The 144,179-nt window shown below is 42.8% G+C and overlaps 1 pseudogene; it reads left to right on the top strand.

Moving 5' to 3' along the window:
- Positions 1-62,797: 62,797 nt before the first annotated feature.
- On the top strand, positions 62,798-127,944 carry LOC114272164 (O-fucosyltransferase 30 pseudogene; annotated as a pseudogene).
- Positions 127,945-144,179: the final 16,235 nt, after the last annotated feature.

Genomic DNA, 144,179 nt, shown 5'->3' with positions numbered 1-144,179 from the left:
CTATAGACGTCCCTGAACGTCCCGAGAAAATCCTGTTTTGTTCATTGGGCTTACTACAATTCGGACTCAATGTCACGGTTCTGAATCTAATCTCACAAAGTGCAATGCAAGATCGATAAATCACCAAAGAGTCTAAATCTGGCAAATCGTTTTGAAAAACAGATTTTTAGAAAGAAGTGCAAAACATGGACTGCTTCGCCAGATACAGAGTCGCCACCTAAATATTTTATTTTGGGGAAATTTTGGAAACCATGACTTGTGCCTAAGGCCACGTGTCCGTCTTCACCAAAGTTGCCTCGGCTCGGGAACTTGGGTATGATTGGGGAAGGACATTTCATGAGCACCCCTGCTCGCCTGATCAAAGATCGGCCACTGCTAAGCATGATATCTTGTTTTTGAAAACACATGTGCTCTTATTTCGATTATTAACCTAGAATTACTATGTGATGCGCATAGCATACAAGTGTAGACTAGATTGCCTAAGTTGGAACAAAGCATCGCATATCTATTGGTTTTGAAAATGGATATAAGTTTGCTACTCGCAAGTAGGCTAAAACACAGGTTTCGACGAATTATTCCAATTCAAGCAACCCAACCTTCACCCACAGGCATTCAGGCAGTTATATCACATAAGCACATAGCCACATGGTAAGCATGCTATCATAACAGTCACTCACATGCATGCAACGATGCTAAAGCATAAACACTTACCGAGTACTCCGAGCCAAAGAAAGAAGCTATTTAGAAAACATGCATGAATCCTAATTATGCTGGCATGCCTAATGCGACACATGCAAAAATGCAACTACGAGCCTATCGGCTATTCTAGGATGGCATGTGAGATGCAACAATCGATACATGTATTCAACTTGGAATTGAAATATAATGCGGTTAGCAAGATGCGCCGAGCCCGGTGCATGCAATACAGATGAATGAATGCAAACATGCAAACATATAGATGCTAATTGAAACATGCCCTAAAACTAACCATCATAAGTTGGTAAATAAAAAGGAGAAAGACGTGGGGTTGGAAGACATGCATCACACACACGCACACTTATTACAAAGTTCGCCCTCTCACGGAGGGTCCGAATAAATAATACAGAACCAACTAGCTAATCTAAGCTAATTAAACTAGTTATTACACAACCGAAATGAATAACGAATTATAGCTAAATATTACACAACATTAATTAATTAACAATTTACACTAAGGAAACAAATAAACTAGCATGCAAGCTACATGAAATGGATTACCTCAGCTCTGTTCCGAATGATAAAGGATGCATGCATGCTCGAGTCGTCTTGTTAGGAAATCCATCGCGAGGTCTCAGCTCGCCTTTGTTTGCAATTGAACTCAGAAACTTGCACAAACCTCCAAGGAGATAAAACTCCACCCTGGGAATCTAGGGGAAGGCTACCAACCAGCTATAGGCATTGGAGACCACCTACCGACCACCCTTGGTGGTGAAAACCAGAAAAGGTTGTCGGCCTGCCAGAAAACCTGGTCGGCCGGCCAGTTTCTTCTCCTGGTTTCTGCATTTTCTGCAACAAAGGTAAGGGAGAGAGAAGGCAACGTATTTTCAACATATGTGTGCCCGACCACTCTCCCCGTCATTGCATAAGCTGTAGGGAATGTAGTCCTTGATCCTTGTGCCATCAATCACGCATCCCGATGCATGATGGCCGAGGAGTCGAATTGCACGACTCAATGTGAAATGAATGCACATGTAAACACCTAAAGCCAACAACTCTATCACGAATAGTCAAGAGTGTCGGTGACCAAGAATCGAGGCACGTTTCGTCACTTTGAGTATGAAACATCCCTCGTTTCCCGTGTTTGGACTAAACCCTACTCCAAACACAATGCAACAAACAATGTATGGACAAATGCAACTCTAGCATGCGATCTAAATGCAATGCAACTAAGTGATGCGAAGATGCAAGGAATGACATGCAAGCATGCAAATGGCATACACAATGCTATGAACTAATCAATGGCATACTCAATGCACATGGATTATATGGCATGCATACACAATGCACTAACATACGCAATGTTATGAATGAGGCATACGCAATGCAATGATCAAACATGCGATAACATGGACTATGGGGCATACACAATGCAAGATGGACTTAAACCAAGATGGATAGGCCTCGGCCAAACCCAATCAGTGGACAATATGATGAAAATGAGGCAACAAGGTACATGCAAACATGCACAAATGCAAGGGACCAAACCTAAGGAACAAAGTGCAAATCTACCAAAGCATGACAAGGATGAAATATGGCATACAATGACACATGTTCCAGCTTTGAAATGATATACAAGATGGTCCAAAATCATGCAAACAACTCACCCGATGCATGTTGAATGACTCAAATACTGAAACTAGTGAAGTGCATTACACTAGAGGTATGCAAAGCAATGCCCAAATGAACAAAGCAACCCCAAAAAGTCCCTATGCAGGCCCAAAATAGTGGCAAAATAGACTAAGATGATGGCTTGAAATGCACAAAAATGAAGCTCATGCAATGGCCCATAAATGAGGTATACAGGCATAACTCTCGAACGCATTTAAAGAGTAGAAAACATGGGAATATGGCACAAGTATAAACTCTGAAATAACACATTCAATGAAAAACATGAAAACAACTCAAGTTAAGCATGCAAGAGGCTTCAAAACTCGAAGCTAGGCAAGGGTATTACACTACAAGCATGCATGGGAAGCATGCATGGGAAGCATCATTCGACCATGGGACCTCAAAACAGAGCTAAGGAAGCCCAAATCATGAATAAAATCAGTTTAGAACATGGCCTAAATATGCTAGAATCAAGGGCCAAAACAACATGCAATATGAGCTAGTGAAGATGGATTACACTACAAGGATATGAAGCATTCAAGAGGTCACTAAACCAGCAAAATTCAGAGACATGACATGCAAAATAAAGCCCAAAAACCCACTGAAACATGATCAATGCGTGCAGGAATGTCATGCTACTTTGATAGGCTATAAGAGAGGTTATTCTACACATGGAAGAGACACATCCAAGGTGACAAAACCAACTCTGGGAAGAGCCTAGGTAGGTCCTAAAAGTCACTAAAAAGGGCCTGAAACAAGGCTTGGAGGTGTGCAAATGAAGGCTCCTTTGATAGACCAAAATGCAAGCAAACAAGATCATAAAGGGAGAGGGTCACCCCTCTCTAATTTAGGACCTCAAAACCACATGCCAACCACTGAAAATCCACTAGATTTCAGTGGCTAAGAGGCCAAGCAAGGACTAGCTCAAAGGCCCTATGGCATGGCACAAAACAAGGCCAAATGAGGCATGCAAGAGGGTAGAAGACCCTCAACTCCAAAAGGGCCTTAAACAAACATCAAAAGGACCTCGAAATAAGACTTTTTTTAGTTGACAACAAAGCACAATTATGCAAGCAAATAAGGCTAAGAGATTGATCAAAATAAAGCTTAAAAGATGGAAAGAGTGTGTTACCCTTGAAGCTCAGCAAGATAGCAACTTTTGGACCCAAAATCCAACTCCTTAACCTCTAAAAATGGCCTCCAAGAAGCTCCATGCAATGGTGGAAGGGTTAGGGTATGAGGTGGTGTGCAAAGGTGCAAGAACAACACACTTTTTGAGCTAAAATAGAGAGATATAGTGGGAGATGTATTGTATGCCTTCAACAAACTTCTGAACCCCCACAAAGGAGGGGGAGGCTCTCCTTTATAGACAAAAGGGACCAAAGCATCTCAAAGAAGCTAAAAACCAAGGTTGAAGATCCTTTATACACGTGTATGGAGGATCCAGTCTGTGCCTTCCAGTTGGCACAGCTGGCAACAACTCACAGAGACAAAACTAGGGGACGTAGGCCGACCAGTTCAGGTGGTCGGCCGACCAACTCCCCTGGTTGGCCAACCAATTCAAAAGGTTCAACTCGATGAAAGGTGGTCAGGAGCCTCATTTGATGGTCTCCACATTGAATGCAAACTGGTGGAATGGTGAGAGACCAGTAATTGTGGCTCAAAGACCAGGGAGACTAGCTTCCTGACAAGAAAATTGGCTGGTAGGGGAAAAGTGGTCTCTGAGGAGAAAAGGTGGTCTCCCACCCTTGTACCACCTCCCAAACAATGAAAACAAGATCCATGCCAAAAATGAACCAAGACGGATGCAAAACAACGATTTGGGGGTCAAAACGCGCAGTCGGGTGCCCCGAAAGCAGGCTGTTAAGCAACGAAAGTGGCGTGAGACCACAAAGGTCGTCTCCCGAGCCACAGTGTCCCTCTAGAGAGAGGAAGCAAGGTGTGTGTCAAAAATCATTCCAAACGGAGAATGTTAAGCAGTCCCGAACCGAGGCGCATGTACGACGGTTCCGAAAATCGAAAATTGGTCTCCAAACGGGAAAGTGGCCTTCAACCATGAAAAGTAGCTTACGGCCACTGAGAGATGGTCTATGAGACCTCTCCCTCCCTTTGGGAAGAGAAAACAAGACTTGGTTCGTAAATCGAGGCAAAGCACAAAACAGTCCGGAGGTCCGGGTGTAAGGTTCTCAGTCGAAACTCCAAAACCTCAGAACGATCACAACATATGCAATCACCGAGCTCTCAATCGATGATGTCTGAGTCTTAAGGTCGGCCAAAAATGGGCTGTCTACAGCATGCTTTGCATGTCCTGAGATGAAACTTGCCCAGGACAGCGTTTCACGCATCCTGAGATAAAATCGCTCGGGCGCGTGCTTCGCACGTCCCGAGATGAAACTACGCATCCTGAGAAAACAAAAGCTATACAAGATCAGACTAACAATGGCGACCCATATAGCCTTTTGGTACATTTCGAATGAAGAAACATTTTGTCCTTGAAATTTCAGTTGGATGAAGGCAAGGAACATCTAAGTGAGGACAGCGAGGATGGCGTGGCGGGAAGTGGGTTGTGGCTAGAGGTGGAGGTTGGGGTGGGAGATGTAGAAGCTACTCGAGTTCACAAATAAGTCGTTGATGTTGTTGTTTTTGTTGTTCATGTCTTGGATTTAAGGCCCTGTTAGGCTGATTATGATCTGCAAAAGATGGATAAGAATGAGTTAGAACGCAGTGAGAAATAGGCAAAATCTAATGTATAGAGTATTGAGATCAGAAAAAGGGAATAGAATGGTTACGAAGATAACAAGCTTTGATTTTCAATGCTTGAGGCATTTGTGGCATTTATACTACTTTGTTAGGAATTGGCTCAATGTGTTATGGTCCTCTACAGTGTAAATCCTAGAGTGATCTTAGTGATCCATCCAAGCACTAATTAAGCCTAACCAAAACAAAGGGCTAATTTAGCCTCGCACATCCCGAGAAGAATTTCACCTGAGGCCACGTTTCACGCATCCTAAGATAAAACCTCTTGGGCGCGTGCTTCGCACGTCCCAAGATAAAATCTCTCCGGCACATACTACGCACGTCCCGAGATGAAACCAGCCTAGTGCCACATCTCAAGCATCCTGAGATAAAACCGCTTAGGCGCGTGCTTCGCACGTCCTGAGAAGAAACCCACCCTGGGCCGCATTTCACACGTCCATAGATAAAACCGCTTGGGCGCTTGCTTTCCACGTCTCGATATAAACCAACTCGAGCTCGTGCTTCACACGTCCCAATATGAAACCCACCCATGTCCGCGTTTCACGCGTTCGGAGATAAAACCTCTCTGGCTCGTGCTTCGTACATCCCAAGATAAAACTGCTCGGGAGCGTACTTCATACGGCCCGAGATAAAACTAGCCCAGTGTCACGTTTCACACGTGCTAAGGTAAAACCGCTTAAGCTCGTGCTTTGCACGTCCAGAGATGAAACCCGCCAAGGGCTGCGTCTCACGATTCGTGAGGCAAAACTGTTAGGGCGCGTGCTTTGCTCGTTTTGAGATGAAACCGGTCAGGCATATGCTTCGCATGTCCCGAGATAAAACCCGCCTAGGGCCGTGTTTCACGCGTCTCGAGATAAAATCGCTCGGGCGCATGTTTCGTACATCCCGAGATGAGACCCGCCCATGGCCACATTTCACACGTCATGAGATAACAAAATCAATACAAGATTAGACTAACAGTGGCGACCTAGATGGCCTTTTGGTACATTTCGAATGAAGAAACATTTTGTCCCTCAAATTTCAGTTGGATGGCAAGGACGGCGTGATGGGAAGTGGGTTACGGCCGGAGGTGGAGGTGGGGGTGGGAGTGGTAGAAGCTCCTTGAGTTGGCAAATAAGACGTTGATGTTGTTCTTGTTGTTGTTGTTCATGTCCTAGATTTAAGGCCCTGTTGGGCTGATTATGTTCTGCAAAAGATGGATAAGAATGAATTAGAACACAGTGAGCAATATGCAAAATCGAAAGTATAGAGTATTGGAATAAGAAAGAAGGGAATGGACTGGTTACGAGGGTACCAAGCCTTGACTTTCAATGCTTGACGCGTTTGTGGCTTTTGTACTACTTTGCTAGGAGTTGGATCAACGTGCTACGGTCCTCTACAGTGTTAATCCAAAAGTGATCTCAGTGATCCATCCAAGCGCTAATTAAGCCTCACCAAAACGAAGGGCTAATTAAGCCTCGCACATCCCGATAAGAAACTCACTTAGGGCCGCGTTTCACACGTCCTAAGATAAAACCTCTTGGGCGCGTGCTTTGCACGTCCCAAGATAAAATTGCTCGAGCACATACTTCACATGTCCTGAGATGAAACCAGCCTAGTGCCACATTTCATGCGTCCAGAGATAATACCGCTCAGGCACGTGCTTCGCACGTCTCGAGAAGAAACCCACCGTAGGCCGCATTTCACACATCCATAGAAAAAATCGCTTGGGCGCTTGCTTTGCACGTCCCAAGATAAACTAGCTCGAGCTCGTGCTTCGCACGTCCTAAGATGAAACCCACCCAGGTCTGCATTTTATGCATCCAGAGATAAAACCTCTCAAGCGCGTGCTTCGCACATCCTAAGACAAAACTGCTTGGGCGCGTACTTCATATGGCCCGAGAAAAAGCTAGCCCAGCGTCACGTTTCACACGTGGTAAGGTAAAACAGCTCAACCACGTGCTTTGCACGTCCAGAGATGAAACCGTCAAGGGCCGCGTCTCACGATTCCTGAGACAAAACTGCTAGGGCGCGTGCTTTGCTCGTCCTACGATGAAACCGGTCAGGCGTGTGCTTCGCATGTCCAAAGATGAAATCCGCCTAGGGCTGTGTTTCACGTGTCTCGAGATAAAATCACTCGGGCACGTGTTTCATATGTCCCGAGATGAGACCTGCCCAGGGCCGCATTTCACACGTCATGAGATAACAAAAGCAATACAAGATCAGACTAACAGTGGCGACCTAGATGGCCTTTTTGTACGTTTCGAATGAAGAAACATTTTGTCCTTCAAATTTCAGTTGGATGAAGGTGAGGAACATCTGAGTGAGCATGTCCCGAGATGCGACCTGCCCAGGGCCACGTTTCACGCATCCTGAGATAAAATTGCTCGGGCGTGTGCGTCGCACGTCCCGAGATGAAACCTATCGAGGGGCACGTTTTACACGTCCAGAGAAAACAAAAGCTATACAAGATCAGACTAACAATGGTGACCCATATAGCCTTTTGGTACTTTCCGAATGAAGAAACATTTTGTCCTTGAAATTTCAGTTGGATGAAGGCAAGGAACATCTAAGTGAGGACAGTGAGGACGGCGTGGCGGGAAGTGGGTTGCGGCTGGAGGTGGAGGTCGGGGTGGGAGAGGTAGAAGCTCCTCGAGTTCACAAATAAGACGTTGATGTTGTTGTTTTTGTTGTTCATGTCTTAGATTTGTGGCCCTTTTGGGCTAATTATGATCTGTAAAAGATGGATAAGAATGAGTTAGAACATAGTGAGAAATAGGCAAAATCAAACGTATAGAGTATTGAGATAAGAAAAACGGGAATAGAATGGTTACGAGGATACCATGCTTTGATTTTTAGTGCTTGAGGCGTTTGTGGCATTCATACTACTTTGCTAGGAGTTGGCTCAACGTGTTACAGTCCTCTACAGTGTAAATCCTAGAGTGATCTCAGTGATCCATCCCAGCGCTAATTAAGCCTCACCAAAACGAAGGGGTAATTAAGCCTCACACATCCCGAGAAGAAACTCACCCGGGGCCACGTTTCACGCGTCCTAAGATAAAACCGCTTGGGCGCGTGCTTCGGACCTCCCAAGATAAAATCGCTCAGGCACATACTTCGCACATCCTGAGATGAAACCAGCCTAGTGCCACATTTCAAGCGTCCTGAGATAAAACCGCTCAGGCGCGTGCTTCGCACGTCTGGAGAAGAAACCCACCTTGGGCCTCATTTTACACATCCATAGATAAAATCGCTTGGGCGCTTGCTTTGCACATCCCGAGATAAAATAGCTCGAGCTCGTGCTTCGCACGCCCCAAGATGAAACCCACCCAGGTCCGCGTTTCACGCGTCTAGAGATGAAACCTCTCAAGCGCGTGCTTCGCACATCCCAGGATAAAATTGCTCGCGCGCGTACTTCATACAGCCCAGTGTTGCGTTTCACACGTGCTAAGGTAAAACAGCTCAAGCACGTGCTTTGTACCTCTAAAGATCAAACCCGCCAAGGGTCGCGTCTCACGATTCCTGAGACAAAACTGCTAGGGCGCGTGCTTTGCTCATCCTGAGATGAAACCGGTCAGGCGTGTGCTTCGCATGTCCCGAGATGAAACCCACCTAGGGCCTTGTTTCACGCGTCTCGAGATAAAATCATTCGGGCGCGTGTTTCGTACGTCGCGAGATGAGACCTACCCAGGGTTGCGTTTAACACGTCATGAGATAACAAAAGTAATACAAGATCAGACTAACAGTGGCGACCTAGATGGCCATTTTGTACGTTTCGAATGAAGAAACATTTTGTCCTTCAAATTTCTATTGGATGAAGGTGAGGAACATCTGTGTGAGGATGGCAAGGACAGCGTGGTGGGAAGTGGATTACGGTCGGAGGTGGAGGTGGGGGTGGGAGACATAGAAGCTCCCTGAGTTGACAAATAACACGTTGATGTTGTTCTTGTTGTTGTTGTTCATTTCTTGGATTTAAGGCCCTGTTGGGCTGATTATGTTCGGCAAAAGATGGATAAGAATGAGTTAGAACATACTGAGAAATATGGAAAATCAAAAGTATAGAGTATTGAGATAAGAAAGAAGGAAATGGAGTGGTTATGAGGCTACCAAGCCTTGACTTTCAATGCTTGATTCATTTGTGGCTTTTATACTACTTTGCCAGGAGCTGGCTCAGTGATCCATCCAAGGGCTGACTAAGCCTCACCAAAACGAAGGGCTGATTAAGCCTCGCACGTCCCGAGATGAAACCCGCTCAGGGCGGCGTTTCGTGCGGCCTGAGATAAATCGCTCGGGCGCGTGCTTCTCACGTCCTGAGATAAAACCACTAGGGCGCATGCTTCGCATGTCCTGAGATGAAACCCACCTAGGGCCGCGTTTCATTCATCCCGAGATAAAATCGCTCGGGCGCATGCGTCACACGTCCCGAGATGAAACCTACTGAGGGCCACGTTTTACGCATCCAGAGAAAACAAAACCTATACAAGATCAGACTAACATGGTGACCCATATAGCCTTTTGGTACTTTTCGAATGAAGAAACATTTTGTCCTTGAAATTTCAGTTGGATGAAGGCAAGGAACATCTACGTGAGGACAGAGAAGACGGCGTGGCGAGAAGTGGGTTGCGGCTGGAGGTGGAGGTCGGGGTGGGAGAGGTAGAATGTAACGACCCCAAAAATGCGTATAGAAAGTTAGCCTTATTTAATTAGGGGTTAATGTGTTTTCTATTGGAATTGAAGAACGATCCGTTGAGTTATGCCTTTGAAACTGGGATTTGTGACCTTTACCATAGAATCTGGAACTTTTTCCCTCCGCTCGAGCGGAGCAGTGGGCGCTCGAGTGTACTTTTGGGGTTTCCAGCAAATTGTGCAGACGGCCTGAGATTCTGGAGTTGTGATTTTCCCCTCGAGCGGGGGAGTGGACGCTCGAGCGGACGTCTTTGTTGGCCTTCGCGCTCGAGCGCAAGGTTGGGCGCTCGAGCGGGTCTCCAAGTTAAGTTGTATTTCTGAGGCACAGGGGTTCATTTTTGGACATTTTTAGTAGTGTTTTGGAACTTTCTATTTTATTTTGGAGTATTGGTTGAGGCGGTAATATGATGGTAAAGTAAAATTGGACTAAAAGCTTGAATTAGAATGATTTGTCTGAGACCAGCCGTCACTCTTTTGTCCTTTTCTTTTTCCACACTTTGAATTTGGGTGTGAGGTTAGAACCATGGGAAAGCTTATTTCCGGGGCTTCAATTTGGACACAAGAACGACCTAAAACGGAGTTCGGATGGAAGAGTTACATCTATTTGAAATTTTGGAATCTCTGTTGAGAGCAGGTCCGCTCGAGCTGGAATAGGGACGCTCGAGCGGGATTTTCGGGACAGCAGCTTTAAAATCGGGATTTCTAGATCATTCTTGATATTTTCTTTTCCCCTCTTCTTTCCTCTCATTCTAGGTCCGAAACCCTAGCCCCAAAACCTTGATTTCCTTTACTTTGACCAACAATCCACCATGATTCTTACATCAAGGATGGAGAACAAGAGAGGATCAACACTTTTAACCGATTGGAATTCGGGATTGCGAAGGATTCTTCTTAAAGCTTACTTTTCTTGCTTGGTTCTTGAGGTAGGGGTTCTAATCCACTTCAATACTTAAATTGATAGATAGATTTATGGTGTTTTCATTATATAAATGTACAAATTTCCATTTTGAGCATGTAATGTATGGTATGAGAATTGGGGGTTTTAGGGTTTGTGATGTTGGGAGTTAAATTGGTAGGTTTAAATGATGGATTGGGAATCCTAGATGTAGAATCATTGGGAAAATTGGAATTAAAAGTGATGATTTAAGAAGTTTGATTTTTTTTGTTAAAAATCCTCCTTTTCTTGGAAACCCTAGGTTGATTAATGATGACAACCAATAAATTGGCTCAAGTTGAAAGTAGAGTAATGAAATTAAAGTATTGAAGTATATGTGTTCAAGTTGAATTGGAGTTTGGGAATGTTGGAACTTATGTTTAGAATTTGCGAATGAATCATGTTATAAATGTTGAAATTCATGCTATCATGTAAAGGAAAATTAGGGAAATAATCTATTAAGGGTATAGATGATATGAACTTGGTTTTAGAATGTTGAAATAGGATTCAAAGATTTATTGTGAATTATGTGAAGTTATAAATGGTGTTAATGAACTAAATGATGTTGTACTATGATGAATTATGTTTGAATTACGTGAGTTGTGTAGGATTAGCTACAAGGACGAACCACGCACCTGAACACTGTGAGTAGTAGTACACTTTACCACCGCTAATGCTTGTCACTAGTATTCTGTTAATTCCGTTATTTATGTATGTAAATGATTCAAGGAAGATAAATGTTATATGTATATAAATGATTCAAGGAAGATAAATGTTATATATATATATAAATGATTCAAGGAAGATAAATGTTATATGTATGTAAATGATTCAAGGAAGATAAATGTTATATGTATGTAAATGATTCAAGGAAGATAAATGTTATATGTATATAAATGATTCAAGGAAGATAAATGTTATATGTATATAAATGATTCAAGGAAGATAAATGTTATATGTATTTAAATGATTCAACGAAGATAAATGTTATATGTATATAAATGATTCAGGGAAGATAAATGTTATGTGTTTCTGTAAATGATTCAAGGAAAGTAAATAAGTAAGAGAAAGAATGAAACAACTCTCCTATGATTCTGGAATTCTGTAAGACTCTGAATTAAGTTTGCTATGATAATGTTTGGGCTAAATGCCAACAAGTTTAATGCCCATATATGTAAAAGCTAAAGGCCAACAAGTCTAAATAATCAAGAAATGCTCTAGTTATGATATGTTACGTTTGAATTAATGAATTCATGATATCCTTAGCACATGGCCATTACCCGGGGGTAATAATACCGTGGTTTAAATAATTAAGTTACAATTATATGTACGTTACAAGTTCAAGTATATGACAAGTATAAGCATGCTACAAGTTCACGTATGCTATAAATTTAAGTATGTTACAAGTTTAAGTACGATACAAGCTTAAGAATGTTACAAGCTATGTTAGAAGTTTACGTATGTACAAGTTTCAAGTGTATTTCAAGGGCCTTGTGCCACAAGTTTCAAGTGCATTTACAAGGGCTTTAATGCCAATATATTTACAAGGGCTTCATGCCATTTTCAAGGGCTTTAATGCCAATATGTTTGCAAGGGCAACATGCCATTTTCAAGGGCTTTAATGCCAATATGTTTGCAAGGGCTTCATGCCATTTTCAAGGGCTTCATGCCATTTTCAAGGGCTTTAATGCCAATATGTTTACAAGGGCTTCATGCCATTTTCAAGGGCTTTATGCCACAAGTTACAAGGGCCTGGTGCCACACGTTTCAAGGGCCTTAGTGCCATATGTTACAAGGGCTTTATGCCACAAGTTACAAGGGCCTCGTGCCACCATGTTTCAAAGGCTTTATAGTCATTATGTTTATGTTGCAGGATTGGGCCTAAGGCCGTTATGTACTTTGCACAGATTCAGACTAACTATGTGAACTCTGCACCCTTTTATTCATTGATATGAATTATGTTTCAAGTTAAGCATTGGTTTATGTATGTATTACTATTCACTGAGCCAGCTCACCCTCTGTTATGTCTGTTTCTGTAGGTTACCAATCAGGCGGTCAGTCCTAGCCAAGACGCTGCTTCCTTTTGTCAACCTTCATATGTTCAGGCACTGTTTAAGTCATTTAATTTCTTAAGTTGTCAAGATGTTGGTTTGCTTATGAGTGTCCATCTAAGGTTGTTGTATATACCTTTCATGTTTGTCTTTGTATACGCCCGACTGTAGGGCTAGAACTGTAAATGTGTATGTACATACTCCGGGATATAGTTTGGAACTTTATTTATCCGGTATAATGCATGTGATGAATGAGATCCTGGCATGTAGGAATAGCTCAGTGGAGTTTAATTGTTCATTATTATTTATCTATTTATTTTTAATGCTTCCGTTCAGGCCCCATATGATATATATATATATATATAACAGGTTAAGTGTCCGTTACTGAAGTGGTCATGCCCAAACTTCTAGGGGCGAGTTGTGGGTATGACATAGAAGCTCCTCAAGTTCACAAATAAGAAGTTGATGTTGTTGTTTTTGTTGTTCATGTCTTGTAATTAAGGCCCGGTTGGGCTGATTATGAACTGTAAAAGATGGATAAGAATGAGTTAGAACATAGTGAGAAATAGAAAAAATCAAATGTATAGAGTATAGAGATACGAAAAAAGGAAATAGAATGGTTACGAGGATAGCAAGCTTTGATTTTTAATGCTTGAGACGTTTGTGGCTTTTATACTACTTTGCCAGGAGCTGGCTCAGTGATCTATCCAAGGGCTGATTAAGCCTCACCAAAATGAAGGGCTGATTAAGCCTCGCACGTCCCGACATGAAACCCATCTAGGGCGGCGTTTCACGCAGCCTGAGATAAAATCGCTCGGGCGCGTGATTCACACATCCTGAGATAAAATCGGTCGGGCACGTGCTTTGCACATCCCGAGATGAAACCAACCCAGGGCTTCATTTCGCATGTCCTGAGGTAAAACTACTTGGGCGTGTGCGTCGCACGTTCCAATATAAAATAGCTTGGGCGTGTGCTTTACACCTCTAGAGATGAAACCCACCCAGGGCTGCGTTTCACGCATTTTGAAATAAATCGCTCAGGCCTTGCCTCGCATGTCCCGAGATGAAACCCGCCCAGGGCTGCGGCTCACGCGTCCTGATATAAAACTGCTCTGGCGCGTGCTTCGCACTTTCGGAGATAAAACCGCTCAGGCACGTGCTTCACACGTCCCGAAATAAAACCCGCCCAGGGCTGCGTTTCATGCGTCCATAGATAAGACCTCTCAGGCGTGTGCTTCACACGTCCCGAGATAAAAACCCTCAGGTGCATACTTCACATTTCCCGAAATGAAACTAGCCCAAGGCCATGTTTCACGTGTCCTGAGATAAAACCGCTCTGGTGCCTGCCTCACACGCCTAGAGATAGAACTGCTCGGGTGCGTGCTTTGCACATCCGGAGTTGAAACCTGCTTAGGGCCGCGTTTCACGCATCTTGAGATAAAACTGCTTGGGCGCGTGTTTCGCACTTCTCGAGATAAAACCAGTTGGGCGTGTGGTTTGCATGTCCCAAGATGAAACCCATCCAGGGTCGAATTTCACGCGTCTTGAGATAAAACATCTTGGGCGCATGCTTTACACATCTCAAGATAATACCGCTCGGGACCGTGGTGACCCAGATGACCTTTTGCTTGAGGTGCTTGAGGCATTTGTAGATTTTCAATGCTGAGATAAAACTACTTAGGCGGGTGCTTCGCACGTCCCGAGATAAAACCGTTTGGGCGAGTGCTTTGCATATCCAGAGATGTAACCCGCCCAAGGCCGCGTTCCACGCGTTGTGAAATAAAACTGCTTGGGTGCGTGTTTCGCACGTCCTGAGATGAAACCCGCCTAAGGCCGCGTTTCACGCGTCCTGAGATAAAACCGCTCAGGCGCGTGCTTTACACGTCTGAAGATGAAACCCGTCCAGGGCCGCGTTTCATGCGTTGAAAGATAAAACCTCTCGGGCGCATGGTTCGCACGTACTAAGATAAAACCCCTCAGGTGCATACTTCACACGTCCCGAGATAAAACCTACCTAGGGCCACGTTTCACATGAATTGAGATAACAAAAGCAATACAAGATCAAACTAACCGTGGCGACCCAGATGGACTTTTGCTTGAGGTGCTTGAGGCATTTGTAGATTTTCAATGCTGAGATAAAACTACTTAGGTGCATGCTTTGCATGTCCAGAAATGAAACCCGCCCAGGGCTGCGTTTCACGTGTCCTGAAATAAAACCGCTTGGGTGCGTGCTTTGTATGTCCTGAGATCAAACCCGCCTAGGGCCACGTTTCACGGGTCCTGAGATAAAACTGCTTGGGGCGGGTGCTTCACACGTCCAGAGATAAAACCTCTCAAGGGCATGCCTCGTATGTACTGAGATAAAACCCCTCGGGTGCATACTTCGCACGTACCGAGATTAAACCAGTCCACGGCTGCAATTCACGCGTCTAGAGATAAATCGCTTGGGCTTGTGCTTTGCACGTCCCAAGATAAAACCGTTCGGGCTCGTGCTTCGCACGCCTAGAGATGAAACCCTCCAAGGGTCGCGCTTCACGCGTCTTGAGATAAAACTACTTGGGAGCATGTTTCGCACGTCCCCAGATTATACCGCTCGGGTGCGGGCTTCACACATCTCCAGATAAAACTGCGCAAGCTCGTGCTTCACACGTCCTGAGGTGAAACCCGCCTACGATAGCGTTTCACGCGTCCAGAGATAAAATCGCTCGGGTGCGTGCTTCTTATACCCCGAGATAAAACTGCTCGAACGCGTACTTCGCACGTCCCGGGATGAAACCAGCCCAGGGCCGCATTTCACGCGTCCTGAGATAAAACTACTCGGGCATGTGCTTCGCACATCATGAGCTGGAACCGCTCGGCCGTGTGCTTTGCACGTCCAGAGATGAAACCTGCCAAGGACCATGTGTCACGCGTCCTGCGATAAAATCGCTTAGGGGTGTGCTTCGCATGTCCCGAGAAAAAACCACTCAGGGCATGATTTGCATGTGCTGAGATGAAAGCAGTCCAGGGGCGCGTTTCACGCATCCTGAGAAAAAACTGCTCGGACGCGTGCTTCTCACGTCCTGAGATAAAACCGCTTGGGTGCGTGCTTCGCACGTCCCGAGATGAAACCCACCCAGGGCTGCGTTTCACGCGTTCTGAGATAACAAAAGCAATACAAGATCAAACTAACAGTGGTGACCTAGATTGATTTTGTTACATTTCGAATGAAGAAACATTTTGTCCTTGAAGTTTCAGTTGGATGAACGTGAGGAACATTTGAGTGAGGACGACGAGGATGGTGTGGTGGGAAGTGGGTTGCGGCCGATGGTGGAGGAGGAGGTGGGGGTGGGAGAGGTAGAAGCTCCTCGAGTTCACAAATAAAACGTTGATATTATTGTTATTGCTGTTCATGTCTTGGATTTAAGGCCCTGTTGGGCTGATTATTGTAGACCGCCCCGAACTCGCTCCGCGCGCCCCCCATTTAGTGAGGGCGTGAATTGTAGTTCTTGCTACTACAATTCGGATTCTTGTCACGGCTCTGAATCTAATCTCACAAAGTGCAGTGTAAGACTGAGAAATCACCAAAGAGTCCAAATCTGGCAAACCGTTTTGGAAAATCAAATTTAATCAAGAAGCGCCAAACATTGACTAATTTGCCAGATTACAGAGTCGCCACCTAAATGTTTTGTTTTTGGGAAATTTAGGAAACCCTGACTCGTGCCTAAGGCCACGTGTTCGTCATCACCAAAGTTGCCTTGGCTCGGGAACTTAGGTACGAGAGGGGAATGTCCTGAAATGAGCCCCACCGCTCGCCCGATCAAAGATCGGCCTCTAATAACATGATATGTTGTTTTTGAAAACACATGTGTTCTTATTCCTGTTTATTAGCTAGTTTACTATGTGATGCGCACAGCATACAAGTATAGACTAAATCACTCAATTTGGAACAAAACATCTCATGTTTGTTTTTTTGAAAAGTGGTTTGAAGATGCTACTCGCAAGTAGGCTAAAACACGAATTTACCACCCTCAAGTGGGCTTAAGGTACAACTTTTCCCCCTTGCCATGGCCGTAGCTTTCCCTATTCTCCAACAGGGCGACAGACTAGATTGGTTCAGTATCCAGAATTGAGGCGCATACATGCTACCTTAACCTATGGGGCTGCCATATAGATTTCAAGCCGAGGATACATACCTGGGTATTTAAACCAGACTTTAGTCTCAGAAATCCCAAACCTTTGCGTTCTATGCATCGGCCATTCGAACTCTAGATTCCACCGTTTCAATTGATCTCCTAGGAACTCACCGAAAACACAGGCAGGTGGCTATACCAGACCACCGGAAGCCGTTCGAGCACGACAAACACCAAAGAAATGGCACCTTCATAGGACTTAAGGTCTCCTGGACCGGAGGATAAAATGGATGATGCAATGGATGTAACAGATAGAACAGTAGATGCAAAAGAAAAAAGGGGTAACATACTACAACCACGCTGGAATCGTGAGAGGAGGAAGAACAAAGAAAACCAATCAGGGGCTCGTTCCATGTAACCTAAGATAAATTCCAAACACGCTGAAATCGTGAGAAGAGGTTCAAAAACAACCTCTTAGGGGTGCACTCGATGCAACCTGAGAAAAATTCCAAACACGTTGAAATCGTGTGAGGAAAGGGAGGCTCTAATCATGCAGAAATCGTGAGAAGAGGTCCAAAAACAACCACTCAGGGGCGCACTTGACGCAACGTGAGATAAATTCCAAACACGCTAAAATCATGTGAGGAAGGAGACACTCTAATCATGCTGAAATCGTGAGAAGAGGTCGAAAAACAAACCGCTCAGGGGCGCACTTGACGCAACCTGAGATAAATTCCAAACACCCTGAAATCATGTGAGGAAAGGGGCACTGAAACCACGCTAAAATCGTGAGAAGAGGTCCAAAAACAAACAATCAGGAGCACAGTCGACATAACGTGAGTCAAATTCCAAACAAACTGAAATCATGTGACGAAAGGGACACTCTAGTCACGCTGAAACCGTGAGAAGAGGTCCGAAAACAACCGCCTAGGTGCGCACTCGACGCAACCGGAGATAAATTCCAAACACGCGGAAATTGTGTGAGGAAAGGGACACTGAAACCACGCTAAAATCGTGAGAATAGGTCCGAAAACAACCGCTTAGGGGCGCACTCGACGCAACCTGAGAAAGCCCTAGGGGATAACAATCCTAAATGGTGCTCAGCGTAAAAGGATAAATGATACAAGATAACACAAGATGCAAATAAATGCAATGAGTGCGATGATATGAGACATGTTACAAGCAATGCAGCGCATGATGTTTAGAGAAATGCAATAAACAAACAAAGCGGCGCTTTAGAAAGCTCTTCATGAGGTGAGTGGCGATGAACCGCTTTACTCTGACGAGGATCTCCCCTTGTGTTCTTCGAACTCTTACCTTAAACTCGTAGTACAAAGGTTTGAAATGCAGACAAGGGTTCTTCACATAGAACACTTTGGATGCCACTTTTCTTCCTGATCATATTCACAACTTTCCCTATTCCCCAACGGGATGGCAGACTAGGTTGGTTTAGTATCCAGAATTGTGCCGTATACACATGCTATCTCGACCTATGGCTTTTATACAGATTTCAGGCCGGGGATACACCCCTGGGTATTTAAACCAGACTTTAGTCTCGGAAATCCCGAACCTTTGCGTTCTAGGCATCAACCATTTGAACTCTAGTTTCTACCATTGCCGTTGGTCTCTTAGGAACTCATTGCAAACATAGCCAAGATGCGTCTGACAAGGAATGATATTCGAGAGAGCACTTCTGATCGCCATTCTAGCTTGAAGCAAACTTTATCTTGAGCTTGAGGTAGAGGCACACCCATACTTCAGAGCATTAACAAGGCCTGAAAAGGTACATCTGGAATACAATCTCAGAATTTGCTGAAGTTGAAACACACTAAGATGCTCCAAATTTTCCCTCTTTTCTTTTGCTTTGCAGTCCGGAACCTATGTAGCTTCAGATAGGTCGTTGTTCTACTGTTCTCACATGACATGGGTTGAACCCTACAGTTTTATGAAAGAACAAATCCTATTTTGCACAAATGTGGAGAATGGCACGGCACTCTGAGCACAAAATGATTTACTTTTTTGTTTGAAATTGAGAAATGAATTCTTGACCGGGTATTGAGCCTACGACGGACCACAGTAAAAAACGACTCAACAAAGGAAAAACAAAGGTAAACAACCTAAACACATCCATTAACACTCAAAACGACTCAAGACAAGAATCAAAACAAACAAAAACAAAACACAACACTGCATATGTGTTCTAATGGCGAGAGACTCTTAGTTCACGGGAAGCCCACAGCTTCTCCAGGTAATGTTTCTCACCCTTTCTCATTTGTGATCTCACATCACTCTAGCACTCAATCTCTGGTTTTCTGAAAAAGCCCTTTTCTCACTTTTTCTCTCAGCGCACATCTTTCTATTCTTTAATCTCTCTTCTTTTTTATCCCTCCCCTGGGTGGTTGATGGATAAACAAGAAGTTGTGGGCTCTTGCCCCTAGTATTCAACTAGATTCTTCTTCTTCTGCTCACAACAGTGAACTTTTCCATAGAGGGGTTGTGATGCGGCTGGATGTGCAGCAGATCTGTAATTGACATCGGTTGACGATGCGCTTAGCCAGTTTCGATGTGATCAGACCTGTCCAGATGAGGGAGTGGAATATTCTGCTCCATTCCAGCTCGTGCTTCGCACTTAGCTTGATACCTCGCTACTTGGAGGATGAGAAAGTCTTTTGGCCTCTGTTGTTAGCTTCAGTTGTGCCTTTCTTGGCGAATATGGTGCCCTTTCTGGCATGCATGGTGCCCTTTCTGGCAAGCATGTTGACAACGGGGAAAAGACAGGAAGCCTGACTCAACTGTGCCCCTAGTTCATCATTTTGACCAATTTTTGTTTTGATTTTCTACTAAAACAATTTTGATCAGTATGATAGTTAGATTAACGTACTCGTTCGATTTTCTGATTTGAAATCATGCAAGTTAGGTTGTGAGCGCTGAAAATTTTACTTTTTTGTGTCCAAGAAATGGTCCAGTTTTGGAAAATTGAAATAATTTTCGAAAGAATTAGTCAACCTCATTAAAAATTCTCACAACTGTTTTTTTGCAAATTGCCACTGCTCGACCAACACAGAATTTACTCTTGAGATGCACAACCTCAGACCCAAAATAATGGAAAATTGCCCCTTGTCTAAATAGCACCGCACCGCAACGGAAAGTTGCCCCTTGTCTAAATGGCACCACAGCGCGCTGTATGGAAATGGAAAGTTGCCCCTTGTTTGAATAGCAACACAGCACAATGTAACCAGTTCTCATAGTGAAGATCACAACTGAACTCTTGGATACAGAAATGACAAAGATGACCCGTTCAATCTCATGGACAGGACAGTTGAATTTGAAGTGTTTAGGGCTGGACTTCAGAATGAAGTTGCCAACGTATCCTGAAGATGGGAATCAAGCCTTACGTAGTTCAGGGTTAAGGTACACTCCGGTATTAACCTCTCCTTTTGCGCTCTAACTTTTGCCAAGGCCGCCCTTCCGGGTTTTTAACCTTGCTAGCCATTTTCTTTTCATTTAATTTCTTTTCTTTTCTTTTCTTTTGTTCTTTTCTTTTCATCTTTTTGTTTTCTTTTGTTTTCTTCTTTTTTTCATTTTTGCTCTTTTTCTTATTCTTTTCCTCTAACTTTTTCCCGGGTTGCCCTTCTGGGTTTTCAGCCCAGCAAGCCGCCCAAGGGTAAAAGAGTGTAACTTGTCTATGTTGATTGGTTTGAGATCTCGAAGCCACCTGAATCCAAGAGAATGGCTGCCGTTCGCTGATGATATAGAAGTCCATCTAATGGGGGCTGAATTTGCCCCTAGTGTTGTGAATAGGGACTCGATTGTCCTTCAACAATAAATTTTCTTCTTCCAGCAGCTGGAATTTGGCTTTCTTGCCAGTCTTCATTGGTTTGCAGAATGATCCATCTTTTGAATCTTTGAGCACATCTAACATTTTTGCCCCTAGTTCAAGGGATGCTTCTGATCTAGCTTCGTAAGCTTCCTTTGATAACATCTGATCTTCTTGATCTGACATTCTTTGCCCTTAGTTCAAGGGCTGCTTCAAATCTAGCCTGGTGGGCCTCCTTCGATGTGATTCGACTTTATTGCCCCTAGTTCACGGGCTACTTCAAATCTGGCCATACAAGCCTCCTTTGTGGTTAACCGTTGAACATTCTGAATACAAGTTCAAGGTTTAAAAGCAAAAGGGGTCAAGTCTCGAGGTTGAGAGCGATCCTAGGCTGCACAATCTCAAGAGCGATTCCACACAGGTCTTCACAGGACCACACAAAATATTTTTTTGAAATCTTTTAAGAAAGAGACTAGTCGCTCGTGCTGAAGACATTGTAGAACCAATCTGGATTAAGCCATGATCCTTCTCAGTACTCACATTAACAAACGTGATCTCATTCATTAAGGGCTTGCCATGCCTCTGTTCCTCTCAACTGATCAAATTTTTGCAAATCCCGAGGAATTCCTCCCTCTTTGTTTTCATCACAATGTTAGAAAAGTTTTGAAAAACTTAGGTCAATGCAATGATTACAAGGCACAGAAAATCAGCTGAAAAGCACTACCGTTTCATTCAAATCTTTGGTACAACTGGCTCCAAGGCAGAAACAGACTCAAAAGTTGTGAAAATCACTGTTGTTTCCTTCAGATCTTCTGGTGCAACTGGCTCCAAGACAGAAACAGACTCAAAAGAAAGAGTGCAAAACACAAACACAAAACAAGATAGTGATATCCAAGGTAATACCCCCGAAATCACCTGACTCTAACACAACAGGACTGACTCGATACAACAAGACAGACCTAACTGACTCAGTACAAAATGACTGACTCAATACAACATAACAAGACTGACCCAATACCCAAGTCAGAAAGTGAAGTAAAGTAACCAGCATTTACAAATTGCTCAAAATAGTGCGTGCCATCCCCAAATCGAGAGTAAACTGAGCGCCACCAGCAGGTGTTTCATCCCCCGATCAAATGATCACATTATCCCCCAAGTTCACTGATCTAGTGTCGATAGACTTTGCAGGACCCGGCGCGACAATGACCTCGTTATCAATCAGATCTTGTATTTCGTGGCGAAGGCGAAAACACATGTCAGTGTCATGGCCGGCTTGTTGATGGAACGCACAGTAATTGGCCGGGTTGTGTGAGGGAGGGAGGTTATTTGGTAATGGCTGCGGCTCTAAGGGCTTGAGATGGCCTTGTCCTATAAAGATTTGGAAAGCTTTGGACAAAGCCATGTAGAGGGGATTGAAGACCCTCTGGGCTCGGGGTGGGCACTTCAAGGTTTGTGGAGTTTTGCTGGATGCACCAGCAAAAGGATTGGTAGGCGCTGACTGGGTTTGCTAATCTCTTCTGAGTACAGGATTAGAGCTGAAAGGAGCATTTCTGGTACGACATCCCTTTTTTCGGCTTGCCCTTTGATTCAGAGTGCTCTCATCCTGACTGGCAAAAGTGTCATCTTCAATTTTTGCAACAACTGTGAGCACTTATTGTTTGTTCAGTCCCTCGGCTTTCAAAGCCTCAATAGCCCACTGAAGGTGTTCATGGGGACCGATACCTGCTCCTACCTTGTTCTTGTCATTTGTCTCCACTTTGCCAAGGGATTGGCCTTCTTCCAATGCAGCCCGCCCCCGAGTTTGGGGAGCTTTTTGGCGTGAAATTTCTGGCATGCGATGTGGTTGACGACGGAGCCAATATTCCAAAGGCTAGATCTACCACAGTTCTCTGAAGATCTTCAATCATTCTCATCAGCTCAGAAGTAGTGGGCTCACAGGTTTGAGATGATTGGGGTTCAGATGCACCCATCTTGCATAAGTCCATGCTGATTGAAATAAACACCTCAGGCTTGGGTAAATGGGCTGGGGTGATGTATACACTAGGGTCAAAGGTGAATGGCAGTGTATGGATTAGATTGAGATGTAGAGGTGATGGGTCAGTACTGGTCCGAGGTCCTTTTGGTGGAGTTATGGTCTCTTCGTCAATAAGATCCTGAATCTTATGACGGAGGCGGATGCAATAGTTCGTATCATGACTGTGTTGTTGATGATAGACACAATATTTAGCTGGGTCATATCTTGGTGGAAGAGGACTTGGACGGGGTTGAGGTTCTAGGAGTTCAAGGTGCCCTTCTTCTCGCAGCATTTTCAAAGCTTGAGAAAGACTCATGTAGAGAGGATGGAAATTTCGGGCTTGGGGCCGAGTTGAAGTAGTTGGTTTTTGCCCATTGAGGGAAGTGGTGATAGTGTCTACTTCTGAGCATTTCGCAGCAATACTACCGTCAGTAGTAGCATTGGAATCGCGGACAACATTCTTCTTCAAAGGCTCATTATCTTCCATAAAGATCCCTTGCCTGATGGTATCCTCGATTTGAACCCCCATTTCATGATGGGCTGGAAAAGTAAACAGAGGTAGAACGACCATCTTTTGCAGCAACTTGCCATGCAGATTCTGAACAATCATCCTAATATGATCTTTGTCGGAAGGCTTTGTAGTCATTATTGAGGCATTTACTCTCCATCTCGTCACGAACTCTGAGAAACCCTCATTCGGCTCTTGGCGGGTCACTTTGAGATGACGAGTTGTGACCTCAATCTATGTGTTGTAGGAGTATTGAGCAATGAAGGCCTCAGCTATCTCTTCCCAGTTCTGTTTCACAGAGTCCTCCAATTTAGCATACCAGATTGCGGCAATTCCAGACATGGTTCGGCCGAAGAGAGACAACTTTTGGGCCAAGGTCAAACCCATTGGCCTCAAGATATCAGAAAATAGGTGGAGGTGCACCATTGGGTCTCCAGAGCCATCGAAACGGTCGATATGCAGCATTTTGAACCGCTCCGGTAAGGTAATTGCAGATTCAGTATACCCGTCCTCTAAATTCGGGATGGAATTCACTCCTTGTGCTCATTTGAATAAATTCTCCAGTTTATCGACCTTGAGTGCAGTTCGGTCTACCTCAAATTCAAATGGAGCTTTGGTTTGATAGACAGGAACTTTAGAGGCCGGTTCTGGGATTGGCTTCGCCGGATTGCCCTGGGTCTCTTGGATATTAGCAGTATCGGCAGTGGCTCCCGGTGTCGGGTTACCCATGGGAGGTGCATAAGATGCAGAGGCCGCAACCAGCTATGGCTGTTGTTGTCATAGTTGGGTTATCACTTTGGCCTGATGAGCCGTGACTTCAGCCTGACGGACTGCGTCCTGCTGCAGTGCCTCGATTGTTTGTTGCAGGTACCGTATTTGTTCTTCTATACTGGCTGGGGGATACTGAGCCATGGGAATGGGTGATTGATCTTGTGCTGAACTAAATGCAGACAACTGTTCCCAGACCAGACTAGACCCGGGTGAACTGAGGTGTGATTGCTGTAGAAACTGTACTGGTGAATTCTGCCTAAACCTCCTTCTTCTTGTAACCGGTGGGGGTGAGGCAAACATAGGTTGCTTCTGAACCAATTCTGACATGACAAAGTTTATCGGCATAAGTCCAGTGAACTCGGGGGATATTGAAGCTTTCTGAAGCTATGGTTCCAAGACTACCTTGCAAAAGAGAAAACAGATAGCATCTCAGCCTAATTTCACTAGAACGGATATGAGCTTAGCTGAATGACTGTGTTCTCTACCAAATTCTGCCTAAAATTCTGCCTGTAAACTGATACCCACAGGCCGATACTAAGACTTGCAACTGATACGTACAATCTGTAGAGACGTACTCTGACAGCACATACCAAGTAAGTAAGAGCCAAAACACCCATATGGTGGGGTAGGGTTTCCCTGTCCTATTTTGTCAGGAGATAGGGTTTCACTACGCACGCAGCGGCTTCAAACAACCTACGTTCAAGTAAACGACATATCCTAGTTTGGAATGGTCTCTATGGCTTCTGATATGTGACTAGGTCGAATGGTCAAAAAGGGTGCCTCGGTGAAAACCAAGGTTTGTGTTTCCATTGTGGCAGAGCCCGTAACCGATCTACCTTATGGCATGCCTTTTCAAGCAATCCTCCAGCTGACCGCTCAGGAATAGCAGATGGCAAACACGGTGTCCTAGGCGCAACAACGCAAATGCAATGCAAAAAAACACATAAGTGTAAACAAAACAACATATCATGATGTTCGAGTCAAGTTCTCTAAATCCCCAGTAGAGTCACCAGAAACTGTAGACCGCCCTGACCTCGCTCCGCGTGCCCCCCTTTCGGAGAGGGCGCGAATTGTAGTTCTTGCTACTGCAGTTCGAACTCCTGTCATGGTTCTGAATCTAATCTCACAAAGTGCAATGTAAGACTGATAAATCACCAAAGAGTCCAAATCCGGCAAATCGTTTTGGAAAATCGATTTTAATTAAGAAGAGCCAAACATGGACTACTTTGCCAGGTTACAGAGTCGCCACCAAAATGTTTTGTTTTTGGGAAATTTAGGAAACCCTGACTGGTGCCTAAGGCCACATGTCCGTCATCACCAAAGTTGCCTTGGCTCAGGAACTTAGGTCGAGAGGGGCAGGTTCTGAAATGAGCACCTTTGCTCACCCGATCAAAGATCGGCCTCTACTAACATGATATGCTGTTTTTGAAAACATATGTGTTCTTATTCCGGTTTATTAGCTAGTTTACTATGTGATGTGCACAGCATACAAGTATAGACTAAATCACCCGAATTCGAACAAAACATCTGATGTTTGTTTTTCAAAAAGTGGTTTGAAGATGCTGCTCGCAATTAGGCTAAAACGCGGATTTGCCACCCTCAAGTGGGCTTAAAACAACATGATTTTTCCACCCTCAAGTGGGCATAAAACTCACATTTTGATGAATTATTCCAATTCAAGTAATAAAGTCTTCATCCACAGGCATTCATGCAGTTAAACATTTAAGCAGTTAACCTCATGGCAAGCATGCTATCATGGCAGTCACTTACACACATGCAAGGATGTTAAAGCATAAACACTCACAGTGTACTCCGAGCCAAAACAGAAGCTATGTTAGAAATCAATGCATGATCTTAGCTGTGTTTGAAATGCCTAATGTAGCACATGTAAAATGTAACAAGTAGGCTCGGCTGTCTAATATGGCATATGAACGCAACAATTGATACATGTATTCAAATAGATATTGAAATACAATGCAGTTTTAAATGATGCAAACATGCAAAGCATAAGGTATGCTAATTGAAATATGCCCTAAACTAACCATCAAAAGTGGATAAGTAAAAGGGAGAAAGACGTGGGGTTGGAAGACATTCATACACATGCACACTTATTACAAAATTTGCCCTCTCGACGAAGCGTCCGAATAAATCAACTAACTAGCTACGTTAAGCATATTAATTACAAACCGAATTCAAACTAGCTATACTAAGCTAATTAGAATATTAAAAAGATGAAATAAATTAGCTAAATACATTAACTAATTAGTTACAAAATCAGCAAATTAACTAGCTAAACAAAGCAGTTAAAATGGCCTCAAGGGGAGACAGATATACATGCTCGATGGCCTTGCTCGGAAATCCATTACTATGCCTCAAGATGCCTCTGTTTACACACTTTTGGACTTCTGAAACTTGTGCCAACTTCCAGATTGTTTTTGACCCACCTCAAGAACATGCTGAGGGATGGTCCGCTGAGAGGGATGGCCATCGGCCACTTGTGATGGTCGGTCGGCAGCCTTGGTGGCCGGTCAGCAGTTTTGATGGCCGATCGGCCACTGCTTCATGCAATTTCTCTTTTTGCTGCAACAGAGCACAAATAGAGGCATGGAAGTGTATTTGCAAGAAAATGTGTGTACCACTACACTTGTTATCATGTCTCAAGCTCAAAGGAGTGTAGTGCTCGACTCTCGAGCCACTAATCACGCATCTCAATGCATGATGGCCAAAGAGGCCAAGTTGCACAATTCAATGTCAATGAATGCACAAATAACACGTAAGGGCCTGTAGACGTCCCCGAACATCCTGGGAGGGAATCCTGTTCTGTTCATTTGGGCTCACTACAGTTCGGACTCAATGTCACGGTCTTGTATCTAATCTCGCAGAGTGCAATGCAAGACCGATGAATGATCAAAGAGTCTAACTCTGGCAAATCATTTTTGGGAAACAAATTTTTTTGTAAAGAAGTGCCAAACATGGACTGTTTTGCTAGATAGAGAGTCGTCACCTAAAAATTTTATTTTGTGGAATTTAGGAAACCCTGACTCGTTTGCCGAAGGCCACGTGTTCGTCATCACCAAAGTTGCCTCGGCTCGGGAACTTGGGTACGATTGGGGAAGGTCAGCTATGAGCACCCCCACTCTCCCGATCAAAGATCGGCCTCTACTAAACATGATATCTTGTTTTGAAAACATATGCTTCTTATGCCGGTTAATTAGCCAGAATTTACTATGTGATGCGCACAACACACAAGTGTAGACTAGATCACCTAAATTGGAACAAAACATTTCATGTTTGTTTTGAAAACAGTTTGCTACTCGCAAGTAGGCTAAAAGACAGATTTTGCCACCCTCGAGTGGGCTTAGAAAAACAAGGTTTTGCCACTATTTAGTGGGCTTCGAACTCACAATCAATGCATTTTTCCCAATTCAGATAATCCAACCTTCACTCACAGGCATTCAGGCAGATATATCACATAAGCACATAGCCTCATCGTAAGCATACTATCATGGCAACACTCACACACATGCAAGGATGCTAAAGCGTAAATGCTTACCGAGTACCTCAAGCCAAAACAGAAACTAGTTAGTAATCAAATGCATGATCCTAGTTCATGTTATGATGGCTAATGCGACACATGCAAGATGCAACTACGATAGGCTCGGCTGATCTAAGAATGGCATGTGAAATGCTACAACTCGATACACGTATTCAAGTTGGGATGGAAATAATATGCAGTTAGTATGATGTGCCGAGCCCGGTGCGTGCAAGACAAATGTATGGACGCACGCATGCATAGCATAAGGTATGCTAATTTAAACATGCCCTAGTACTAACCATTGAAAGCAGGTAAGTAAAAGGGAGAAAGAAGTGGGGATTAGAAGACATACACACACTCACACACACTTATTACACACCTACCCTCGCTCAGAGGGTTCGAAAGAATAATACGGGCTGAATAACAAATCAACTATCCTAGTCCATTGATTATTACAAACCCTGTAATTAATAAATTATTTACAAAAACAACCTAGGTATGAAACTAAAGAGACCGATGCAGCTCTGCCTCAGGATGCGTGGATGATGCATGCTCAATTTGCCTTGTTCGGAAACCCGATACCATGCCACTGTTGCCTCTGTTTACATTGCCGTGCTCCTCTGAAAATTATGAAAATCCTGAGGTTGCTTCTGAACTGCTCCTTGAGCATTGTGGAATCCCACCAGCCAAGGAATAAGATAACCGACCATGGGAATATGCTCATCGGCTAAATATTGGGCCATCGGCTGGACACTGATGATCGGTCGGCATTACAAATGGCCGGCTGACTATTTCTTCCTGTAGAATCCTGCAGTTGACAGTAGCAGAGGACAAGCAATGTATGGCATGGAATTTTCAAGCAAATGTGAGCATGGCCACACTCTCTATCATGCAATGGACTCAAGGGAGTGTGGCTCTCGACCCTCGGGCCATCAATTATGCATTTTGATGCATGATGGCCTAAAAGGCCAAGTTTGCCATTCAATGTAAATGCATGCACAAAAGAAATGAATGCCTCATGACCTATCATGTTGAGGTCAAGGGCATTGGCGACCGAGGAGTGAGACGTGTTTCGTCACTCTAAATACGAACACGCCTTATTCCTCAAGTTTGGTTTGACAACCCAAACCAAACAAGATGCAATGCATGTATGCCATATACAATGCAAAGTGATGCAACTCATACAAGGCAATATGAGCACGCTAAGCTAATGCAACATGATGCTACTTACTCATGCAAGCTAAACTAATGCAATATGAACATGTCAAGCATACAACAAGACTATGTGATACACTTAGCTAAAGAATATGCAAACATGCAAACAAGATATAATGCAAGCATGCAACTAATGTAATGCAACATTCATCATGCTAAGCATGCAACTATATACAAGGGTGGTCTTAAACTGAAATGGGAGGCCTCAGCCATGCCCCAAAACAGTGGCCAAAAGTGGTGGAAATGGTGGACAAATGCTCATGCAAACAAGCATACCAATGGGCCTAAGACTAAGGCATAAAAAGGAACATTCTACTACAACTATCATGACCACTCATGGCATAGACTACGCAACAAAAAATAGAGTTTCTATGCATCAAAATATGCCCCAAAACCCACTGATATGGCAGCCCCAAAGACTTAAACACATAAGCATGCACAATGGCTTATATATGGAGCATAGGATCACATCTCTTCAAAGCATTGAAAGAATAAGAAAATGCAAACATGTGAGCATAAAACATGGATTGAAATGACCTAATAATTGATTCCAAATCACTAAAATAGCCAAGATAATGCATGCTAATGACTCACACACCCGATGCCAACATGCTAGAATGTAAAGAGACTATACAAAGCATGAAAGGCATGACCAAATCAACACCCAACAGACCTCAAGCATGATGAAACATGACCAAAAGCTTCACCAAGCTAGGCAAAAACATGCAAGCATGATGGTCTAATGGCAAGATTTACTTTTAGGCAAAATGGGGGAATACAAGGCAAGTGTATAATGCATGAGATGGGCCATCAATCTGACCAAAAACAGAGGCATATTATGACCTAACAACACCCAAAAACCTTTGAAATGGAGCCAAAGACAACTACTCACGCATGCTACCATTATGAGCCAAAAACATGGACAAAAGAGACACAAAGGGAGAGGGGTGTCCCTCCCCTATGCAAGACCTCAAAACCTCTTCTTGGCCACTAAAAATCCTCTGGATTTCAGTGGTGAGAAGACCAACACACGAAGGTATTCAAAGCCCAACCAAAGAAGGCACAAAAGGGCCAAACAAGGCCTAGGAGGGGGAGGTCGACCCCCAACACCAAAATGACCTTAATGAAACATCTTAAGCATGCAAATACAAGACTTTGTTCAGTTATACACAAAGTCCAAAACATCATGCAAAGGGGGGTAAAAGCTAATGCAAGATTGGGAAATATAAAGCAATAGTGTTACCCTTGAAGAACACTTCAACAACAGCAAGTCCTGCCCCCTTCTTCTAATCAAAACCAGCTCAAAACTTCAAGAACAAACCCTCAACACCTCCAAAGTCGAAGTATGGTGTAATGCTATGTGTCTTAGTGCAAAACTAAGAACAAAACACACTTTTTGGCCCTCAAACACACACAAATAAAGAGAGAGAGGGAGATATAGAGAGAGAGTGGAGTATATATCAAATATATATGTATTATCTCTAGTTTTGCTGAACCTCCTCAAAGGAGGAGGGAGGCCTCCTTATATAGACAAGGCAAAAGTCCTAAGCTTCCAAGATAAGCTATCAAAATGGGTCAATGCTTCCTAAAGAAGCTAAGGCAAAGGGGCCAACGCTTCCTTAGGAAGCTGGGACAGATGTCCAAGCTTCTTGAGGAAGCTAAGACAAAAGTCCAAGCTTCCCCAAGAAGCTAGACCAAAAGGGTGCAAAGGGTACAAAATTCTCCATGCACGTGTATGAAGGACAGGTTCGTGCACTCCAGCTGGCATAGTTGGCATGCATAATGCCTAAAAAAGGCAAAAAGGTGGTACCGGCCAGAAAAGGAGACCACCGGCCAAATGCATGGTCGGCCGACCACACAAAATGCCGATACACCTCAGATAAGTGCCGACCGACCAAATATTTGGTCGATAGGAAAAAGGAAAGGTCAGTGGCTTCATGCCACTGCCAGTGGGTTTCAGGGGTGGCTAACAAGCCTCTTCCCACCCTCAGAAGCACAAAACACAAGTCCCTGGTGCAAAACCAAGCACAAAACAGGCAAGTTAAGAGATCCTGAGGCAACGTGTGCGGCCGAGGCCTCCGGGAACTCAAAATGAACACGAACATGGATGATCACCGAGCGTTCGAACGGTGACGTCCAAGTCTTGAGGACGGTCAAAAATGGGGTGTCTACAGGGCCTCCACCTTCATCATCCATGATCAAGAGGGTCGGCGACCGAGAAGTGAGGCACGTTTAATCACTTCTAGTATGAAACGTCCCCCATTTCTTGTGTTTGGATTAATGTTCAATCCAAACACAATGCAATGCAACAACATTCCAAACAATATGCAAACAACATGAGCATGGCAAGTTAGAGTCCTTAAGCATGAAAGCTAGTGAAGGATACAACACAAGGGCTATGTATTGCAATGCTCAATGGACCAAACCAGCTCAAAAACAAAGCTATAGCAGGCCAAAACAGTGGCCTAAACATGCTGAAACTTAAGCACAATAAGCAAGAAAAGCATGCTCAACTTATGGCCCGTAAGCAAGGCACAAAGCTCAACTCTTAAACACAATGAAAGAGTGATAAACATGAGAGTATGGCAGAAGTTTAAGCTCTGAAATTGCATATCCAACGAAGCCATATCATGCACACATCACAAATATAGCATGCTAGTGGTCACAAAACTCAAGACTAGTGAAGTCCTCTATGCCATAACTATGCAAAGCAAGCCCCAAAAGGCCAAGAATATTCAAAAAAGTCCTAAATCATGTCAAAGTAGTACCAAAACATGCATGGTGTATAGCCAAGACAAGATAGAATGAAAGGCCAAAACACCAAGTACACTAGGTTAAGGAGCATGATTGCACTACAAGTGCAAGAACCAAGCAAGAGGTGATCCAACCAACTAAAATCAGAGTTATGGAATGCCAAAACAACACCAAAAATGGGCTGAGACTAAGCCAAAACATGCTAGAATAAGAAGCTAACACATTAGGCATGCAAGGCTAGCAAAGAGGATTTACACTACAAATGTAAGAAGCACACAACAAGTGATCAAACCAACCAAAAATGGAGTTATAACATGTTAAAAAAAGTCACAAAAACATGCTCAAACTAAGCCTCAAGAAGGGAGAAATACATGCTTATTTGATAAGCCAACAACACATGCTAACAAAACATGAGGGGGGGACCACCACCCCCCATTTTGGGCCTCAAAACTACCTTTCCACCACTGAAATTCCTGTAGAATTCAGTGGTTTTAAGGCCAAAAGGAAGTTGTTTGAAAAGCTTGAAAGATAGCTCAAAAGGCCTTACAAGCCAAGGAGCCAAAATGGAGAACAACCCCCTAGCCAAAAAAGGCACAAACCAACACTTTTAGGACTGAAAAACAAAGGAAAACAAAGGTTTTTTGTAGTTCAACACCACCCCAAAAACAGCCCCAAAGTAGTTGAAAACTATGGCAAAACAATAGTGCAAAACAAGTTTAACAGGGAGAGTTTATACCTCTTGAAGCCAAGCACCAAAATAGGCAAGAATCTGAGCTCAAATCACCTTTTGGAGCTCAAACGAAGTCCTAAGTAAGCTTCAAGCAACCTTCTCCCAAAGATAGGCAACTTTGATCAATGATGCATAGGCAAACTAGGAATGTTTCTCTACTTCTATGCACAACAGGGCAAGAAAGAGAGCAAACTAGAGAGAGAGGCAGAGATTTAGTTCTGAAAATTGTAGAGAGAGAGGGATTTTACTATGAGAAGCTCTCAAACTTTCCAAAATGTTCTAAGTTAGGAGATATATGAGATATAGCTTCATATATAGCAAAAAGAGAACATTTGGTCGAAAATATCTGAGTTAGGACAGCTGGCACAAGCTGGAAATAGCTGGAGGAGAAATATCTTTAAAAAAAAATGAATTTGGGTCACTCTTGGCTGACCAGCCATCTTTGGTGTCCACCTGCTACTTGTGATGGCCGATTGTGCACATTTGTGGCCGACTGCAAATTCTGCTCTGCAGGTCCAATTTCAAATGGGCATAACTCCTTCATATGAACTTATTTTCAGGTCATTCTTGTGCCTAAAATGAAGCACTGGAAGTAAGCTTTCGAAAGGTAGAAACCTTGCATCAAAATTCTAACTTTGAAAAAAGTTATGCCTCTTTCAGTGAAGGCTGCTAAGTTTCGACCAAGCTCCCGCACATCCAAGAGGTCGAGCTCATGTATCCAAACAAAGTGGTAAGGCCGGCTGCGCCCCAATCATAGAAATGGACCTGCTGGAGCACCACCAGGGCGCTTAGGAAGTATAAACCCATGGTATTCCACCTGTTCGAAAACAAGGCGGTACCGAAAAGGAACAGGAGAAAGCCCCCGACGTACAACTCCACCTCCTCATTAGTCTCGGGATTCTCCCCTCTGTAGTGCTCCTCGAACCAGGTATACCGGACCATGCCTGCTCGAAGTGTCGGTGGACGCGCTCCAAGTAGTGTATCCCATGCGTCCACCCACTCTCCCATGTCGGGATCGAGAGGAATCAGGTCACCTCCTACGCCTAGGCCAATGATCATGGCAAAATCGAAGGAAGTCATCATCATCTCTCCCGTCGAGGAGAAGTGGAAAGAGTTGGTAGTGTCCCACCACCCCTCCACAAGAGCCCCTAGGAGAGGGCGACTCGCTATGACCCGTGTCAAGCTAGAGCAAAATAGGCTGAAATCGGTCCTGTCTATGATCTGGCGGACCCTCGCGGGAAGCTCATCATACCAATCTCGAGCTGTCGTCGCACCATAACCTCTAAAGAAGCGGGATCCGTCCTGTGGCAGTGCATGTGATGTAATCAGATCAAGTGACAAAAGTATAGTTGAAAGTACAATTGAAGACAGTTGAATTCAGAGCAATGATGTATTGAAGATACAATTGAATTCAGAGAAGTGATGCATGAGGTACAGTTGCATACAGTACATGCAGAGCAATGATGTGTGAAGTATAGTTGAATGCAAAGTAGCAATGTATGAAATACAGTCAGATCAAGGCATGTGATGCAATCAGATCAAAACAGTGCAAGAAATGCAAATAGTTGAAAGTAATACTGCAGAAAAGTAGAGTTGGTACCTCCACAGCAATGGCCGACAAGTGAGACATGGGCTCTCTCAGCAAGACGTCATCTGGCACATCCTCATCGAAATCAGTGAAGGCGTGGATGCTTCCTGCCACTGGTACAATATGAGACTCTGGGTGATACCTCACAACGTCAAAGGGGTGTACGCTCGGTGGTAAACGCTGAGGCTTGACCCCCGGCTCAGCCGCAAAGTCCGCGGCAAGTTCTACCGGAGGGAGTGCGGGGAAGCCCCCATCATGCGGGATATCGTCAGCCATCTGAGATAGATGAAAAAATGAGCAAAAATGAGAAAATATGAGCAAAATGGTGAAACTTTGTACAAATCGAACCCTAAGAGAGAGAAAAGTCGAAGAAAATCAAAAACTCGGGAAAAGTGAACTAACCTCGAGAGAAATTCGGGGGAAATGATCCTTGGATGGTGGAAATGACGAAAGACACCTCAGAATCAAATTCTAATCAGTTCAAATCGAAGAGAACAAAGGGGTTTTAACGATTTAGGATTGTTTAGGGTGTTGGGAAACGCATAGAATGCGCGAATCTAGAGAGATGGCACACCTGGAGAGCAAGGGAAATGTGTTTTTGTGCAAGGGTTTGTAAGGAAATGAGGTAACTTTGAGTGTATTTGAAGACCCACAGCCGAAAAGACCAAATTGCCCGAATTTGCCATAGATGGCCGGCAGGCGCACATCGATGGCCGTCAGTGTGTAATTATTGGCCGGTAGTGGCCACTGATGACCGGCATGGGGCCGGCGGCTTCCCTTGATGGTCGGCAGGCCTGCCTCCACCAGCTTCCCTTGTATCTTTTACCTGGGTATGTGTCCTTGGATTCCAAGAAATGCAAGATATGTTGAAAATTTGATTCAGGATGCATCCGCGGAAGACCAAGAATCACATTCGCAGTGCGCGAAGGTCATCGACTTTCAAACCACACGAGGAGTATCCTTTTTAAGCATGGTGCAACTCTCCAAGAGGTAAATCAAGAGTTGCCTTTGAGTTGTTTCTAATATATGCTTTTGTTGTGGCATAGAAAAAACAAAACATTGCTTTTGTTGATGCATGGGGTATGCTTTTTGAATAGTTGCATTGAACGTGCATTACCATCTTGCATTGAGTATGCATCGTTGATTATCTTGTATTGAGTATGCATCATTGATTATCTTGCATTGTTATGCACTGTTCTAGATGCATTGTTATGCACCGTTCCACTTGCATTGCTATGCACTTTTCACTTGCATTGCTATGCACTTTTCACTTGCATTTTTATGCACCGTTTCACTTGCATTGTTATGCACCGTTTCACTTGTATATGCGCGTGTTTATCTCGCATTGAGTTATATCTTGATGTAACGTCAACCATGTGTTTCTACTATATTGTACATGTCAAGGTTTCTCTTTTGTGCAGGCACGATATTGCATGTACGGTTCATTTGAAGATGGCACAACCAGACGATGTTGTATGTGTTTCAGTCAGAGGAACTCTGGGTGAGATCATTCATGTTCTCTCGAACTCTCATGGTTACCTTTCTCCTCTCGCGTTTGACATGCGTTTGCAAGTACCTTTCTCCTTTTGCGTTTGACATGCGTTTGGACGTACCTTTTTCCTCTCACATTTGACATGCATTTGGATGTACCTTTCTCCTCTCGCGTTTGACCTACGTTTAGATGTATCTTTCTCCCCTCGCGTTTGACCTGCATTTGAACGTACCTTTCTCCTTTCACGTTTGACATGCGTTTGGACGTACCTTTCTCCTCTCGTGTTTGACCTACATTTGGACGTATCTTTCTCCTTTCGCTTTTGACATGCGTTAGGACGTGCCTTTCTCCTCTCACATTTGACACGCGTTTGGACGTATCTTTCTCCTCTCGCGTTTGATACGCGTTTGGATGACCCTTTTCCTTCGCATTTGGTACGCGTTTGAGTTGTTTCGTTTGAGACTTTGGGTGTTCCCGATAGTCGCTTTTAGTCTTTTCGGCTTGAGCGCAGAGATGATAGCATAATTTTCTTACATCCTTCCTGCATGAAATGTAGTTTGGCCTGCAATTCCTGCGCGTAGCGTGTTCACTTACTTGCTTATGTGCGAATTTGTTGTAGCATTTCTTTGCATAACATTTGCATCTAGATGTTTCATTACAACCCTCTTTGCATAATCATAAGTTATGCTCTTGCATCATGCATGTCATTTGCATTTTGCCCCAGCCAGCAAGCACATCTCTTTCTGATTATATTGAATGTTTGTCTGAGTCTTCGGCCCTGTCAAAAATGGGTCGTCTCTAGGCTTTGACATTCACTCCCGTCACTTTATGACTTTCGAGTTCTGTCAAAGAGGGGCAACTGTAGGCACCCCATTTTTGACCGTCCCCAAGACTTGGATATGCTTGCAGGTACATCTAATGACAAGTTCGATTGCTCGTCGAGTACTCGAATGTCGCGGCGGAACATCACAGGTTTGAGCTTTTGAAGCCCTGCATCCTTTCTGCCCCATTTTTGGACCATGTGTTGGTACTTTCAGCATGCTTCTTGTCGTGCACTGTCGGTCATGCATTTAGCCCTGTCGGCAATTGATAAGGCTTGTCGACCATCAATGAGGCACTGCCGGCCACCGCTGATAGGCGGCCGGACACCATGTTTCAGAAGATATTATGTTAGATCTTTTGAGCCAGCTATTTTTCACTGAGCCATCCTCTATACACGTGTATGGAAAGATGGCGGCCATGTCATGCTTGCCAAGCAAGCTTTGCATAGCATTGCTCTATATAAAGGGAGGCACCTCCCTCTTTCCAGAGGTTCAACATTTTTAGGGCAAAACATATCCCTCTCTCTCTATATTTCTCTATATATATATATATATTGTGCTTAATAGTGCCCTAAATTGTATTTTCTCTTCACTTTTGCACTACAAAACCTAGTTAAACACCTTCACTCTTGAGCTGAGGTTCTTGGAGGTTGTATTTGAGTGGTTTTAGCTTGGTTTTGCCTCAGAAACTTGCTGTTATTGCTGTGCTTCAAGGGTGAGTCTCGCATCCTCTTTAAAGCTTTATTTTCGTTGCTTATTTGGCCATCCTTGCATATTGTTTTAGACCTTGCTTTCAACTACAAAAAGCTTTGTTTTCAAGTGTTTAGATGGTTGTTTGAGGCCTCTTTGGTATTGAGGGTGTTCTACCTTCTTGTGTGCCTTATTTACTTAGGCTTGGAGCCGTCCTTTAAGGCCTTTGAGTCCATCTTTGTTTGTCCTTTTAGCTACTAAAATCCAGTGGATTTTCAGTGGTAGAAATGTGGTTTTGAGGTCCAAAATGAGAGGGGGTGGTCCCCTCTCCTCTTGTCTTGTTTGCTTGCATTGTTGGCCGAATTATCGAGCATGTGTTTCTAGCATGTGTTGGTTTGTTCTCAGCCTATTCTTCACCATATTTCAGCATGGTATGACTCTGTTTTGGCTTGATTGAGTCACCTCATGCATGCTTTTTACACTTGTAGTGTAATCTTGTCATTTAGCCTTATGTGCTCAATGCTTTGATCCATCATGCTAGCCTATTTTGGTTCTATCTAAGCATGTTTTTGGTGTTGTTTTAACATGCTTAAGCTCTGTTTTGGTTGGTCTTGGCCACGTGAGACTTCCCTTGTATGGTTGTAGTATAAGTGGCCTTGACTAGCTTTGAGTGTCAAGTTTCTAGCATGCGTTATTCGAGTTGTTTGCATGCATTGCCCTCATTTATACCATGATTTCAGTGCATGAAGAGTGGTCATACTCTTTCATGCTTCATTCTTTCAATGCTTTTGGAGAGTTATGCTTTGTGCCTTAATCTTGGGCTAATATGTATACATGCATGCCTAAGCTTTTGTGCTACCATCTTAGTGTGTTTTTGGTCTTATTTTACCATGATACAACTTTGTTTTTGGTTGGTTAGAGCATCCCTCATTTGCTTCTTACACTTGCAGTGTAATCATGCTCATTGGCCTAGCTTACTTGGTGTTTTGGCCTTTTATTCTAGGATATGTTGGCTATGTTCAAGCATGTTTTTGGCCTTGTTTTGACATGTTTTAGGATTGTTTTGGGTAATCTTGGTCCTTTGAGGCTTGCTTGATACGGCTATGGTGCAAGTGCCTTAGCTAGTCTTGAGTTTTGAGCCCTCTAGCATGCTTTATTTGAGATATTTGGGTGATTTGGCATCATTTAACACTTGATTTTAGAGCTAGAGCATTTCCATATTCTCATGCATATCACTCTTTGATTGTGTTTGAGAGTTGTGTTTAATGCCAAGCTTGCGAGCCAATGCATGAGTATGTTGTTGTAGCTTTTGGTGTTTCATTTCCAGCAGGATTTTGCCACTGTTTTGGCATGCATGGGGTCTATTTGGTGTTGGTTTAGTCCATCGAGTATTGCTTTGCATGATTCTAGTGTTGTTTCTTTCACTAGCTTTTAATGCTTAAGTATTCTAGCATGTTGTACATGAGTGTTTGCATGTTAGAGTCTTGCATTTCACGCCAAGATTAGCATGTTGGTAGATGAACATGTTGCTTGCTTTGTATTGTGTTCAATCAGATGTCATATTGAACACGATGAAGATTGGTTCATTTCATACTTGAAGTGATGAAATAAGCCAATCTCCCATGGTCTCCATTGCCTTTGATCTCTCATGACAAGGAGATGGTCTAAGTATCTTGTTTGTTATGCATTTATTGAGTTTGTACAAATTGGATCTTTGGCCACCACGCATTGCGATGCTTGATTGATGGTCTTGGATCCAATTATACCCCTACCTTGATGTTTTGAGATGATATGGAAAGGCATAGTACATACATGTTCTAGGGAGACCCTCCATTTTCTCTATTTTGTGCTCTATTTCAGCATGGTGTCACAGTACACCTGTGGCCAACACCCTCTCATTGTTGGCCGGCACCCTTTCATCTATGGCCGGCAGTGTTCATCCTTGGCCAGCAAGGGGGCAGCAACTACTAGTCATGGCCGGTAGGCCACTGGTGCACTCCCCAGCACTATTTTGGTAAGTTTTAGCAGCAAGCACTGGAAGACACCCTGCAAGCAGAGCCTCTTGAGAGCAAACCGGAGAGCTTTTCGGGGTGAAAACCGAGCATGCATCATTCATTATTCCGAGGCAGAGCTGTAGCAGCCTAATTTAGCTTCTTTTTCTTACTTAGTTAGTTTTGTAACTTAATTAATTTGATTAATTAGTTGAAGTCTTGTAATAATTAATTAGCTTAGCATAGTTAATTAGTCGGTTTGTAATAATTAGTTTAATTAGCGTGGCTAGTTAGCTAAATTCATTCGGACCCTCCGTCGAGAGGGCACAATGTTGTAATAAGTGTGCGTGTGCTTGTGAATTTCTTCTAACCCCACGTCTTTCTCCCTTTTACTTAATTGCTTTCGATGGTTAATTTGGGGCATATTTTATTTAGCACACCTTATGACTTGCATGCGTGCATCATTAATTCGTATTGCATGTACCGGGCTCGGCGCATCATTCAAACTGCATTGTATTTCAATACCTATTTGAATACATGTATCAAGTGTTGCATTCATATGCCATCTTAGAATAGCCGAGCCTACTTAGTTACATTTTGCATGTGTTGCAGTAGGCATTGTTGACATAGCTAGGATCATGCATTGATTACTAACTAGCTTTTGTTTTGGCTTGGAGTACACTGTAAGTGTTTATGCTTTAGCATCCTTGCATGCGTGTAAGTGTTTCCATGTTTAGCATGCTTGCCATGAGGCTATGTGCTTAAGTGATTAACTGCATGAATGCCTGTGGATGAAGGTTTCATTGCTTGAATTGGAACAATTCATCAAAATATGTGTTTTAAGCCCACTTGAGAGTGACAAATCATGTTTTCTAAGCCCACTTGAGGGTGGCAAATCCGCGTCTTAGCCTACTTGAGGGTAGCATCTTTCAAACCATTTTCGAAAACCAAACATGAGATGTTTTGTTCCAATTCTTGCGATTGAGTCTATACTTGTGTGTTGTGCGCATCACGTAGTAATGTTAGCTAATAACCGGAATAAGAACACATGTGTTCTCAAAAACAACATATCATGCTTAGTAGAGGCCGATCTTTGATCGGGTGAGCGGGGGTGCTCATTTCATGACCTTCCCCCCTCGTACCCCAAGTTCTCGAGCCGAGGCAACCTTGGTGATGACGGACACGTGGCCTTAAGCACGAGTTAAGGTTTCTTAAATTTTCCAAAAACAAAATATTTAGGTGGCGACTTTGAAATCTGGCAAAGTAGTCCATGTTTGGCACTTCTTGATTAAAATTGATTTTCCAAAATGATTTGGCAGATTTGGACTCTTTGGTATTTATCAATCTTACATTGCACTTTATGAGATTAGATTCAGAACCGTGACAGGAGTCCGTACTGTAGCAGCTAGAACTACAATTCACGCCCTCTCCAAAAGGGGGGCGCGCGGAGTGGAATTCGGGCTGTCTACACTTATCTTCCACAAAAGGTTGAACTTCATGAATTCTTCCCCAGAACTTCATTCCAGCTGCAATTTCTTTACAAATGGAGCCATTTTTCACCGAAAAGCTCTCGGATTGGATTGCTACTTTGGACAGCTTGGAAAAGGTGAATTTCCAGGGTTTCGACGTGAATAAAATTTTTTCGTTGAGCCAAACTCCACTTTGTTTTCTGTTCCTTTATGCCATGGCTAGATGTTGGGACCTGATTACACACGTCTTTAGTTTCGGGGTCAGGAAATATGCCCGACAATTGAAGAATTCCAGGCTCTAATGGAATCCCAGGGCGATGAGGAAATCTTACCTTAGCCCCGTTTTGGCCACACCCAAGCTTTGGGACGGATGTGTGGGCTCACTCTGCACGAGGCTCGATCTCTGGCCCATAATAGGGAGCTAGGCATTCCCAGTTTGATTCATCGATTTTCCAACATCGATGAGCAAGGTGACCTTCTCTGGCAAGGTTTTCGACAACATGCCCTCTGCTTGTGCATGCTTGCACATTTTCTTCTTGTCCCAAATTTTGGGAAATCCAGCATTCGCTTGATCAAAGTGGCACAAGGCCTGAAAGAAGACAAGAGCAGCATTGGTTTGGCACTGGCCAAGAATTTGATGGGCTTAGACACCTTTCATCAGCAAGAGACTACCAGACTCGCAGGGAGTGCATTACTCCTTCAAGTAATGTTTCCTACCCTTTCTCATATGTGTTGCTCACATCTTTCGGCACTCATGCTCTATTTTTCTCTCAAAGCCTTTTTCCCACTTTTCTTTTAATATACATCTCCCTATTCTTTAATCTCTCTTTTCTTTCATCCCTTCCCAAGTGTGGCTTATGGATAAGCTAAAGGTAGTGGACTCTTTCCCTAAGTACTCAGCTCGAGGCTACTTCTTCTGTCATTGACTAGTGGATTTCCCCAACAAGGAATAGTGGTGCGACTGGATGTGCAACAGGTCTGCTACTGACATAGCTTAGCGTTGCCCCTGGCCTAATGTGACCGAGATGAGTTACAGCATGACTCCGCAACCTGGCATTTCAGCTGATTGGCCTTACACACTGTGTATTCTACTTCCCTTTTCGATTCAGGCATTAGTTTGGGCATGATCAAACCCGCCCAGACAAGGGGGTAGAGTATTCGGCTTCATTCCCCATCCGAGTTTCACACTTGGCTAGGTACCTCACTGCTTGGAGGACGAGAGAGCTTCTGGCCCATACCCGTAGTTTCAGTTGCGCCCTTTCTGGCAAGTGCGTGGCTTGGCTTGGCTTGGCTCGAGGATGAGGCACAAACCGGGCCCATTTTGGCTTTAGAAGTTTCCACAAGCACGAGCAGGGGACACATGAGCACCTGGCTCATCTATGCCTTAGTTTATTGCTTTGACCTTTCTTTTCATGTTTTTTCAATATAATAAAAGCCACTTTGATTTGTATAGATAGTTAGAGAACTTTATGTTAAAATCATTGAAATTAAAGTTGTGAGCATTGAAAATTTTCCTTTTGGTCCACATTGGTCTAACTTGTAAGAGGTAAAATTTGAACAAAATCACCTTTTATTAAAACGTTTCAAAACCATTTTTGAAAAGGATCACCACTCGACACGCACAGAATCAATCCTTGAGATGTTCAATTCCGAATCAAAAGATCAGAAATTGCCCCTTGATTGAACACCACTGCTCTCCATTGTATTTTAACCAGCTCTTTTCCTCAAAGTAAAGATCACAACCGAACCCTCAGATAATGAACAAACAAAGATGACTTGATCAAACACATGGACAGGACAGTTAAGTCTGAGGTGGCCGGACTTCAGAATGAAGTTGCCTACGTATCCAGAAGATGGGAATCAGGCCTTACGTAGTTCGGTTCAAGTTCACTCGAGTATTAACACTCTCCTTTTGCGCTCTAACTTTTACTAAGGCCGCCCTTTAGGGCTTTCAACCTTGCGAGTTTAGTCCTTCTTTATTTCTAATTTTTCATGCTCTAACTTTTGCCTAGGTCACCCTTCCAGGTTTTCTGCCTAGCGAGCCTCTAAGGATAGTATTTCTTCAACTTGTCCATGTTGATCGGTTGGGAAAATTCCAAGCCATCCAGGTCCATGAGAATAATAGTTCCACCAGACCATATAGTCTTGATGATGTGAGGACCGGCCCAATTGGGTATGAACTTGCTCCTAGGGTTATGGATGGGAGTTTGGTTGTCTTTCAGCACCAAATCGCCCTCTTTTAGATTCTAGGACTTAACCTTCTTGTTAAAAGCCCTAGCAATTCTGCATTGGTAGCCCTGAATATGGTACAATGCTTTCAGCCTTCTTTCATCAAACAGTATCAGCTCCTTGAATCTACTCTATTGCCAGCTTGCCTCTACTATCTGACACTCAGCCATAACTCGCAGTGACGGGACTTTTATTTCAATCGGCAGAACGACTTCCATCCCATAGACGAGAGAATAAGGAGTTGCCCCTGTAGACGTCCGAACTGAAGTTCTATAGCCCCAGAGGGCGAATGGCAATTTATCTGGCTAGTCCCTGTAGGTCTCAACCATCTGTTGTTGGCGGCCTCAACAGCTCCATTGGTTTTTAGTCAGTATGTAGATGACTTATGAAAAGCCACATTGTATTTCTCCGACAAGTCTATCACCTCCTTCTTGAAGTGAGAGCCATTATCTGATATAATCTCGTTCGGAACTCTGTATCGGCAAATGATGTTGTTTCTGATGAACTTAGCCATGTGTACTACTTTCAACACTGCATAGGACTGAGCTTCCACCCACTTCCTGAAGTAATCAATTGCCACCAGAATGTATTCATGCACATTCGACCCTTTTGGTGTGACTGCACCGATGACATCAATTCCCCAGACTGAAAAAGGCCATGGCGAAGTCCTGTTGTACAGTTTTGACGGTGGGATGTTCATGCGATTAGCAGGAATTTGCCATTTGTGGCATCGCTGAACAAAACCAATACAATCCTCCTCCATAGTAAACCAGTAATAACCTTGCATGAGAATCTTTCGGGCTAACATTACTCTATTCATGTGCGCTCCGCACTCTTCTCCATGGATATCCTCTATCAGGCACTTTGACTCCTCTTCTTCGACACACAACTTGTGCATTCCCAAATGACCTCTCTTATATAGTTTACCTCCGCATATGATAAATTTAATGGCCATCCACCATATTCCCCCTTTGTTTTGGTATTTTCCCCTAGTAGATAAATCTCCTTTCCCAAGAAGTTCCAAATATCGTAGTACCAAGGGTTTTTGTCTTGCGCTTTATCTATTGCGGCGATAGTCTCATAAGCCGGCGTGTACTTCTGCTCAATGATAATCAGACACATCCGGACTTCGAGTACGAAGTTCTATCATAGAAGATAGAGTTGATAAGGCGTCAGCGAACCTAATGTTCTATGCGTGAAAGTCAACTTTTCAAATCTAGGAATCAGAACATCCAGGGTCTGGTGATAAATCTTCATCTTTTCTTCTTTGACCTTCCAGTCTCTATTTGCTTGAGACACAACTAGGTTCGTGTACCTTATAACATCCAACCTTTTTTCCCCTAGTTCCAGGGCGGCTTCCAAACCAACGATACATGCCTCATATTCTGCTTCGTTATTCGACACCTTGAACTAGAGTTTGAAGGCTAAAGGTATATGGGAGTCGTCTGGTGCTATCAGCAACATACCTATCCCATAACCGTATTGATTGGATGCGCCGTTAAAGTACATTGTCCAAGTCTCCTCCTCAACTTGCAGAATGGCTTCATCTGGGAGCAGGTACTCCACCGCTTCATCCCCTTCTACCAGGTGATCTATGAGGAACTCCGCTATAGCTTTCTCCTTGACTGACTTGCTTGTGACATACTTCAGATAAAATACAGAGAAAAGAAGCAACCAACGAGCTAGCCTACCTGTAAGCGCTGGTTTCTTAAATAGATATTTAATGGGATCTAATCTCGAAACCAAAATTACAGAGTGAGCTAACAAGTAGTGCTCAACTTCCTGGTCTCCCATTCCAAGGCTAGGCAATCTTTCTCCAACGAAGTGTAGCGGGTCTCATAATCTAGCATTTTCTTGCTCAAATAGTAGATGGCTTTCTCCACCCTATCCTTATATTCCTGAGCAAGCATGCATCCCATAGTTGTGTCTGTTATTGATAGATACAAAATCAAAGGCTTCCCCAGCTCTGGTGGCGACAACACAAGTGGATTATGAAGGTACTACTTAATTTGCTCAAAAGCGAATTGACATTGATCATCTCATTGAAATTTCTTTCCTTTCTTCAGGAGACCAAAAAGTGGTTCACAAGTCAAGGTTAATTGTGAAATAAATCATCTTATGAATTGCACTTTACCCAGAAAGCCTTGCACCTCCTTTTCTGTCCTTGGTGGTGAAATTTCTATGATGGCCTTAATTTTGGAAGGATCTACTTCGATGTCTCTCTGTGGGATAAAAAAGACCAGCATTTTCCTTGTTGTTACACCGAAAGTACATTTCATTGGATTCAACCTCAGTCTGTATTCTCTGATCCGTTGAAAGAATTTCTTCAAGGCGGTGTAGTGGCCTTCCTTTTTCGTTAACTTGACAATCATGTCGTCCACGTACACCTCAACCTCTTTATGGATCATATCGTGTAGAATAGTGGTCGCAGCCCTTTGATAGATAGCCCGGGCTTTCTTCAAAGCAAACGGCATAACCATATAGCAGTAGGTCCCCCACGGCGTAGTGAATGCAGTTTTTTCTCTGTCCTCGGGTGCCATCAGAATCTAATTATACCCGGAAAACTCGTCCATGAAGGAGAGCAATGCATAGCTCGCGGCGAAGTCCACTAACTCATCAATATGTGACAGCGGAAAATCATCCTTAGAACTAGCCTTATTCAGATTCCTGAAGTCAACACAAACTCTGATTCTGCCATCCTTCTTTGGGATTGGAACAATGTTGGCCAACCATGCTGGATACTCAGACACAAGCAAGAACCCTGCCTCGATCTACTTGGTAACTTCTTCCTTAATTTTCAATGCCCAATCCGAACAGATTCTTTGTAACTTCTGCTTAACGAGTTGGGCTCAAGGTCAAGAGGGATCCGATACTATACAATATCAAGATCGATTCCAGGCATGTCTTCGTAGGACCATGTGAAAACATCATTGAAATCTTTTAATAAAGCGACTAAGTGTTCGCGCTCCTCTGAAGACAACATGGACCCGATCTGGACCAGACACGGATCCTTCTCAGTACCTACATTAAAAGCAATGATTTCATCAGCAAGGGGTTTTGCAAACCTCTCCTCCTCTCGATTAATCAAGTTTTTCAAAACCAGAGGAATTCCTTCCTCTTTGTTTTCATTAAAATTCTGAAAATCTTGGCCAATGCAATAAACAAGCGGCACAGAGAAATACTCAGAATCAGTAGCATTCTCATTCATAAGATCCAACTTATCCAGCTTTTTTGTTATAACCGACTCAAGAGCAAAAGAAAAAGAAGACCTAGACAAGACCTTGGTATTTGGGTTATCACCTCCCAGGAATACTGAATTCAGACTCAGGAGAACCAGAATTTGATTCCGACTCCACAGACTCTGAGAAATCAAATTCTAGCTCATTACCTGACTCAGAACTAGACAGGTAGCCCTCCAACAGCTGCCAGACAAGAGACGGTGCTTCAGATGCATCCAGAATGCTGTTGGATGGGTTCAACCCGGTTGCTCCCCAATCATGGAGATGGTCAGGTTATCCCCTAAGCTCTCTGAGTCGGCCAAAGGATTTGAAAGGAGACATACCAGTGCAGTTCCTAATCCAAGCTCATCGTTTTTCTAGTCACTTTCCACGCTCTATTTAACTTCAGCACTTGGTTCAGGCTTTTCCTTAGCATCACTGTCTTGTAACTACAAGTCGAAGAAAATTTCGAAGCCGGGGACACGCTGCTTTGCAAAATTCATCCAGGGCTTAGGAAAGCAGCAAAAGGGGAAATCTTCTCCCTCCCGAACAAAGTGAGCATTTAGCGTTCCCCGGATTGGCCTGTGAACGAGCACGTAGCATTTCCTGGCCTGCTTGGCTCTAGCTTTGCCTACCATCTCTTCTCTTTTCCTAACCCAATCCTCTTTGGTGGGCACATGGCCAAGACCAAAGGCATGCGGGTAATGCGGCACATCGGCCAATGCTGTGATGCCTTTCCGGCCACTTCTTCCCAGTCTCATTCCTGGCATGTGTTGGAGTTTGTTCACAAAATAAACAGACTGGGCGCTGACATACATGCCGGGCGCTGACATACATGCCCTTATCTGCTGCTAAGATAGTCTGCACTACTTGGGCCTCAGCCAGTGTAAGCTCTGAGAGGAAGATGTCTTCCTCGCCATGAACGATATCCAGTACTGGTGTAGTTACCTTTGGATGGATGAGTTCCCGAAAACAATCGCCACTCCTTTCCCATGAGGGTATTTCAGCATTTGATGGAGGGCAGAGGAGACCACTTTCACCAGATGCAACCAGGGTCTTTCTAGCAGTAAGTTAAAGGTGTCCGGGACATCCAAGACACGGAACTCGACATCCTGTTGAGCTAGACCCACCTGAACTCGGATTTGTATTGTGCCCATAGCCGCCCTGCTTATATTATCATATGCCCAAATCACATCGGTTGTGGACACGAAGTCTGCTGGTTTGAGGCCGATGGCATAAGTTGTGGGAGAAGGACATACATTGATAGCTGACCCAATATCGACCAACACCACTGGTACCCATTTCTCTCTGCACTTAACAGATATGTACAGGGGTTTGCTGTGTGTTGAGCCTTCTGGCAACATTTCTTTATCAAAAAAGGTTAGGGTTGACCCGGCGCCTCCTAGAAAGTCCAATCCCACAAGTTATTCAGGGGTAGTGTCAATGGACAACTTAGCTTTGTCCATTACTGATAACACAACCTGTCGATGCACCCGGGAGGCCATAAGAAGTCCCCAGATTGAGATGTTGGCTTGGATTTTCATCAATTCCTTCAACACTGCCTCTTCCTCCAACTGCTTCCCATTTTGTTTCTCAACCTATCTATCTTTCCCAAAGGCCTCAGCTTGGTGGCCTGAAATACCGCCCACTTCTAGTCATGTGATCAATATCCTCAGTGTACCACCTGTTGTCTAGAAGGGTCTCATCCTAGTATTCATCGGTATGAGCCAGATTTAAATCGTCATCCTCCCACCATACACCTTCTACAACTGACAAACAATTGTCTAGCTCCGTTCTGATCATCCTCACATCACGAGCATCCCCCGTAGGGTATTGGGCCATTTCGGCTTTCTGTTTGTCTTCAACCCACTCTTGCTCAAATTGCTTCCACACAGCTTCCTGTTTTGTGTCCATAGTACTCACAGTACCCAATTCCTGAGCTAAATTCTTGACATCGATGCTCTCCGACAACTTTCCCTTTTCATCGGTTGTTCCAGCCATTGCTGTTATTCTTGCTTCCCTTTCTTCTGGTTTTGTTTCAGTTCCTTCCTCCCTATTGAGTTTATCACTCAACCGCCCAAAGTTGTCCGCTGATCAATTCAAATCGAACTAGTCAATCTGCACATCCCCTTGATCTTGTTCGTCAAAGAACTGCAAGTTGTCTAAGTCCTCCTCAAGCTTCGCCAAATCATCCAAGCCTTGGCTCGGGCCATCCTCCCTAACCACATTGACCTCTACTGTAGTTGGCAATACCACTTCTGGTTTGACTTGATCAGTTGGCACAATGTAACAGCTCGGATTGTATACCCCCTTAGAGAAGTCCTCAGAGCACTCAGGCAACAGGTTCATACTCTCCTCTGCGGCCAACCTCCCTTCTTCTGCCACTGTCACCACCACTGTCATGACCCGAACCCGCCCCTATGGGTTAAGGACATAACCGGCCAGTAATCCTGGGATTACCTACGGCCTCAGACCAAAACAGACATATCTTGTCAGAGAAAAGGGGCCAAACGGAAGCAATAAATAAAAACTTTGTCCATAGAGCCGTGCTTATATGCACATTAACAGACCACATTTAGTTACGTTAATAACCCACAGTTCAAAAGTACAGTTTCATAGAATTCATTACAAACAGGATCATCCAAAACGAGTCAACCTATGACAGACCATTTACATGATTACATAAAGTCCCTGCCGGCAAGACAAAACATAAATACATAGCTAAAGGCAAGGGTAGGTCTCAAGAGTGAGACGCAAGGCTGACTTCCTCAAAACTCGGATTTATCCTAGCAGACTTCACTGGGGCTGGGTTTGGACTTCCCTTGGCTCACCTACAAACACATGAATGAGCGTGAGCGATAGCCCAGTGAATAATATCAAATATAGCAGTTATATAACAATATGTAGAACAACATGCTCTAAACGGCCTTGGGCCCAATTCTTACTTCTATTTAACGAATATATATAACTATACGAAATTCAAAACAAGTAACTGTAGTTCTAAACATTCTGGCCTTCGGCCCATTCGGATTTCCATTCATGGCGAAACGGCCTTCGGCCCATTCACTTATGTCGAAACGGCCTTTGGCCCACTCTTTTATGTCAAAACGGCCTTTGGCCCACTCTTTCATACCAAAACGGCCTTCGGCCCACTCATTCATGTCAAAACGACCTTTGGTCCATTCATTTCCATCAAAACGACCTTTGGTCCATTCATTCTTATCGAAATGACCCTTGGTCCATTCATTTACATCAAAACGACCTTCGGTCCATTCGTTCTTATCAAACGACCTTCGGTCCATTTATACCAAAACGACCTTCGGTCCATTCCTATCAAAACGACCTTCGGTCCATTCATTTACTCCTGTCGGACTTTCGTCCACAATCCCAATTAACAACTTATAGAGTTTATAGGGGAATAACAATTGGACATTTGACAAGCTTTCAAATATTGATATTACTCACAGTGATCGGTTTGTGGATGCGCCCTTGAGCTTGATCCTACACATTTCATGAGTACAAAAGGGTCACTAACAGTTCAATCCGTTCTTTAATTCACATATTCCTCTTTAGGCTTTATTTTTATCTCAATAACTCATTTACAAGGTTTAACATATGCCTAAGAGTACTTACAAGTGAAAGAGAATGGAAAACAAAACACAGAACGCATAAACAAAATTTCAGAAAATAGGGTCCCCGCTCGAGCGTCGACTTATCCGCTCGAGCGGACCCTTAAGGCCTGCAAAAGTACTGGTTGCATGAAAATTACGCTCGAGCGTTAAATAGGGCGCTCGAGCGGAAGGCCTGTCTACAAAATTCCACGCTCGAGCGTGATATGCCCCGCTCGAGCGGACATCCAACTCTGCAAAAATGCTGGGAGCACGATTTTCCCGCTCGAGCGGCCATTACCCCGCTCGAGCGGACATCGAAATTCTGGAAAACCCAGAACTGTGTTCTTGAGTTCCAACATCGAATTCAAGGGCCCCAAATGCATGATTTCGGCTCAAACTTCATATATATGTGTACTAACATGATATAGACACTAAATTACCACATATTGAAACTCAATTCCCATGAATCAATCACATGCAAACCCAACTTATACCAAACTTACTTCCAATACGTTAAATTCATGCATTTAAGTTTCATATCTTCATCAATCATGCATGCATGTCAATTCTTGACTCCATTTCTATTCCAATCAATGCAAATGGTGTTCATTCTCATGGAACACAACAAAAACATGCTTGCATGTAGGATTTAACACTCATATACATGCTTGATTATGCAAAACCATGGTGATTCTATACATGCATGTGCATTTTAACTTCAATCCCATCAACTAGAGTACAACTCTTGTTCTTGATCACCAATTAACCTTTAATTCACAAAATCACAAGTTCAAACTCAAGAATTCATAAACAATCACTTACCTAGAAGCTCAATCTATGGTCAGTTCTTGAGTTGGACTTCAAATTCGTAGCCTTGGGCCAAAAATTACACAACTTTCTCCCTCACTCTCTCTAACAGCCGACCTCCCCCCTTTCTTAGAGTTTGATCAGCCAAGTATGAAGGTATATGAGAGAATGAGGAGTGTAGTGCTCAAATACAAGAAGCCCCACTAGCCACATTTAAGATATTAAACAATTTGAGCACAATGCCATTAAATAATTCAATTTAATCTGGCCCGAATCAATTTTTCGATTAAATTTCACCGTAGGCTCTAAAAATTATGCCAATCACAATGGCGTAATCAATTTCGGGTTCTATGGCCGATAAGGCCCTCAATTAAATTTCCAAAGCTGATTATTCAAACATATATTCACATAATGGCACATAAAATCATGGTAAACACATAATCATACTCAGTTTAAGGACCAATTGGCATATTACGGAACAGGGGTATTACAGTCTTCCCCCCTTTAGGAAGTTTGGTCCTCCAAACTTAATTTACCTTCGTCGGAAAACAAGTGTGGATAGCGTAGACGCATTTCCTCCTCTTTTTCCCATGTAGCATCTGTCCCGTAGTGTTCCTTCCATTCCACTTTCACCATTGGAATGGATTTGTTTCTCAATTCTTTCACTTGTCGGTCAACAACTCTTTCCGGCCATTCAGCATATTCCATATTTTCATCAATAGCGACCCGGTGAAAGTCAATCACATGCAACGGGTCTCGGAGGTAACCCCTCAACATTGACACATGAAACACATTGTGGATTTGCTCAAATCCCGGTGGCAAAGCAACTCTGTAGGCAACTGGACCAAGTCTTTCCAAAATCTGGAACAGTCCAATGTATCGGGGCGACAACTTGCCCTTTTTCCCAAACCTGACTTGACCTTTCATTGGAGAAACACGAACGAACACATGGTCGCCGACCTCATACTCAAGAGGTCTTCTCCGAACGTCTGCGTAACTCTTTTGTCGGTCTTGAGCTGTTTTGAGCCTTTGTCGAATAGTTTTGATCTTTTCAGAGGTGTCTTGTACAATTTCAGGCCCAAGTAAAGCTCTGTCCCCGACCTCTGTCCAACAAATAGGTGATCTACACCTCCTACCATACAAAGCCTCGTATGGTGCCATACCGATGCTGGAGTGGAAGCTGTTATTATAAGCAAACTCTGCAAGCGGCAAATAGTCTTCCCAACTCCCCTGAAAATCCAAAGCACACATGTGAAGCATATCTTCCAAAGTCCGTATCGTTCGTTCTGACTGCCCATCTGTCTGCGGGTGGAATGCAATACTGAACCTTAGTTCTGTTCCCATAGCTTCTTGCAAACTCTTCCACAATCTAGATACAAATTTCGGGTCCCTATCTGACACAATGGACACCGGAACTCCGTGTAACCGGACAATTTCATCAACATAAATAGTAGCCAATCTATAAGCAGTAAACGTAGTTTTGACAGGCAGAAAATGTGCAGATTTGGTCAGTCTGTCAACCACAACCCAAACAGAGTCCATACCTCGGGAAGTCCGAGGTAGGCCAACAACGAAATCCATAGTCACATGTTCCCACTTCCATTCAGGAATAGGGAGAGGTTGAAGTAGACCACCTGGTTTCTGATGTTCAGCCTTAACTTGCTGACATTGGAGGCACTTGGACACATATTCGGTTCCGAAATTTCAACATTCCCTTCTCGACACTGAACTCTGCCTTTGGGCTTACTTCAAATTCATCAATCACCTTTCTGAGGAACTCATCTTCTTTCTGTTTCTGCTTGATCTCATCAACAATTGCCGGTTCGGCTGTAATAGCGGCTATCAATCCGCCCTGTTCACATACCACCACTTCAATTTCAGACTTTTCAAAGTCTTGCAAAATCTCCCTTTGTTCAGTAAGCAAACAAGCCATACTCCCTGTTGATTTTCTACTCAAGGCATCCGCCACTGTATTAGCTTTCCCGGGATGATACTGAATCTCCAGATCATAGTCTTTTATCAGCTCTAGCCACCTTCTCTGACGCATATTCAACTCTTTCTGCGTGAAGAAGTATTTCAGGCTCTTACGATCCGTGTAGACTTCACACTTTGCCCCATACAAGTAATGCCGCCAGATTTTCAAAGCAAAAACAACCGCGGCCAATTCTAGGTCATGTGTTGGATAATTCTTCTCATGTGGCTTCAACTGTCGGGAGGCGTAAGCAATAACCTTTCCGTTCTGCATTAACACACAACCCAAACCCTTATAAGATGCGTCACTGAAAATCACAAAATTTTCCGTACCTGAAGGTAGTGTCAAAATTGGTGCAGTGGTCAATCTTGTCTTCAATTCATGAAAGGCTGATTCTCTTTCACTATTCCACTCAAATGGTTGTCCTTTACGTGTCAATTGGGTAAGAGGCACGGCTAATTTCGAAAAGTCCTTTACAAACCTCCTGTAGTACCCTGCCAAACCCATGAAACTGCGAACTTCTGTCACATTAGTTGGTGTAGGCCAATTCACAATTGCTCCTATTTTCTGCGGGTCCACTGAAATTCCTTCCTTGTTGATCACATGCCCTAAGAAAACAACCTCATCCAACCAAAACTCACATTTCTTTAGTTTAGCAAATAATTTCCTTTCCCGAAGTATTTGTAAAACAGTCCTCAAATGATGTTCATGTTCAAGTCTATCTTTAGAGTATATCAAAATATCATCGATGAAGACTACAACAAACTCGTCAAGGTAGGTTTTAAAAGTTCTATTCATTAGGTCCATAAATGCTGCCGGAGCATTAGTCACTCCAAATGGCATAACAAGAAACTCAAAATGACCATACCTCGTTCTGAATGCGGTTTTCTCAACATCCTCTGCTTTAACCTTCAGCTGATGATACCCGGATCTCAAATCAATCTTAGAAAACACCTGTGATCCCTGCAACTGGTCAAATAAGTCATCAATACGGGGTAAGGGATATTTGTTCTTTACCGTTACCTTGTTCAATTCCCGGTAATCAATACACAGGCGCAGAGTACCATCCTTCTTCTTTACAAATAACACTGGTGCACCCCAAGGCGAAGCGCTAGGCCGGATAAACCATTTATCAAGAAGGTCTTGCAACTGTTCCTTTAATTCTTTCATTTCGGCAGTAGCCATTCTGTAGGGAGTTTTAGAAATAGGCTGGGTGCCTGGTACAGTCTCAATAGTAAATTCTATTTCTCTGTCTACCACTTCCCCTGGTAGTTCATTCGGAAACACGTCTGGAAATTCTCTAACGATAGGAATTTTATTCAATTCAACATTCACGGATTGTTCAGTCAATACATAACACAAATAACCCTGGCACCCCTTCCTGATCAATTTGCATGCTTTCATTGCAGATATCAAATATGGTGGAGGCACTACCCCATTTCCTACAAACACTATCTCTTTCTGTTCTGGGGGTCTAAACACAACCCTCTTTGTCACACAATCTATAGTGGCACAATATTTGGTCAACCAATCCATGCCCAAAATTACATCGAAGTGTCTAAAGTTTAAGGGCAACAAATCTACATATAGGGTAGCATCCTCAATATGCATGTCACAAAACCGATATATATAGTCACATAACACAGATTCCCCCGATGGAGCAGACACACATAACAAATATGGCAACAATTCTAGGGGTCTTTTCAGTCTAGATGCAAATGCATATGTCACAAATGAGTGCGTCGATCCAGAATCAATTAATACAAAGGCATCCTGATTACATATTGAAATAGTACCTGAGACAACGGTATTGGCATTCCGCGTATCGCCCGGAACGAGTGCAAAAACTCTCCCTTGTCTCACTGTATCCCCAGTAGTAGCAGATCTCAAAGTGTTTCCCGGCTTTGGGATCGATGCAGTGGAGCTAGCAGCTACCTTCCCACTATTCTGATTACAATCTCGAGCTATATGCCCTTGTTTCCCACACTTAAAACAGGCTCCCGATGCACGGTAACAGACTCCACGGTGCCTTTTGCTACAAGTGTTGCACATGGGAGCCGTGTCTCGGGAAGAACTTGAGGTAGTTGAGGAGCCCGTGTTTTGCTTTTTCAGAAATTTCTTCTTCGAAAAGAAGCCTTGTCTTTTGTTGCCTCTCCATTCGGTTGTTGGCTTAGCTTGTCTAGCTATATTGGCCTCTGATATGATGGCCCGGTCAAGCACCCCGATGTAGGTTTCCAACTTCAGGACATTCACTCGCTCTAGGATGTCACTTCGGAGCCCACCTTCAAAATGCCTTGCCTTCTTATAATCAGTGTCAATTACGTGTGGTGCAAACCTGGCCAACTCAGTAAATTTGGCCTCATACTCAGCTACAGTCATACTGTCTTGTTTGAGTTCCATGAACTCTGCCACTTTCCTATCCCGGACACATTGAGGGAAGTACTTGTCATAGAAGATTTCCAAAAATTTCGCCCAATCAATATCTCTGTGGTTTTCCCTCATCAACATCCACCATCTTCTCGCTTCATCTTCTAGCATAAAGGTGGCTAGAAGCACTTTCTGTGTATCCGAGCACGGAAACACCTCAAACAGTTTTTCAATCCCAAGTACCCAAGCTTCGGCTTTTAAGGGATCTAGTCCACCATGGAACTGTGGTGGTTTCATTTTCTTGAATTCCTTGGTGAGAGCGATTATCCGATCATCATTTTGATTATCCGGCACAGGTGGTGCCGGAGGTGGAGGTGGCGGGTGTGGTTGCTGCCACTGTTGTTGCCACTCCTGTTGCTGTCTCAAAGCTTCTGCCATTTCCTGGATCAGTCTTTCCATTCTGTCCAGTCTGGCAGTAGAGGATTCCTCTAACTCATCACCTCTGGTCCTCACCATCTGATTAAACTTGCATTATATTTCATACAAAAGGTACACAAGTACGCATACACTAAGGAGCACATATTTCCAGATGATTTGCAATGCAAGTAGTTCACAACTTACGCATATAATTATTCATAACAAAACATTTAAGCATATAATCAATGCTTCCAAACTCGTACTTATCACATGAATGCATCCTAGATCTTATCTAGACGCTTATTGCTCTTTTTGGACAAGTGTGTGAGTTATTAACTCGTGCTCTGATACCACTCTGTCATGACCCGAACCCGCCCCTATGGGTTAAGGACATAACCGGCCAGTAATCCTGGGATTACCTACGGCCTCAGACCAAAACAGACATATCTTGTCAGAGAAAAGGGGCCAAACGGAAGCAATAAATAAAAACTTTGTCCATAGAGCCGTGCTTATATGCACATTAACAGACCACATTTAGTTACGTTAATAACCCACAGTTCAAAAGTACAGTTTCATAGAATTCATTACAAACAGGATCATCCAAAACGAGTCAACCTATGACAGACCATTTACATGATTACATAAAGTCCCTGCCGGCAAGACAAAACATAAATACATAGCTAAAGGCAAGGGTAGGTCTCAAGAGTGAGACGCAAGGCTGACTTCCTCAAAACTCGGATTTATCCTAGCAGACTTCACTGGGGCTGGGTTTGGACTTCCCTTGGCTCACCTACAAACACATGAATGAGCGTGAGCGATAGCCCAGTGAATAATATCAAATATAGCAGTTATATAACAATATGTAGAACAACATGCTCTAAACGGCCTTGGGCCCAATTCTTACTTCTATTTAACGAATATATATAACTATACGAAATTCAAAACAAGTAACTGTAGTTCTAAACATTCTGGCCTTCGACCCATTCGGATTTCCATTCATGGCGAAACGGCCTTCGGCCCATTCACTTATGTCGAAACGGCCTTTGGCCCACTCTTTTATGTCAAAACGGCCTTTGGCCCACTCTTTCATACCAAAACGGCCTTCGGCCCACTCATTCATGTCAAAACGACCTTTGGTCCATTCATTTCCATCAAAACGACCTTTGGTCCATTCATTCTTATCGAAATGACCCTTGGTCCATTCATTTACATCAAAACGACCTTCGGTCCATTCGTTCTTATCAAACGACCTTCGGTCCATTTATACCAAAACGACCTTCGGTCCATTCCTATCAAAACGACCTTCGGTCCATTCATTTACTCCTGTCGGACTTTCGTCCACAATCCCAATTAACAACTTATAGAGTTTATAGGGGAATAACAATTGGACATTTGACAAGCTTTCAAATATTGATATTACTCACAGTGATCGGTTTGTGGATGCGCCCTTGAGCTTGATCCTACACATTTCATGAGTACAAAAGGGTCACTAACAGTTCAATCCGTTCTTTAATTCACATATTCCTCTTTAGGCTTTATTTTTATCTCAATAACTCATTTACAAGGTTTAACATATGCCTAAGAGTACTTACAAGTGAAAGAGAACGGAAAACAAAACACAGAACGCATAAACAAAATTTCAGAAAATAGGGTCCCCGCTCGAGCGTCGACTTATCTGCTCGAGCGGACCCTTAAGGCCTGCAAAAGTACTGGTTGCATGAAAATTACGCTCGAGCGTTAAATAGGGCGCTCGAGCGGAAGGCCTGTCTACAAAATTCCACGCTCGAGCGTGATATGCCCCGCTCGAGCGGACATCCAACTCTGCAAAAATGCTGGGAGCACGATTTTCCCGCTCGAGCGGCCATTACCCCGCTCGAGCGGACATCGAAATTCTGGAAAACCCAGAACTGTGTTCTTGAGTTCCAACATCGAATTCAAGGGCCCCAAATGCATGATTTCGGCTCAAACTTCATATATATGTGTACTAACATGATATAGACACTAAATTACCACATATTGAAACTCAATTCCCATGAATCAATCACATGCAAACCCAACTTATACCAAACTTACTTCCAATACGTTAAATTCATGCATTTAAGTTTCATATCTTCATCAATCATGCATGCATGTCAATTCTTGACTCCATTTCTATTCCAATCAATGCAAATGGTGTTCATTCTCATGGAACACAACAAAAACATGCTTGCATGTAGGATTTAACACTCATATACATGCTTGATTATGCAAAACCATGGTGATTCTATACATGCATGTGCATTTTAACTTCAATCCCATCAACTAGAGTACAACTCTTGTTCTTGATCACCAATTAACCTTTAATTCACAAAATCACAAGTTCAAACTCAAGAATTCATAAACAATCACTTACCTAGAAGCTCAATCTATGGTCAGTTCTTGAGTTGGACTTCAAATTCGTAGCCTTGGGCCAAAAATTACACAACTTTCTCCCTCACTCTCTCTAACAGCTGACCTCCTCCCTTTCTTAGAGTTTGATCAGCCAAAAATGAAGGTATATGAGAGAATGAGGAGTGTAGTGCTCAAATACAAGAAGCCCCACTAGCCACATTTAAGATATTAAACAATTTGAGCACAATGCCATTAAATAATTCAATTTAATCTGGCCCGAATCAATTTTTCGATTAAATTTCACCGTAGGCTCTAAAAATTATGCCAATCACAATGGCGTAATCAATTTCGGGTTCTATGGCCGATAAGGCCCTCAATTAAATTTCCAAAGCTGATTATTCAAACAGATATTCCTACGGTGAACAGATAAAACTTCAAAATCACATATATTCACATAATGGCACATAAAATCATGGTAAACACATAATCATACTCAGTTTAAGGACCAATTGGCATATTACGGAACAGGGGTATTACAACCACAGGCTTAGGTTAAAAGACAGACGTGTCCATCATGCACAAGTCTGTGCTTTTAGGAATGAACACCGTCAGTCTAGGTAGGTGGGAAGGCGTAATGTATACGCTAGGGTCGTAGGGGATGGCTAGTGTATGGATTAGGTTTACGTTTCGAGGTGGGGGAACTTGATTGTGGGCCAGGAGAGGGTTGGTAGTTATATTTGGCTTTTGGGGTGCCGCGATTACTTTGATGTCAATGAGGTCTTGAATCTCATGACGTATCCTGAAGCATTGGTAGGTGTCGTGACCGTGTTACTCGTGAAACGCACAGTACTTGGTTGGGTTGTATTTCGGCCAAAGAGGATCAGGTAGAGGGCGAGGCTCTAATGGCTTGAGATACCCTCTTTGAATCAACACCCTCAAGGCTTGAGATAAAGGCATGTAGAGCGGGGTAAAGGTCCTCTGTGATCGATTAGGGTTGGTTGAGGTTTGTGGATCTATGTTGGCGAAGGGATTGGTGGTCTTGGTGGTGGTGGTGACAGCACTCACATCAGAGGGCCGTGCAGCCGTGCTACCACTGGTGGTTGCATTGGAATTGTGCACAAAAGGCCTTTTGGTCTGCTTTTTCTCATCAGTGATCAACCCATGTTTCATGGCGCCTTCAATCTGAACACCGATCTCATGGAGCTCAGTGAATATGAACAAAGGTAGGACTATCATTTTCTGTAACAATTTCCCATGGAGATTTCGAACTACCATCCTTATTTGATGTTTCTCAAAAGGCCATGTTGTCATCATTGAAGCTTTAGCCCTTTACCTCGTTATAAATTTTGAAAAGCCCTACTTTAGCTCCTAGCGCGTGGCCTCGAGATCATGGGTTATGACCTCGATTTGTGTGTTGTACGAGTACTGTGCAATAAAGGCCTCAACTATTTCCTCCTAACTCTGCTTCATAGAATCCTCCAGCTTTGCATACCATATGGTGGCTATACTGGATAGGGTCCGGCCAAAGAGTGATAGTTTCTGCAACCTGGTTAGGCCCATCGGCCGCAGGATGTCTAAAAACAACCGAAGATGAACCATGGGGTCTCCAGAACCATCGAATCTATCGATATGTGGTATTTTGAACCGATCTGGCAATGTTACTACGGAGTTGGTATACCCATCTTCTATGTCGAGAATAGAATTAACACCCTGTGCCCTCTTGAATAGCTTCTCCAACTTGTTGACTTTAAGCACAGTCGGGTCAACCTCAAATTTAAATGGAACCTCAGTTTGATATACAGGCACTTTGGAGGCTTGTGGTAGGATCGGCTCTACCGGGTTGCCCTGATTCTCAACCTGGGCATTAGCAGTATGGACTGTGGCTCCGGGTGCTGGGATACCTATAGGAGGTGCATGAGATGTAGAAGCCGCTGCCGGTTGTGGCTGTTGTTGTTGTAGACTATTTATGACCTCAACCTGACGTGCTGTGACCTCGGCCTAACGAGCAATATCTTGCTACATGGTTTCAACTATTTGTTGAAGGTGGTAGATCAAGTCCTCCATGCTGACCGGGGGATATTGTGCCATCGGAATGGGTGAATGATCTCGTACTGGACTAGATGTAGAAAACTAAGCCTGACTAAATGCAGGTGAAGTGAAGGGTGATTGCCGAACTGGTGAATTGTGCCTAACTCTTCTACGTCTAGTAACCAATGGGAGCGAAGCAAACACAGGCTATCCCCTAACAAGATCTCTAAATCTGTAAAGCCTCCTAACACGAGTCCAGAGCATTTGGGGGATATCCAAATTGTCCAAAGCTATGATGTTATACTACCTAGCAAAAAGAAAGCAGTAATCATAAACCGCACAGCACCTCAGCTCAGATGTTAATAAAACATAGATGTAATCAAAGCTGTTGGACTGCATTCAATACTGAATTCTGCCCCCAAAATTGATATTCAACTTGCAACTGATACGCACATTCATGTACAGTTTCACTGTAAAGCACATACTAGTTAAGTGAGAACCAAAACACCTCCTATGAGGGGGTAGGGTTACCATGTCCTAGTTTCTTGAAGAGCTAGGGTTCACTATTCAAATAAAACAATTTTATGCAATCCTACATTCGGGTAAGCATCATCTCCTGGTTTGGAATAGTCTCTACGGCTTTCTATATGCAACTAGGCCAAAAGGTCAAAAGGGTACCTCCGCAACACCACCTAATATACCTCTCACACCTAACACCGAGATGTGAAAGGAGGATCAAACGGTACAGCGGTAGTCTAGATCCAAGGGTTGTGTTCCCATCATGGCAGAGCCCATGACCGGTCAGCCTTCTGGCAAGCTTTTAGGGAAGCCTCTAGCAAACCGTCCAGGAATAGCATATGGCAAACACAGTGACTTAAACGCACTAATGCAAATGCAATACAAAGAAACATATAAGTGTAGATAAAAAATGCATATCATGAATTTCAAGTTAAGTTCTGTAAATTCCCTAGCAGAGTTTCCAGAAATTGTAGCTCGACTTTTTCGACCCCCTTTCGGAAGCTCGAAGTAAGCCCTACAGTTTGGACTCCCGCAGTTCTGAATCTAATCTCACAAATGCAGTATGAAATTGATAAAGACCAAAGAGTCCAAATTCCTCGAATCTTTTGGAAAATTGATTTTAAATCAAATTGCAAAAAATAGACTGCTTTGCCAGATACAGAGTCGCCACCTAAATATTATTTTGGGGGAATTTTGGAAAACCATGACTCATGCCAAAGGCCACGTGTCCGTCATCACCAAGATTGTCTCGGCTCGGAAACTTAGGTACGAAAGAGGGAAGGTTATGAATTGAGCACCCCCGCTGGCCCTATCAAAGATCGGCCTCTAATAATCATGATATGAATCTTATGTATAGTATATGCTCTTTTTCCGATTTATTAGGCTAGCATTACTATGTGATGCGCACACACACAAGTTTAGACTACCTTTGCAAGAATTGGAATACTTGATTCATGTTCGTTTTTGAAAATTGTTTGAAAATATGTACCACTTGAAAAAGTGATCGCATATAAACAATACTTAAATTATTCCAATTTAAGTGACAAGCTTTCATCCACAAGCATTTATGGAATTTAGCACTTAAGCATTTAGCCCCATGGCAAGCATGCTAAACATGGCAACAATCACATTCATGCAATATGCTAAAATGAATAAAGAATCACCTAGTACTCCAAGCCAAAATGAACAAAATAGTTAGAAAAATGCATGATTTCTAACTTATGCAATATGACTAATGCAGCACATACAATATGCAATTAAATAGGCTCGACTACTAAACATGGTATGTGAAACAATTTGATAACATGCGATCCAAGCACGTAATTCAAAGAAGTATTGAAACGACAATGCAGTTAGAATGATGAACTGATCCTCAATGCATGCAATACAAATAGATGCAAACATGAAGTATGCTAATCGAAACATGATGTTCCTAAACTAACCATCATAAGCAGTTAAATAAAAGGAAGAAAGACGTGGGGTTGGAAGACATACACATTATTACATTACGGCCTCACGAAGAAGAGACCGAATGAATAAACTAAGCTAATTAACTAACTATTAAAGCTAAGCTAATTAAGCTAACAATTACAAAACAAATGAAATTAGCTAAACTACTTAACTAATTATTACAATACTTGAATTAACTAACTATTCTAGTTGACTAGCTAATTAAATAATTATAACACATGTGCAATTAAAATAACTAATTAAACTAAACAACTAACTACTTTGCCTCGGGAAATGAGGGATGTTGATGCGCATGCTCGGTTTCCTCCTGAAAATGCCACTGTTTAGCTTCCGAAGAGCCTCTGTTGCACAATAGGACACTAACACTGCAACTCACTCTGCTCTGCCAAAGGAACATACAGCTAAAATTTTACACTAGCGACCGGCTAGGCAATGATGAGGACTGCCGCCCCCCAGCGATAACCAGCCGGCCATCAAAGGTGGTCTGCCAGCCACCTGCCGGCCACTGCTGCCCAGTTCTCCCTACTACAACAGAGGACATATAGAACATATATAGAGTATTTCAAGGGTTATCTACACAACTCACCCCTCATTTTCATGAACAAATCCAAGAAGTGGTGAACTTAAGCCACGAACCACCAACTCAAGCAATTTCATTGCATGATGGTTTGTGAATCAAAGTATGCAATTCCAATGAATGCAACAAAAAGAGACTCTAAAGACCACCACCCTATCATGGATGATCAAGGGAAGTGGTGACCTTAGAGCCTTGAATCATTTCATCAATAATGAGTATGAAATGGCCCAAGTTCCATGTGTTCAATGATTGAACACAGCTAATTAATATCTTGCGCCATTTTTTAGTTCCAATTTTAGTTACTGATTTTAGTTTACCAACCATTCCTTAATCAATTAAGTCCAATGGTGAGTTTAAGTCCTCTAAATGGAAAGAAAGCTCAAACTAAAAGTTGTTTTAGGCATGAAAGAGACATCATGCCATTAGTAATGAACCCCCTAAGGGATTAAACCGTTAAGCGTGACATCTCAATCTCGTACTTTAAACAAGCAAATTGTTTGAACCACTTTCAAAGCAAAAAAAAAAAGTTAAGAAAGGAAGGAGGTTGTAGAGATGATTAGGTGCTAAAAATGAGGGAGAAAAGCATAAATAAATGCTATCAACTCAAGCAAGACGGTGTATAAGGCCTAGAACACCGAACTTATGAAGACTATTACACTATAAGCATGCAAAGCAAGGCCCAAATGCAGCCAATAGCTCAAAATAGTGCTAAAATAGGTCTAATATAGTCCTAAAACATGCTGGAATTGAGCTAAAAATAGCTAGATTGACATGCTAAAACAAGGCACAAACTAGGCTAGTAAGCAAGACATAAGGAGGGGAGGCTAACCCCTCCAAATTTGATCTTCAAAACATGATTTTGGCCACTGAAAAAGCTCTGAAAATCAGTGTTTAAAAGCTTGGAAAAATATAGTAAAAGGGTGGGAAGCACATGGACAAAGGCCTCCAAAACGAGGTACAAAGAAGGGCTCTCAACCCCTCAACCTTTAATGGCCCTTAGACCCATGCTTCAGCCCAAAAATATAGAGTTTTGACAGCCCCAAAACAATGGACAAACAATAGGAATAATAGTAAATAAAACAAAGCTACAAGCAAAGCCTTATACCTTTTGAAGAAAAGAGCAATTCCAAGCAACAAAACCAAGTAAACACACCCTCCAGAGCTCAAACCAAGATCAAAAGTACCTTAGCTCAAAGATTAGAAGATTTGGTTAAGGGTGTATAGGCAAAGGTTAAGAAATTGTAGGCAAAAGTGTAGGAATTTGCTAGAGAGAGGAAAATTTTTCATCTCAAAATTTTCTAACCTTAAAACATGAAAGAGGGGGCTCCTATATATAGAAAACATGATTTCTCTACAAGGATATCCAGTCTTACATGTGGGAACAAATGCATGCATCTGTGCAAATAGTTGGCACAGCTAGCATAAAATATCTGCAAAATACACTGGTGGCCGACCGGCCATCACTGGTGGCCGGCAAGCCACATCAGTGGCCGACAGTTCAAAAGTGATGGCCGACAACCCAAAAGTAATGGTCGGCAATCCAATAAGGTGGCCGACAGGCCACTAGGAGCTGCAGACTTGAAAACCACAGGGTTTGGTTCAAGAATGAGGCAACAAAGGTGTAGGGTTTGAAAGGCTCAAAGTTATGAAATTCCATTGAGAACTTCGTGCACTTGGCGAGAATATAAAACTCATCATCAGGTGTGCATGCAATAAGAATCCAAGTCATAGGGCCATAAAAAATGAGGTGTCTACAAAAAGGAAAAGTAAAATCACACCAGAACCAAACATGCTCTCTTAAGAAGAAATATACTTTTTAGTTATTAAGTGATAATTAAAAAAAAAAATTATAATCAAATATAATAAAATCATAATTAAAATCTTAAAATAGTATTATAATTAAAAAAAATTAGTTATAATTAAAAAAATATTATAATTAAGGTGTGTATAATAAAATTCTCCCCCAACGAAATTATTCTTTCTTTCCATTTTCTTGCATATTTTCTCGACAACCAATCAGTGCTGTTAAATCAAGCAACCATTTTTACACCACCACTACCAATTGAAATGAAATCAAATACTTTTCATCACCCAAGAAGAGAGAGAAAGAGCGTGTGTGATGGAATCTATCAACTTCAACAACCGAACAAACATCAGATGGAAGAAGAAACGCCCTCTCCACCCTAAAAAATTCCTCCCAACCCTAGTCCCTCCACCTCTGCACCTCACAGCAAACCCTAGCTGGAGAGAAATTCCTCTGGTACGCACCCCACAGTGGGTTCAGTAACCAGTTGTCTGAGTTCAAGTATGCCATTTTGATGGCCGCAATACTCAATCGAACCCTAATTGTACCTTCGGTTCTGGATCACCACGCCATTGTTCTCAGTAGTTGCCCTAAATTTAGGGTTTTGAGTCCCAACCAGCTTCGTTTTGCTGTCTAGAACCACACGAGTGAGCTCATTTCGAGTCGCAGGCAGGTAATTTGAGATCATGTTGTGTATATTGTACACTGTACACGCGCCCTTGGGCCTCATGCTACAGTTCGAACTCAATGTCACGGTTCTTAATCTGATCTCACAATGTGCGATGTGAGATTGATAAATCACCAAAGAGTCCAAATCCGGCAAATCGTTTTGGAAAACTGATTTTTGTAAAGAAGTGCCACACATGGATCACTTTGCCAGATACAGAGTCGCCACCTAAAGATTTTATTTTGGGGGAATTTAGGAAACCCTGACTCATGCCTAAGGCCACATGCCCGTCATCACCAAAGTTGCCTCGGCTCGGGAACTTGGGTACGATTGGGGAAGGTCATCTATGAGCACCCCCGCTTGCCCGATCAAAGATCGGCCTGTACTGAGCATGATATTTTGTTTTCGAAAACACATGTGCTCTTATTCCGATTAATTAGCTAATCTTACTATGTGATGCGCACAGCAAACAAGTATAGACTAGATCACCTAAGTTGGAACAAAGCATTGCATATCCGTTTGTTTGGAAAATAGTTTGAAGTTTGCTACTCGCAAGTAGGCTAAAATGCGAATTTTAATGAATTGTTCCAATTCAGATAATCCAACCTTCACCCATAGGCATTCAAGAAGTTACATCACATAAGCAATTAGCCACATGGCAAGCATGCTTTCATGGCAATCGATAACACACATGCGATATGCTAAAGCGTAAACACTTACAGTGTACTCCGAGCCAAAACAAAGAACTAGTTAGAAATCATGTATGATCCTAGTTCATGCTAAGATGGCTAATGCAACACATGCGAAAATGTAACTAAAATAGGCTCGGCTATTCTAGAATGTCATGTGAAATACGACAATTCGATACATGTATTCAAGTAAATGTATTAAAATACAATGCAGCTAGTATGATGCGCCGAGCCCGGTGCATGCAATACAAAATGAATGGATGCCCGCATGCAAGCATGAGGTATGCTAATCGAAATATGCCCTAAAACTAACCATCGTGAGCGGTTAAGTAAAAGGGAGAAAGAAATAGGGGTTGGAAGACATGCATCACACACACGCACGCTTATTACAACACTTGGCTCTGTCGAGGGAGAGACCGAATAAGAAGCTAACTAGCTAATCTAAGCTAATTAAACTAATTATTACACAACAAATTAATTAACTAATCCTAGTTAAATAATTATTACAAAACAAATTGAATAGCTAACACATTAACTATTAAGAGTCCAAACCAAAGCAAAAGCTAGCTATCCAAGCATGGCAGCTAAGGAAAGCAGTAAATTAGGAGTCTCAGAGGGAGAGGACTGCATGCAAGCTCGGTCGCCTCGTTTAGAAATCCAATGCGATACCTCGATTTGCCTTTGTTTTCATTTGTTCTCAAAACTCTGCACCAAGCTCCAGAAAGATGAAACTCCACCTTAGGAATCCTGTAGGAGGGTGGCCGACCACTTTTCGTCTCTAGAAACACCTGCCGACCACTTTTGGTTGCTGAAAAACCAGAAAAGTGGTTGGCCAGTTGTTGCTGCTGAATCCCAGTTTTTTACAACAGAGAGCAAGAAAGGGCATGGTAATGCATTTGCAAGAAATGTGTGTACAACCGCCCTCCCTATCATATAATGAACTCAAGGGGATGTGGTTCCCGACCCTCGGGCCACCAATCGCGCATTTTCATGCATGATGGCCGAGAGGCGAAGTTCCACAATTCAATATGAAAATGAATGCACAAGTAAACACATAAAGCCTAGAACTCTATCATGTATGATCAAGAGCGTCGATGATCGGGAATTAAGGCACGTTTCATCACTTGAAGCATGAAACATTCCTCATTTCCCATGTTTGGACTAACACCTATTCCAAAAACAATGCAACACATAACATGGCAAACATGCAATGTAACTTAAACATGCAAACATGAAACTACGTGGCGTACACAATGCAAGGGACAGGCATGCAACAACATGCAATACAACATGATCAAACTACCAATGCAAATGGCATTCAAACAATGCTAACACATGCATGCACAATGCAACGCTACAAGGGCAACTTAGCAATGTTATGGACATGCATACTCAATGCAAGGGACAACTTGGCATAGACAATGCAAATAACCACATGGCATGCACAATGCAATGTAAGATGGCATACTCAATGCAATGATTAATATGGCATAATCAATGTACTTAAACCAAAAGGGGTAGACTTCAGTCATGCCCAAATCAGTGGCCATAATGCTAAAATGAAGGCACCGAAGACACACGCAAACATGCATGCCAATTGGCTCACCAATTAAGGCGCTAAGGTGCAACTCTCAAGGGCAATTAAAGAGTGAAAATCATGGAAGTGTAACATCACTAAGTGTACTGAAATGATGTAAGAAATGATGCCAAATCATTTAAACAAAGCAAGTAAAGCATGCAAGAGTCCTTAAAGCATGAAGCTAGTAAAGAGGACTACAAAGAAGGCATGCAATACATGGCGCAAATGCATGAACTAATCATGGACAGAGCTCAAGTAGGTCTAAACAAAGACCAAATTATGCTGAGATGGTGGCTCAAAGGCCTAGGCATGCAAGCATACAAGCTAGGGTACAAGTAAGGCAACAATGCATAATACTCAAAGGCATTCAAAGCATGAATGAAGTGGGAACATGGCAATGCTATATGCTCTGAAATGTCATGTTAAGTGATGCCAAATCATGTACACAACACAAATGAAGCATGCAATGGTGCTCAAAGCTTGAGGCAAGCAAGAGCATTTGTACTACAAGTATGCGAAACGTGAAGCATGTGGTTAAGGTAACCCAAAACAGTCTTAGTACATGTTAAAATGAGTCTAAAACATGCATGGAAGTAGGCCAAAATATGCTAGCATGAAGGTCATGAAGCATGGTGAATGCAAGGCAAATAAGGTGGATTACACTACACCTATTAAGACCAAGCGTGGGATGACTTAAGCAATAAAAATCAGAGTTATATCATGGCAAAATAACCCCAAATAACCACTGAAATGATGGCTCGCAAGCTAAGGCATGAAGGCATATGCAACGTTTCATGTTAAGGCATAAAGGGCCAAACCCTCCAACGCATTGAATGAGTGGCAAATGCAAGTGCATGGCCATGAAACATGGACTGAAATCACATAAAAAATGATGCTAAGTCACTAAAATTGTCCAAGTAATGCATGCTAGAGGACTCAATACACAAAGCTCACAAGCTAGATTGAACCATAGCTATACAAAGCAAGTCATGGATGACCAATATAACACAAATCAATCCTTAAACATGCTAAAATATGAACAAAATCTTCTCAGAGCTAAGACGAAAGCATGCAAAATGACATGTTACAACATGATGCATGTTGGGCTACATCATAGAACTACACTACAAGTGTATGGAGCATGCAAGGGCCAACGAAACCAAACCAAAACTAAGTCATGGAATGCTAAAACATCACAAAAAACATGCTGAAATCGAAAGAAAACAAGCTAGAATGACATGCTACTTCATGAAGCACATAAAGCTAATTAGTGTGATTTAAACTACAAGTGTATTAACCATGCATGGGGTGACCAAAGCAAGCAAAAACAGTGGTATGCCTCAGCAAAATAACCACAAATAAATGCTAAGAACAAGCTAACACAAGCTTAACAAAGATGCTCAAACATGAGCCACATGAAGCTAGTATTGAAGACACAAAGGAGAGGGGATGACCCTCTCCTATTTAGGACACCAAGACCACATTTCCACCACTGAAAATCCCCTGGATTTCAGTGGTAGAAAATTCATGCAAAGGGTTCAACAAGAGCCTAAAGGGGTGGCTCAAAACAAGGCCTAACAAGGCCTAAGAGTGGGTAAATCACCCCAAACGAAAAAGTGACCTAAAACAATTATTTTAAGCATTCAAAATCAAAACTTTTTTCAGTTATAAGTTAAGCTCAAAACAGCATGCAAGTAGGCTTAAAATCTTAAGCAAGAAAGGGGGATTTAAAGGTCAAATGCTCACCCTTGAAGACCACCTTTACAACTGCAACTCCAGCAGCCCCTTTAAGCTTAAATCAGTCCAAGAACACGAAAAACAACTCCTTAGCACCTCAGCTACCCAAGGATGGTGTTTGAGTGTGTGTTTGTGTGTTAAACTAAGACAAATCTACACTTTTCATGCAAAAAAATGGAGAAATAGGGCAATATAGATACAACACTATATCTATCCCTCTCAGCTGGTTTTTCTGAACGTAGAGGAGGGAGGGGGAGCTTCCCTCTTATAGAAGAGGAATGCCAAAGCTTCTAGGAGAAGCTGAGGAACAAACTAGTCGCTCCATACAAGTGTACGGAGAATGGCTCTCATGTCCTCCCGCTGTGCCAGCTGGAGGAAAATATCTCCAAAAATGTGTCGAAAAGCAACCGACCAAGTGGTCGGCCGACCACTTCAAGTGGTCCACAGAGACAAAAACTAGTCGGCCATAGGTAGGAGAAGTGCAGTGCATGAAAACACTGCAGTGATGTGGTGGCCGACCAAAAAAGATGCCTCAAAGACCAAGAAAGCAGTTGTCCGACCAGAAAATTGGCTGACAAAGGAGAAAGTGGTCGGCCAGGACAAATACTGATCTCCCACCCTTGGACCACCTTCCAGACAAGGAAAACAAGGTTTGTACCAAAAACAAACCAAAGCGGATGCAAGACGAGAGATCGAGAGGCAAGGCATCCAGCAGAAAGCTTTGAAAACTAGTCTACGAGCACCAAAAGTGGTCTGCAACCACAAAAGTGGTCTCCCGGACCACAGTGTTCCTCTAGGCAAAGGCAACAAGGTATTGTTCAAAAATCATGCCAAACAGAGAACGTTGAGCGGTCTCGAGACAAGGAGCGCGACCAAAGGCTCCAAAAATCGAAAACTAGTCTCCAAACGGGAAAAGTCGCCTATGACCAAAAAGAGATGGTCTACAAGAACTCGCCCTCCCTCTGGGAAGAGAAAACAAGATTCGGTCCACAAACCGAGCAGAAGCAAAAAAGGGTTCAGAGGCCCGGAGGCAAGGCTCTCAGCCAAAACTCTGAAACCTCTAAACGAGCACAACATGCACCATCACCGAGCGCTCAATCAATGACGTCTGAGTCTTAAGGTCGGTCAAAAATGGGGTGTCTACAGTTGCCCCTCTTTGACAGAACTCGAAAGTCACAAGTGACGGGAGTGAATTTTAAAGCCTAGAGACGACCCATTTTTGACAAGGCCGAAGACTTAGACAAGCAGGCTAGATAATAAAGAGCTGTGCCCGCGCGGCTGGGGCAAAATGCAAATGACATGCTGTCACGCCCCTTGACTCACCCCTAAAAGTTCGGGCATGACCCATTCAAACACAGACATATAACCTGGTATATATAGCATATGGGGCCTTGACGGAAGCACAAAATATTAGAAGAATACCAAAACAACAAACTCCATTAAGCTATTTCTAACATGCCAGGATCTCATACATTACATGCACCATAAAAGGTTGATAGAGTCCAAAAATATTCCTTAGCAGTATACATAAATACAAACACATATACAGACCCAGCCCTATAGTCGGGCATGTAACAAAAACTGTTGAAGTCATTTGCATTTAACCTTGGAAGGATAGCCAAGAAGTAAGCTAATTATCTTAATAAACTTCACAAGATAAGTGGCCTCGAAAGTGCCTGGCTACGCGAAGGTTGACAAAAGAAACCGGGCGTCATGGGTTAGGATTGACCACCTGGTTGGTTGCCTACAGAAACAGACATAACAGATAGTAAGCCGGGCTCAGTGAATAGTAATACGTGAATGAAACAACGCTCAACTTGAAACATGACATATATCAATACACATGGAAAAGCAGAGATCACAAAGTTAGCCTGATTCTGTATTCATTTTATAATGGCCTTAGGCCCAATCTTGAACATAACAACTTGATATATCACATTCTTAAATCATAGTGGCTTGAAGCCCTTGAACATGGTGGCATAACGCCCTTGAACATGGTGGCATGATGCCCTTAAACATAGTGGCACAAAGCCCTTAAACATGGTGGCACAAGGCCCTTAAACATGGTGGCACAAGGCCCTTGAATATACTTATACGAACTCAAGAGGTGTCTCACACGAATTCTAGAGGTGGCTCACGTCGTAGCACTTAGTTCCGTGTAGCACTTTGTTTCGTATCATAATAACTTATTTTGAATGGCCGTAGGCCAAGAGTTTTATAGCATGAAGGCATTTTATCTTTCCCATTTCTTTCTTACATACTTGGAACATACTTGAACATTAACATACATACTTGAAACATTAACATAGTTGCGTAAACGAAATGCTAATGAAAAGCATTAGCCATATGTAAAGCAGATAATGATGTTACTACTCACAGTGTTGCGATGATGTGTTTGTTCCTCCCGCACGTGCGGCGATGACCCCCGCACGTGCGGCGATTCTGCTCAAAATTGTCCGAAATTCTTACAAAATCCCAATCTTTTGGTACATCCTCACAAGGCTCATTTTAACATTTTTAATTGACAATACATAGCCTAAAATTCATGTTACAAAGGCTTCAAATACATACATTAAATTAGATAAACACTAATTCTTGAATGCTTAACTATAGTCAAATTTCCTTTTTGCATTAACATAACATATATTGCATCAACATCACATATATCATCACACATATATATATAAGGTAAGTTCTTCATGATCTTTCATGAGAAAGTAAGGAATCAAAGCTAATTCTCCACATACAAACATAAGCAACTTAGTTCAAACTCATCCAATGGATAAAACATGATCCAATTACACCTTGAGTTCAATTATCATGGTTGTATCACTCTCAAATTCAAGAGAGGAATTATAAAAGTTAGACAAACTTACCTTGAGTTGAGATCTCCCAAAGTCTCACTAGGTTATTCAATCTCTAGCCTTTATTGAAACTCCCTTCTCATTTCTCTCTATTCTTACTCTCTCTATCCTTTTCCATGAAATGTGTTGAACTAGGTCCAAGGCTCCAAGAACACACACACATATATATATAAGAGCTAATAAGACAAAAGTCAATCGTTTAAACATCCGAAATTGAAATTTCCCCAAAATGCTTAATATTACCTAAAAATTATGCTGATTACATATCTAAAATCAATTTCAGATAATTAAGCCTTGAAGACCTCCAATTTCAATTCAAACCTTGTAATGTAACAAATACTTTTCTTGTCGAACAGATAGACATCCTTAAACATATGGTTTAAACATGGAGTTCACTTTCTTATCCCTAATTTCTCATGGAATTACACAGTAAGCATCCAAAATCACAAAATAGGATCTGAAAATATAACAAAGAACATGTATGAGGGTCGGGTTATTACACTCTCCTCTTTTTAAATAAGTTTGGTCCCCAAACTTGTTTTACCTTAAGGTAGGAACAGATGTGGATACTGATGCTGCATTTCCTCTTCTTTTTCCCAAGTTGCGTCGGTTCCGTAATGTTCTTGCCATTCCACTTTTACCATTGGAATTTCTCGGTTTCGTAATTGTTTCACTTGCCGATCCAAAATGCGGATTGGTTTCTCCTCGTAAGTTAATTTATCATCTAGTTCAATTTGGTGATAATCAGTAACATGAGACGAATCTGCAAGATACCCCCGAAGCATAGAGACTTGAAACACATTATGTACTTGACTCATATGTGGCGGAAGGGCAACCCGGTAAGCTACCTGACCCACCCTTTCCAAAATTTGAAAGGGACCAACGTAGCGGGGCGTTAGCTTACCCCTTTTCCCGAATCTTAGATGGCCTTTCATCGGAGTAATTTTTATAAAGACGTGACTGCCAACTTCAAATTCCAAATCTCTCCGTCGGTTATCCGCATAACTTTTTTGTCTACTTTGAGCCGTTTTTAATCTTTCCCGAATAACTTTAACTTTTTTAGTTGTCAACTGAACAATTTCAGGCCCTAACAAGGATTTGTCTCCAACTTCAGCCCAACATACGGGAGAACGACACGGTCTTCCATACAAAGCTTCATATGGTGCCATTGCAATACTTGAGTGGTAACTATTGTTGTATGCGAACTCTACCAGCAGTAAATGGGTTTCCTAACTTTCTTGAAACTCTAGCACACACATCCGGAGCATATCTTCCAGAGTTTGTATTGTTCTCTCAGATTGACCGTCAGTTTGAGGATGAAAAGCTGTGCTGAACTTTAATTCTATACCCCTGGCTTCTTGTAAACTTTGCCAGAATCTGGAAACGAACTTCGGATCCCTATCCGATATAATCGAAACCGGTACACCATGCAGTCTTACAATTTCATTTACATAAATGACCGCCAGTTTATCTGCATTGTACTGAGTCTTCACTGGAAGAAAGTGGGCAGACTTAGTCAATCGGTCGACAATGACCCATATAGAATTCATACCCCGAGGTGTCCGTGGTAATCCCACAACGAAATCCATGGTTAGATGTTCCCACTTCCATTCCGGGATTGGAAGGGGTTGTAATAATCCTGCTGGTCTTTGATGCTCCGCTTTCACTTGCTGACACTGCAAACACTTAGAGACGAAGTCTGCAATCTCCCTTTTCATGCTTGACCACCAGAAATTTTGTTTCAAATCCCGGTACATTTTAGTACTTCCCGGATGCATGGAAAATCTTGAAGCGTGTGCTTCTTCCATCAATTTCCGTTTAAGTTCCAATACATTGGGGACACATACTCGGTTTTGAAATTTGAGTACCGAATCCACTAAACTGAACCCCGATTGTGGTTTTGTCTCTAACTCATCGCATACCTTCTTTAGAATGTCATCCTCCATTTGATGTAACTTAATCTCTTCAAGTAAAGTCGGTTGAGCCATTATTGCTGCTAGGATTGTTTCATGTCCATGTATCTTAAATTCCATCCTCATTTTATCCAATTCATCTACCAATTCCTTTTGGTCCGTAAATAGGTTGGCCAAATCTCCCATATTTTTCCGACTAAGAGCATCTGCAACCGTGTTGGCCTTACCAGGATGATAATGGATTTGTAAATCATAGTCTTTAATTAATTCTAACCACCGACGCTGCCGCATGTTCAATTCCTTTTGGGTAAAAAGGTACTTAAGGTTTTTGTGGTCGGTGTAAACTTCACAGGTAGTGCCATACAAATAGTGCCGCCATATCTTTAAAGCAAAAACCACCGCCGCGAGCTCAAGATCATGCGTGGGATAATTCTTTTCATGGGGTTTAAGCTGTCGTGAAGCATAGGCAATAACCCTTCCACCTTGCATAAGCACACACCCTAATCCTTTATGAGACGCATCACTATAAATTACAAACCCTTCGATGCCAGATGGTAAAGCCAAAACTGGAGCTGTGGTTAATTTCATCTTTAATTCCTGGAAAGCAGATTCCCGCTCTTTTGACCATTCAAATACAACTCCCTTTCGAGTCAATTGCGTAAGTGGCCCAGCAATTTTAGAAAAATCTTGAACGAATCTCCTGTAATAGCCAGCTAATCCCATAAAGCTACGCACTTCGGTCATATTGGTAGGAGTCGGCCATCTCACAATCGCCTCAATTTTGTGTGGATCAACAGAAACTCCTTCCTTTGTGATAATATGCCCCAGAAATGCCACCTCAAATAGCCAAAATTCACATTTCTTAAACTTTGCATACAATTTCCTTTCCCGGAGGGTTTGAAGAATTAAGCGAAGATGGGTCTCATGAGCTTCCACATTCTTTGAATAAATGAGGATATCATCAATAAAGACCACCACAAATTCATCCAGATAGGACTTAAAAACGCGGTTCATCAAATCCACAAAGGCTGCTGGGGCATTAGTAACTCCAAAGGGCATAACCAAAAATTTGTAATGACCGTACCGAGTTCGAAAAGCTGTCTTCTCAACATCATCAGCCTTGACTTTTAATTGATGGTATCCAGACCGTAGATCAATCTTAGAAAAGACCTGTGCCCCTTGAAGCTGATCAAATAGGTCATCGATTCTTGGCAACAGATACTTATTCTTGATTGTGACTTTGTTAAGTTCTCTGTAATCGATACAAAGCCGGAGTGTTCCATCCTTCTTCTTTACAAACAAAACTGGCGCACCCCACGGAGATACACTCGGGCGCATAAATCCTTTGTCCAATAAATCTTGCAACTGCATTTTTAATTCTTTCATCTCAACTGGCGACATTCTATACGGAGTCTTAGAAATGGGTTGAGTTCCCGGTGCTACTTCAATTGTAAACTCAATTTCACGATCTATTAACTGTCCTGGTAGTTCTTCTGGAAAAACATCCGAAAATTCACAGACAACTGGGATCATGTCGGTATTCCCATTCACCACCTGACCCTCTAGAACACTGCATAAATACCCCTGACACCCTTTCTGAATTAATTTACAAGCCCTCGCGGCGGAAATTAAATAAGGTGATGAAGTCACTCCATGTCCCTGAAAGGTAGACCCTGATTGTCCCGGAGGGTGGAAACTGATTTTTTTAGTCAAACAATCTATAGTTGCACCATATTCACCTAACCAATCCACTCCCAGAATAATATCAAAATAGGCCATATCAAGAGGCAACAGATTGGCATATACCCGGATATCCCCAAGTTGGAGTTCACAAGCAGTATATACAGAAGTACAAATCATAGGGCCTCCCAAAGGTGAAGACACACACAACATATATGACAGTTTTTCTTCAGTTTTATCTAAATTAGGTGCAAATAGTTTCGACACAAAAGAATGGGTGGAGCCAGAATCAAATAATACATGAGCGAAATGACCGTGAACGATAAATGTACCTGACACCACCGTTGCCGTATTTTGCACATCTCCCGGAACCAATGCGAACACCCTGCCTTGTCTTGCAGTGTCTTTATTATTAGTAGGTTTAACAGTTGTCTTGGTGTTGGAAGTTGGTGCAGACCCCGCTGAACTTGTAGTGGTTCTATTATTGCTTTGTTGATTTCTTTGAGGGCAATCCTTGATCAAATGACTCGTCTTGCCACACTGAAAACAGGCTCCAGACTTCCGATAGCACGTTCCACGATGCTTCTTCCCACATTCCGGACAAGTCGGTATTGAATCCTGACTAGGGGTAGAAGTATTTGAACTCCCTAAAGTTTGCTTTTTGTTTGGTGGAGTAGGTGATCCCTTCGACCATTGAGTATTTTGCCTCTTCCCTTTCCATTCCGAAATTCGACTCTGAGTAGCGAGATTCCCTTCCGCTATAACGGCTCTTTCCAACACATCAACGTAAGTAGGTAACTTCAACATGTTGACCTTATCTAGGATAGCGCTCCGTAATCCCCCTTCAAATTTGCACGCCTTCTTATAATCCGTATCCACCATATGGGGTGCAAACCGAGCTAATTCTGCAAATTGGGCTTCGTATTCAGCGACGGTTTTGTTCCCTTGCCTGAGAGTTTCGAATTCCGTTACCTTCTTATCCCGCATGCTTTGAGGGAAGTACTTGTCATAAAACAGTTCCAAGAATCTGTCCCATGTCAATCCTTCGTGTACAGTTCTCATAAGCATCCACCATCTGCGTGCCTCATCCTCAAGAGTAAAGGCAGCTAATTGCACCTTTTGAGCTTCTGTGCAGGGAAAGACTTCAAATAACTTCTCTATTCCCAACACCCACGCTTCAGCTTTCATTGGTTCTATTCCTCCTTTGAAGGATGGCGGTTTCATCTTTTTAAACTCCTTAGTAAGGGTGATAGTTCGGTCTTCAGCATGAAAATCTTGTACTGCCGGTGGAGGTACCAGTGGTGGGGGTGGTTGTTGTGGCTGTTGCTGTTGTTGCCGTAGGGTCTCCGTCATTTCCATAATCATTCTCTCCATTCTATCCAGCCGTGCCGTGGTAGCATCTTCCGTATCTTCTGTCCTTGTTCTCACCATCGCCTACATAAGAATCATTTATACACAATAGACATATTTCAAAAGTGTTAGCATTACCCGAGTAGACTTAACGTTGCCATCGTTCTTTCACATATTTTCAGGATGTCATGCAAGATGCCTAAAGCTTTTCTAGACACCCTAAAGCTCAATGGATCCGTGCATGAGATAGCAACTCGTGCTCTAATACCACTTGTCACGCCCCTTGACTCGCCCCTAAAAGTTCGGGCATGACCCATTCAAACACAGACATATAACCTGGTATATATAGCATATGGGGCCTTGACGGAAGCACAAAATATTAGAAGAATACCAAAACAACAAACTGCATTGAGCTATTTCTAACATGCCAGGATCTCATACATTACATGCACCATAAAAGGTTAATAGAGTCCAAAAATATTCCTTAGCAGTATACATAAATACAAACACATATACAGACCCAGCCCTATAGTCGGGCATGTAACAAAAACTGTTGAAGTCATTTGCATTTAACCTTCGAAGGATAGCCAAGAAGTAAGCTAATTATCTTAATAAACTTCACAAGATAAGTGGCCTCGAAAGTGCCTGGCTACGCGAAGGTTGACAAAAGAAACCGGGCGTCATGGGTTAGGATTGACCACCTGGTTGGTTGCCTACAGAAACAGACATAACAGATAGTGAGCCGGGCTCAGTGAATAGTAATACGTGAATGAAACAACGCTCAACTTGAAACATGACATATATCAATACATATGGAAAAGCAGAGATCACAAAGTTAGCCTGATTCTGTATTCATTTTATAATGGCCTTAGGCCTAATCTTGAACATAACAACTTGATATATCACATTCTTAAATCATAGTGGCTTGAAGCCCTTGAACATGGTGGCATAACGCCCTTGAACATGGTGGCATGATGCCCTTAAACATAGTGGCACAAAGCCCTTAAACATGGTGGCACAAGGCCCTTAAACATGGTGGCACAAGGCCCTTGAATATACTTATACGAACTCAAGAGGTGTCTCACACGAATTCTAGAGGTGGCTCACGTCGTAGCACTTAGTTCCATGTAGCACTTTGTTCCGTATCATAATAACTTATTTTGAATGGCCGTAGGCCCAGAGTCTTATAGCATGAAGGCATTTTATCTTTCCCATTTCTTTCTTACATACTTGGAACATACTTGAACATTAACATACATACTTGAAACATTAACATAGTTGCGTAAACGAAATGCTAATGAAAAGCATTAGCCATATGTAAAGCAGATAATGATGTTACTACTCACAGTGTTGCGATGATGTGCTTGTTCCTCCCGGAGTGTGCCCTGCACACATTCAACCTTTACAATTTAGCTTCCTTTTCATATCAATTCACTTTCTGTTTCGTTTCACTTCGAAGGAATTTATACATATTAAAAGGCATCAAAGACATATTCCGACAACATTAGAGGGTTCTACACGCAAAACGGAGCGATCTATGTTTTTCAGCATGGGCCGCATGTACGGCTGTGAGCCCCGCACGTGCGGCAAGCTCTCCCGCACGTGCGGCAAAATGCCCCGCACGTGCCTTTTAGACAGTGGCCGAGCCCCTGTTTTTCACCATTTCCCGCACGTGCGGCCATGACTCCCGTACGTGCGCAGCACCTCCCGCACGTGCGGCCATGACCCCCGCACGTGCGGCGATTCTGCTCAAAATTGTCCGGAATTCTTACAAAATCCCAATTCTTTGGTACATCCTCACAAAGCTCATTTTAACATTTTTAATTGACAATACATAGCCTAAAATTCATGTTACAAAGGCTTCAAATACATACATTAAATTAGATAAACACTAGTTCTTGAATGCTTAACTGTAGTCAAATTTCCTTTTTGCATTAACATCACATATATTGCATCAACATCACATATATCATCACACATATATATATATATATATATAAGGTAGGTTCTTCATGATCTTTCATGAGAAAGTAAGGAATCAAAGCTAATTCTCCACATACATACATATGCAACTTAGTTCAAACTCATCCTGTGACGCCCCGATTCTACACTATAGGTTGTAGTCAAGGGAAGTCACTAGTGAGTCCTATGGTCAATAACCAAGTACGATCCCAGATCGCTGGAGGAGTCAAAATAGCCTCCCTTCTAAGTCCAGCTTTCTTAGGCAGCGCACTACCTTTTTGACAGATCTTACAAGGCATTGGTACAAGGTCTCATAAGCAACGATAAGGTACATACATAGGATATAAATACATACTAGCCACAATTATACTTGCTTCAAAAGATGGTTCCATTACATTACATCCCAAAAAGAAAGTTTTAAACTTCATATGAGTCTTACAAAATAACAAAAAGGAAATTTCTAGTATTCCTAAGATAGCCAAAAGTCTTCAACGGTTTCCGGCTCATCATCTTCCACTATGAGTTCCGCTTCGTCACCTGGCATGATACGATGTGAGCTTTGAATGCCTAGTAAACACACACATACCCCACCCCTTTTTCCCAGTCCAATGCACAATCACATTTATAGCACCAAGTAGTAAAGCATGATACTCCAATAAACAAATAAATACATTAAGAGTTGAGTCAGATGTTTGTAACTAGAAATTCCCCAAAGAGATTCCGTCCTCCCGACCACAAGAATCGGACGCGGATTATTCGGTATGCCCCCTCTTTTGCTGCTTTGTTGCAGAACTAACCTCGGATGCCTACCAACGGTTATATACCGCGTAGCGCCAACCGCAGGGCCTCAAAAGAGACGGTAAAAATAGGGCCTTGCCCGAATCCCTCCTTACACCAAACCACCTAGGGTCCGAATACAACCGCTCCGTTCAAGGGTCCCGAAAAACCACTTGTGCAAGTTTTAACCTCGAATAGGGAATGCATCCCAACAAACCATATATCACATTTTCTCATCTTTTCATTACTCAAGTGTTCGAAAACCCAATACCCACCCAATTAGGTTTCCCGTTGAATTAAGTGTTTTAAGTCAAGGTTAGTCCAACTAAACAATAAAAATAAAATTCACATAAGCATGCCTCCTCAAGAAGATAAATAACATAACATACCCATACAACATTATGCCAAGATATGATAATAGGCCATTAAACATTTTCATGAATACAAGGGTATAAAACATCCAAACATAACAAATTTCCAGATTTAACATCACATGAAGGTTAATATGGAAGAACTACTTAGGTTCATCCACCAGACTCGGTTTTCCTATGGTTCATAGAGAATTTGATCTAGTTCCTAGAACATTTTTCGGAAATGGGATTGCTTTTCCCGATTTTAAGTTATTTAGAAAATAGTCCAGCACTGTTCCAGAATCTGTCCAGAATCTGCCCAGATCTGTCGACTGTTACGAAAACTTGATTTTGTTGCAAACCACTCAATGTTTTTCGATGAACCCAATTTTAGTTGAAATCTAACTCCTTAAGGAAGGTTTTGACATAAAATAGAGGTTCAGAATATTTTTGTACATTTGTCTGGAATTTTTGAGAGTTGACTGCAAAAACAGGTTTTAAGGTAGAATGCCCGAAACAAGAAAATTTATAAAAAGGGGGTTCTACCATGGGAAAGTTTCATTTATTTTGTGAGGAAAATATGCTAACTATCACATGTTTAACTCAGAAAATTTGTTTGAAAGAGTGCCCTTGAAAAGTTGAGAGATTCGTACAAAAAGAAGATGGTTTGTGCCAAAATGGGGAAAATACAAGAGAGATGGACTCCATACTCAAATCTTAGTATTTTTTAACATAAAAACATGATAATAACAGATCTGGAAAACATTATTTAGGATCTTCAAAAACATGCATTAGAAAAGGAAATGAAGAGAAGGTTGTGTTTGTGGCTTACCTTCCAACTTTGCACAAGAAACTCTTTTCTTCCTCCCTCTTCTTCTCTAGACTTATTTTCCTTGCTCTCCCCCCTCTTTCTAACCAAAATGTGTGTGTGAGTGAGTGTGTTGTGTGTATGTTTGCAAGCTAGGGAGGGTGTGGTATATATAGGCAATTTTTGATGTAAAATGTCCTAAAAGCCCATTAGTTGGAAATGGATGGAAAGGTTAGGATTTGTTTGGATTCTAAGGAAATGGAAGGGATTTGGGAGGCTTGGTCAATGATTTAGGCAACACTAGTTAGAAAGGAACTAGTTTTGGAATTAACAACCTAGGTATAGGGTACTAGGTTTGGGTTTCCTAGAATATCATGATGATATATATTGCAAAATTGGCTCCTCTCTTCTCCCTAGGATGATGGGGTTATTTTTTTTTTATTAATTTTAGGTACAAGGGCACATCCCTCAAGGTGTATACATATATATATATATATATATTGCAAGATTGATGGTATACCAAGGTACAAGGTACAAGTACTAGTTTGGGGTAAATTTAGAATTTAAATAAAGAAGTGAGGACTTGGAATTAAACTCATGTATTGGAACCTTACTTATGTAGAATTAAATTAAATTAGGTTAGGGAACCTAATCCGGCTAGTGTAATTCCTGTTCCGATAAAAATTAAAAATGCTATCTGGCAAGATTCGAAATAGTTTAAGAACTGAGGGGCTTTAAGGAAATAATGCAAATGTAAGGGTTTTTATTTTTTATTTTTTTATTATTATTATTTTTTAAAGAAAATACATTTTCCCGGGGCTTCACATTAAATGTAATGAAATGAGGAGGATTAGAACCTTAATGATGTATTTAATTATGATCTAGTTAGGTCTAGGACTAATGTAAATATCTTATAGTTAGAAGTACACACATATATATAGCAAATCTTTATAGGTACCAAAGTCATTATTGCTCCAAGATTTCAAGAGATTTTAAAGTACAATGATTATAATCTAGGGGGGGTATGATGGCTAGCCATGTGATGGTGAATTGATGGACATGTTATATATATATATATATATATATATATATTGTACAAATCTTGGAAATTGTAAAATATAATATTAAAAAAGATTTTTGGGTAAAAGTGTATATATATAAATATATAATAGTACTTGTTTGGGGTCAATTTGTGATTTAATAAAAATGTGCGGGCTTGGGTTCAATTAAAGTATCTATTTCAAGTGTAAAATAATTCAGTTTGTATTATCTTGCTTTGAATTTAAAGGTAAATAACCGAACGATAACTGTAAAAATTGAAAGTTAAGGTTTAGAGCGATTAATCTAAAATTTGAGAGTTAAGTAATTAATATTAGAGTGTTAGAAGTGATTTCTAAGCTTCCAGGATCGATTAGGGTTTGTATGGATTCGCCCGTGATGCGTTTTCAGTCCTAAGGCTTAATTTGCGATTAATCGACGAACTAAGGGCTTTATTATAATAATTCAAAATTTAGGAACCTAATAAGGTTTACAAAAAAAGTCAGGGGCCTCACACATCCAATGGATAAAACATGATCCAATTACACCTTGAGTTCAATTATCATGGTTGTATCACTCTCAAATTCAAGAGAGGAATTATAAAAGTTAGACAAACTTACCTTGAGTTGAGATCTCCCAAAGTCTCTCTAGGTTATTCAATCTCTAGCCTTTATTGAAACTCCCTTCTCATTTCTCTATCCTTTTCAATGAAATGTGTTGAACTAGGTCCAAGGCTCCAAGAACACACACACACACATATATATATATATATATATATATATATAAGAGCTAATAAGACAAAAGTCAATCGTTTAAACATCCGAAATTGAAATTTCCCAAAAATGCTTAATATTACCTAAAAATTATGCTGATTACATATCTAAAATCAATTTCAGATAATTAAGCCTTGAAGACCTCCAATTTCAATTCAAACCTTCTAATGTAACTGATACTTTTCTTGTCGAATAGATAGACATCCTCAAACATATGCTTTAAACATGGAGTTCACTTTCTTATCCCTAATTTCTCATGGAATTACACAGTAAGCATCCAAAATCACAAAATAGGATCCGAAAATATAACAAAGAACATGTATGAGGGTCGGGTTATTACACATGCACAAATCCGAACATAGCTTATGATCATGCAAAGAAAGCTGTAACGAAGCAAATATACACAATAAATGCAACAGTTTAAGCAAGCGAAAACGAACCAAACTACATTACATGAAGAAAGGATGTAAGAGAATTATACAATTCTCACTACGTCTCATGCAGAGTACATACAATACCGTCTGGTTCATCTGGTCGCGCCAGCTTCAAATGAACCGTACATACAATATCGTGCCTACAAAAGAAGGAAACTCAACAGGTACAATATCGTTAGAAACATGCACAGCAATGCAAGTGAAAAGTGCGTGACAACGCAAGCAGAGGGGTGCAGAAGTGTGACGCATAACAATGCGGAAGGGATGCAAAACAATGCAACCTAAGTGTGACGCATAACAATGCGGTAGGGAGTACGTATAATGATGTAAGCAAAACGAGCATGACAACAAAAGTAATGAGTGCATAACAATGCAACAAGTGGTGTGCATAACAATGTAGGTGAAACCTGCGCAACAACGCGTGTGGAAAGTGCAAGATAATGCAAAAGAAATGCGCAATTTCAAATGTGTGTTTGAAAGGAAATGCTGAATAAAGAAGCGTAATTCAAACATAACCTCTGATTTACATCTCAAAGGGGTCACAATGTACTAAAAAAGGATACACCTTGCTCTTGACAAGTAAACGATGAGCTACGCATCGAAGACTTGAATTGAAGTTCTCGCGGGGACATTTTTGAGCCGAAAAGTGTACTTTTCTTCTAGTTTCTCAAGAGCCGAGGACTCCAATCATTGTCAAAACACATAGGGAGAACAAAGGGACCTTGGAAACCACCCAGGAGGGATGGCCGATCACCTAGGAAGTTGGCCAACCAGTTGTTGCCCACCAAAGTGGTCGGCCGACCAGAAAAACTGGCTGGTCGACCAGTTTACAGAAATTCGGGGCAGTTTGGTCTTTTAGCCTCGGTTCTTTAAGTACACAACTCCAAATCAGTTTGTATCACACCTCCAAGGCCAAAATACATTCTCCTTGCTCCCTAGACCCTTTTCTCTCACAGATCTGCACTTTATACGCATTTTCCAACGCCCCACGCGAAGTTGTTTCACGAAAACTTTTGGTTCTCTTCGTTTTGAACCGATTAGAATTTGTTTTCAGAGCTTCTTTCTCCATTTTCACCACTTGAGGTATGTTTGTCTCAAAGTTTAGCACCTTTTCTCGGGCGTTGACTTTTGTTGACTTTTTCTCTTCCCAAGAGTTGACTTTTGTTGACTTTTCGAAATTTTGGCTTATTTTGCTCGTTTTTGCATCTTTCGCAGATTTCTTCAGATGGCTGACGATATCCCGTATGGTGGAGGTCCTCCATATGTAGAGGACGAGCCCGATATCATACCATTGCCTCCGAGGATGCGGCCATTCGACCCAAAGGAGTACGAGCCGGAGGAGCACATCCTCCCTCCTAGCACCTTTTACCACTTCACGGACTTCGCACGGCGGGCACCCACAGAACTACTGCTACGGGAGCCGGAGTCCCATTTATCTCATCACGCACATGAGGTACGTACTTTACTCTTGCATTTCTTACACATTCCATGTTTTCACTATGTATCACATTCGCTCATTTTGAACATATTCACATACACAGCACTCCGCTAGTTCGGCACATAGCTCATTTGGGCACACAACACATTTGGGCACACAGCACATAACACTGCTCAATCTGAATACGTAGTTCATAATGCAGTATTTAATTTACATGGCACACAGCTCCTGACACTACTCAATCTGAACGCATAATTCATAATACAACACTCTATTTAGATGGCACACGGTTTATAACACTGCTCAATCTGAACACACAGTTTATAACACAGCATTTAATTTTGATGGCACACAGCCTATAACACTGCTCAATCTGAACACACAGTTCATAACACAGCATTCAATTTTGACAGCACACAGCTCATAATACTGCTCAATCTGAACACGCAGTTCATAACACAGCATTCGGTTTTGATGGCACACAGCCCATAATACTGCTCAATCTGAACACGCCGTCCATAACACAGCATTTTGTGTTGATGGCACACAGCTGATAATACTGCTCAATCTAAACACGCAGTCCATAACACAGCATTCAGTTTTGATGGCAGACAGCTCATAATACTGCTCCATTTGAACACGCAGTCCATAACACAGCATTCAGTTTTGATGGTAGACAGCTCATAATACTGCTCAATTTGAACAAGCAGTCCATAACATAGTATTCAATTTTTTAGCACACAGCTCATAATACTGCTCAATCTGAACACGCAGTCCATAACACAGTACACTTTTTCATAACATAGCACACTATTCAATCTAAACACGCAGTCCATAACACGGTATTCAATTTTTAGCACACTTCTCAATCTGAACACGCAGTCCATAACGCAATGCACTTTTTCATTTTGAACACGCAGCTCATATATTTCATTCTAAACACGCAGCTCATACATTTGAATTTGAACACGCAGCTCATGCATTTGAATTTGAACACGCAGCTCAACACATTTGAATTTTTGAACACAAAGCTCAACACGATTGAATTTTGAACACAGAGCTCAACACATTTGAATTTGAACACACAGCTCAACACATTTGAATTTTGAACACACAGCTCAACACATTTGAATTTGAACACACAGCTCAATACATTTGAATTTGAGCACGCTGCTCACACATTTGAATTTGAACCCGCATCTCAACACATTTGAATTTTGAACACGCAGCTCAACACATTTGAATTTTGAACACACAGCTCAACACATTTGAATTTGAACATGCAGCTCACACATTTGAATTTGAACACGCAGCTCAACACATTTTACTTTGAATGCAGGTATCCTCTTGTTTCACACGGGGTTATGGATCGATCCTCGCGAGGGAGTGGTACATGGAGCTCCCAGACGCTGTCTGACATATAGTAGATGAGGCAGGGTTTGGCCTATTCTGTGCAGGATTGTCACGTCATCTAGTGTGTAGGACCCTCTTGGTGGCACTTGTGGAGAGATGGTGGGACACCACTAACTCTTTCCATTTCTCGGCCACCAGGGACATGACGATGACCCCATATGACTTCTCCATGTTGACGGGCCTTGACGTGGCTGGCCGGCCAATCCCATACGATGCAGATATGGGTGAGTGGAGACCGCTTGGATTTATTTGCTTGGAGCCCGTCCGTCGATCGACAGATCATCAGGCAGGGTCAGGTACACCTAGTTCTCCGAGCAGTACAGGGGGACTTTGCCCCAGACCATTGAGAACGTACAGCAGTACGCCCGGGAATTTTTGATATTCCTAACTGGGACCACACTATTCTCCAACAGGGGAAACACAGTTGGGCTTTATCTGCTCAGCGCTCTAGTGGACCTATCACGGGTCAATCAGTATGACTGGGGTTGCGCTGGCCTTGCTACCCTTTACTACTACATGAGCACGACTTCCCGCGAGCGGGGGGCCATAGTTGGAGGCTACTAGCAAGCCTGGGAGGTACATTCTGCCTTCTTGATTTACAGTTCTACTTTCTATTAGCTATACACCGCACACTGCACATATTACATTCTGTATTCTACATTCTGTACTCAGCATTCTGTATTTCCTATATTTTTTGTATATTGTACACTGCTGTAGACACCCCATTTTTGACCGTCCTCAAGACTTGGACGTCACCATTTGAACACCCGGTGATCATCCATGTTTGTGTTCGTTTGGAGTTCCCAGAGGTCTCGGCTACGCGCCTTGCCTCAGGATCTCCGAACTCGACTGTTTAGTGTCTGGTTTTGCACCAAACACTTGTGTTTTGCCTTGGAGGAGCAGGGAATACCTTGTGAGGCATCCCCACACATCACCAGCCATGGCCAGAGGCCACCGGCTGGTGTTTTGTTGCCATCGGCAATGTATATTGCCGGTCGGCATTCTTTGTTGCCGGTCGGCAGTCCATTTTGTCAAAATGGCAATTTTGAGCAGTCGACTACTATTCATCTGCTTTTGCAGATATTTTAATACAGCTGCCTTGCATTTGGCTCGCCTCCATACACGTCTATCGAGGGATCTCTCTCTTTAGAAGCTTGTCTTGTAAGCTTTACAAGACAAAAAGCTCTATAAAGAGAGGTCTTCTCTCTTGTTGAAGGGGTTAGACATTTTAGACAGCCATTTTAGGGTTTGAGTTCTAGGGTTAGGGTTTGTCTATATCCTAGCTCTATATCTCTCTTCCTCTTGTGTTTAGTGTGTGTGTTTAGGCTTACTATTGCACACAAACACATAGTGTTACACCTTTTCTTGGTTCTTGAAGGGCCAGTGGCCTGTTCTTGAAGTTTTGGAGCTGTTTTGAGCTCAAGGAAGGGGCTGGTCCACCATTTGTGAAGAAGGTCTTCAAGGGTAAGAAGTTTGTCCTTTTATTCCCCATTTTTGCATTGTATTTTTACCTACCTTGCAACTGTTTTTTGGCTTTGCATATAACACATAAAAGTTCTATTTTTAGGCCCTCTAAATAGTTTGTTTAAAGTGTTTTGTGGTTTGAGGTCGTTTGACCCCTCTTAAGCCTTGTAAGGCTTCATTTTGTGCCATTTTGTGTGAGCTCCGAGACCTTGGTGTTTGGGCCTCCTCACCACTAAAATCTTGAGGGATTTCAGAGGTGAGGATGGTGCCTTGAGGTCCTAAGAAGGAGAGGGCCACCCCCACTCCTTGTTGTCCTTGAAAAGGACCATTTTTGCCTCTTTAATGAGCACCTAGCTAAGCCTCATGTTGACCATGCCTTGGCTGTTATTTATGCTTATTTTTCCATGAAATAGCATTGTTTTATGTTGGTTTTGGTACACCATGCTTGCTTAGCATACATGCCTTGTAATGCCACTTTATTGCCTTAACATGCCTTAGGTTGTAAACCATTGTGCTAGCATGTTTTAGGCTTGGCTTTGTGAAGCTTTCTTGTTTATTTTGCCATGTTTGAGGTCTGTCCTTAGCCATTTTGGTCGACCATGGCATGCATCATATAGCCCCTTTGCATTTTTGGTTTGTTGGCCTTAAGTGTGTGAATGTATAGCATGCATCCTTGCCTTAATTTAGTGGGTTGGGACCATTTGCCATGTTATTTCAGTCCCTCTAACATGCTTGTATGCTTGCCTTGGATGCCTCTTTGAAGCTTTGAAAGCTTGTCTTGCATGCTCCATGTTTTGGCCATTGTGCATACCCTTTGAATTTGAGCCACTTAGATGCCATCTAGGTGTCCCTGGGGTGTTGTTTAGGTTCGCATTAGACCTATTTTAAGTCCTCTTAGCCTTGTGAGGCTTGGTTGACTTAGTCTTGGTTTAAGCCTCTTGGCTTGTCTTGGGTTTTTGGCTTTGTTTGCATGTCTTCTTTATCTTGTTTAATTGGCTTCGCACCTTTTGTAATATGATTTTCAATACTCACCTTGCATGCCATTAGTTCATGTTATGCCTCTTTCAAGTGTGCTTGAGAGTTGCCCTTTTGTGCTTGAGTATTAGCCCCTTAACATGTGCATGTGTGTATGTGTGTTTAGTCCTCATTTCATAGCACTTTGGCCACTGTTTTTGGGCATAGTGGGGGCTGCCCAAACCATGCTTAAGTCCACCCTTTGCTTGTTTGCATGTTTGCCTTGCATACTTGCTTGCATACTTGCATGAATGCATTGCATTGCCATGTCGCATCCTTAGCTCACATGCTTAGGATTGCATTCCATTTGCATGCATGCTCGGCCTCTTGAAATGCTTGTGATAGAGGTTGAGTCCCATTGGTTTGTTTATGTGCATCGCATTCCATATCAAAATGTGCACACTTGGTCCCTTAGGCCATCACGCATGGAAATGCGCGATTGATGGTCCGAGAACCAAGGACCATGTCCCTTTGAGTCATACACATGATAAGGGATAGGATTGGTGCATACATTGCTTGAATTGCATTGCCATGCTATGCCTTGCCCTCTGCTACTGTCAATTGCAGATTCTGCAGACATTCTTTGCCGATCAGCAGTGTTCCGTGCCGACCGGCAATCCATTGGTGGCCGATAGCTTCACCAACAGCCGATGATCACATACTACTGCCGGTGGCCATTCTACTCAGCCGGTGGTGTCTCCCAATGTCCAGGGAAGCAATTCTGAGACTTTGGCAGTTTTCAGGGGAGTATATCAGGGAAAACAGAGGCAGCTTGCGCATGGCAGTGTACTTCCGAGCAGGACCGAGCATGCATTGCATTGGGCTCTCTTCCCGAGGCGGTTTATCTGTTTTCCCTAGATTAGTTAATTTGCTTAGCTAATTAGATGGTCTGTAATATTTAATTAGCTTGTAGGTTAATCATCTGTAATATTTATTTGGTCCCTCTGGGCAAGGGCGAATCTGTAATAAGTGTGGGTGCGTGTGTGTGCATGTCTTCCAATCCCCACTTCTTTCTTCCCTTTTATTTACCCGCTTATGATGGTAGACTAGGGCATATTTAAATTAGCATACCTTATGCTATGCATGCGTGCATTCATGCATTTGCCTTGCATGCACAGGGCTCGGTGCATCATGGTAACTGCATTTGTATTTCGATTCTAAATTGAATATGTGTTAGTCGTAGCATTTCACATGTCATTATAGATTAGCCGAGCTTGTCTAGATTGTATCTTTGCATGCGATTGCATTAGCCATTTTAAACATGAACTAGGATCATGCATGTGATTACTAACTAGTTTCTGTTTTGGCTTGGAGTACTAGGTAAGCTTTTATGCTTTAGCATCCTTGCACGCGTGTGAGTGTCACCATGATAGCATGATTACCATGAGGCTAGCTGCTTATGTGATATAACTGCTTGAATGCCTGTGGATGGAGGTTGAATTACCTAAATTGGAAAAATGCCTTAAAACTGTGAGTTTTAAACCCACTAGATAGTGGCAAAACCCCTCTTTTCTAAAGCCCACTTGAGGGTGGCAAAACCTGCATTTTAGCCTACTTGCGAGTAACAAACCATCTTCAAAACGAACATGCAATATTTTGTTCCAATTCAGGCGATTTGGTCTATACTTGTTTGCTGCGCGCATAACGTAGTAATTCTAGGCTAATAATTGGAATAAGAACACATAATGCTTTCAAAACAAGATATCACGGTTAGTAGAGGCCGATCTATGAGCACCCCCTCTCGCCCGATCAAAGATCGGCCTCTACTAACCGTGATATCTTGTTTTGAAAGCATTATGTGTTCTTATTCCAATTATTAGCCTAGAATTACTACGTTATGCGCGCAGCAAACAAGTATAGACCAAATCGCCTGAATTGGAACAAAATATTGCATGTTCGTTTTGAAGATGGTTTGTTACTCGCAAGTAGGCTAAAATGCAGGTTTTGCCACCCTCAAGTGGGCTTTAGAAAAGAGGGGTTTTGCCACTATCTAGTGGGCTTAAAACTCACAGTTTTAATGCATTTTTCCAATTTAGGTAATTCAACCTCCATCCACAGGCATTCAAACAGTTATATCACATAAGCAGCTAGTCTCATGGTAATCATGCTATCATGGCAACACTCACACGCGTGCAAGGATGCTAAAGCATAAAAGCTTACCTAGTACTCCAAGCCAAAACAGAAACTAGTTAGTAATCACATGCATGATCCTAGTTCATGTTCAAAATGGCTAATGCAATCGCATGCAAAGATGCAATCTAGACAAGCTCGGCTAATCTATAATGACATGTGAAATGCTACGACTAACACGTATTCAATTTAGAATCGAAATACAAATGCAGTTAGCATGATGCGCCGAGCCCGGTGCATGCAAGACAAATGTATGAATGCACGCATGCATAGCATAAGGTATGCTAATTTAAATATGCCCTAGTCTACCATCATAAGCGGGTAAATAAAAGGGAAGAAAGAAGTGGGGATTGCAAGACATGCACACACACGCACCCACACTTATTACAGATTCGCTCTCGCCCGGAGGGACCAAATAAATATTACAGACGATTAACCTATAAGCTAATTAAATATTACAGACCATTTAATTAGCTAAGCAAATTAACTAATCTAGGGAAAACAGATAAACTGCCTCGGGAAGAGACCCAATGCAATGCATGCTCGGTCTTGCTCGGAAGTACACTGCCATGCGCAAGCTGCCTCTGTTTTCCCTGATATACTCCTCAGAAGACTGCCAAAGTCTCAGAATTGCTTCCCTGGACATTGGGAGACACCACCGGCTGAGTAGAATGGCCACCGGCAATAGTATGTGATCATCGGATGTTGGTGAAGCTATCGGCCACCAATGGATTGCCGGTCGGCACTGAACACTGCCGGTCGGCAAAGAATGTCTGCAGAATCTACAATTGACAGCAGCAGAGGGCAAGGCATAGCATGCCAATGCAATTCAAGCAATGTATGCACCAATCCTATCCCTTATCATGTGTATGACTCAAAGGGACATGGTCCTTGGTTCTCGGACCATCAATCGCGCATTTCCATGCGTGATGGCCCAAGGGACCAAGTGTGCACATTTTGATATGGAATGCGATGCACATAAACAAACCAATGGGACTCAACCTCTATCACAAGCATTTCAAGAGGCCGAGCATGCATGCAAATGGAATGCAATCCTAAGCATGTGAGCTAAGGATGCGACATGGCAATGCAATGCATTCATGCAAGTATGCAAGCAAATATGCGAGGCAAACATGCAAACAAGCAAAGGGTGGGCTTAAGCATGGTTTGGGCAGCCCTTACTAAGCCCAAAAACAGTGGCCAAAGTGCTATGAAATGAGGACTAAACACACATACACACATGCACATGTTAAGGGGCTAATACTCAAGCACAAAAGGGCAACTCTCAAGCACACTTGAAAGAGGCATAACATGGACTAATGGCATGTAAGGTAAGTATTGAAAATCATGTTACAAAAGGTGCTAAGCCAATTAAACAAGATAAACAAGACATGCAAACAAAGAAAAAAACCCAAGACAAGCCAAGAGGCTTAAACCAAGACTATGTCAACCAAGCCTCACAAGGCTAAGAGGACTTAAAATAGGTCTAATGCGAACCTAAACAACACCCCAGGGACACCGAGATGGCATCTAAGTGGCTCAAATTCAAAGGGTATGCACAATGGCCAAAACATGGAGCATGCAAGACAAGCTTTCAAAGCTTCAAAGAGGCATCCAAGGCAAGCATACAAGCATGTTAGAGGGACTGAAATAACATGGAAAATGGTCCCAACCCACTAAATTAAGGCAAGGATGCATGCTATACATTCACACACTTAAGGCCAACAAACCAAAAATGCAAAGGGGCTATATGATGCATGCCATGGTCGACCAAAATGGCTAAGGATAGACCTCAAACATGGCAAAATAAACAAGAAAACTTCAGAAAGCCAAGCCTAAAACATGCTAGAACAATGGTTTACAACCTAAGGCATGTTAAGGCAATAAAGTGGCATTACAAGGCATGTATGCTAAGCAAGCATGGTGTACCAAAACCAACATACAACAATGCTATTTCATGGAAAAATAAGCATAAATAATAGCCAAGGCATGGTCAACATGAGGCTTAGCTAGGTGCTCATTAAAGAGGCAAAAATGGTCCTTTTCAAGGACAACAAGGAGAGGGGGTGGCCCTCTCCTTCTTGGGACCTCAAGGCACCATCCTCACCTCTAAAATCCCTCAAGATTTCAGTGGTGAGGAGGCCCAAACACCAAGGTCTCAGAGCTCACACAAAATGGCAAAAAATGAAGCCTTACAAGGCTTAAGAGGGGTCAAACAACCTCAAACCACAAAACACTCTAAACAAACTATTTAGAGGGCCTAAAAACAGAACTTTTATGCGTTATATGCAAAGCTGAAAAATAGTTGCAAGGTAGGTAAAAATACAATGCAAAAATGGGGAATAAAAGGACAAACTTCTTACCCATGAAGACCTTCTTCACAAATGGTGGACCAGCCCCTTCCTTGAGCTCAAAACAGCTCCAAAACTTCAAGAACAAACCTCTGGCCCTTCAAGAACCAAGAAACGGTGTAACACTATGTGTTTGTGTGCAATAGTAAGCCTAAACACACACACTAAACACAAGAGGAAGAGAGATATAGAGCTAGGATATGGACAAACCCTAACCCTATAACTCAAACCCTAAAATGGCTGTCTAAAATGTCTAACCCCTTCAACAAGAGAGAAGACCTCTCTTTATAGAGCTTTTTGTCTTGTAAAGCTTACAAGACAAGCTTCTAAAGAGAGAGATCCCTCCATACACGTGTATGGAGGGGAGCCAAATGCAAGAAAGTTCTATTAAAATATTTGCAAAAGCAGATGAACAGTAGTCAGCTGCTCAAAATTGCCATTTTGACAAAATGGACTGCCGACCGGCAATATACATTGCCGATGGCAACAAAAAACCAGCCGGTGGCCTCTGGCCATGGCCGGTGATGTGTGGGGATGCCTCACAAGGTGTTCCCTGCCCCTCCAAGGCAAAACACAAGTGTTTGGTGCAAAACCAGACACTAAACAGTCGAGTTTGGAGATCCTGAGGCAAGGCGCGTAGCCGAGACCTCCGGGAACTCCAAACGAACACAAACATGGATGATCACCGGGTGTTCAAACGGTGACGTCCAAGTCTTCAGGACGGTCAAAAATGAGGTGTCTACAACTGCACATAGCGTTCCGCACTCAGTATTCTGTATTCGACATTTTGTATTTTGCATATTTTGTATTCTAACAGCTGTTGTCCTGCATTTCACAGCTGTGGGTGTAACAGCGCCCGCGTGGCCTCATGCTACAGTTCGGACTCGATTTGTGTCACGGTTCTTAATCTGAACCAAAGAGTCCAAATCTGGCAAATCGTTTTGAGAAACAGATTTTTGAAAAAGTAGTGCCAAACATGGACTGCTTTGCCAGATACAGAGTCGCCACCTAAATATTTTTTTATAGGAGAATTTAGGAAACCCTGACTCGGTGCCGAAGGCCACATGTCCGTCATCACCGGAGTTGTCTCGGCTCGGGAGCTTGGGTACGATCGGGGAAGGTCAGCTATGAGCACCCCCTTTCGCCCGGTCCGAAGACCGGCCTCTACTAACCGTGATATCCGTTTTTGAAAACTTTATGTGTTCTTAAACCAATTGTTAGCCTAGAATTACTATGTTATGCGCGCAGCAAACAAGTATAGACCAAATTGCCCAAATTGGAACAAAACATTTCATGTTTGTTTTGAAAATGGTTTGCTACTCGCAAGTAGGCTAAAATGCAGATTTTGCCACCCTCAAGTGGGCTTTTAGAAAAGATGATTTTGCCACTATCTAGTGGGCTTAAAACTCACAGTTTTAATGCATTATTCCAATTTAGGTAATTCAACCTCCATCCACAGGCATTCAAGCAGTTATATCACATAAGCAGCTAGCCTCATGGTAATCATACTGTCATGGCAACACTCACACGCATGCGATATGCTAAAGCATAAAAGCTTACCTAGTACTCCGTGCCAAAATAATAAACTAGTTAGCAAACATGCATGTCCTAGTTCATGTTAGATTGACTAATGCAACACATACGGGATGCAATTGAAGTAGGCTCGGCTAACCTAAGCATGGCATGTGAGATGCAATCAATTGATGCACGTATTCAATTTTGAAATTAAAGTACAAATGCAGTTAGCGTGATGTACCGAGCCTAATGCATGCAGTACAAATGTATGGATGCACGCATGCATAGCATAAGGTATGCTAAAATAAATGTGCCCTAATCTACCATCATAAGCAGGTAAATAAAAGGGAGAAAGAAGTGGGGGTTGGAAGACATGCACACACGCACGCACACTTATTACAAATATGCCCTCGCTCGGAGGGACCAAATAAATATTACAAATTAATTAACTACGCAAGCTAATTAAATATTACAAATTAATTAACAAATTAATTATTCTAAGAAAACAGTAAACTGCCTCGGGAAGCGAGCCGCCATGCGTAGGCTGCCTCTGTTTTCTTTCCTGTGCTCCTCTGGAGGCTGCCAAAATTTCAGGACTGCTTCCTTGGATGCTGGGAGACACCACCGGCTGGGTGAAATTGCCACCGGCACTGAGATGTTTCCACCGGCACAAAATTGAAGCTGTCGGCAGAAGAAAGATTGCCGGCCGGCACCTTACACTGCCGGTCGGCAAATAAAGCCTGCAGAACCTGCAACCCACAGCAACAGAGGACAAGGCAAAGCATGGCAGCACATTTCAAGGCATATATGCACCAACCATGTCTCTTATCATTGTAATGACTCAAAGGGACATGTGCCTCGATTCTCGGACCACCAATCACGTATTTCCATGCATGATGGCCCAAGGAACCAAGTATGCAACTTTGGTTTCAAATGCAATGCACACCAATCAAACAAATTAGGCCCAATTCCTATCACCAATTCAAGGAACAAGGCATGCATGCAAAATGCAATGCAACCTAGGCATACAAGCTAGGAATGCAACATGGCATGGCAAGGCACTTATGCAATCATGCAAGCATACATAGAGCAATGCAAATGGATGGCAAGATGGACTTATACATGAATTAGGCAACTCTAAAATAGGCCTAAAACAGTGGCCAAAAGTGCTAAAGAGTGAGAGCTGAATGGCATGCACACACACATGCACATAAGGACCAACACTTAAGCATGAATCAAACAACATTCAAGCACACTTGAAAGAAGGATTCATGGACTAATTAGCATGCAACATGAGCCCTAAAATTATGTTATAAAATGATGCCAAACTAAGCAACAAATCAAGCCAAGCATGCACCAAACATGGTCTAAATACTTGAGGCGAATCATGAAGCTTTGAAGCATGTTTTACCACAACAAACATGGCATGCATTAAACAACTAAAAATAGATTTTTAGCATGTTAAAACAAGGCCAAAGGACTCCTTAGATGGCATCTAAGTGGCCCAAATTCAAAGGCATACATCATGACCAAAACATGGAGCGTTGCAACACATGCTTTCAAAGCATTAAAGAGGCATGCAAGGCAATCAAACAAGCATGGAAATAGGACTGAAATGGCATACAAGGTGACCCCAATTCATCAAATTCATGCAAAGATGTCATGCTACACATGCACATACTCAAGGCCAACAAGCCCAAATGCAAAGGAGCCATATAATGCATGCTAAAATCGACCCAAACGACTATGGACAGATCTAAAACATGGAAAAATAAGCATATAATCTTCACAAATACAAGCCTAAAACATGCTCCAACAAAGGCTAACAACCTAGACATGTCAAGGCACAAACATGGCATTACAAGGCAACTATGCTAAACATGCATGAAGTTCCAAAACCAACTTTAAATCATGTTATATCATGGATATATAAGCATGAAAAACAAACCAAACATGCTCAACACACACTCAAGCATAGGCTTCCTTAAGAGGCCAAAATGTGTCCTTTTCAAGGACAACAAGGAGAGGGGATGGCCCCCTCCTTCTTGGGACTTCAAAGGATCATCTTCACCACTGAAATCCGTCAAGATTTCAGTGGTGAAGAGACCTCAACACCAAAATCCCGGAGCTAACACAAAATGGCTCAAAATGAGGCCTTTTGAGGACTAAGGGTGGTCAACACCCCTCAAACAACAAAACACTCTTAATAAATAATAAAGAGGGCTTAAAAAAAGAACTTTTTTATGTTATACAATAATCACAAAAACAGCTCTAAGACTAGTAGAAAATTGATGCAAAAAAGGGGGAAAAAAAGGACTAGTTTCTCACCCTTGATGCCTTCTTCAACAATGGTGCTCCAATGACCTCCTTGAGCTTGAATCCAAGACAAAAACTTCAAAACACACTCTTTAGAACCTCAGCTCCAAGAGGAAGGTGAAACACTAGGTGTTTGTGTGCAATAATGAGACACAAAACACCTAGTATGCAAAAATGAGAGGAAAAGAGAGATAGGTTGTGTATGTCTAACCCTAACCCTAGAAAACCAGAGCTCTCCTCTGTATTTTCTCTCTCAAAAATGTCTAAGCCTCTCTTTTCTTCCCTTAGAGAGAGTTCCTCCCTATATGCCTCTTGTAAAGCTTACAAGACAAGCTTTGCAAGAGGGAGATCCCTCCACACACGTGTATGGAGGGGAGCAAAAGTTATACAGCTGTCCAAAAATATCTGCAAAAGCAGATGAACAGCAATCGGCCGGCAAAAAATGCCATCTTGGCCAAACAAAGTGCCGACCGGCACAAAATAGTGCTGACCGGCAACAAATAGTGCCGACCGGCAAACTAAATTGCCGGTGGCAGCAAAAACCAGCCGGTGGCATCTAGCCACTGCCGGTGATGGGTGGGGATGGTCTACAAGCCCCACCCTGCCTCTCAAAGGCAAGATGCAAGTGTTTGGTGCAAAACCAGACACTAAACGGTCGAGTTCGGGGATCCTGAGGCGGGGCGCACGAGCCGAGACCTCCGGGAACTCCAAACGAACACAAACATGGATAATCACCGAGTGTTCAAACGGTGACGTCCAAGTCTTGAGGACGGTCAGAAATGGGGTGTCTACAGTTGCCCCTCTTTGACAGAACTCGGAAGTCATAACAATGACGGGAGTGAATGTCAAAGCCCAGAGACGACCCATTTTTGACAAGGCCGAAGACTTAGACAAACATACAAGACAAAATAAGGTATGCGCCCGAAGGCAGGGGCAAAATGCAAGACAATGCACAGAGCCGAGCATAACTTATGATCATGCAAAGAAAGCTGTAATGAAGCAAACATGCAACAATTTTAAGCTAGCATACCAAACTACACTACAATGCAGAAAGGATGTAAGAGAATTATGGAATTCTCAATACGTCTCACTCGGGAGATACAATACCTGTGCGGCTCGTCTGGTTGCACCAGCTGCAAATGAACCGTACATACAATATCGTGCCTGCAAAGCAAACAAACTTAACAGGTACAATATGGTTAGCAACATGCATGACAATGCAAATGTGGATGCAAAACGATATGCAATATATACAAAACAATGTATAAACAATGCAAATGAAGATGCAATGTATTTGAGACAATGCAAGCTACATGCAAAGCATTTGAATCGTGATCCAATCACGAACGGTTCGAAACCACACCTATGTCAAATAGATTGATGGAGGTAACAAGTCTGTCTACCATAGAACGGTCAACTGAACTATGAGTATTGTAGACAGACGCAAGAACAAGTATTGGGTGGAATCGACATAAGTGGGGAAACAACCCGCTGGAGAAAGGACTACGATCCTAATGCCGGATGCAAAAATTACACTACAATGTAATGGATAGATATGGCACGCAGGCCAAACCAAATCTTGCCTAGGAAAGGCATGCATACATACAAGCCATGTGTAACACAGAAAAGGTGCCGCAACCCTCAACCAACATATCAACGTGGGATCGGCGCGATACACATACAGAACTGTGTTCTAACATGAAAAGTAAGGGCACATACCAGACCAAGCTCAACATGGAAAGGCGCAAGCCATGGATGGAAGGTGATGCAATGAATGCATGCAATCTACAATGCAATATCTACAAATATGCAATGGAATGGATATGGATACAATGGATATGGCACGCAAGCCAAACCAAATCTTGCCTAGGAAAGGCATGCACACGTACGAGCCATGTGTAACACAGAAACGGTGCCGCAACCCTCAACCAACATATCAACGTGGAATCGACGCGATACACATACAGAACTGTGTTTTAACATGAAATGTAAGGACACATACCAGACCAAGCTCAACCTGGAAAGGCGCAAGCCATAGGCGGAAGGTGATGCGATGAATGCATGCAAACTACAATGCAAGTGCATGACAATGCACTATGATGCAATGACTATGATTGCAACTTTCCCTATCTTACCAACAGGGTGATATACTAGGTTGGTTCAGTATCCAGAACTGAGGCGTAGACATGCCGTCTCAACCTATGGGGCTTCCATACAGATTTCAAGCCGAGGGTAAACCTCTGGGTATTAAAACCAGACTTTAGTCTCGGAACTCCCGAACCTTTGCGTTCTAGGCATAAGCCGTTCGAACTCTAGTTTCCACCGTCCCAGTTGGTCTTCTAGGAACTCATCGCAAGCACAGACTGGTGGCTTTACCAGACCACCGAAAAGTCGTTCGGGCACGACAAACACCGAAGGAAATGCACCTTCAGAGGATTTAAGGTCTCCTAGACCGGGATGCAAAATGTATGCATGACAATGCATGTTTTTTGTTTGTTTTTTTTGAAATGCAAATGATGCAAGTGAAATGCATGTTGCATGAGATGCGCGGCAACACGCGGCTTAAGATATGTACAAAGCAATAGTGTGCACACCAATGCAATAAAGGTCTTGCACCTTCCAAGGATTTAAGGTCTCCTAGACCGTACGTGTTTAAGGTCACGCCAGACCATGCGTGTTTAAGGTCTCGCCAGACCATGGTGGTATTTACAAGACGCGTGACAATGCGCTGAAGGTTTCGCACCTCCAAAGGATTTAAGGTCTCCTAGACCGTGCGTGTTTAAGGTCTCGCCAGACCGTGCGTGTTTAAGGTCTCGCCAGACCACTGGGGTATTGCACGACGGCATGATGCGCAAAATAGCGCAATGCGTTAGGCAACGCGAGTGCACAGGACAGTGCGATGGAATGCATGCAAAATGCAATGAGATGCGCAAAACAGCGTGAAATTGAAATGCACAAAACAGTGCAATGCGCAGAACAGCGCGAACAATTCAATGCACAAAACAGTGCGATGCGCAAAACAGCGCGAACAATACAATGCACAAAACAGTGCGATGCGCAGAACAGCGCGAGGTTTGAAATGCACAAAACAGTGCGATGCGCAGAACAGCGCGAAAATTTTTTGAAATGCACAAAACAGTGCGATGCGCAGAACAGCGCGAGGTTTGAAATGCACAAAACAATGCGATGCGCAGAACAGCGCGAACAAATGCAATGCACAAAATAGTGCGATGCGCAAAATAGCGCGAAGAAAATACAATGCACTAACAAGTGCAAGTAAGGTGCGCAAGATAGCGCGAACAAATGCAATGCACAAAATAGTGCGATGCGCAAAATAGCGCGAAGGAAATGTAATGCACAAAACAGTGCGATGCGCAAAATAGCGCGAACAAAATACAATGCACTAACAAGTGCAAGTAAGGTGCGCAAGATAGCGCGAACAAATGCAATGCACAAAATAGTGCGATGCGCAAAATAGCGCGAAGGAAATGTAATGCACAAAACAGTGCGATGCGCAAAATAGCGCGAACAAAATGTAATGCACTAACAAGTGCGATGCGCAAAATAGCGCGAACAAAATACAATGCACTAACAAGTGCAAGTAAGGTGCGCAAGATAGCGCGAACAAATGCAATGCACAAAATAGTGCGATGCGCAAAATAGCGCGAAGGAAATGTAATGCACAAAACAGTGCGATGCGCAAAATAGCGCGAAGAAAATACAATGCACTAACAAGTGCAAGTAAGGTGCGCAAGATAGCGCGAACAAATGCAATGCACAAAATAGTGCGATGCGCAAAATAGCGCGAAGGAAATGTAATGCACAAAACAGTGCGATGCGCAAAATAGCGCGAACAAAATGTAATGCACTAACAAGTGCGATGCGCAAAATAGCGCGAACAAAATACAATGCACTAACAAGTGCAAGTAAGGTGCGCATGATAGCGCGAGTGAATGCATGTTCTATGCAAATGAGGTACATTTTCTATGCAAATATGGAAGAGTGAATTTTCTATGCAAAAGATACGAACATTTTCTATGCAAGAGATACGAGCATTTTCTATGCAATATTGAAAGCAAATTCTATGCAGAATCGAAAGCAAGCATATTCTATGCATGAATCATAACGATGTGCGGCACATATGTCACAGAAGTGTATACGAAAGTGCACATTCTATGCAATGGAAGGGTATCAAACACGTACTTTGGTGCCTCCGATTTACCTTTCGGAGGACTTTGTAACACACTCAGCTCAAAAAGGGCACACCCTGTTTATGTTGGCAAGAGATAACATCTGTTGCTGCTTTAATTGCCATTCTGACTTGAAGCAGGCTTACACTTGGGGTCGAGATACACTCATACTCCAGAGAAATGGCGAGGTCTGGGAAGGTGCACCTGAAATGCAGTCTCGGATCTTGCCAAAGCTGGAACACCCTAAGATGCTCCAAATTTTCCTTTTTTTCTTTTGCTTTGCAGTGTGGAACCTACATAGCTTCAGATAGGTCCTTGTTCTACTGTTCACACTTATCGGGGGTGGACCCTGCAGTTTTATGAAAGAACAAATACTGTTTTGCACAAATGTGGAGAATGGCACAGCACTCTGAGCACAAGATGATTTTTTTGGAAATTGAGAAATGAGTTCTTAACCGGGTATTGAGCCGACGACTGGCCACAGCCAAAACGACTCGACAAGGGAAAAACAAAGGTAAACAACCTAAACACATCGAGTAACACTCGAAGCGACTCAAAACAAGAATCGAGACAGACAAAATAAAACACAAGACTCAAAATGTGCACATGGAGCCTATTTCCCCGGGTATTGTTCCCACCCTCTTATTTGTGATTCTCACATCACTCGGCTCTCAAGCTCGGTTTTTCTCTCAAAACCCTTTTCTCGCTTTTTCTCTCAGCGCACATCTCTCTATTCTTTAATCTCTCATTTGTCATCCCTCCCCTGGGTGGTTGATGGATAAGCTGGAAATTGTGGGCTCATACTCAACACCGTTAGCTCCCGGCTATTTCTTCTGGTGGGCAGAGTGCTCTTCTGGCAAGTACGTCGATGACGGGGGAGAGACAGCATGCCTGGCTCAACTGTGCCCCTAGTTCATCATTTTAACCATTCTTTGTTTTTGCTTTCTACTAAAACAGTTTTGATCAAAATGAGAGTCGGATTAACGTACTTGTTCGATTTTTGATTTGAAGATCGTGCAAGTCAGGCTGCAAGCACTGAAAGTTTTCCTTTTTGGATCCAAGACAATGGTCCGGTTTTGGAAAATGAAATAGTTTTCGAGAAAATAGTCAACCTCAGTAAAAATTTTCAAAAACTATTTTTGCAAACGGCTGATGCTTAACGAGCATGGAACTTACTCTTCGAGATGCGCAACCTCGGATCGGAGGCAATGGCAAATTGCCCCTGGTTTAAAGGGGGTGGGAGGCAACGGAAAGTTGCCCCTAGTTTGAATGGCGGCTCACGGCGGTTCGTGGCAACGGAAAGTTGCCCCTTGTTTGGGATGGTGCCGCAGCAATCCGCAGACAGTCTTCATTGGCGGTGGTCGAGCTCTTAGACACAGAGATGACGAAGACGGTCACAACACATATATGGACACAATCACCTTGAAGGGTGTTGGCCACTGGATTTTGAGGTGAAATTGAAACCATTGCATGGACTGAGACGCTTATGAAAGCGTTGGGGGCTGGACTTCATGATGAAGTTGCCTACGTATCCCAAACATGGGAATCAAGCCTTACGTAGTTCCGGTTAAGGTACACTCGGGTATTTTAACCTTCACTTTTTAGGCTCTAACTTTTGCCAAGGAGCCCGATGCGGGTTTTCGACCTTGCGAGCTTTGTTCTTCTTTTCTTTTCAATTCTTTTCATTTCTTTTTCCTTTTTTGATTTTTTCGTTCTTTTCTTTGCATCTTTCTTTTTTGTTCTCTTTTTTTCTTTTTGCATTTTTTGCTTCTTCTTTTTTTGTATTTTTTTCCTCTTGCTCTAACTTTTGCCTGGGTCGCCCTTCCGGGTTTTCGGCCCAGCGAGCCTCTCAAAGGGTAAAAGCGTAATTTGGTCCATGCCAAATGGTTGTAGGATTTTGAAGCCATCCGTATCCAGGAGAGTGGCTGTTGATTTGCAAGAGGACTCATCTTCGGCTCTTCGAGCATATCTGACATTTTTTGCCCCTAGTTTGAGGAGGGGCTTCTGATCTAGCTTTACAAGCTTCCTTTGATCTGATCTTCTTGATCTGACTTTGGTGCCTCTTGTTCGAGGGCTGCTTCAAAATGGCCACATAGGCCTCACGTTTTGGTTGACCGTTGAACGTTCTGAACTCAGGTTCAAGGTTTGAAAGTAAGGGGTCGAATCTCGAAGCTGAGAGCGATCCTAAGCTGCACAATCTCAAGAGCGATCCCACACAAGTCTTCGCAGGACCGCGCAAAATATTTTTTGAAATTTTTTAAGAAAGCGACAAATCGCTCGCGCTGAAGACAGTGTAGAACCAATCTGGATCAAGCCAGGGTCCTTCTCACTACTCACATTAACAAGCATGATCTCAATCATTAAGGGCTTAGCATGCCTCCCTTTCTCTCAAATGATCAAAATTTTGCAAATCCCGAGGAATTCCTTCCTCTTCGTTTTCACCGCAGTGTTCAAAAAAGTTTTGAAAAACTTAGGTCGATACAATGATTTCAAGGCACAGAAAAGGCAGGCGAAGAGCACTGTCATTCCATTCAATACTTCTGGCACAACTGGCACACGGCAGAAGCAAACACAAGAGTGTGAAAATCATCGCTGTTCCATTCAAATCTGTTGGCATAACTGGCTCCAAGGCAGAAACAGACTCAAAAGAAGGCAAAAAGACAAACACAAAACAAAATAGTGATATCCGAAGTAACACCCCCGGAATCACCCGACTTCTGCACAACAAGACTGACTCGATACAACAAGACAGACTCAACAGGACTGACTCGACACAACGAGACAGACTCAGAACAAAACCACAAAACTAACTCAACACCAAAGTCAGAAACTACAAAAACCAACATTCGCAAATGCTCAAAACAGTGCGTGCCACACGCCACATCTGGAGTAAACTGAGTGCCGCCCACATGTGGTTCATCCCCTGATCACATATCCGTACTATCCCCCGAGTTCACTGATCCAGTGGTGATAGACTTTTCTGAGTTGGTGCGACGATGACCTCATTGTCAATCAGATCTTGTATTTCGTGGCGAAGACGGAAACACCTATCAGTGACATGGCCAACTTGCTGATGAAAGGCACAGTACTTGGCTGGATCATGGGAGGAAGGAAGTCTATCTGGCAGTGATCGCGGTTCCAGGGGTTTCAGATTTCCCTCTTTAATCAGGACCCTCAAGGCCGTTGATAGAGACATGTATAGTGGTGCAAACACCCTCTGGGCTCGAGGTGGGTGTTTTGAGGTTTGCGGAGTTTTGCTGGATGCACCAGCAAAGGGATTGGCAGACGTTGACTGAGTTTGCTGATCGTTTTCGAGCACGGGATTAGGGCTGAAGGGAGCATTCCTGGTACAAAGGCCCTTCTCCCGGCTTGCCCCTTGATTCAGAGTGCTATCATTCTGAGTGGCGAAAGTGTCATCCACAGTTTTTGTGACAACCGCGAGGACTTGCTCTTTGTTCAGTCCCTCAGCTTTCAAAGCCTCAATGTCCCACTGAAGGTGTTCATGGGGACCAATGCCTGTTCCTACCTTGTTCTTACCAGTCGCTTCCACTTTGTCAAAAGATTGGCCTTCTTCCAATGCAACCCGTCCCAAAGTTGGGGAGCCTTTAGACATGAACTCCCTGGTACGTGATGTGGTTGATGATGGGGCCAAAACCCCAAAGGCCAGATCTGCCACAGTTCTCTGAAGATCTTCGATCATCCTCATCAGTTCAAATGTAGTAGGTTCTCGAGCCTGGTATAGCTGGGAGGCCCAGACCGGGTGCGCAACAGGCAACCTGGGCGAATGTGGTGCACCACCATCGATCTCGCCCTGCAAACTGATTCCTTGACCTAATGTGGCTGTCATAACCACAGTCTCTTCTGAATTCTGCGCCATCATAAGTCCTGCCTCAGCAAAGGGGGAACACTGGCTATTCTGTACCACCTCTCCGACTCTCTGAACCTTCAAAGGAAAAACAGACAGCATTTCAGCCCAAAGTGATCAAACACGGGCGTAGCCGACCAACTGTACTTTATTACTGATCACTGTTCCTCAGAATCACTGTCCCCAAAACTGAATCCGGATACCCACAGATATAACTGATTCTCAAAACGCTGATGCTGATGCCCACAGGCCTGATGCCCAGACTTGCAAACTGGTATATGCGTTCCTATAGAGATACACTCTAAAAGCACATAGCAAGTAAGAGAGAGCCAAAACACCCCTATGTTGGGGTAGGGTTTCCCTGTCCTATTTCGTCAGGAACTAGGGTTTCACTACGCACACAGCGGTTTGTCAAACAACCTAACATCGGGTAAGCAACCTGTCCTATTTTTGGAATGGTCACTATGGATCCGAATATGCACTAGGTCGAATGGTCAAAAGGGGTGCCTCGGTAAACCGGGGTTTGTGTTCCCATGCTGTCAGAGCCCATAGCCGGTCAGCCTTATGGACATGCCTTGACAAGACAAGCCTCCGGCAAACCGTTCAGGAATGGCAGATGGCAAACACTGTGTTCCTAGGTGCACCAATGCACATGCAATGCAAAGAAACACATAAGCGAAATCAAAACAGGATATCACGAGTTCGAGTCAAGCTCTCTAAATTCCCCAGCAGAGTCGCCAGAAACTGTAACAGCGCCCGCGTGGCCTCATGCTACAGTTCGGACTCGATTTGTGTCATGGTTCTTAATCTGAACCAAAGAGTCCAAATCTGGCAAATCGTTTTGAGAAACAGATTTTTGAAAAAGTAGTGCCAAACATGGACTGCTTTGCCAGATACAGAGTCGCCACCTAAATATTTTTTTATGGGAGAATTTAGGAAACCCTGACTCGGTGCCGAAGGCCACATGTCCGTCATCACCGGAGTTGTCTCGGCTCGGGAGCTTGGGTACGATCGGGGAAGGTCAGCTATGAGCACCCCCTTTCGCCCGGTCCGAAGACCGGCCTCTACTAACCGTGATATCCGTTTTTGAAAACTTTATGTGTTCTTAAACCAATTGTTAGCCTAGAATTACTATGTTATGCGCGCAGCAAACAAGTATAGACCAAATCGCCCAAATTGGAACAAAACATTTCATGTTTGTTTTGAAAATGGTTTGCTACTCGCAAGTAGGCTAAAATGCAGATTTTGCCACCCTCAAGTGGGCTTTTAGAAAAGATGATTTTGCCACTATCTAGTGGGCTTAAAACTCACAGTTTTAATGCATTATTCCAATTTAGGTAATTCAACCTCCATCCACAGGCATTCAAGCAGTTATATCACATAAGCAGCTAGCCTCATGGTAATCATACTGTCATGGCAACACTCACACGCATGCGATATGCTAAAGCATAAAAGCTTACCTAGTACTCCGTGCCAAAATAATAAACTAGTTAGCAAACATGCATGTCCTAGTTCATGTTAGATTGACTAATGCAACACATACGGGATGCAATTGAAGTAGGCTCGGCTAACCTAAGCATGGCATGTGAGATGCAATCAATTGATGCACGTATTCAATTTTGAAATTAAAGTACAAATGCAGTTAGCGTGATGTACCGAGCCTAATGCATGCAGTACAAATGTATGGATGCACGCATGCATAGCATAAGGTATGCTAAAATAAATGTGCCCTAATCTACCATCATAAGCAGGTAAATAAAAGGGAGAAAGAAGTGGGGGTTGGAAGACATGCACACACGCACGCACACTTATTACAAATATGCCCTCGCTCGGAGGGACCAAATAAATATTACAAATTAATTAACTACGCAAGCTAATTAAATATTACAAATTAATTAACAAATTAATTATTCTAAGAAAACAGTAAACCGCCTCGGGAAGCGCGCCGCCATGCGTAGGCTGCCTCTGTTTTCTTTCCTGTGCTCCTCTGGAGGCTGCCAAAATTTCAGGACTGCTTCCTTGGATGCTGGGAGACACCACCGGCTGGGTGAAATTGCCACCGGCACTGAGATGTTTCCACCGGCACAAAATTGAAGCTGTCGGCAGAAGAAAGATTGCCGGCCGGCACCTTACACTGCCGGTCGGCAAATAAAGCCTGCAGAACCTGCAACCCACAGCAACAGAGGACAAGGCAAAGCATGGCAGCACATTTCAAGGCATATATGCACCAACCATGTCTCTTATCATTGTAATGACTCAAAGGGACATGTGCCTCGATTCTCGGACCACCAATCACGTATTTCCATGCATGATGGCCCAAGGAACCAAGTATGCAACTTTGGTTTCAAATGCAATGCACACCAATCAAACAAATTAGGCCCAATTCCTATCACCAATTCAAGGAACAAGGCATGCATGCAAAATGCAATGCAACCTAGGCATACAAGCTAGGAATGCAACATGGCATGGCAAGGCACTTATGCAATCATGCAAGCATACATAGAGCAATGCAAATGGATGGCAAGATGGACTTATACATGAATTAGGCAACTCTAAAATAGGCCTAAAACAGTGGCCAAAAGTGCTAAAGAGTGAGAGCTGAATGGCATGCACACACACATGCACATAAGGACCAACACTTAAGCATGAATCAAACAACATTCAAGCACACTTGAAAGAAGGAGTCATGGACTAATTAGCATGCAACATGAGCCCTAAAATTATGTTATAAAATGATGCCAAACTAAGCAACAAATCAAGCCAAGCATGCACCAAACATGGTCTAAATACTTGAGGCGAATCATGAAGCTTTGAAGCATGTTTTACCACAACAAACATGGCATGCATTAAACAACTAAAAACAGATTTTTAGCATGTTAAAACAAGGCCAAAGGACTCCTTAGATGGCATCTAAGTGGCCCAAATTCAGAGGCATACATCATGACCAAAACATGGAGCGTTGCAACACATGCTTTCAAAGCATTAAAGAGGCATGCAAGGCAAGCAAACAAGCATGGAAATAGGACTGAAATGGCATACAAGGTGACCCCAATTCATCAAATTCATGCAAAGATGTCATGCTACACATGCACATACTCAAGGCCAACAAGCCCAAATGCAAAGGAGCCATATAATGCATGCTAAAATCGACCCAAACGACTATGGACAGATCTAAAACATGGCAAAATAAGCATATAATCTTCACAAATACAAGCCTAAAACATGCTCCAACAAAGGCTAACAACCTAGACATGTCAAGGCACAAACATGGCATTACAAGGCAACTATGCTAAACATGCATGAAGTTCCAAAACCAACTTTAAATCATGTTATATCATGGATATATAAGCATGAAAAACAAACCAAACATGCTCAACACACACTCAAGCATAGGCTTCCTTAAGAGGCCAAAATGTGTCCTTTTCAAGGACAACAAGGAGAGGGGATGGCCCCCTCCTTCTTGGGACTTCAAAGGATCATCTTCACCACTGAAATCCCTCAAGATTTCAGTGGTGAAGAGACCTCAACACCAAAATCCCGGAGCTAACACAAAATGGCTCAAAATGAGGCCTTTTGAGGCCTAAGGGTGGTCAACACCCCTCAAACAACAAAACACTCTTAATAAACAATAAAGAGGGCTTAAAAAAAGAACTTTTTTATGTTATACAATAATCACAAAAACAGCTCTAAGACTAGTAGAAAATTGATGCAAAAAAGGGGGAAAAAAAGGACTAGTTTCTCACCCTTGATGCCTTCTTCAACAATGGTGCTCCAATGACCTCCTTGAGCTTGAATCCAAGACAAAAACTTCAAAACACACTCTTTAGAACCTCAGCTCCAAGAGGAAGGTGAAACACTAGGTGTTTGTGTGCAATAATGAGACACAAAACACCTAGTATGCAAAAATGAGAGGAAAAGAGAGATAGGTTGTGTATGTCTAACCCTAACCCTAGAAAACCAGAGCTCTCCTCTGTATTTTCTCTCTCAAAAATGTCTAAGCCTCTCTTTTCTTCCCTTAGAGAGAGTTCCTCCCTATATGCCTCTTGTAAAGCTTACAAGACAAGCTTTGCAAGAGGGAGATCCCTCCATACACGTGTATGGAGGGGAGCAAAAGTTATACAGCTGTCCAAAAATATCTGCAAAAGCAGATGAACAGCAATCGGCCGGCAAAAAATGCCATCTTGGCCAAACAAAGTGCCGACCGGCACAAAATAGTGCTGACCGGCAACAAATAGTGCCGACCGGCAAACTAAATTGCCGGTGGCAGCAAAAACCAGCCGGTGGCATCTAGCCACTGCCGGTGATGGGTGGGGATGGTCTACAAGCCCCACCCTGCCTCTCAAAGGCAAGATGCAAGTGTTTGGTGCAAAACCAGACACTAAACGGTCGAGTTCGGGGATCCTGAGGTGGGGCGCGCGAGCCGAGACCTCCGGGAACTCCAAACGAACACAAACATGGATAATCACCGAGTGTTCAAACGGTGACGTCCAAGTCTTGAGGACGGTCAAAAATGGGGTGTCTACAGTGGGTTACTTCTTGACGCTAGCCCCTGAACTAGAGGTCGAGACATCCCTTGAGATCTCTTACTCGCGCAGAGTTGATGGTCGGTGCGGCCCAGGCCCCGGGAGACTTTGCCCTTTCTCTAGCAGTTCTTCGATACTGTATGGGCGACGGAGGTAATCCAAAACTTTCAGTTTTTCATGCTTTCAGCTTTGATTTATCTTGCATATTTATGACATCTAATCAATTTATGCCCTGCTACCTGCAGGTGATCCGACGGCCTTGGATAGCCATGCCAGGGAATCCTCGATTTCTGTTTGCTGGGGGATAGGGCACATCGCGATACAGGGTTCTGCTTGAGGGACCGGTCGACAAAGCCTGGTTCCTCGGAGAGCAATTCATACGCCAGACGATGGGCAACTCTGATTAGGACGTTCCCTCATTGCCTCCACCAGAGATGCGGTCGGCAAGGGATCTCACACCCTGGAAGATTTAGGACCTTATGCTGGGTATTGATGCAATCCCTTTTCTCGAGGAGGGGGATTACGCGACGTATTGCCGTACGTACCTGATACCTCTGCTGTGAGGTGTCCGTATCCCCAGGAGGAGAGCTGTTGACTTGCCTTCGTCGAGTTGCGCCCGAGCTGGAGGCATTCATTCAACCAGCGGGGCAGGCTCATCGAGGGGCAAGACCGGATGGATGCCCTCGACTTGCCAGTATGTTGGATGGCCAGATCTTCCGATCGAGCTGACGGGCTGGCAGTGTGGGACTTCTTACCTGATTCCACTGGAGCCTCCGGTGCCCAACCATCGATACGTCAGTGATCCTGACTCACCACTGGTATGTTTTAGAGTTTTCATTTATCACTTAGATATTTAGACATTCATTCATTCACTGATGACTTGAACTTATGCGTGCAGCCTCCCTGGGAGTATACTGAGCGGTTACTCGGAGTGGTGGCTTCACTCGAGGGCATGGTTCTGCGGAGGGAGACAATGCTTTACGCCTCCGGCGTTCAGGTACTTTTCAATTTCCTCGCATTTATCATGCTTCTGATGACATATGGAAACTGAACATTTCACCGTATTGATTCATTACATATGTAGAGCACATTTGACATATCGTATTCACACACTATATCTGCATGCACCCACTCTATGTAATTCTCGCATCTGCATCTGATATATGTACTAGCTAACGCATCCAAACTGTCCTTTTCAGGTCCCGCCTCTGTAGATTGGGGCATCCAGGCCTTCTCAAGCAGCTAGGAGAGGAGTCTCAGCACGCGGCCGAGGGGGACGCAAGGCACCTGTCAGACAGGATGACGAGTCTAGCGAGGAGGAGTCAGCACATCTACAGTCATAGACATCTACAGGCAGGGATGACGACTCTGGTTCAGGTTCTGAGGACGACAGCGACACCGAGGAGGCTTCTGTGGATGGTGGTTCCGATTCTGATGATGGTGTCGGTGCTGGTGGCGCGGAGGCTGCTCAGTCAAAGAGAGCAAGGAGGGCTTTTCGGCCTTGAGCTTGATAGCATTGATGCAGGCGTTCCTGCTTTATTTTCCTTTTTACATGTAGTTGTAGCACATTGTACAGCTTAGGCAGTTTTATTTTTTTTTTCCCTTCCAAAACTTGTACCTTTTTGTAAAATGTTGTAAAAAAAACCTATGATGGACTGAAAAATGGCTTTTCGTTCAAAGAGTGTTGTATTTGTATTCTAAGCATCGCATCGCACCATTTTGCACAAAAATGAATTTTGAATAGAAAGAGAACAACGTCTATTGCCAAGTCAGGTAGTGAACCGATGCAGCAAACTAAACAACTCAATTCGAAAACAATCCGTTAAATGAATTAACAACTCATTAACCAAATGAGCAACAACTTGGTAAACAAAATGAGCAACAACTCTATAAACAAATGAGCAACAACTCGATAAGCAAAGCATTTTAGACGAACAAGGCGACAGAATGCATCCGGAACATAGGTAAACTCGAACCTTCAGCACTCCCAGCACACGGGGAAGTTAGAGACTTACTCCCGGAGGCAAGAAACAGGTGTAAACCACTTTCATGCTCATGGCCGACCACCATAGGAGCCTGCCGACCACTTTTTGTGTCTGGAACCCAAAAAAGTAGCTGGGCGACCAGAAAAACTGGTCGGTCGACCACTTATCCCAGAACCTCCAGTTTTCTGATACTTGTCCTCCAAACAGTGTCTTATCCTTTATAAAGTTTCCACCTTCGTGGTTCCCTCATTCCAACTCAGTTTTGCACCAAAATGGAGGCGTTTCTCATCCAAAATCTCACAAGTTGGATCACTTCCTTGGATGGCTCGGAAAAGGTGAATTTTCGGCGGTTTGGCATAAATGCACTATTCATGTTGAGCCGCACCCCGCTGCGTTTTCCATTTCTTCATGCCGCGGCAAGGTTTTGGAACCCGGTAACACACGTCTTTAGCTTTGGTGGACAAGAAATATGTCCAAATTTTGAGGATTTCAAAGTCCTGATGGGGTCCGATCACGAGGAAAAAAATTTGCTGCAATTCCACTTTGGCCACGTCCAAGCCTTAGGATGGATGTACGGCCTTACTTTGCATGATGCTCGGTCATTGATTCGCGATGGAGTGCTGGATATCCCGAGCTTGATCCATCGATTTTCTGATACCGGTGACCGCGGCGATCCTGAGTGGCAGGGTTATCGACAACATGCACTTTGCTTGTGTATGTTGTCTCATTTCTTGCTTGCCCCAGGCTTTGGTGGGTTTAGCACTCGTTTGATTGAAGTCGCCCAAGGCTTAAGAGAGGGCAAGAGCTGCATCGCCATGTCATTAGCTGAGACATTGATAGGCTTGGACGCTTTTTGTCGCTGAGAGACGGCTAGCTTGGTGCGGAGTCCACTACTATTGCAGGTAAAGTTTCCCACCCCATCTTACATATGTTTCTCACATCACTTGGCCCTCAGGCTCGATTTTTTCTCTCAAAACCCTTTCTCACTTTTTCTCTCAACGTACACCTCTCTATTCTTTAATCTCTCATTTTTAATCCCTCCCCAGATATGGTTAATGGACAAATTGAGAGTGGTGGACTCATGTCCCGCATATTCAGCTCGCAGTTATTTCTTCCGACGACGTCTAGTCGATGCCCCTGACAAGGGATGGTGGTGCAACTGGATGTGCAGTTTGCCGACCGACCGCATTGCTTGGCCGTGTCCTTGGCTTAATCTACCGGCGATGAGCTACAGCATGTCCCGGTAGACCGAGATTCAGTTGATTGGCCTGACACACTGCGTGTTCTATTTCCCTTTCCTATTTTGACGTCAATTCGGACATGATCAAACTTGCCCGGCAAAGGGAATACTACTGCATTTCCTGTTCGAGGCACGCAGTTGGCTCAATGTGACACGGCATGGAGGACTAGAGAGCTTCTGGCCCCGCTCCCATTTTCAGTTATATTCTCTATGATGAGTGCACTGCTCGGCTTGATTAAGAGACACGGGTTGGGCCCACTTTGATGTCAGAGGCTTCAACCAGCTCTGGGAGGGGGCGCAGGAACACCTGACTTATCTATGCCCCGAATTTATTACTTTATCAGTACTTTCAAGTTTTCTTTATGAATGTAATAAAAAAGCAACTTCGATTTATATTCAAGAGTAGGAGATCTCTGTGCTGAAATCAATGAAATTGAAGGTTGTGGATACTGAAAATTTTCCGTTTGGTCCAAAAATGGTGTAAGTTATAAAAAGATGAATTTGAACAAAATCAACTTTTATTAAAACTTTTCAATACCATTTTCAATATGGATCAGAACTGGACACGCCTGAGATAGTCATTGAGATGCACAATCCCAGATCTCAGCAACTGGAAAGTTGCCCCTAGTCTAAATAGCACTGCACCGGAGATCACAACCGAGCTCTTAAATGCAGAATAGACAAAGATGACCAAACATGATCATATGGACAAAGTTGATCGGGGAAGTGTTTATGGCTGGACTTCAGAATGAAGTTGCCTACGTATCCAAAAGATGGGAATCAAGCCTTACGTAGTTCAGCTTGGGTTCACTAGAGTATTAACGCTCTCCTTTTGCGCTCTAACTTTTGCCAAGGCCGCCCTTTGCAGGTTTTAAACCTTGCGAGCTCAGTTTTTATAATTTCAAATTTTCTGTGCTCTAACTTTTGCATAGGTTGCCTTTCGGGTTTTCGGCCTAGCGAGCCACTCAGGGGAAATATTTCTTCAACTTGTCCATGTTGATCGGTTAGGAGAACTCTAGGCCATCTAGGTCCATCAAAACGACAGCTCCGCCCGACCAGATAAACTTGATGATGTATGGACCAGTCCAATTAGGTCTGAACTTGCCCCTAGGGTCGTGAATGGGTGCTCGGTTGTCTTTGAGTACTAGATCCCCTTCCTTCAAATTCCTAGACTTAACCTTCTTGTTGAAAGCACTGACAATTCTTTGTTGATAACCCTGAACATAATACAGTGCTTTCAGCCTTCTCTCATTAAACAACATGAGTTCTTCAAATCTGCTCTGCTGCCAATCTGCCTCAACTATCTGACACTCAGCCAATACCCATAATGACGGAACCTCAATTTTGGTAGGCAAAACCGTCTCTATCCTATAGACTAAGGAATACGAAGTCGCCCCAATAGAAGTTCAAATTGAAGTCCAGTTGCCCCACAGAGCAAATGACAGCTTATCTGGCCAGTCCCGGTAGGTTTCTATCATCTTCTACAGAATGTGCTTGATGTTCTTGTTGGCGGCCTCAACTGCTCCGTTGGTCTGCGACCGATATGTAGATGACTTGTGAAAAGCCACGTTGTACCTATCCAACAAGTCGACCACCTCCTTCTTGAAATGGGAACCATTATCTGAAATAATCTCATTCGGGACCCCGTAGCGACATATGATGTTGTTCTTGGTGAACTTTGTGACATGCGAAGCCTTCAACCCCGCATAAGGTTGGGCCTCAACCCACTTCGTGAAGTAGTCAATTGCTACCAAAATGTACTCATGCCCATTGGACCACTTCGGAGTGACAGCTCCACTCACATCAATCCCCTAGACTAAAAACGGCCATGGTGAAGTCATGTTGTTCAACTTTGATGACGGAATGTTCATGCGGTTTGCATGGATCTGACATTTGTGGCATCGTCGGACAATGCCAATACAATCCTCCTCCATGGTGGACCAGTAAAACCTTGCCTAAGGATCTTCTGGGCTAGCATCACCTCGTTTATGTGTGCTCCGCACTCTCCTCCATGGATGGCCTTCATCAGGCACTTTGATTGCTCAGCATGAACACACAGTTTATGCATCCCCAGATGACCTCTCTTGTACAGTTTACCCTTGCAGATGATGAACTGAGAAGCCATTCTTCTAATTGCCCTCTTATCTTTGGCGTTTGCCCCTGGTGGATATGCTTCATTTTCCAAGAAGTTCCAGACATCGTAATACCAGGGGTTCTCGTCCTGAACCTCATCTATGGTGTCAAGCAGCTTGTAGGCCGGCACAAATTTCTATTCGATGACGATCGGATGCATTCGGACTCCAAAAGGGATGTCTATCATGGAAGATAGAGTGGCTAGTGAATCTGCGAACCTATTGTTCTCTTAACAGATGAGCGAAGTTCAGCTTCTCGAACCGAGGAATTAGCATGTCCAAGGTTTGGTGGTAGATTCTCATATTTTCTTCTTTGACTTTCCAATCTCCTTTAGCTTGAGACACAACAAGGTTCGAGTCTCCAATACCGTCCAACCGTTTTGCCCCCAGTTCTAGGGCAGTTTCTAAACCGGAAATGCATGCCTCATATTCCGCTTCGTTGTTCGAGACTTTGAACCAGAGTTTGAATGCTAGAGGTATGTAGGAATTGTCGGGTGCTATCAGCAATACCCCTATCCCATACCCATATTGATTTGACGCTCCGTCAAAGTACATCGTCTAGGTTTCATCTTCGACATACAAAATGGCCTCGTCTGGGAATAGGTACTCATCTGCTTCATCCCCATCCACTGGGTGATCGGCTAGGAACGCCGCTACCGCTCTCCCCTTTACTGACTTGCACGTCACATATTTCATATTGAATTCGAAAAAAAAAAGCAATGAACGGGCTAGCCTACCCGTAAGTACTGGTTTCTCGAAGAGATATTTGATGGGATCTAATCTCGAAACCAGTATTACGGAGTAAGCTAATAGGTAGTGTCGCAGCTTCCTGGTAGCCCATACCAAGGCTAGACCAGCCTTCTCCAGCAGAGTGTAACGGGTCTCATACTCCAGCATTTTCTTGCTCAGATAGTGGATAGCCCTCTCCACTTTGTCCTCGGACTCTTAAGCGAGCATGTAGCCCATTGTAGTTTCAGTCACTGAAAGATACAGAATCAACGGTTTCCCTGGCTCAGGCGATGACAACACAGGTGGGTTGTAAATATTGTTTGATCTGCTTGAAAGCTGCTTGGCATCGGTCGTCCCATCGGAACTTCGTTCCTTTCTTCAGGAGACCAAAGAGTGGTTCACAAGTCAAGGTTAATTTAGCAATAAACCATCATATGAATTGCACTTCACCCAGAAAGCCTCGCACCTCCTTTTCAGTCCTTGGTGGTGGCATTTCTAAGATGGCCTTGATTTTGAAAGGATCGACCTCTATACCTCTCCGTGTAATCAAGAACCCCAGCATTTTCCGTACTGTAATACCGAATGTACACTTCTGAGGATTCAGCCACAGCCTATACTCTCTGATCCATTAAAAGAATTTTTGCAAGATGGTGTTGTGGCCCTCTCTTCCTTGGACTTGACAATCATGTCGTTCACGTACACCTCAACCTCTTTGTAGATCATGTCATGCAATATTGTGGTTGCAGCTTGTTGATACGTAGCTCCAGCAATCTTCAGCCCAAACGGCATCACCCTATAACAATAGGTTCCCCACGGGGTGGTGAAAGCAACCTTCTCTTGGTCTTCGGGTGCCATCAATAGCTGATTGTAGCCTGAAAATCCATCCATAAACGAGAGCAACGCGTGCCCAGCAGTAAAGTCCACTAACTCATCGATATGTTGCAGAGGAAAGTTGTCCTTCGGACTGGCTTTGTTCAAATCTCTGAAATCCACACATACCCGAATTCTGCCATCTTTCTTTGGCACCGGAACGATATTGGCCAACCAAGTTAGGTATTCAGATACCAGCAGGAACCCTGCGTCAATTTGCATGGTGACCTCTTCTTTGATCTTGGGAGCCCAGTCTGGGCGGATCCTTCTGAGCTTCTGCTTAACAGGTCGGCCTCTGGGTCAAGAGGGATCTGGTGCTGTACAATCCCAGGATCGATTCCAGGCATGTCTTCGTAGGACCACGCGAAAACATCTTTGAAATCTTTTTACAAAGCGACTAAGTGCTCACGCTCCTCCGAAGACAACGTGGACTCGATCTGGACTAGCCGCGGGTCATTCTCAATACCAACATTAATTTGGGTGATTTCATCAACCAAGGGTTTAACAAAGCTCTCCTGCACTTGATCGAGCAAATATTGCAAAACCGGAGGAATTTCTTCCTCATCGTTTTCATCAAAATTTTGAAAATCCTGATTCATGCAATAAATTAAGGGTATAGAAAAGCAATCGAAGGCCACAGCCGCATCATTCCCATTAAGTACTTCCAAGTCGCTTGGTTCCTCTGTTACAACAGACTCAAAGGAAAAAGAAAAAGATGACCTAGACAGGACTGTGGCATCCAGGTTGTCACCCCCAGGAATATCGAAATCAGACTCAGGCGAGCTGGAACCTGATTCTGACTCTACAGACTCAATGGAATTAGATTCTGGCTCACTACTTGACCCGGTGCTACTCGATAAGAAGCCTTCCTTGTACTGCCAGATGAGGGAAGGTGCAATGGATGCATGCAGAATGTTTGAAGGTGGGTTTACAACCGTTTCATTCCCAATCATAGACACTGAGAGGTCATCCCCTAAGCACTCATGCACGATCGGAGGATCTGAAAGTAGACAAGCCAGTGCTACCCCCATTTCAATCACTACACCGTCAGAAATCTCCTCTTTGTACTGCTTAGCCTCAGCTATCGAGTATGTTTGCTCCTCGGCAACATCATCCTCAGACAATTGCAAGTTAAAGAAGATCTCGAACCCCACAAGCGTCTCCTCGCTACATTCAACCATGGCTCTGGGAAACCACAGAATGGGAAGTCTTCCCCCTCCCAGCCAAAGCGTCCGTTCAGGGTACCCTAGATCGGCCAATGCATCAACTCATCAGGTTGCCTAACTCGCTTTGCTTTGGCTCTTCTGACCATCTCTTTTCCTTTTCTCACCCAGTCCTCCTTGGTAGGCAGGTAACCTAAACCAAAGGTATGTGGGTTATGCGGCACTTCGACCGATGTTGCAATGCCTTTCCGGCCACTACGTCCCAATCCCATCCCGGGGATGTGCTGTAGCTTGTTCATAAGGTAAATTGATTGTGCACTGACATATAAGCCCTCATCAACAGCTAAGATACTCTGTACAACCTAAGCCTCGGCTAAGGTAAATCCTGATAAGAGCACCTCTTCCGTACCATGTTCAATTTCCAAGACTGGTGTAGAAGCCTCTGGTGGTGAATGGATTGAAGAATTCCCGAAAACAATGGCCACCCCCTCCTCATGGGGGTATTTCAACACTTGGTGGAGAGTGGAAGAGACTGCCTTTACCTGGTGCAGCCACGGCCGCCCTAGGAGTAGATTGCAGGTCGCGGGAACGTCCAAGACATGAAAGTCAATATCGTGTTGTCCTGGACCGACCTTAGCCTGGATCTGCACAGTCCCCATCACTTCTCTGCTAGTATTGTCATATGCCCAAATCACCTGGGCAGTAGGTACAAAGTCTATAGGCTTCAACCAGATTACATATGTCGTCCTTGACGGACATACGTTGATGGCGGATCCTGTATCGACAAGAACCACTGGTATCCATTTGTCTCTACACTCCACAAAGATGTAGAGCGGTTTGTCATGGTTTGTCCCCTCAGGCGGCAACTCCTTGTTAGTGAAGGTTAACGTCGAGGAAGCTCCTCCCTGAAAACCAATCCTACCAGCGGCTCAGGCATGGTATCGATCGAAAGTTTAGCCCTATCCATTGTAGAGAGCACAACCTGTCTTTGTACCCTTGAAGCCATAAGCAGTCCCCAAATGGAGATGTCTGCTTGTATTTTCTTAAGCTATTTCAACACAGCCTCATCTTCGAGTAGTTTTTCTTTCTTCCTTTCTGCCTCTGTGTCCTTTTCGGATGCCTCTGGTTGATCTAGGTATGGGCGCTTGAAGTACCGCCCACTTCTAGTCATGTGGTCAACTTCTCCAATATACCAGGTATCATCCGGTTGGTTGTTCCCCCAGTCTTTGTCTGTGTGGGCAAGACATAGGTCGTCATCTTCCCACCACATGCCATCGGCCATCGACAAGCAGCTATCTGGTTCTGTCACAACTGTTCTTGTGCGCACAGCAGATTCCATTCTCACGCTCACTGTACATTCTATCCCCATAGGGGCTTTGGCCATTCTAGCCTTCTCCAGATCTTCGATCTTTTCTCGCTTAAACTCTTTCAGCGCAGCCTGCTGTTCAATATACTCTGTACTTGAAATGTTTTGATCCCGAGCAAAATTCTTAACACCGGTGCTCTCCGGTAGTTGCTCCTAATTCCAGGCCATTCCGGCCACTGCTGATGATATTCTAACCCCTGATTGCCCCTGGTCTGGCTGAAGTTCTTCAATAACATCCAGCTCGTCACTAAGCCACCCGGTAGCTTCTACTGACCCATCTAAATCAAACCAGTTGACAGTTACATCCCACAGATCCTGTTCATTGAAGAATTGAAGGTTGGCTATGTCCTCTTCAAATTCTGCCAGGTCATCTAGCCCCTGATTAGGTCCATCTTTTCGAACGACATTGATCTATGCCCCAACCGGCAGTTCCACCCTCGGCTTAATCTGCCCTGTTGGTGTAATGTAACCACTCGGGTCGTACTCAAGGCTCGCAGAACCCTCAGGCTCCAACTCATCATTTCCATATGCTCCCACAATCATCCCGGTTGGGTTGGGTTTGGGAGATGTCCAGTATGCACAAATCCATGCTTTCTGGAATGAACACCTCTGGCTTAGGTAGGTGAGAAGTGGTGATATATATGCTAGGGTCGTATGACACAACCCCAGTTTGGATGAAGTTGATGCGTTTGGGAGGTGGAGCTTGGTTAGGTGGTGGGAAAGGGTTGGTTGTGACGTTTGGTTTTTCCGACGGTGTGATCACCTTATTGTCAACGAGATCTTGGATGTCGTGGCACAGTCTAAAGCACTAGTCGGTGTCATGACCATGCTGTTGATGATAGGCACAGTACTTAGCTGGGTTATGAGAGGGAGGATGTTTTTCTGGCAAGGGCCGCGACTCTAGGGGCTTCAAGTGCCCTTTCTTGATCAATACCCCCAAAGCTTTAGATAGGGGCATGTATAGTGGGGTGAAGGTTTTTTGGCCTCTGGGCGCATATCTAGCTGTTTGTGAGCTACTACCGGACGCACCAGTGAATGGAGTAGCTATAAAAGTTTTTGGAGTAGCGGTGGTGACCATTCCGACATCTGAAGTTCTACCAGCTGCAGCACTACTTGTGCTTGCATTCGTACTGCGGTTGAATGCCCTCTTAGGCTGCTCTCTCTTATTATTAATGAGTCCTTATTTCATAGCGTCCTCTATTTGCACCCCAATCTCATGTAGATCTGCAAAGGTGGGGAGGGGGAGAACGATCATTTTCTGCATAAGCTTGGGCTGGAGGTTGCGCACAACCATCCGTATCTGATCTTTGTCCACAAGCCTGATGGCCATCATCGAGGCTTTGGCCCTTCAACGGGTTATGAAGTCGAAGAAGCTCTCTTTTGGTTCTTGCCTGGTTGTTTCGAGATCACGAGTTGTGCTCGATCTGCGTGTTATAGGAGTATTGAGCTATGAAGGCCTCAGCCATCTCCCCCAAATTCCTCTTAACGGTGACCTCCAATTTTGCATACCAAATAGCTGCTACACCCGACAGGGTCCGGCCAAACAGAGAAAGCTTCTGTAATCTGGAGAGCCCCATCAGCCTTAAGATGTCTAAAAACTGCCGCAGGTGTACCATAGGATCCCCAGACCCATCAAAGCGGTCAATATGTGGCATTTTAAACCGGTTCGGCAGAGTCACGGCTGAGTCGGTGTACCCATCCTCAATATCTAGAATGGATTTTACCCCTTGAGACATTTTGAAAAGCTATTCAAGCTTGCTCACTTTTAGTGCCGTGGGGTCCACTTCGAACTCAAAGGGAGAATCCGGTAGGTTGGTCTATGCTTTGGATAGCTGAGGGAGGATCGAGGCAGGAACCGACCCTATTAGAACGTCCGTATTTTCCTGGACAGTTACGGTCTCCTTGGGTGTTGGAACTCCGGGTGGGGGAGGAGCTTGGTCGAAGTAAATGCTCCAGTCTGCTATTGTAGCCTGGTAATTACCTCTGTCTGTTGAGCCATAACCTCGGCCTGGCGTGTAGCAAATTCTGTTTGACGGGCAGCATCCTACTGCATGGTTTTCATACTTTCCTAGAGTTGACGCATCATCTCTTCTAAGCCTGCCATGTTGTGCGGGTCTATCTGAACAACCGGTATATCTGCCTCTGCAGTAGAAACTGAGACCTCAGCTGGACTGTTTAATGACCACTGATCTAACGACCTCTGTACCGATACACTGCGCCTTTTTGACCTCCGTCTAGTAACCGGGGGTAAATAAAGAAACACTACTTGTCCATCTATCAGATCCCTGGATCGATTAAGTCTTCAACCTCTGACCCAGAGTGCTTGGGGAATATCTTCCTCGTCAGATGCAATTGCGCTAAACTACCTTGCAAAAAGATAAATAAAACATAATAAGGAAATAAACAACCACAACGCGCTATGTTCTATGTTATGAACTGAATAAATTAAGGACAACACACAGTCAGCCTGACAACACACAATCGGCATAACAATACACAGTCGGTATTTGTAAACTGAACACACTGTCTTTAACTCTGATCACTGTGCCTCAAATTGCTGTCCCAAAACTGAATTTGATACTCTCAGATAAAACTAATTCTCCAAACATTGATGCCTGCAGGCCTGATACCCAGACTTGCAAACTGATATACGTGCATTCCTGTAGAGGCACACTCTAAAAGCACATAGCAAGCAAATGAGAGCCAAAACACCACTATGTTGAGGTAGGGTTACCCTATCCTATTTTGTCAGGAGCTAGGGTTTTACTATGCACGTAGCGGTTTCAAACAACCTACAATCGGGTAAGCAACCTGTCATAGTTTGGAATAGTCACTATGGATTCCGATATGCAATAGGTTGAATGGTCAAAAAGGGTGACTCAGTAAAAACTGAGGTTTGTGTTCTCGTCGTGGCAGAGCTCGCAACCGGTCAGCCTTATGGCATGCTTTTCAAAGCAAGCCTCCAGCAAACCGTTCAGGAATAGCATACGGCAAACACGGTGTCCTAGGCGCACCAATGCAAATGCAATGCAAAGAGACACATGAGTGTAAACAAAACAAAATATCATGAGTTCGAGTCAAGCTCTCCAAATCCCCAGCAGAGTCGCCAGAAACTGTACACGCGCCCTTGGCCCTCATTCTACAGTTCGGACTCAATGTCATGGTTCTTAATCTGATCTCACAATGTGCGATGTGAGATTGATAAATCACCAAAGAGTCCAAATCCAGCAAATCGTTTTGGAAAACTGATTTTTGTAAAGAAGTGCCAAACATGAACTGCTTTGCCAGATACAGAGTTGCCACCTAAATATTTTATTTTGGGAGAATTTAGGAAACCCTGACTCTTGCCTAAGGCCACGCGTCCGTCATCACCAAATTTGCCTCAGCTCGGGAACTTGGGTACAATTAGGGAAGGTCATCTATGAGCACCCCCGCTCGTCCGATCAAAGATCGGCCTGTACTAAGCATGATATTTTGTTTTTGAAAACACATGTGCTCTTATTCTGATTAATTAGCTAATCTTTCTATGTGATGCGCACAGCAAACAAGTATAGACTAGATCGCCTAAGTTGGAACAAAGCATTGCATATCCGCTTGTTTGGAAAATCGTTTGAAGTTTGCTACTCGCAAGTAGGCTAAAATGCAGATTTCAATGAATTGTTCCAATTCAGATAATCCAACCTTCACTCACAGGCATTCAGGCAGTTATATCACATAAGCAAATAGCCTCATGGCAAGCACGCTTTCCTGGCAATCGATAACACACATGCGATGTGCTAAAGCGTAAACACTCACAGTTTACTCCAAGCCAAACAAAGAACTAGTTAGAAATCATGTATGATCCTAGTTCATGTTAAGATGGCTAATGCAACACATGTGAAAATGTAACTAAAATAGGCTCAACTATTCTAGAATGTCATGTGAAATGCAACAATTCGATACATGTATTCAAGTAAATGTATTGAAATACAATACAGTTAGTGTGATGCGACGAGCCCGGTGCATGCAATACAAAATGAATGGATGCGCGCATGTAAGCATGAGCTTTGCTAATCGAAATATGCCCTAAAACTAACCAATGTAAGCGGTTAAGTAAAAGGGAGAAAGAAATGGGGGTTGGAAGACATGCATTACACACACGCACGCTTATTACAACACTTGGCTCTCTCGAGGGAGAGACCGAATAAGAAGCTAACTGGCTAATCTAAGCTAATTTGACTAATTATTGCACAACAAATTAATTAACTAATCCTAGTTAACTAATTATTACAAAATGAATTGAACAGCTAACGCATTAACTATTAAGAGTCCAAACCAAAGCAAAAGCTAGCTATCTAAGCATGGCAACTAAGGAAAGTAGTAAATCAGGAGCCTCAGAGGGAGAGGAATGCGTGCAAGCCCGGTCGCCTCGTTCGGAAATCCAATGCGATGCCCTGATTTGCCTCTGTTTTCATTTGTTCTTAGAACTTTGCACCAAGCTCCAAAAAGATGAAACTCTACCTTAGGAATCCTGTGGGATGGTGGCCGACCAGTTTTGGTCTCTAGAAACACCTGCCGACCACTTTTGGTTGCTGAAAAACCAGAAAAGTGGTCGGCCAGCTACTTTTTCTGGTTGACCGTCCAGTTGTTGCTGCTGAATCCCAATTTTCTGCAACAGAGAGTAAGAAAGGGCATGGTAATGTATTTGCAAGATATGTGTGCACAACCGCCCTCCCTATCATGTAATGAACTCAAGGGGGTGTGGTTCTCGACCCTCGGGCCACTAATCGCACATTTCCATGCATGGTGGCCGACAGGCGAAGTTGCACAATTCAATATGAAAATGAATGCACAAGTAAATACATAAAGCCTAGAACTCTACCATGTATGATCAAGAGCGTCGACAACTGGGAATTAAGGCACGCTTCATCACTTGAAGTATGAAACATTCATTGTTTCTCGTGTTTGGACTAGCACCTATTCCAAACAAAATGCAACATGTAACGTGGCAAACATGCAATGTAACTTAAACATGCAAACATGCAACTACCTGGCATACACAATACAAGGGACAGGCATGCAACAACATGCAATACAACATGATCAAACTACCAATGCAAATGGTATGCAAACAATGCTAACACATGCATGCACAATGCAATGCTACAAGGGCAACATAGCAATGTTATGGGCATGCATACTCAATGCAAGGGACAACTTGGCATACACAATGCAAATAACCACATGGCATGCACAATGCAATGTAAGATGGCATGCACAATGCAATGATTAATATGGCATACTCAATGCAATATATATGGCATAATCAATGGAATTAAACCAAAAGGGGTAGACCTCAGTCATGCCCAAATCAGTGCCCATAATGCTAAAATGAAGGCACCGAAGACACACGCAAACATACATGCAAATTGGCTCACCAATTAAGGCGCTAACATGCAACTCTCAAGGGCACTTGAAGAGTGAAAATCATGGAAGTGTACCAACACTAACTATACTGAAATGAGGTAAGAAATGATGCCAAATCATTTAAACAAAGCAAGTAAAGCATGCAAGAGTCCTTAAAGCATGAAGCTAGTAAAGAGGACTACAAAGGAGGCATGCAATACATGGCACAAATGCATGATCAAAGCATGGATAGAGCTCAAGTAGGTCTAAACAAGCACCAAATTTATGCTGAGATGGCGGCTCAAAGGCCTAGGCATGCAAGCATACAAGCTAGGCTACAAGTAAGGCAACAATGCACAATACTCAAGGGCATTCAAAGCATGAATGAAGTGGGAACATGACAATGCCATATGCTTTGAAATGTCATGTTAAGTGATGCCAATCATGTACCCAACACAAATGAAGCATGCAATGGTGCTCAAAGTTTGAGGCAAGCAAGAGCATTTGTACTACAAGTATGCAAAACATGAAGCATGCGGTTAAAGCAACCCAAAACAGTCCTAGTACATGTTAAAATGAGTCTAAAACATGCATGGAAGTAGGCCAAAATATGCTAGCATGAAGGGCATGTAGCATGGTGAATGCAAGGCAAATAAGGTGGATTGCACTACACCTATTAAGACCAAGCATGGGATGAGTTAAGCAATAAAAATCAGAGTTATATCATGGCAAAATAACCCCAATAACCACTGACATGATGGCTAGCAAGCTAATGAAGGCATACACAATGTTTCACGTTAAGGCATAAAGGGGCAAACCCTCCAACGCATTGAATGAGTGACAAATACAATTGCATGGCCATGAAACATGGACTAAAATTCCATAATAAATTATGCTAAGTCACTGAAATTGTTCAAGTAATGCATGCTAGAGTACTCAATACACAAAGCTCACAAGCTAGATTGAACAACAGCTATAATGAACAAAAATCAGAGCTAAGACAAAAGCATGCTAAAATGGTATGTTACAACATGATGCATGTTAGGCTACTTCATAGAACTACACTACAAGTGCATGGAGCATGCAAGGGCCAACCAAACCAAACCAAAACTTAGTCATGGAATGCTAAAACATCACCAAAAACATGCTGAAATGGAAAGAAAATAGGCTAGAATGACATGCTACTTCATGAAGCACATAAAGCTAGTTGGTGTGATTTATACTACAAGTGTATTAACCATGCATGGGGTGACCAAAACAAGCAAAAATATTGGTATGCCTCAGAAAAATAACCACAAATACATGCTAAGGATAAGCTAACACAAGCTTAACAAAGGTGCTCAAACATGAGGCATATGAACTAGTATTGAAAACACAAAGGAGAGGGGATGACCCTCTCCTATTTAGGACACCAAGACCACCTTTCCACCACTAAAAATCCTCTAGATTTCAGTGGTAGAAAGGTCATGCAAAGGGTTCAACAACAGACTAAAGGGATGGCTCAAAACAAGGCCTAACAGGGCCTAAGAGGGGGTAAATCACCCCAAACAAAAAAGTGACCTAAAACAACTATTTGAAGCACTCAAAAACAGAACTTTTTTCTGCTATAAGTTAAGCTCAAAGTAGCACGCAAGTTGGCTTAAAAGCTTAAGAAAGAAAGGAGGATTTAAAGGTCAAATGTTCACCCTTGAAGACCACCTTTACAACTGCAACTCCAGCAGCCTCTTTAAGCTTAAATCAGTCCAAGAACACCAAAAACAACTCCTTAGCACCTCAGCTACCCAAGGATGGTGTTTGAGTGTGTGTTTGTGTGTTAAACTAAGACAAATCTACACTTTTCATGCACAAAAATGGAGAAACAAGGCAATATAGATACAACACTATATCTATCCCTCTCAGCTGGTTTTTCTGAACCTAGAGGAGGGAGGGGGAGCTTCCCTCTTATAGAAGAGGAAAGCCAAAGCTTCTAGGAGAAGCTAAGCAACAAACCAATCCCTCCATACATGTATGGAGGGTGGCTCTCATGTCCTCCAGTTGTGCTAGCTGGAGGAAAGTATCTCCAAAAAGGTTTCAAAAAGCAGCCGACCACTTGAAGTGGTCGGCCAACCACTTCAAGTGGTCCATAGAGACAAAAACTAGTCGGCCATAGATGGGAGAAGTCTAGGGCATGAAAACAACGCAGTGGTGTGGTGGCCGACCAGAAAAGATGCCTCAAAGACTAAGAAAGCCAGTTGTTTGACCAGAAAACTGGCTGGCAGAGGAAGCAATGGTTGGCCAGGAGAAATACTGTTCTCCCACCCTTGGACCACCTTCCAAACAAGGAAAACAAGGTTTGTACCAAAAACAAACCAAAACAAATGCAAGAGGAGAGATCGAGAGGCAAGGCATGCAGCCGAAAGCTTCAAAAACTGGTCTACGAGCACCAAAAGTGGTATGCAACTACAAAAGTGGTCTCCCGGACCACAGTGTTCCTCTAGGTAGAGGCAACAAGGTATGGTTCAAAAACCACGCCAAACAGAGAACGTTAAGCGGTCCCGAGACAAGGTGCGCGGCCAAAGGCTCCAAAAACCAGAAACTAGTCTCCAAATGGAAAAAGTGGCCTATGACCAGAAAAAGTGGTCTACGACCACAAAGAGATGGTCTACAAGAACTCTCCCTCCCTCTAGGAAGAGAAAACAAGATTCGGTCCACAAACCAAGCCGAAGCACAAAAGGGTTCAGAGGCCCGGAGGCAAGGCTCTCAGCCAAAACTTTGAAACATATAAACGAGCACAACATGCACCATCACCGAGCGCTCAATCGCTGACGTCTGAGTCTTAAGGTTGGTCAAAAATGGGGTATCTACATACACGTTCCTTATATATATAACTTTGTATAGATGTGAATTGTTCAGTTTCCCAAGATTGATTGTGGGTCAAATTATGTCCTGTTATTTTTTTGCAACTTACATCTAAAATTTTGGCAATTTGACAAATGAGGAAAATGGGTTGAATTTGGAAACATTTATTATGGGAGTAATTAACGATATGGGTTTCTTGAAGAAGAAAAAAAAGTGTGACATAGGCGTTTGCAATTTTACATCTAAATTTTTTGGCGAATTGATGAATGAGTAAAATGGGTTGAATTTGAAAACTATTTGGTGTAATTACTGGACCAATTAACATTGTAGGCATACCTGGAGGGAAAAAGGCATGACAAAGCTTCGAAATTGTTTTGAGTTGTGTACTTTTTATAACAGAATAGATATACACACAAAAGCATTTATATGCTTGGGTTTTTCTTCTATTTTTTGCACATGTACTCTATTGTGGAGAAATTGTTCAATTTCGTAATAATAATGAACCTTTTTTTTTTCTATTTGGCTTGCCTTTAGTTATCATAGTTGTATCACCATGTTTAGTTTTTGATTGAATAGAAGATTAATTTAGAGTTATTTTTGATATTTTACTTAATTTACTGGTTATAGATACATATTCATGGCTGATGTAACTGGTATTTCAAAATTAGTAACTGCTTCAGATGTTCAAGTAATAGCTTTCAGTGTTTTTATATCTATCTGGTGTGGTATAAATATAGACTTGGTTTGCTTGAAAGAGTCAAACAATAAGTCGTCTTTGTTGGATACCTTAAGGCAATGTAGGTCTCTATTATCTGGATATAATGGTAATGTAAATAATTGTTTATATGCCCTAGATGAAGATTGCAGGACAACTATTTGGACTTATGGGGAAGATGGTGAAGATAGGATATTAGATTCATTCTAGCCTGATGAACAACTTAAGAAGAAAAAGAAAATTTCATATGTCAAGAAACGTCAAGATGTATATCAAACCCTTGGACCTGGTTCCAGAGCTGAATTGGCTACAGTTTTTGAATTTGGAAGCCTTTTCATTGCACCATATAAAGGTTCTGAGCTATACATTGATATTCATGAATCTCCAAGAGATCAAACAATGCAATCGTTAACTGAGAAGATAAGCTTCCTCCCATTCGTCCCTGAGATCATGAGTGCATGGAAGGAATTTGCTTCCAAGACAATCAAATCTCCTTTTCTGTGTGCTCAGCCTAGATTGTTGGATAGACAGTTCAAGAACCACTGGAAGATTACTTTTCTAGGTTTACAATAAAAGATAGAATCTTTAAGACAGGAAGGTCCTCTCCCAATTTATATTTTTGTGATGACTAATCTTCCACATGGTAATTGGACTGGAAGTTACTTGGAGGACTTATCCAGAGATTCAGATGCCTTCAAGCTTCATGTTCTAAGAGAAAAAGATGAGCTAGTGACAAGAACTGCAAAGAATCTTGCAGTGTCTGGAAATGAGATGAAGTTTGGGTTTCTTTCAGAGAGTCTTGATAGAATGAAGAAAAATTTTCATCCTCCATATTTACCTGATATGCTTCTATACACTGAGGAAGCTATTTGTAGCTGCACTTTACTTGGTTTTGTTGGAGCTACCGAGTCAACAATTACAGAGAGTATAGAGCTAATGAGGACACATGTCATATGCTCGAGTCAAGGCCCCACTAAATTATGGCCATTTGTTTTTATTATAAAGGTTTGAGATTCATTGATGGTGGAGTTCATGTTCTCATTTTAGAGATTGCATTTCACCGATTGCAAGTACACCCGGAATCAGTCATTTTCGTTGGGGAATGCAATCCCCTTTAATTTGGCTTTTCTAAACTTCCATGGCAAAAGTGAAACTCTAAAACATAAAATGGCTAGCTTCTCTTATATCAATATGTTCTGACTCATAACTCTTAACAACCCAGCATGCTAGCTTGCTGGAAATTTTGGTACAAGTGAGCTTCCCATTCTCAAAGGATGGATTATCTCAGTTGAACTTGGCTAGTGTTCCATTTTGTTGAGAATGACTATATTTGGACAAGGTTAATCTAGAGAACAAGAAGAGCTGCTCATTCATATTTTGAAGGTCATGGTTTTTCATTGGTGGTTATCGTCTTTCAACGAGTGCTGGCTTCTCTACTTGGACAATCTCAATCATAATGGAGCGCTTTGTGTACTTCTATCATTGTAAGAGATCAGTTATAATATGTTAATGTTTTAATGTAATGTTTCAAATTAGCTAACGACTACCGATTTCCATCTTCTGGTCTGTTAGAGATGATTCTGTCTCCATGTCAAGTTTTAACTCGTTAAGAGTGGAGTAACTAGAATGTCACCTTGGGTTGTTTGAAACTCAGCAATTTCTGACTCTACAAAACAATGGATAGGTTCCAATTTACGATTCCATTGGTCATTTTGATTGTATCTCAATTTAAATCATGGTGGAACATTGCCTATTGGATACATGTTTTAAATAAATAAATAAGTCCTATTGGATTCACGATTTCAAAATAATGCACTATGCGACCCTGCCCAGTTGATTTCTTTTCGTTTGTTTGTTTGGAGGATGTTGTGGGAAAGAGAATTTTCCTTAGCTAAAATGACTACATTGAATTCGAGCCTAATGCAATGACACTGGTTGATGAAATTACTACTTTTGTGTTATTTTTTTTTTAAGTCATTAAGAATTATCATAACAAATTTTATGTTCACCATTCCTTGGGTTCCATTTATTTAATTCAAAAAATTGGAAATGGAATGTATCATTTCAAAAGAAGAAATATACAGAGGGAGGGGGTGAAACCATGATATCCTTGCCCATCGTCTCTCTCTCTATATATGCATCATCCATTCACTCACTCTTGCCCATTTTTCACATTAACCATACTCTGATGTTGCAAATAGGAGATGCCCTAATTGAAAAATTCTTAGAATCCATGTTCATATGGTGTGCCTATAAGTTTATGTTGGCTGTCAGATTACCACAATCCTACTTTTTTTCTCCAGACTTTGGTTTGGTTGTGTAAACAATGAGAGGCTACTAAACACGATATAACGAAGTTCTTCTAGAGTAAACAGTAGAAATCATGTGAACACTAGAGGCCAGTACTAGACTAGGGACATTTGAACTTTAGATAGAGACTGTTCTTAAGATGAGATTATGATTTTTTGAGATTCTTCGGTTATTGACACCAAGATATCCACAATATTTGAGAGTCTTTTCAAAGGCTCATGGCTCACTGAGGCATTAAAGGTTTCTTGGGGCTAGGCACAAGGCAAGGCGCGGGTTTTATTGAAGCAAAGCACACATTCTTAGTAAAAAATAGATAAATTAACATAGATCAATGATTCAACTAGTGCTAAGACAATTTTTTTTAAAAAAATGGTAATCAAGGAAAATTATAGAATAATTCTCAAAGCCATGAAAGTGCATATTACATAGCATTCCACATTCAACAAAAACCACACCCAAAAAAAAAAAAAAATTAAACTCTAAAGTAGCGTTTTGGTAACGTTTACGTTTTTTGTTTATGTTTACAAATATTTTATAAATTAGTTTTTGTTTATTTTTAGAAAAACATAAACTACAAAGGTGTTTGGTTTGAACAAAATATTTGAAAAATTTTAAAAACATAAACTAAAAAATATGTTTGTTCAGGCATAAAATATTTATATTTATTTTCGGGACAAAATTGTAAGTCAAATTTTTAAATTTCTGTTTAAAAACCAATTGAAAATTCATTTTTGAGTTTACAATTTTTGCTCACATTTACAAACTGAAACAACCATTTATAAACCAAAAAAATTGTCAAACAAGTTTTTATGACAGTTTTTAAAATTTCTGTAAATATAAACTGAAAACGAAATTATTACCAAATAGGCAATAAACATCCAAAACAAAAAAAAGAAAGAAAGAAACACAGAGCAAAGAAGAAGAAGTACGAGAGAAAGAAAAAAAGAAAGAGCAAAGAAGAAGAAGTAGATGGGGAGTGAGAAGAAGAAGTAGAAGGGGGGAGAGAGAAGAAGAAGTAGAAGTCGAATCCAAGGTTGTTAAGATCGGGATCCTACACAAGATCATTTTGGGGGTTTGCTGGATCGGATTGTAGGATTGGATCGATTATTGTAAGATTCTACTAAAATGAAAAAAAAAATGACTCTAATTTTTATATGACTAAGTAATGCTCTCAAAATGTATATAGAATGCCCCCTCAAAAAAAGAAATATAGCAATTCAAAGTAGCAGTCAAACATTTTTTTCAACAAAGAATTGGTATAGAGTTGTGCTGAACAAAATTTGTGGTTCAAAATAAAATATATTTTTCTTTTTCAGCAAAGTTCAGGGAAAAAGAACCAAAGAAGAACAGCAGCAGCAACAAAGAACAACTAAGAAAAATGAAGAAGAAAAAGGTAGGAGAAATGAAGAAACGGGAAAAAAAAGGAAAAAGGAAAAAGGAAAAAGGAAAAAGAAAAAGAAAAAGTGATTCGAAATTCTTTTAAAATTTTTCAATCAAAGTTTTGGTTTTCAGTCTCTCATATGTTTGCTTTGATCAGGAACATAAATAGAACCAATAAAAAAATAAAATAAAAAATATACAGAGAATAACAGTCGAACTACAGAACAGAGATGGGGGAAGAGGAGGAACAAAGAAGCCAAGAGGAGAAAAATGGGGATTCGAACTGCACAGAAGAATCGAACACTTAGAAGAAGAAGAAGAATAAGAAAAAGTGCAGAGAAGAAAAAGAAAAGCAGCGAAGAAAAAGAAAAAGATGTTCCAACCTATTTGACATTGTAACCAATGAAATTAGTATCTTTCTTTCTTCATCTCTCTCTATTTTTTTACTTTTCTCCCTTAAGCAGCTAGCGTATCCATCCATCCACTTGTGTAACTCATATTAAATTCCATGGGTGCCAATCCCGCGGACGAAATATCCATAAAATGGCAGCTTGAAGTGTTTGTATGTTGATGATGTGATTGTAGAATCATTGAGTTGCAGTCTCATTTGAGATATTAAAGATATAATGAAATTGATTCCTGTATTGAAATGAATTGGAGGAAAATGAAACGAAGCATGGATTTAGTATTCTATGGCTATATAAATGTATGAATGTTTTATCCCGGGCATTGTATATGCACATTACACTTATATCTTTGTTAAATCTCATGTATTCTGTCAGATTATTCTTGTTGGGTTGTGGCTCACCCTATTTGGGAAAAACATTTTCAGGTAATGATGGAATGCCTCCACCAAGGCAATAGCGTTAGAGGGGTTTTTCGGGAGCAAGAACTTCTTCACTTTTGATTATGATTTTTGTGTAAAGCCTAGGGCTTTGAATGTATTGAGCGAAACTCACTTTTGTCACAACCAAGTCAAGGCTTGGGAAGATGTAAGCCAAAAGGGAATTTATTTATGTTAAACTACTCTTTTGTGTCATTAACTCTATGTATTGGAAGAACTGTTTACTCTGATTTATGCTGTTATTAACATTTATTTTGAGTTGTATTTGTTGTATTATTTTGGGGGCGTGACAACTTGGTATCAGAACGTACTGGGTTTGAATACTTTGGGTACATGGGAAGTGGTTAGTACCACAATGGGTTTGTCTCGCTTGTTAGAGACTTAACTGTGAATAATATGTGCTTATATGATAACATGTTTATGTGATTATATTGGTATGGGATTTATTTCCTAAGATATTAATTGGGTCGGCGGGTTTCTGGAAGTCCTATTAGAAAAGCACTTGATCACTTTTGTTTCTAATTGGAACACTAGCAACGCCGCGGGATGATCATTATCTAGGAAGGAAATTCGTATGTGTTTATGTCATTGCGTGCTTATATGGAGTGAATTATTGTTGTCCAACGTATTAGGATGCGAGTGAGTTAGCTTCGGCACATTTGTGAATGTGCTAATATTTTTTTTACCCTTATTAGGATGTCAGGACGTGGTCGTGGATATAGGCGTGGTAGGCCTAGAAGGCACGAGGCGCCTATACTGGATGAAATTCCAGCGCAAGAAGAAGGGGTTGCTCAGGCCAATGTGGCCGAGCCTGTAGGTCAGCAGGCCATGGGCGTGTAAACCGCCCGAGAACTCCAAATCCGCACGCGAGGGCGCAAATCGTTTTGTTCTTTAGCTACCACAGTTCGAACTCGTGTCACGGTTCTAAATCTAATCTCACAAAGTGCAATGCAAGACTGATAAATCACCAAAGAGTCCAAATCCGGTAAATCATTTTGGAAAATTGATTTTTAATAAAGAAGTGCCAAACATAGACTACTTTCCCAGATACAGAGTTGCCACCTAAATGTTTTATTTTTAGGAAATTTAGGAAACGCTGACTCGTGCCTAAGGCCACGTGTCCGTCATCACCAAAGTTGCCTCGGCTCGAGAACTTGAGTACAAGAGGGGAAGGCCATGCAATGAGCACCCCCGCTCGCCCGATCAAAGATCGACCTTTGCTTAACATGATATGTTTGTTTTTGAAAACGCATGTGTTCTTATTCTGGTTATTAACCTAGAATTACTATGTGATGCGCGCAGCATACAAGTATAGATTAGATTGCCTAAGTTGAAATAAGACATTTCATGTTTGTTTGTTTAAAAACATTTTGAAAATGCTACTCACAAGTAGGCTAAGTCGGGGATTTTGCCACCCTCAAGTGGGCTTAGAAAATATGGTGATTTGCCACTTCAAGTGGGCTTAAAACTTGCATTTTGATGAATTGTTCCAATTCAAGCAATCTAACCTTCACCCACAGGCATTCAAACAGTTAAACACATAAGAAGTTAGCCTCATGGCAAGCATGCTAAACATGGCAACATACATATCTCATGCAGTATGCTAAAGCGTAAACACTCACAGTGTACTCCGAGCCAAAACCAAGAACTAGTTAGAAATCATGCATGATCCTAGTTCATGCTAAGATGGCTAATGCAACACATGCAAAATGCAACTAAGAGAGGCTCGACTATTCTAAGATGGCATATGAGTGCAACACTTGATACATGTATTCAAATAGGAATTGAAATACAATACAGTTTGTATGATGCGCCGAGCCCGGTGCATGCAAAACAAATGAATGAATACAAACATGCTAGCATAAGGATTCTAATTGAAATATGCCCTAAAACTAACCATCGTAAAGCGGTTAAGTAAAAGGGAGAAAGAAATGGGGGTTGGAAGACATGTATCACACACACGCACGCTTATTGCAACAGTTGGCCCTCTCGACGGAGGGTTCGAATAAGAAGCTAACTAGCTAATCTAAGCTAATTAAACTAATTATTACATAATCAAATTGAATAACTAGCTAACACTAAGCTAATTATTACAACACGTTAACTAATTAACAAATTAGCTAGTTTAATTACAAATTCAAAAGCCAAATAATCAAGTAAAGCTAATTACAAATTACAAAGCCTCAGCTCAGTTCTAAGAGTTCGAAGATGCATGCTTGATCGCCTCGCTCGGAAATCCGTTACCATGCCTCATGTTGCCTCTGTTTGCACACTTCTGCACCTCTGAAAATTGTGCTAACTTCCATGATGCTTCTGACCTACCTTAGGAACCATCTGAGGGGTAGTCAGGCAAAATGTGTGGCCATCGGCCAAAGAATAATGGTCATCGACCAAATTCAAGGCTATAGGCCAATTATTGATAGCCGATCGGCCACTTTTTCCGGCAGACTTCTCCTTTTGCTGCAGTAGAGCACTAACAGAGGCATGTTAGTGTATTTGCAAGAAAATGTGTGTGCAACCACACTCCTTATCATGTTTAAAGCTCAAAGGAGTGTAGTGCTCAGCCCTCAAGCCATCAATCACTCATTTCAATGCGTGATGGCCAAAGAGGCCGAGTTGCACAAATCAATATCACATGAATGCACAAAAGACACAAAAATGCCTTAACCTCTATCATGCTTGATCAAGAGGGTCGGCGACCGAGAAATGAGGCACGTTTCATCACTTGAAGTATGAAATGTCCCTTGTTCCTCGTATTTGGACTAACACCCTATCCAAACACAATGCAATGTAAGGCATGCACACACAATGCAATGCAACAAGCATGCAAAAATCATGCAATGTGACAAGCATGCGACAACATGCAATGCAACAAGCATGCAACAACAATACAATGGTGCAAGCATGCAACAACGTGCTATCTAACAAGCATGCAACAATATGCTATCTAATCAAACATGCTAAACATCATGAACATGCAACAACATGCAAATAACAATGTCATGCAACAATATGCAAACAAACATGCAATGGTAAGGACCATGTAATGCAATATTTAGTGGACTTAAACTGATGGCAAATCATATACATGTCACAAATTATGCATGCTATGGTGCTCAAAACTCAAAACTAACAAGGCCCATTGCACTACAACTATGCAAAACATGAAGCATATGGCCAATGCAGCCCAAAATAGTCCTAGAGTATGTCAAAATGAGACTAAAACATGCATAGAGCATCACCAAAACAAGCTAGCATGAAGGGCATGAAGCATGAACTTGCAAGGCTAATAAGGAGTATTACACTACACCTATCAAAACCAAGCATGAGGTGACTTCAACAACAAAAATCAGAGTTATATCATGGCAAAATGAGACCAAATACACATTGATATGGCAGCTTACAAGCTTAGGCAAAATGCATACGCAATGGCTCATTCTTAAGGCATAAAGAACCAACTCCGCAAAGCATGAAAAGAGTGACAAATGTGAGGGCATGACAATGAAACATGCTCTGAAATCACATAACAAATGATGCCAAATCATGTGAACCCAAGCAATGCATGCTAGTGGCTTGGAAACTCAAGGCTAATCAGCTGGAATGAACCATGGCTATACAAAGCAATGCATGTATGACTAAAACAACACAGATCAGACCTTAAGCATGGTAAAACATGGCCAAAAGCTTCTTGGAGTTAAGCCAAAACATGCTAGAATGATGGTTCAAACACATGATGCATGTTAGGCTATCATGCAAGATTGTACTACAAGTATGTGAAACATGCAAGATGCTATCAAACCAACCTAAAACAAAGTTGAGGCATGCTAAAATAACGCCAAAAACTTGCTGAAATGGAACCAATACTGTAGACACCCCACTTTTGACCGACCTTAAGACTCAGACGTCATCGATTGAGCGCTCGGTGATCATGCATGTTTGAGCTCGTTTCGAGGTTTCGGAGTTTTCAGCTGAGAGCCTTGGCTCCGAGCCTCTGAACTCTTTGTGTTTCAGCTCAGTTTGCAGACCAAGCCTTGTTTCCCTTCCCTAGAGGGAGGGAGAGGCCGTGTAGACCACCTTTTTGTGGTCGTAGACCACTTTTCCTGCTTGGAGGCTAGTTTTCGATTTTTCGAGCCTTTGGTCGCGCGCTTTGTCTTGGGAACGCTTAACGTTCTCCGTTTGACTTGGTTTTCAAACCATGCCTTGTTGACTTGGCCTAGAGGGCCACTGTGGTCTGGGAGACCACTTTTGTGGTCGTAGACCGCTTTTGGTGCCCGTAGACTAGTTTTTGAGGATCCCAGTTGTGCGCCTTGCCTCCCGGACTCTTGTCTTGCATCCTTTTTGGTTTGTTTTTGGAACAAACCTTGTTTTCCTTGTTTGGAAGGTGGTATAAGGGTGGGAGACCAGTTCTTCCCCTGGGAGACCACTTTCCTTCCTGCCAGCCAGTTTTCTGGTCGGCCAACTGGTTTGCTTGGTCTTTGGACCACCTTTTTTGGTCGGCCACCACACCACTGCCTTGCTTTCATACTGCAGACCATCTCCGCCCCCACGGCCGACCACTTGCACTGGTCGGCCGACCAGTGTAAGTAGCTGGCCGACCACTTCAAGTTGTCGGCAACTTTCCTTCACCTTTTTTGGGGATATTTTTGGGCCAGCTGGAAGGTACAGAAGCCATCCTCCATGCACGTGCATGGAGGGATGGCGTTAAGCCCTTAACTTCCTCAACAAGCTTCTTGTTTGTTTTTCTATATAATGGAGGTCCTCAATTCCTTCTCCAGGTTTAGAAAATCTTGCTTGAGCTATACATATCATTCTATCTCTATAATTCTCCATCTCTTTCATATTTGCGCCTTAAAGTGTAGTTTTTCCATACTATTGCGCACAAGCACACACTCAAACACCATACTCTTGTTACTGAGGCTCTTTGAGGTTGGTTTTGGAGTTTTTGAACTGTTTTGAGCTCAAAGAGGTTGCTAGAGTTGCAGCTTTGAAGGTGTTCTTCAAGGGTGAGCTTGTAACCCTTAAAACCCTTGTTTTGGTTTAGGCTTTTGGACTTATTTGCATGTTTATTTTGGCTTGACTTTAAACTACAAAAATTTCTGATTTTTCATTCTTAACATGTTTGTTTAAGGTCACTTTTGTGTTGGTGGTGGTCTACCCCCTCTTAGGCCTTGTTTGGCCTTGTTCTTGTGCCACCTTTTTAAGCTATTGGGATCACCTTGTTTTGGCCTTCTCACCACTGAAACTCAAAGGAATTTCAGTGGTGGAAATGGTGTTTTGAGGTTCCAAATAGGAGAGGGTCATCCCCTCTCCTTGTGTTCTTGAATGCTTGCTTCTTTTGCCTCATGTTTGAGCATGTTTATTAAGCTCTTGTTGACTCCATCTTAGCATGTATTTAGGGTTATTTTGGCATGGCATACCACTATTTTGACTTGGTTTTGTCACCTCTTGCATGCTTAGTACACTTGTAGTGTAAATCTTGCAAACTAGTCTTGCATGCCTCATGAAGTAGCATGTCTTTCTAGCTTGTTTTGGGGCCATCTCAGCATGCTCTTGGTGTTTTTTTGCCATGATATGCCTCTGTTAAGGTTTGGTTTGATAGCCCCTTGCATGCTCCACGTACTTGTAATGCAATCCCACAAATTAGCCTAATGTGTATCATGCTTTAGACTGTCATTCTAGCATGATTTTGGCTTAACTCTAAGAAGCTTTTGTCCATGTTTTACCATGCTTAAGCTCTGATTTGTGTTGTCTTGGTCATGCATGCTGTGCTTTGTATAGCTATAATGCATTCTAGCTTGTTAGCTTTGTGTATCAAGTCCACTAGTGTAGACGCTACTGAACGCCACGAGCTTCGCGCGTGAAATGGCGCGAAATTTGTTTTGTTCATTAGGCTACTATAAATCGGACTCAATGTCACGGTTCTGAATCTAATCTCACAATGTGCGATGCGAGACAGATAAATCACCAAAGAGTCCAAATCCGACAAATCTTTTTGGAAAACTGATTTTTAATAAAGAAGTGCCAAACATGAACTGCTTTGCTAGATACAGAGTCGCCACCTAAATATTTTGTTTTTGGGGAATTTAGGAAACCCTGACTCGTGCCTAAGGCCACGTGTCCGTCATCACCAAAGTTTCCTTGACTTGGGAACTTGGGTACGAGAGGGGAAGGTCCTATAATGAGCACCCCTGCTCGCCCGATCAAAGATTAGCCAGTACTAAGCATGATGTTTTGTTTTTGAAAACACATGTGTTCTTATTCCGTTTATTAACCTAGAATTACTATGTGATGCGCACAACATACAAGTATAGACTAGATCGCCTAATTTGGAACAAAACAATGCATGTTCATTTTGAGAAAATGATTTGAAGCTTGCTACTCGCAAGTAGGCTAAGTCACGAATTTCAATGAATTGTTCCAATTTAAGCAATCCAACCTTCACCCACAGGCATTTAGGCAGTTATATCAAACAAGCAATTTGCCTCGTGGCAAGCATGCTTTCATGTTAACACTCACACTCATGCAAGATGCTAAAGCATAAAAGCTTACCTAATACTCCGAGCCAAAACAACAGCTAGTTAAAAATCATGCATGGTCCTAGTTCATGTTAAGATGGCTAATGCAACACATCCAAAAATGCAATTTACAACAGGCTCAGCTATTCTAAGATGGCATATGAAATGCAATTAGATAACATGTATTTAACTTGGAATTGAAATACAATGCAGTTAGTATGATGCGCCGAGCCCGATGCATGCAATACAGATGAATGGATGCACGTATGCGAGCATAAGGTATGCTAAACAAAATATGCTGTAAAACTAACCATCATAAGCGGTTAAGTAAAAGGGAGAGAGAAATGGGGGTTGGAAGACAGGCATCACACACACGCACGCTTATTACAACAATTGGCCCTCTCTAGAGAGAGTCCGAATAAGAAGCTAACTAGCTAATCTAAGCTAATTAAACTAATTATTACACAACAAATTAATTAACTAATCCTAGTTAACTAAGTATTACAAAACAAATTAAATAGTTAACGCATTAACTAATTAGGTACAAACCAAAGCGTAAACAAGCTATCTAAGCATGGTAGCTAAGGAAAGCAATAAAAGCAGGAGGTTCTCAGAGGGAGAAGACTAGATGCATGCCCGGTCGCCTTGTTCGGAAATCCAATGTGATGCCCCGATTTGCCTCTGTTTTCAATTGTCCTCAGAACCTTGCACAAAGCTCCAGAAAGCTGAAACTCCACCTAGGGAACCTGTGGGAGGGTGGCCGACCACTTATTCGTGTCACCAGCCACTGGCCCACCACTTTTGTTGTTACGGGGTAGAAAAAGTGGTCGGCCAGCTAGTTTTTCGGGCTGGCCGACCAGTTGTTGCTGCTGAATTCCAGTTTGCTGCAACAGAGAGCAAGAAAGGGCATGGCAATGTATTTGCAAGGTATGTGTGCACAACCACCCTCCCTATCATTTCATGAGCTCAAGGGAGTGTAGTTCTCAACCCTCGGGCCACCAATCACGTATTTCAATGCATGATGGCCGAGAGGCGAAGTTGCACAATTCAACATGAAATGAATGCACAAGTAAACACATAAGGCCTAAAACTCTATCATGTATGATCAAGAGCATTGACGACTAAGAATTAAGGCACGTTTCATCACTTGAAGTATGAAACGTCCCTCTTTTCCGTGTTTGGACTAACACCTATTCCAAACACAATGCAACACATAACATGGCATGCACAATGCTATGTAACATGGAGTATGCAAAAATGCAATATGACTTAAGCATGCAAACATGTAATGCAATACGAACAACCTAACAAGGCTAATGGCATGCACAATGCACAATGCTAAGAACAACTAGTATACACAATGTAATGAATCAACATGCAAATAACATGGCATCCTCAATACCATGAACTACATAAGATTCTAAACACAATGTAATGCATGCATGCGCAATGCAATGCAACAAGGGCAACTTATCAATGTTAGGGACATGAATAGTCAGTGTAAGGAACAACCTGGCATGCGCAATGCAAAGGACTACATAGCATACACAATGCGAAGTAAGCTAAGCATGCAAGCAACATGCAAGTGAACATACTAAATGGACTTAAACCAAAAGGGGTAGACCTCAGTCATGCCCAAATCAGTGGCCATTGGTGGTAAAATTAGGGCAAAAAAGGCAAGGTATGCATGCACCATGCATTAGCCATACAAGAGGCCCAAGAGCACAACCCTCAAGAAGGCTCAAAGAGTGACAAATGTGGAAGTGTAGCAACACTAAGTGCACTGAAATTAAGTAAGAAATGATGCCAAATCATTCAAACAAAGCAAGTAAAGCATGCAAGAATCCTAAAGCATGAAAGCTAACAAAGAGGATTACTCAAGAGACATGCAATACATGGCACAAATGCATGAACCAACCATGGACAGAGCTGAAATAGGTCAAAACATGGACCAAAACATGCTGGGATAGAGGCTCAAATGCCTAAGCAAGATGGCATACAAGCTGAGCCACAAACTAGGCAACAATGCACAACACCCAAAGGCACTTAAAGAGTGAATGAAGTGGGAACATAGCAATGCTACATGCTCTGAAATGAAGTATTAAATGATGCCAAATCATGTAAATAGCTCAATGATAGCATGCACGAGTCATCAAAACACAAAGCTAGCAAGACAAAAGGTGGGATTCTCGCCGATCAAGCGATCAATGCTCCCACCGGACGAATGAACAACTGCAAGTCGACAGCAAGCGCTCGAGGCGTGCCGACAAGAAGTACACAGAGTTGTTAGAACCAATCACTGCAATAATGACCAAAGTCCAACACCTTCCATTTTTCAAATGGCTGTCAAAGATGGTGGGGCCTCCCGACACGCGAAGAAGGGATAGGCGGTGCGAGTATCACAAAGATCACGGCCACGAAACCGAGAGCTGTTACGCATTAACGGATCACCTGGAAGAACTGGTGCAAGACGGCCGACTGCAACAGTACGTGAGAAAGAGAAAGCCAATCCAGGCATTAGCCTTGAGGCAAGACTAACCTCCACTTGGCGTGATCCATATAATCTATAGCCTGCCTGTGTCCCCAACCGTGCACACAATTCAATCGCATCTAATCCCCCAAAAGCAACGTATTCCGACCGAATGGCCCAGAGAAGCCCCGACAATTACTTCAATGACTCCGATCTTAGCGGCACAACAGCCTCCCACATCGATCCGTTGGTCATCAAATTACGCATAAAACGGTTCACCATTGAACGTATTCTCACAGACCCAGGGAGTACTTCAGAGGTTATGTGTTACAAAACTTTCATCAAACTCGGCTTCAACGAGTCAGATCTATCTCCGGTGGCTCACCCACTGTTCGGCTCTAATACGAATCCTGAGTACCCGTTAGGGAAGATCATACTACATGTTCGAGCGGGCTCCAGAACGGTCGAAGTAGAATTCCTAGTCGTAAAGCTCCCTTCGCCGTATAATGTCATCATGGGGCGAACCTGGTTACATATTATGGAGGCCATTCCAAGAACTTATCATCAGCTTGTGTGCTTCCCGACAGCCCATGGGATTGAAGAAATCCGTGGCTCCCCGCAATCGGCACAAGCAAAGATTTTATGAAAACCTCAACACTGACCTGACCTGTGGGCTTTGATACTTGTGTATATATCACTTCTACAATGCAAACCATTTTTCTTCGTCGCTTAATTCATTTCTCGGAGCCCCTTTTGGTGTATGACACCTTAGGACCGATTAAAGTTTTCGGATTCGGAGCCCCCTGTGGTGTATGACACCTTAGGGCCGATTAAAATCTCCGAATTCGGAGTCCCCGTTGGTGCATGACACCTTAGGGCCGACTAAGACTCCACATTCGGAGCGCCCTTCGTGGATATCACGATTGGCCAAACAAAGTCTCCGGATTAAGAGCCCCCTTTGGTGCATGACACCTTAGGGCCGACTAAGACTCCCGATTCGGAGCGCCCTTCGTGGATATCACGATTGGCCAAACTTAGTCTCCGGATTTGGAGCCCCCTTTGGTGTATGACACCTTAGGGCCGATTAAAGTCTCCGGATTCGGAGCCCCCTTTGGTGCATGACAACTTAGGACCGACTAAGACTCCGGATTCGGAGGGCCCTTCGTGGATATCACGGTTGGCCAAACTAAATCTCTGGATTCGGAGCCCCCTTTTGGTGCATTACACCATGGGGCCGATTAAAGTCTCCACATCGAAACGCCGGTTACGGAGCTCCATCGGCGCAAGATGTCTTTGGGCCGATTAAGACTCCGAATTCGCAACACCTCTGACGCGTAACACCCTAGGGTAGATCGTACCTCGGAATTCGAAGCACCCTTTGGCACGAACAAAATGAAACAACACATGCCAACATTCGAAATAAGGTGCTTAGCTAAAAAAATTTTTAAAAAAAAAAAATCCAGAGTAAGACACAAATGTTTGAAATAAAACTTTTTATTTGTTCAAACAGTTGTTACATAGATGCAATCTGCGTCCGACCATTACAATATCTACCTTTAACTTCTAAGGCGAAAAGGAGAATTAATCACGTTGATACAGGGGAGGCCTCGAATCAATGCACGTCGTTTGGAAGGCCTCCGCGGCTTAAAATGCCTTGATCCAACCATGCCCGAATCATCGTATCTCTGGACCTCCCTCTGACACCATCGACAATGTCAAGGCCAAGATCCAAGACAAGGAAGGTTAAGGGCAACGGTCGTTGTGTCTCCTTTCGGGGCGATCTGCTTCGACGACTTGGAGGCTGACGTGCCTCTCGTTTCTTTTTTAAAGACCTACCTCCCACACCGGAGAAATCTCCGCTGCGATCCATTGCGGCATCAAGCTCGGCCAAAGTTCAAGTTTGGCTTATTAAAGAAACTCTGTTTTACATCCACAATATTATATAACCCCACGCAATAAATGGCGTTATATTAATAAGGTCACTGGCACAAAGAGTCCATTCCATTTATTTTTAAATGCTGGCAGTGACCCCCAGGCAATTTCATTAATGCCAAAACCCCAAGAGACGAACGTCGGTTGACATTCACCATGGCCTAGGTACCCGAACGGCTTTTTTGAACACATGCACTGACTGGGACCGAGGCAGCGCTATCAATCCAACCAGACAAGCATTTAGACCCCGCGTCGTCTGGAATTTGCCACAGCCACTCCACGGACTAGCTTTTGGCCTCTTGAAATTACAGTGGCCACATTCAAGAATAAACGGCCATCACGATTGGGTCGATCCCACCTATAAGCCGGCGTATCACTATACGATCAATGTTTGTACATTCATTCAAACATTCATGTAATAAAACGAAACACGTATATACCGAATACGAACTACGATGGAATATTTATAATAGAACATTTCTATTCAATCCAACAATAAATTACATAGTTTTTATTACGATTCAACCTTACAATGCGTATTCTTATATGTCATCACCCTCATCCTCACTTTTCTCGACTTCAAAAGCAGAAAACGAAAAATGTTTACTGTGGTAGAGTAGCGATGCCGAATCAATTCCCGACGCTCGAAGAGCTTCCGCGGCTTGAGATGCCTTGATCCAACCATGCCTAAATCCACGATTCTCATATTGGACAAGCTTCTCCTTAGTCTTTTCGATTCCAACTTTTCAGCCTTCATGAAAACCTTTTTCATAGGCCCTCCCCTTCACAGACTCCATTGCAAACATACTCGCTGTCTCACGATCGGCGAGTGCGGCACTGATGAGCCGACTAGTAACCCTTTCCTCCACAATTGGGTTTCCCTACCCTGCGGGTGGTGCCAAAGCCGCCCTAGTCTTCCTTAACTCACGCTCAGCCGCCTCCACGCGAGCCTCCAAACTTCGAATACGTTCCTCATTCTTCTCCAATTTTCGACGGGCAGCACGCAGTCGCATGCCAATTTCATAGGCAGTGTAAAGCCCCTTCACCGCCCCGTGAATGCCTTCGCGAAATACGTCGTAGTCCTGGAAACTTACCATTGACTGTTGCACCTCAGGAGGAAAAATTTGTCAACAAACTCGACCGCTACATTTGGGTCCCGAACAATCGAGTCCGCCTTTGTCATGGGTCTGTTCCCCACAAATACAGCAAAGCTTAATGGGCACAGATTTGCATTAGATCCGCTCTCGACTCGGAGTTGCAGAGATCTGCCCTGCGACTGGTTGTCCCACCTGGGTGACCTGCTTCGACGTCGAGGAGACTGACGCCTCTCTCGATCCCTAGAACTCCTACTTCCTGTGCGCGAAGGTTCACCACCTCGATTCATGTCTCCGCCCAGCTCAGCTAGCGTCATCGCTTCCCTTCTGCTGTTAAAGAAAAGTCTGTTCGACATTCACAGGGTAAATCTTCCTCCAAGAGCTGGAGTCAGCTGTTTACTAAGCTCATAAAGGTTGTACCTTTGTTCATTTATCCTTTACAGAGGGAGCACTGTAGACACCCCATTTTTGACCGTCCTCAAGGCTTGGATGTCATCGTTTGAACACGCGATGATTATCCATGCTTGTGTTTGTTTTGAGTTTCGAAAAGTCTTGGCTACGCGCCTTGCCTTAGAATCTCTTAACTTCTCTGTTTTGTGCTTGGTTGCACCAAGAGCTTATGGATGTGTTCCTGAGGGAAGGGGGCAGCCTGTCGACCAAGTCTCCTGCCCACCGGCCACCTTGATTTTCAATCAGCCAAA

This window comes from Camellia sinensis, chromosome 9 (genome assembly GCF_055761805.1).
Source record: "Camellia sinensis isolate YWXY chromosome 9, ASM5576180v1, whole genome shotgun sequence".
Classification (NCBI taxonomy): domain Eukaryota; kingdom Viridiplantae; phylum Streptophyta; class Magnoliopsida; order Ericales; family Theaceae; genus Camellia; species Camellia sinensis.
The sequence above is the reverse complement of the archived record's forward strand: the minus strand, read 5'-3'. Positions and strand labels throughout refer to the sequence as shown.